A 111,104-nucleotide genomic window follows, 5' to 3' on the forward strand; every position below is an offset into this window, starting at 1 on the left:
AACAATAAGACTCCATGTTGTGACGACAATTTATTTATTTGGTGTCTAATGGGCAAAAGTCAATGTGATTAATTTTTCCCCACATGATCTATTTTATACAGATATAATTATTTTTTCAAACAAGGGCTTTGTTTAGCAAGTAGAGCTTTTCAGCTGCTTCGGGTGTGAATTCGATTTCCGACCAGAAGACCCGAAGAAAAGTTTCTTACTTTCTAAATCTTTTCTGACAACATAAAATGGAAGGGCAATATAACAAGATAACAAATTTGTTTTTGCTTGATAAAAAAATCAATATGAATATATAGGCTTTGACCTTTCCGCACTTAACAAAACAAATTTTTTTTCTGACATAATTGACCGGAATGAAAAAAAAATTGACTGAACAATTTCCACCATTTTTATATGAAAACATAATTTGATGACAGATGTGGACTTAATATCTAGGAATTGATTTTTATTTTTACCTTTTTCCTCTCATATTTTTTTCGTTTCTTCTCCTTTTGTTTCCCACATCGGTTAAGTGGAACTCTTTTGGGGGGGAAGAGGGGGGGGGGGGGGGGGGGGCGGAAGAGCTCATTAGCTCTCTGCCTTTTTGTACTTAATTGTTTCCAGGTATGCTATTCATCAGGGCTAATGCAGTATTATGAACTTATTCGAAACTGCATTAAATAAGGAAATACAAACACTTAAATGATTCAATTTTTACATTCCATTCAATTAAAAAAATCAGATCAAAAGTCAATCACACAATGATGGTTAAAATTTGCCAAGCCTTCCTTGGAAAAAAATAGTTGCATTCCGAACTATCATAAGCATGAAACATGAAATAGTCGAGATTTTTAGGGTTATTTTTGGTTTACAGATCTTCTTATACCGCGACGAGAAGCAGCCTCTTCACATTCGCATCTCTAACTGGAAATGTCATGAATGACAACCTTTCAGGTTGAAATAAGATGACAATTCCTATGCCAACACTCTAGCCTTATTCTTGATATGATTAAGAGACATGAAGTGAATGAGAGAAAATCATTAGGGAACATCTCACATCGTCTGTAAATTTTGTCGCCTTTATGCACCCTAAGACCGCCTCGGCGTCCGGTATGAAAGCGCGCAATAAAATCGACCAGGCGAGAGAAATGATCATTATTATTGTCGGTCTTCTTCAAATCACCTGAGTGACGCACAACTTCAACAGTGTATTCGGGCCCGCGTGTATTTAATGAAAAGTTTGTTGACTTGAGCCGAGGAACGGGGTCCATATATCAGCTGAGGTTGCCTTCGAATATTCTCAAAGTTTGATGAGTAAGAGTGAACCGTGATTTTACAGGCCAAGCCCAGATCAGGTTAATCAAGAACGCCATGTACAGACAGACCATCCATGCCATCGGAAAGTCGTAACAGCGAAATTAAAGAAAGCGAGCGAGAAAACATTATTTCCTGCTTGTGTTTGCGTGTATAGCATGATAATTCCATATAATTGTCTCGAATGACAATTTTTCACTAAGACATGTGAATATCTCCTTACAGTTTACGTGTTGCCAACGCTGACACTCATGTCTCTAATAATACGAGGTAAGTCAATTATATTGATTCCAAGAATTCGATATTCAGGTCCAGCACTCTAGATTCACTACTGGTGACCTGTATGTGCTACATGGTCTCCATATTATAAATAATCATTGACCTTAATATTTTCACATTCCTTCTTATCTCTAATTACTAGTTTATCAACAATATGAACAATTAGCGCCTGTGGAATACTATTATTTACTACTTATTTGTTTAAAGATAGAAATGTTAATTCGTTTTAAATGGGTTTTTATGTGTCAGTAATCCCAAATCATGAAATGTTTTCTTAGTTGGCATAATTTTAATGCTTATTTTTTTATGTATAATCATGCTTTAACTGGTATGTAATTGCGATTTACAAGTAAGTGTGGTTCATGTTAGAGATTGATAATTAACATTAAATTATCGATTGAAAAAAAAAATCATAGTAATTGAGTGTTCAAAAGCAAAGCACGTAGTTTAGAGGTAAGCAAAGCATGTCTCATATATTCTTTAAAATTCATCACATCTCTACCCCTCATGGACTCAAATGGTAAGTTTCATTTTCAAAGAATGGCTTATAAAATTGAATTTATTAGCCCTGCTCACCAAACGAAAATGTATATTTCAAGCTTTTAGTACTCAGTATTTCTTTGTGTATACTGATTTTGAAGTCGGGCCTCGTTGAAGGGAATTTCCCCGTGACGAGTAAAACCATGCTGTGGCTATTCAAATCAAGCGGGACGGACGAATACAGACCAATTGCGCCATTCAACATGATCACTGAACTTTATGGATTGTGAAAATATCCATTTACTACATCGACCTGTGGGGTATGTTTGTTCATTATGTGCTTTGAATGAATATTACCGCAAGAGTGAAATCTTATCATATTTCAACGTTGGAGTTGGGGAATATCTGGCAACTATGTAATTTTCCCCATGATTAAAACACGTATATATGGCAAGCCGTTTTATCATTTAATCCTATTTTTTAATTGATATCAATAATTCATTTCTTGATATCAAGAAAGAGAATTCTTGATATCAAGAAATGGTCTTGTGTAGTTAAGCAATGGTAATTCTTGATATCAAGAAATCGAATTCTTGATATCAAGAAATCGAATTCTTGATATCAAGAAATCGAATTCTTGATATCAAGAAATAGGATTAAATGATAAAATGGCTTGCTATACGTATAATACATCATGATGTCGATGTTGAAATAACTATGCGAAGCGAAGCAATTCGATCACAAGATCGACTCATCACTTGTTAAAATTGACACAATTAATCAATCGATATTCAAGCTGATCAGATTATGGTAAAGATAAATGCTTTGATCGGTATTCTTAGCATTATTTTAGTATGATAACGAACATAATGTAAACGACTGTAATTCTCGACGACCATGGAGCTAATATATATGCCGAATATTGGGAGGCATTAACAAATTAAAATAGCCATTTGCAAAGACACTATAAAGAGTGTGCACTGCTTTAAAGAACATTTGTGGATTTGTGTGCATATAATTAGTCAGATAGTTGTATGCACTAATTTGTTTTTCGTTTTCGATTTTAAAATGTAATCTATTAGAGCTTCATAAAATGGGATACCAAGCCATGGATGTAAGTGGTAATTGAAACTATCATAAAAATCTCTTGCGAAATGTGTGATCGACGGTCATCTGGCTAACATACCGACTTATTGGGAATCATGGAAAATAAGAAGTATGAATTTCAAGAGAAAAATACTCTCCTCTCAAACTTCCACTTTCTCGCCTATCCACTTTTTTTCTTCTTCTATCCACTGTTTCTACAACACCCCACATGATGTAACGTCAACCACATCAGCGAGTGTACATGCCACAATGCAAACCTTCAAACAGCAAGTATGAATTGGTAATGATTTGAATTGTGAATGACGTTTTTACACAGATTTTACCTACATGTCAATATCACAACACATATGTATGTCATGTCGTGTTTTTTAAAAGACAAGTCAGAGGAGTGTTTTATGATTACTGTTTATAAACTGAACAGAGAAAAGAGAAATGCGAATCTTGACAAAAATAAGACAGCTTTATGGAATAATTTGCAAAGTGATCTCAGAAAAATCCCGGTAGAAAAATATTTAGCTAATGGTTTGAAAAGAATACAGCCAGAAGAACATGAATAATGAGATATTTGTATATACTTGTAAAACAATTTCTTTACATTTTCTTTTTGTTAATGATGAAACTATTTTTTTTGTAAATAGTACAAACATGTTCGTTAAAGATTATCTGAACCAGTAATAAATATAATCAACACTGAATACGAAATTATTGTTCAACCTATAAATGATAATATTTGGGGCTAACCTCCATTAGCATTTGCTATCATTTTAGCTCCACCTACCTGCATTTGGTCATATGTGATGTACTGTTTGATGTAAAATTTTGTAATAAATATAATCAAGTCAATCCAATTGAATTCAATTTGTGCCCAGGCATGGCAAAACCTCACTACAAGTTGTGTGTTTTTCAGTTAGAAGGCTTCGATGGTATTTTTGATCAGAATGGTCAAATTTCAATTTTTAGTATTTCTTGATAGTAAAAACTTCTATACACTTTGAAAAAATTGCTGTACCACATCAACCCATATTTTAAAAAGTTTCAATTAGACCCATATTTTTTTTTTTTTTGGGGGGGGTTGTGTTGCAACGTTGTCTTCTTCTTGAGAACCAAAGTATTCGCCTTATTTGAACACCAATATAATAAAAACTGGATTAAGCCTTTGCATTAATTCTTCTCTATAATCATGAACTGGATGTACCTGATTGGGTGACTACTTCGGGACCATTTTGATAAAACCCTCAATGGTATTTAATCCTCGTTTTGTCTCCTTTGCACAATAGTATGAGGATGATTAAGTGCTCTTCAATAGACTTTTAACTTTAGTCCCTGTTTTCTCAAAATTGAAATTCTATGATAGAAAATGTACTTCTCTTTGTAATGAGAGTTAGGACCGCCCCAAAGTAACATTCTCCCTTTTCAGTAGGCATCTTTATTAGGTGGTCTGTCTACGACAGATCACCTCTTGATTTCGTCAGAATTTTCTTTATTTCTTTATTTCTTTATTCATAGTACCTATTTTTTGTCGCCAACTTTTCTCGAAATTGGCTGAATCAATTTTGCTGATTTTTTCGTCATATATAGAATCTATCATAGAGACGGCAAAATAAGCTTTTCAAGGTCATATGGTCATGATGACGTCATCTACGCGCCATTTTGTAAAATTCTTCATTTCATCATATCTTCATTATCAATTATCAAAAATTAACAATATTTACATGACATTAACTTCATGTCAAGGGTCAAATGTCAATGTCATCAAAGGTCATGTAGAGGTCATGACGCGCGCGTACGTGCGCGTCAAAGGTAAAAAAATCGTCCAAATGACCTAAAAAAATTTTTGGGTACGTTTCAGGTCATTTTAAGCATTTCGAAAATTTGCGCGCGCGCACATATGCGCGCGCGTTTCCGCGCGTTACACCTTAACGCAACGCAGAAACACCGTTTCTTTTAATATCATTGCATTGCTAATAAAATTCTGAGCAATTTGATACCTTGATCAACCTTCTACAACCATTAATAACGAAATTAACACCCGTTAAACTTTGCAGCACGTGTGCGCGCGAGCTCTCACTATAGGCCATATATGGGCAAAAACATGCCTATTGTAAATTCACTGTAGCTCTTTAAATAGTCCATTGACCCCCAATTTTTTTTTCATATATCGATAGAGTATGAGTTGTAGATTTGATTTCATGTCACCATTGTCCCTAAATTATATCGTGACGTCATCAAATAGGCGCCCAAACTAAAAATTTCATTTTTTTCAAAAATGACGTCATCAAATTTATGCAAATTTGGCTGTAACTTCTCGAATTTAGATCGTTTTTCGCCCAGATTTCAATATGTTGTAGTTTATAATGTACTCTTTCTCCTCAGTTAACATGAATATTCGTTTTGAGAAACGCATCATTGCGTAAAACAGCGATGAAAAGAGGCATGTCATTTTTCCTCATTTTGCGTGTAATCTCTATGGGACATGACTTTTTCCCAAAACTAGATTCGACATTCCTCTATTTCGTGAGCCATATCTCCATTTTTTCTTGTCAGCTTTCCTTGAGCTTTTAACATGTTGTAGCTGAGATTCTGAGCTATCGGAAGTGTGCCCTTCATTTTTTGATCAGATGCCGGGATCATGCCCGTATTTCACTTGCAAAATTGGAATTGTAATTCTCAAAATTGCTTACGTGTAATCTCTATGGGGAATATCGTGGCTCAATGGATAACGCATTTGACTTGCTTTCTCGAGGGCGGAGGTTCGATTCCTGGGGTAGAAAAGATGATTTTTTTTTCATTTTTTTTCTTTTTGCCACCTCTTACATGATCCTTTATGATAATTAAAAGGTATGAAAGTTAAAATTTAGCAAGATAAAACAGATTATAATTGTTTTTTTCATATCACATGTATTTTGTGTGTAATCTCTATGGGACATGACTTTTTCTCAAAACTAGATTCGACATTCCTCTATTTCGTGAGCCATATCTCCATTTCTTCTTGTCAGTTTTGCCGGAGCTTTTAATATGTTATAGCTGAGATTCTGGGCTTTCGGTAATGTGCCCTCCACTTTTTGATCAGATGCCGGGATCATGCCCGTTTTTCACTTGCAATATTGGAATTGTAATTCTCAAAATTGCTTACGTGTAAAGTCTATGGGAAACATTAATAATCACATTGAGCAATGGTCAAAATTTATTCTTAGGATGTCTAGAATCAAGATTATCAATCATATCTTCTTTATTTATTTCTTTCTTTATTCTTGGCACCTATGTTTGTCGCCAACTTTTCTCGAAATTGGCTGAATCAATTTTGCTGATTTTTTCGTCATACATAGACTCTATCATAGAGACGGCAAAATAAGCTTTTCAAGGTCATATGGTCATGATGACGTCATCTACGCGCCATTTTGTAAAATTCTTCATTTGATCATATCTTCATTATCAATTATCAAAAATTAACAATATTTACATGACATTAACTTCATGTCAAGGGTCAACTGTCAATGTCATCAAAGGTCATGTAGAGGTCATGACGCGCGCGTACGCGCGCGTCAAAAGTAAAAAAATCGTCCAAATGACCTATAAAATTTTTTGGGTACGTTTCAGGGGTGGTATTCTGAGATCCATTTTATCTCAGATAAAATAAAATATTTTATCTCCGTTAAAATCAGTGAGATAAAATACCCTTAAAATCTCTCCGAATTGGTATTCTGAGAACCATTTTATCTTCATTTTATCTCTGTAAGACACACCTATTTTTTAATCAATATCCAATTAGAAACGCGCTTTCATAGCTCTCTCATATCACTCAACCAATTAAAATCCATTCCGCCAGGAGGTGTGGCAAAGGGGTGAGATTGCGTCAATTTATTGACTTCAAATACGCTTGCACTATACGCTTGCGCGTCTTTACGGAGATTTCTTTTTAACTAAAAGGACAATACTCTCATCTTTCTTCGAAGTCTATATCGCATCTTTTCAAGCATCATTTCAAAGACAATATTAGTCAAGAAAAGTCTTATGAAATACTCTCTGATTGTACAGGAACAACGTTAAGGTGTTATTCTCAATAAATATATAATTTTTCGTCATTTTCATGTCACCATTTGGGGTTAATTCACCTAGAAATACTGGTGAAATCAACGTCGCAGAGATAAAATAGCCTCTACCCTCTTTTAAGTTTATTTTATTTTTTCTTCAAAGTAACATGGGCGCAAGCACATAATCTGCGTTGCAATGGCCAGATACGCTATGGGTATGTGTACGCAGGCATTGTTCTGTTGCGTATCATCTGTAGATACGCAAGATAAAATTTATACGCAAGATAAAATCTAAAATTTTATCTGCGAGATAAAATCTCATCTCAGAATACCAATTTCATTTTAAGAGATAAAATAAAATATTTTAAAGATAAAATGACCTCAGAATACCACCCCAGGTCATTTTAGGCATTTCAAAAATTTGCGCGCGCGCACGTATGCGCGCGCGTTTCCGCGCGTTACACCTTAACACAACGCAGAAAAACCATTTCTTTTAATATCATTGCATTGCTAATAAAATTCTGAGCAATTTGATACCTTGATCAACCTTCTACAACCATTAATATAGAAATTAACACCCATTAAAGTTTGCAGCACGTGTGCGCGCGAGCTCTCACTATAGGCCATATATGGGCAAAAACATGCCTATTGTAAATTCACTGTAGCTCTTTAAAAAGTCCGTTGACCCCCAATTTTTTTTTCATATATCGATAGAGTATGAGTTGTAGATTCGATTTCATGTCACCATTGTCCCTAAATTATATCGTGACGTCATCAAATAGGCGCCCAAACTAAAAATTTCATTTTTTTCAAAAATGACGTCATCAAATTTATGCAAATTTGGCTGTAACTTCTCGAATATAGATCATTTTTCGCCCAGATTTCAATATGTTGTAGTTTATAATGTACTCTTTCTCCTCAGTTAACATGAATATTCGTTTTGAGAAACGCATCATTGCGTAAAACAGCGATGAAAAGAGGCATGTCATTTTTCCTCATTTTGCGTGTAATCTCTATGGGACATGACTTTTTCCCAAAACTAGATTCGACATTCCTCTATTTCGTGAGCCATATCTCCATTTCTTCTTGTCAGTTTTGCCGGAGCTTTTAATATGTTATAGCTGAGATTCTGGGCTTTCGGTAATGTGCCCTCCACTTTTTGATCAGATGCCGGGATCATGCCCGTTTTTCACTTGCAATATTGGAATTGTAATTCTCAAAATTGCTTACGTGTAAAGTCTATGGGAAACATTAATAATCACATTGAGCAATGGTCAAAATTTATTCTTAGGATGTCTAGAATCAAGATTATCAATCATATCTAAATTATTCATTTTATACATTAGCCGACTCTGAATGAAAAATCATGACAGACCACCTAATTCGTCCGCATGACGAATTAAATTCTAGTTTAAACATTCTTTTTGTTGCCATTTCTTTCTGGGTTTTATCATGTCTGGTCAGATTTACAGTTGGAAGCAGAATTTATCAGCTCCCGTGGTGTATAGAGTATAATTTTCCATGTCTTTTGTGTATATTTACAAATAATGCTTCAGGGATATATATGTTACCCCATGGTCATTTATTTTTTCCTTAATGAAAATGGGGCACGCCTTCACCAGTAGCAACGCGAGGTTTACTTGTAAGAGAAGCTGGGTGAGGAAAAGGCGTCAAGTGTCTTTCTTGAAGATATCAGTACTAGGTGTTTTGCAACAACATCCGATTTCGTGCAAAAGCCAAAAGGTTATGCGAGTATCCACGTAATTCGTGAATATTTTCAAAATCAATTAACATTTGTCAGATCATTGTCATAACAAGTGTCTTACAGAAGTTTTGTTCTTGCTCTTTGTCTGTCTTAAAATCGATATGAATACAGCCAGTAAAATGAAATCAAACAAAATAGGCGTAGACTAGTCGTATTATTAATTTTCAAACAACCAATAATGCTCTTAACACCCTTTCCCCACATTCGCATTTAATTGGTAAGTTGAATATAATGAAAGGGGAACACATTTAAAAAAATAGCTTCATTGCATATTACTTGTAATGTTTTGGACCCAAGTCAAACGGCCTTCCTCTAGTGATTAGCTCACTGCCAAGTACAGATGAGACGCGCGACAAAGAAAAGGCTCAGAGTAATTAATAATGAACAGATATAAACAATTACTCATTTTAATTGCTGAGGTCCTTTTGACACTCGTAATCATCGAGCAATAAAAATCGAGTAATATCATAAACATTAAGTATCTGTTACAAGTCGAGATCTTTTTTCACATAGCCAGGGCAATTAATTTATTATTCAACAGCCCTTGCGACTAGCGTTAAGTTTGTGATGTTTAGATTAATTATCATTTTGTGTGGGTCAAGTCCGCCCAACAAAAAGGCGATTTGGGGGAAAAGATAAAAATCAAACAAACTTATCACTAAAAATAAAAGCATGATAATTGTTTATCCGCCTTGTCTGGAGTAACGGCACGTCAGTATCAGATCAGATGGGTCGATATGAGATTATTTTTCATTTTTATGAGTATTTTCTGTCACTATTCTTGGTGTAATATCTGATCGGCCAATTTTAGTTTACCACCAGGAACCGCGGAACGGAGGAGGGGGTGGGGTGACGGAGGGAGGGGAAGCATAAATCCCTATTTCTTCAGTAACCATATTGAATTACGTGACAAAAAAATAATCAGCTTGCCTTCTATATTGACACATTATTGGTCAAATTGCTATCGATGTGTTCAACACTATATGAAAAACAGAAAAGTTATTGTATAATCTTTTCATTTTAATAATTTTCCGCTACAGGATGGCAACAACAGTATTGGACGATGTCAACGGAACGTCCGTCTACGAAGAAAGCACGAATGTCCCCGTCGACGTACCAAACCTTCCGCGGTGTAAGTGGCCTGCTCCACATCCAGATTGGACCGTAGCCTTCGCAGTCTGGGGAAACTCCTGGTTAGCTCATATCATCATCTTTGTCATCGCCTATGCCATTCTTGCCATATACAGTGGTTCCGTCCTATGCTACCTTGTTTGGAAGCGTTGTAGCGCCGAACGTGGAGCCCACGATGGGGTTCTTACAAAACGGTTGATTAACCTCCGAATCGCCCTTCATTCTCTGGTGTTCGTTGCCTGCTCCGCCAGAACAATGTCCCTGGGAATCGACCCTTACGGAACGAGGAGGATTCTTAAATGCCCAAGTGGCGTGGTTCTTTGGTCTTTGGGATGGCCGTCCCTGGTGGCGTCCTTCAGTATCCTGCTTCTGCTCCTCCTGGAAACGACCCGACTGTCTCTGGCTCCTCCTCGAATCCAACGCCCCTCTGTCCTTGCGAGCATCATAACTGTCAGCCTGGGTTATGTCCTCTTTTCCGACTTCCTAGTGGCCTACGATAATTCCACCAAGTACGCGGTGACAGTGTGTCAACTGCTCTTCATCCTTTGGGGCATATTGCTCTTCTTCGGGTTCATCTTCGTCTGGTGGAAGATCCACAGCAACCTCATGGCTAGTTCTCGAGGTCAGACTCAAACATCGTCCAACCGAGACAGCAGTGACAGTTCTAAAATGCGCAAGTTGAACACCATCATCTTCGTGAGTGCAACGATTGGCATCTGTCTCACGGTTACCAACCTCTACTGGGTGTCCTCAACCCTTGATAAGTCTTATCGACCTGAAGCACTTAAACCGTGGTCCTGGTTGGCGTTCAGTACATGTCAAAGATTCTTGGAAATTGGTATCTCCATCATGATCCTCTTGACAGTGTCAAAGAGCAGAGAGAACAGTAAGGTTGACGATACTGGAAAGTCTGGCAACACCATCCCTACTGCCACAGCATAGGTTTCATTTAAGATTTATTTATTATATTTATCTTATAGTTCATACTTTGAATGAACTTTGCTTGGCAATCATTTAGGAATCGTCTTGCTTTCATTTCTTGTATAATGTGTTGTTAATTTCTCTTCAGATTTCTAAATGTACATATTTACTCGATACCCCTCTATTCTCATTCTAAACCTACCCCTAAATATATGTCAATTTGTACATAATTGTGTTTGTTTATTTATTTACATTTCACAAAATCTTCACAGCGATCTCTTAGAGATTATCAATGTTTATTTTACAATGTGTTGAAATTTGGAGTATAGATCATTCTGATATCAGTGAATATGTCGTTAAGATTTTACAAGAAAATAGCCCAGTTTATTCATTTCAGTTTCAAGTGATTTCTGTTGGATTTATTTTCATAATCATTCTCATCCTAGTTTCTGGTAGTAGGTAAAGGGGTGACAGATATTGTCTTAGATTGAATAGTTTAAGAACTCACAACTATTCAGTCCACTTTCAATTGTTTTGCGTAACTTGCCAGTTAATATTATTTGCTGTCTCATATCTGTTTAATTCTTATTTAACTTCACTCAGCTGTACCAGTGCCAGTGACACTTTTTAAAAGATTATTTTAAAATCAATTGGTTGTATTGCAGCAGCTTTGTACATCTTGTATGGATCTGCATGGTATTCTTTACAAATTCATCTTGAATGCGATGAAATTACTAATTTCAAGGGTTTGTAATAAATCCATATTGGCTGTTTATGGGTAACCCGCCGAACATTTGAATTATAGTTTAATTCTAGAAATTCCGAATATAGGGAATTTCTGGAGAAGGATCTACTACCAATTTCACAAACATGACAAAGCTTCCCGATTGATTATAATTATTGCCGACTTTTACAACACTTGGTTCATCATATGCTAAGCAGTCTTACAAATCATTTTTTTCATGCTACTAATCAATAACCAATTATTGTGTTACTAGGTCCTGATTAGATCAAACATCTTTTCTGGAAATATCTGATGTATTCTGGGTTAAAGGTTGGTCTTGTTTGATGGAAGCATTCCGCACCGGCCTTGTCACAGGCACACATTGCCATGGCACAGTCGGTGTAGGGGTAATCCGGATCGTAGCTGCTTTCCCCCACTGTAGATCAAAATAAAAGGTTGATATTTATTGTCCCTTTGATGACTTGCCACAGGGGCGGCACCGGGGTATTTGAATACGCATACATTCGTAATTCCGAAGCTTCGTTATTCCTAAGGTTCGTTATTCCGAAGGTTCGTGTTTCCGAAGGTTCGTAATTCCGAAGGTTCGTTAGTCCGAAAACAAAGGTTCGTAACTTCGAAGGTTTGTAAGTCCGAAAACGAAATGAGGTTCGTAATTCCGAAGGTTCGTTAGTCCGAAAACGTAATGATTAACGAACCTTATTTCGTTTTCGGACTAACGAACCTTCGGAACAACGAACCTCATTTCGTTTTCGGATTAACGAACCTTCAGAACAACGAACCTTATTTCGTTTTCGGACTAACGAACCTTCGGAACATCGAACCTTATTTCGTTTTCGGATTAACGAACCCTTTTATTTTTTCGGATTAACGAACATCGAGGTATAGGCAATTTACGTGTTTCGGAATTACAAACCTTCGGAATTACGAAGTGTAACCTTTGAATAAGGAGGGGACCTAACTTTTTATCAATGGAATGACCGGGGTAATATTGAACGACATGTACCTCTATATTTCATACTATTCTTCATGCTCTAATCAGTTTTCACCCTTTCCCCGGTAATTGAAAAATCATCGAGAGTGGTGCCCCGGTGACAGGGGATCAGGTCACCAACATGACCAATGTCCCATTTTCTCTCATGGATTTTAAATAAAATTATCTGACAATTTTTCTCTTAACCAACAGAATACGACGATTTCATTATAGCTTGTATCAGTTACCGCATCTCATTACTGATATAGGCTTAATAGAAAGATTTGTAAAACGGGTCACATTTGGTTTCGCGTTGAAATGAAATAATGAAATTCACAAGTTACTGAGAATTCAACCTTAATCAATTGGCCAGCTGCATTAGTCATTTAAATCATTTTGCCAAACGTTAAGCGGCACCTGGATTTTGCGGGTGCATCAATAATTTGGATGACGCTCTTTTGATCTCGTTGAATATGCATCTTGTTAAATATTTACTACATCCAGCCAGTAGCACAAACACCGAATGAATGGTAAATTTTGATCTGCGCACAGACGAGTTGGGTTCGAATGGTTACAGTCACACCAACGAAACCGACTCCAAACCGACCGATGGTATGTCATTGGTAATTATGCAAGAGCTGTTGTCGGTCTGGAGACGGTTTGGCTGGTGTGACTTAGGCATTCTACTTTGTTGGAAAGGTGGTATAATTACTTCACAGATGATAGTACATACGCGTGTTTAAAGGTGTATAGAATAAACATATCACCAGTAATTCTGCTTGAGACTATACACATCATCATCAAGATAACGAAACGATTTTAGTTTAGTGTTTATCCAATAATCGTGCCATACAATTGCTTTCTCTGAGAGGTTAGTGTGTTGACTATGCTTAGCCGGATGTTTCGTGAATACATGTGATATATCGAATTTGTGGAACGTTGTGGCCCAGTGGATTAGTCTTCGGACTTTGAAACAGAGGGTCGTGGGTTCAAATCCCAGCCATGGCGTAATTTCCTTCGGCAAGAAATTTATCCACATTGTGCCGCACTCGACCCAGGTGATGTAAATGGGTACCCGGTAGGATTTATTCATTGAACGCTTCAGCGCCTATTAATATGGCGGCTCAGCTACAGCCGGGTATGATACCAAGTATCAAAGTGCAGTTGAGTATATGCACATAAAAATTGCGCTATATAAATGGACATATCATTATTATTATTTAAAAATTACATTACTAACTCGAAATGCAATTTGTAACTTATCCTTCAACATGATCAATATTTATTATATTTTTCATCATACTTTCTGCTATATTCAATGACGGTCAGTAAAGGTTATGGGTATTAAGATCTAAATTTAAGATCGATTAACTTAACAAAACCACTGAAAAACTTTTTTTAAGATAAAGCATTTCAACACTTCGATCAATATTTGTTCATCTTTTAACGCCGTGTAATCTTCAGACATAGCGAGATTGGATACATTTTCTGACTCACAAATTATTCAAAAAAAATTATTATAATGTTCCATCGGTTTACCAGCTAACCCACGGTCCCTTAAGTAGACTTTGAATGGATTATCAACTCCAGACATAAACATGATAAGGTAGCTTTAGATTTGCGACGCAACATCTCTGCGTTTATCTGGCCAAAACACTGTTATCTGTTATGCGCATGCGCAATACAAATGAAAACACATTACCAAATTACCGTGTCACAGATGTTGTCTTGCAAATCTAACGGCCCCTACTATTGGCCAGTCAAAGGAAGAAAATATGATATTGGATCATAGACGAAACCCGGGGGGGGGGGGCAGTCAAATATATTGCTGTACACACGCGTGACCAAAAAAACGCGTTTAAAGAGGTGTTTTTCAGTTTTGGACGCGGTCCGCGCGTGGACTCGTTAAGGGTATCAAAAACACCGATTTTCAAGAAAAAGGATGGTTTTGAAAGACTGGTCAATGGTCACTGGCGGGGTCAAACGTATTTAGGGTATTTTTCCCAAAAGCTTTTTTTTAGACTAGCCAAACGTGTTTAGGGTATGCTTTTTTCCTAAGCTTTTTCCCCATGTTCACATAGAAAAAAGTCTTTTAGGGGGTGTTTGGAAATTTCTTGGTCACGCAAGTGTACAGCAATATATTTGACTGCCCCCCACCCCGGGACGAAACATGCTTACTGCACATGATCTCGGATCTATCGGTCCCACACTCTAAAGACTGGTAGTTATAAGGGATGATGTAGGCGTGATTGTAGCCTCGACACATTCCACTGAACTGTACGGCAGTATAGCAATCATCATGGACCTGACAGCATCTGATATAAAACATGATTCATGTATCAATTCATCCACTTTGTGTCTGGCTTGATTTTGGTTTACGTTACACTTCGTAATTCCGAAACACGTAACTTGCCTATACCTCGATGTTCGTTAATCCGAAAACGTAAAATGGTTCGTTAATCCGAACATTTGTGGCGTTATTCCGAAGGTTCGTTAATCCGAAAACGAAATAAGGTTCGTTGTTCCGAAGGTTCGTTAGTCCGAAAAAGAAATAAGGTTCGTTAATCATTTTGTTTTCTTACTAACGAACCTTCGGAATTACGAACCTCATTTTGTTTTCGGATTAACGAACCTTCGGAATTACGAACCTCACTTCGTTTTCGGACTAACGAACCTTCGGAATTACGAACCTCATTTCGTTTTCGGTCTAACGAAACTTCGGATTTACGAACCTTCGGAAATACGAACCTTAAATGACGAACATTCGGAATATCCGAACCTTCGGAATAACGACGACGGAGTGGGGTGGGCAAGATCTCACAACAAAACGTGAAATTTACCACTGGTGTCGATCCGTGACGTCATTACTATTCAAAGGGGGGGGGGGGGTGAAACAATAGCTCATCCCCCTTTAACAATAGATTCACCGTTGATCCTTGAAGACAATAACGGAACAACTGTTCAATTAGATAGTGAGATCTAGCCCTCCTCTTGTCGTTTTTTATAAAGTCAAACGTCTATAATAAACCAAAATAAAGCTTGTAAAAATAATTTCAATATTCCAATATCTTTTTCGGTAAGTTTGTTGTCAAACAATGACCTCTGAAGACTATTATTAGATGGTTGGTGAATCAATTAAATGAAAAAAAAAATGTTTGTTGACACCCGTATTTGTATCAAGATTTTTTTTGTAGGATTGTTACTTTGATCTAATATGGGAATTGATCATCATCGCGTGAATATGAGAAAGATAAAACAACAAAATCACATTATTATTAATGCTCCCCTAGATCCATCTCACATCCATGATAAAGTTTCTGCTGCAGTCACACCAGTGAAACCGACTCCAAACCGACGGATGGTATTCCATTGGAAACAACGTTATATAGCTTTGATCGGTCTGGAGTCGGTTTCACCGATATGGCAATAGCATATAGACGTGGAAACGAGGATAATATGTTGCAGAGAATAAGATCTGAATTTACCTATCTGTGTCATCTAGTGGTTCGCCATCACCACCAAAGCCACAGTAACATCCGTAGCCAATGTAGTCAAGACCGACTTCTATTACACTCTTTCCGAGGAGACACTTTATCATCATTCCGAACTGGCCCAAGTGTGTGGTATGAGGCATACCCATACAACCTGTAAAAGAGCAATGGATCATCGGGATCTTCGCTTCAGCAGAAGATAATAAAGGCAGGGGAGACGGCGTCAGGGTATTCTAGGGGGACGTAGGGCCCGAGGTAGGGGGACAAGATGAATATGACGTCATCTTCTTTCTCGATTTAATTACATGTGGTTATCATGATATTTATAGAGTTACACGACCTTCTATTTTTTCAGAAATTTAGAGTGCTACTTTTTTATTTTCAAAATCAATATTCTAACAATAATAACAACAATTTATAATATCCAGGGTAGCCTCTTCAGCTCTTACCGAATGTTCTCCCAGCTGGCCATGCATAACAAAACACGTTATTTTAATACAATTTTCCATTTAATTCTAATAAGTCCGACCGAGCGCCTGACAAGAAGGCGGTCCCATTTTTTAAGTCTCGGCCTGTGATCGAACCAACAACCTCCCGTTCATGAGGCGGACGCTCTACCACAGATCAACCCCTACTAAGATCTCCTCATTTCCATTCATAAGTATAATTCATCTATCTATTTATAAGATTGATAAAGGAGATACAAGTAATTTGCTAATAAAGGACACACTGAGTAAGCATTTAGTTGGTCTAACACGTAATTTCACTACATTCACTACATTGTTGGAGCGTTGTGGCCCAGTGGATCAGTCTCCGGACTTTGAAACAGAGGGTCGTGGGTTCGAATCCCAGCCATGGCGTAATTTCCTTCAGCAAGAAACTGATCTGCAATGTGCTGCACTCAACCCAGGTGAGGTAAATGGGTACCGGTAGGAAGTAATAACGCCTAGCTTAGCTGGGTAATATAGGAACGCCTTCATCTGAGCACCTAACAACGTGGATATGTGCGCAATATAAATACCCTATATTATTATTACATGCGGCCAACATTATAACTACAAAATGATAGAAACATTGTTTTCCCTGTCATTGTTGCAATTGGGAAAATTATCAAAAAAAATTATGCACATCATTTCGTTCGATTAACAGTTTCACTATCCACACCCCGTGTTTCAAATCAGTTAGAAACACCTCTGTTATGTAACCTTAGACGTTGTTTTATAATCTTGCATGTACGGTAATATTCTTGCTTGTGTATGATTGATGTGCATTAGTTCTATGAGAACTAACAATTCCCATGTAAAAATTTAATAGAGGTTACCATGGTTACTGAGCTCACCTGTAAAAAGAAATCAGCAAACGAAGTATGCAAGGATCTTCATGGTGAAGGAATCACAATATTATGATTTCCGCGCTTTCAGTGACATCGAAATGAATATTAAATGCTGTTCCAATGCATTTATTAATTCATCAACCAGAAAATGTTATCTCATATGAATTATTTTGTATTTTAGATATGGCACAGACGAAGAGATAACTAATCGGTGGGTTTTGAAACACATGTTGCTTGTTAAACAAAATTATGAGCCACTGCATTGTTTAGGCTACAAATAATAGAGGGTTTTAAAGGGGAATCCAACATTGGTCATAAAATGTCATGTGGGAAAGGGGAAAAAGTTAAACAGAATGGTGAAAGTTTGAAAGAAATCGGAAAACCAATAAGAGAGCCTTAGTTATGACTGTTTTAAAAATCAAGATCCCTAAAACTATTTGAATTTCAAGGTGGCAACTGGGCAAGTGAATTAATATGACAAATGGGAAGGACAACTTTCCCTTTGGCCATTTAATTAAGTACCTATTCCCCTGGGCAGTAATCAAAATAACCAATAGCACAACGCTTTATATCTTCATGAAAGAAAACTATCGTTTGAAATAAACCGAAAACTTTAACTTTTTAAAAATTTGAAAATTAAATGGGAGAGTATTTGCCTAACAACACTATGACATCACCAATTCAGTCAATTTGAAGTCTCCATGGGTATAGCTATTAGCAGTTTCTACAACTTTTTATAACTTTATCATAGTTTGTACGATTTTGTCAAAACTTTCAGCCGTCATGTAGTTGTCTGATTTTACTTCTTCCGATACAAACAGCTTTTTGTTTCGGTTGAATTCTCCTTTAAATAATCATGTTACCTAGCAAACAGTGCAAAGAAAAAATACTTACATTATGATGTTTTTCGACAGGAATGGCTGTATCTTGGTAATTCATGGCCTATAGTGGTTGGCTTGGCGTTTCCTTATGACATTCTGATCGATTTTCGAGAACCCTTTTCGATGTACATGTTTTTTCAATAGGTCTCTTCCGTCTCGGTCTCAACAACGAAGCGGTCCCAAAACCGGTCGATTGTATGTCATTGAAAAGAACGCAATACTTTTGATCGGTCTGGAGTCGGTTTGGCAAGTGTGACTGCAACATTGGCAAAATTACCATAACATGATAGATCCAGACCCCTTCCATCTCATAATGGTAAGATGGATGTCAAATGGGAACTGGGAATATTGGGTTCATTCAAGTGGGATGGACAATTTTGGGGAGAAAAAAAACATGAAGAGGAAATCATTCTTTTCCCCATCACTCTAACCGGTTGTTTTCTACTCTCGTTTTTATATCAAACAGGTCAATTATTTGACATAAATGGTCCTGACAAGCCACACCACTTAAAAAACGCACACTCACCCACACGCCCACAACTCCCACGGCCTAACCCACCGTTTGCATTCTCTCGTTTTAAAAGATACACACAACATCCACAACCCACGCGCACATTTCGCACACATCACATGTCACACACGCTCATACCTATGGTTGGCCGTTCCCACCAAAACGCATGCCAAAACCATACGCGTGCAAGTCAGAACGTACGCATGGTTCTTTCATAACGTACGCGTGGATCTGTCATAAAGTACGTATGGTCTTGACAGAACTACGTATGGACATTTTCTATTATACTACTATGACATTCTTAACCTACGTATGGGTCTCACGGGCCTAATTACTAGTGGTAGGCCATAGATATTCATTCGAGCCAACCCATTGCTATTTTTTTTATTTTGATATGGCTGATTGACAAAGTGTATGCATATGATTGTCCATCTAACACTGATTCTATTTTTGGTAATTACTGAACTTCCTTTTCCCTAATTGGGAAGAAATATCACCAAGTTTGGACTATATTGTGACTGGCGGAAGGATTAGGGCTATTTTGCTGTTTGAGTTGATGAATCTGCTCCCCCGACGGTGTCTTCAAACACGCCAATTTATTTTCAAAATGAGCCGGTCGAGGGACCCTTTTCTGGTCAGATATGGATTGCCAGATATAAATCCTATCCACTGGTAGTAAACATTCGACCCCCGAATTTCATCCTTATTTTTTATGAATTTTTTAAAGTGCCAATTTAACACATGAGTCTATGGGGAATGAATTAGGCCTGTGAGACCTATGGTTTTGGCATAACGTACGCGTGGTTCTGTCATTACATACGCGTACGTTATGAAATAACCATGCGTACGTTCTGACTTGCGCGCGTATGGTTTTGGCGTGCGTCTTGGCGGGAACGGCAAACCATACATATCCACATCTTCATCACACGCAAATACACCTGTCACCTACAAACTGCACATCTACTGTCATGCATAACATTGGACATAATACATATGATTCACAGGATTGATACTGAACTTGAAGATTATAATAATAATGCAACATGCAGAGACCAAACACCAACGGTTTAATGTTTATCTTCTAATATAACTAGATTTTATTACCATTAATCATGTATTTTATAGAATGTTTATTATACATGTTTATCTTTGTGTAAATGCTTGTTATTCCGAAGACTTGTTATAGCGAAACAGGCAAATTACATATAGCGGGATGTTCGCTAGTCCGAAAATGAAGTTCTTTTATCCGAAAATGAATTTCATTTTTCCGAATGTTAGTTAATCTAACAATGAAATAAGATTCGATAATTCTGAAATGAATTATGAATTAAACGAAGTTCCAGGATTATGAACTTTTTTTACAGTTTCGGTTTAACGATCTCCCAAATAACCATCACTCGAAATAACTAGCTGCAACTTTTCTCTGTTTGATTTCCACTGGATATTTAAATATATGTCATGTTTTAAGAACACGACGGTCCTCTTGAACCCTTTAAAACTATCTTAAATTATAAATTATCAGCAACTATCCTTGTCATATCGCTTATAATCCTTGTTATAAGTCGATCTATTACGACGGAAGCATTCCGCACCAGCCTTGTCACAAGCACACATTGCAATGGCACAATCAGTGTACTTGTAGTCTGCGTCATAACTGCTTTCGTCATCTGAAATAGAGATAGACAAAGTTCGAATAATTGCATTTACAATATACTGATATAAGGCCTTATACTTTACTTCCAGCATATACCTAAAGCAAAATAAAAAAAATAATTCAGAGTACAATACCCCACGACTGGTCGTGTTATTCACTTTTAATGTCAAAATCCTCTAATCTGCAACAAACCAAGTCAGGCCTTTTTTATTAGATCCCCTTTTCTGACCTGTGAATTCCCTCTAAAGGGGAAAATTGAATTGAAAATTGACTTCTAAGCCTATTGATCCATGATACACTCTTATCAGAGTCATTTAATTAATTTACAGTTAAAAAATGTTTATCAATGAAATGTTTCCAATAATTAAAAAGATTAGATGGGGATTGAATATTGAATTAATTTGAATAAAACCTTAATGTTGTTTTTGGCTGCCAATCATAAAAATGAGAACTAGTTTTCATCTTCATTATTCGTATACAACTTAAAATGATAATACAACACTTACAACACACGATCTGTGCTCTGTAGGTTCCACATTGTAAGGATTGGTAGTTGTAGGGAATGACGTAGGCTTGGTTGTATCCACGGCACATGTCACTTGTTTGTACAGCTGTGTAGCAATCATCATGGGTCTGACAACACCTGACATAGCACCAAGATTTTTCATATCAATGATCTTTGTTGTTCAGTATAGCAATAATCCCATTTGGGGGGACCATTGCATTCAAAAGTTTTTGAGGGGGATATTTCATAATGCCACGTTCTTATTATGGCTCTTCTGAAGTGAAAATTGATTTCGGATTATGCCTATTACTCAATGGGCCTTTTCATATGTGAATCTTGAATCATCATTGTAATGATGATTGCAATTCGTCTTTAGAATCATCGGACCTTTCACAGGCTCACTAGAAAATTGTGATTTGAATGGAAGGGAGCTGAAATTTACATTTGGAGTAGAATTTGTATTAGTGATTTAGCATTCATGATTCTAATAATGTTTTAGTTTGGTTTCACACGTGCTAAGAATTCGTCATTAGCCTTATTTTTCACTGGAATCATCATTCAAAATTGCGATATTTAAACCGTGTGAAAGGGCGGAATGTCACCATGGTCAGACATTGTGCTCAAAGTGTGTTCACCTAGTGGTCTATGTATAGATGTAAGTTACACCTAACGCTTAAAGTGATTGGTTAACATTGGTTTGACTTTTAAAAAATCTGAGCTAGATGGTCACACTTGTCACCTGTGTCTGTGATATGTTACAAAAATGAAGCCCAGAAAAAATTGCGTTCGAAAATAATTATTTAGTGCTTCAAAAATTGAAATATAAAGTGACCGGAAACACCATCTTAATTTCATCCCATACATTTATGTGTACTATTTAGGTGTCTATAAGACGCCTATTTACAAAATCGGGGTTTGCCTTGTAGTTTTAGCTTTTCATTCTCAATAATAATTGTTTTCAGGGTTTATTAGTTCTAATACATGCATTTGTATACATGTTTTATCTTGTTTTGAGAATTTTTTAAATCAGCTGCTCACAAAGTTAAACAATACCTTTAAATTAAATAAAAATTGTGAAGAGTTTGCACACTGTGGACACGTTACCTAGTGGACTATGTGATTCATACTGTTATAATCCTTCATATTCAACAAAGAATATTTCACACTTTATGTGTACTACACATTGTGACCAGGGGAGCGCTTCATGAAAGGACGTGTCGGACATTTTACCTGACAAGTTCCATTTTATACAACAGTTGCTATAGAAACAGTGCTTCTCAGCCAATCAAATCACGGACAGTTTTCAGATCCGACAAAGTGCCAGACAAAAAATGTTGATGAAATGCTTTCCTGAATTACACCGCCTTCCTTAAATTTATATTAAAATAAAAAGAATGTTGACTAAGTAATTTGTTAATGAGTGTATGCTAATAATGAAGTAGTGGACAGGGAATCTTTACCTGACCAATTTCATGATGGTGATGGGCCTGTATGCTAAAAAAAAGTTACTTCGAGAGTTTGGAGATCTTAACTAACCCTAAAACTAGGGAACGTGAGGAAAAGAAAAGGAGGTTGAGATGAATTGTCCGATTAAATTTATTATGCAGTTTACCAGACAAGAAGACTCTCTTTCTACCTTTACAGCAACAATGAACACCAACGTGTGGAAACTTGTGAGTCATCACGTTCAATAAAATCTCAGATTAGTTTTAATTCAAGTATACAATTCCTCTGAAGATATAATGATAAGTATTTGATAAAACTGGTTTAAGGTGTGTTAGCATGGACTAGGGAATATTTGTTTTTACGAAGGTATATTATCGAAAGAGTCAAAATAAATCACTCGACGTATTCTGTGCGTCGGGGACATGGTAAGTTTGATTTTCTTTCTGCTGACGTCATGAAAATGGCTAAGTTCCGAAGAAAGGCCAATCGTTTTGGGATGTAAAAAACGCTTCACTGATAAAAAACGTGATTTTACAGAAAAAAAGAAGATTTTGCAGAAAGCAATAACAGAATCATTCTGTAAATTCATAAAACAGGATTCTTTCTGCCATTTATATAGGTCTGTTTAAAAAATGGAAAAGGGTGTTTTATCTAAGGATATTTGTAAGATTCCATACACCAAATACCAATTTCCTGTACGATTACGCAATCTGGTATAAGATTACAAGTGTTCTCGAGACTCTGCAACAGGAACTTCTTTTATGTTAAGGATAAATTTTCTAACAGTGTATTCTAGTTCTGCCGACCAGAAATCGGAACATTTCTGAGCCTCGCTTTTCGGAAAAAGTAACATTTTGATGTTAGGGATTTGTCTTCTTTCGACATTCCAATCGCTTAGAAGAACGACATCTCTCTAAAAGGATTGGCCCAAATATTAACATGATGGTTAAAAAATGTACCAAAATATTAGTTGATAGCTGACCATTTTATATTCACCAACAGAATGTTTGTCTTCACAAATCAAAAGCGTGCACCCCCGAATGATAGGCTATTTTATGTCACCTGCGAGACTACAAAATGTAAAGAACAATTTCTACGAAATGATGTTTTCTCTGGTTGCCTGATCTTACCTATCAGTATCATCAAGAGGGATGCCTTGGCCACCAAATCCACAGTAGCAACCATATCCATTGTAATCCAGACCAGCTTCTACAGTCCCCATATCAAGGAGACAACCCATCATCACTCCAAACTGACCAACGTTCCTAGACTGAGGCATCGCAGCAACACCTGAAATAAAAATCTAGATGTTTATAATCGCATACATTCGTAATTCCAAAGCTTCGTTATTCCGAAGGTTCCGATATTCCGAAGGTTCGTTATTCCGAAAGTTCGTATTTCCGAAGGTTCGTAATTCGGAAGGTTCATTAGTCCGAAAAAGAAATGAGGTTCGTAATTTCGAAGGTTCGTTAGTCCAAAAACTAAATGATTAACTAACCTTATTTCGTTTTCGGATTCACGAACCTTAAGGAACAACGAACCTTATTTCGTTTTCGGATTAACGAACCTTATTTCGTTTTCGGATTATCGAACCTTCGGAATAACGCAACAAATGTTCGGATTAACGAACCCTTTTACTTTTCGGATTAACGAACATCGAGGTATAGGTAATTTATGTGTTTCGGAATTACGAACCTTCGGAATTACGAACCTTCCGAATTACGAAGTGTAACCGTTTATAATGATGCATGCAGGATCATTACAAAAGTCTCTCACTGAACAAATCCTGAACTTCGATGTGTGTTATTTGACGCTGTTCACATGGATAACAAATAAGCAGGGGAAAATGTGCGGACACTTCAAGATATCTGTGACTGTTTTTTTCCATCTCCCAGGAATTCCTTTTTTTCATGCTTACACCTATATGATTTTAATACACAACAAGTGGAGTAAAGAGAAAATCAGTTTGAAGGGTCAAAATGTGGCATATGAAGCAAAGTTCTGAAAATGCGAGCGAAATAGAAAATGGGCCTTTTCAATACAATAATCTAAATTTCGGACAGATTGTGGATTGTGACATAGTATTCAGAAAAGTATATGATTATTCCTTTCTTTCCCGTTTTGTCTGGGACGTGGGACATTTTTGGAGGGGGAATGGAAAATATCAGTCAGTTAGAAGCGAACTTTCAGAGAAAAGGCTATTCAAAGTGACCATGCCCATCGACGAAACAGGAGTTTGAAAAGTTTTATTTAAGCTTTACGTGTCAATAGCTGGGAAAAAATGGCAATCTTACACTCAGTCTCCCAGGAATTCTTATTCTAACAAATGTAGTATAAGGAATGAAATTGATATGATGTTGAAAAACTAAAATGAAAAGACAGTCTGACAGATTTCAATGCCATTGTAATCTCTGATGATGTACACATACAATTAAGTACACCTGAAATAAAATGAACTGCCTTGTTTAGTTCCACAAATATGTCTGATATCAAGCTCTTAAATGCAAATCGTCTCTATTAATTTTTAAATAACTTGTATGTTTTACTAAAAATTTATGAGAATACAACTGAATGAAATGACCGAAAGCAGCATAAAACCATAAAACCCCGGAATCCCTTAGATTTCAATGTGATTTTGATCAGGTCGATATGAAAGTTCGTGTTTTCTCTAAAAACATAAATTATTGAATGATGACAAATTCAAAACAAATTGAAAACTATACCTGCAAAGAGTATTGCCAAGTAAGAGCAAAAGGCAAGGAGCTTCATTTTCCCGGTGTAATGTCCTTATTTCACTTTGTTCTCAAGTATCCAGAGCTTCACTTAGGCAGAGTGACCGAATATGTGAATAATAAACATCTGTCCAGAATTCAAATCCTACTTATATTATATAGGCCTAGTCAAGGGAAGATCAGGGATTTAAAATTGCGAGGGGGGGGTACAGAAAAAATATTTTGTTGTGAAAGATCCCCAAGAATATGATAAGTACCAATAAGACAGAATTAGCATAACACATGAAACGGCTCCCGTTTTCCACCAGGCATATTCTATTAAGCAAATATTAATATTTGATATGGTGATAACTTTTATTCATATGAATAATGAATGACCTTTGATGAATAAAATGTCCCTCAAATAAATTTGAAAAGCGAGCAAAAGCCAATAAATTAATAAAAAAGGTCTTCACTCCAAGAAAGACCAAAGAGGTAAAATAAGGGGATAGGGGCCCCAAAGTCCCCGGTGCCCCCCTCCGTGGAAACCTGGACCTAGCTTAAAATGAAAAGGTGACAAATTCATTATCTGGATAATTGAATTAAGACGATAATCCTAAACATACGAGGACATAATAGTGAGAACGATGACATATGTTTTACATCCTTCTCGTGGTAACCCCCAAACTACCGCTGTTTAAGTTCTTTTGTTTCAAGAAATGACCTTATTATTTTATATCATCCCTTCTTCGTTAGTTCTTCTCTTTACTTTTCTAGTTTATTTGCTTTAGGATATAGGATACATAAACCTATACCCATACACACACCCACTTACACTCCTCAACACACTAATAACGACACGTGCACACGCCATTCTTGAATGATAAAATATCTCGAAGGTATTTTTCAAATATTTCGAATTAAAAAATATATCTTCAATATCATTAGAGATGCTCCTTGAAAATAATAATATTATTAGACATTATCGAGAAGTTTGCTCTATTGTTGAATGACTGGATAAGTATCACATTGCGCATATTACGATATCATACTTGAATTTTCGCACTCACCGTTACAAGATACTTCTAAAGTACATGAACATAGTTTTATAAAACGCTGCATTTTAGAGCAATTAGTACGTTGAAATACTTAACATATTGGTATACGTCCAATCCATTTTCCCTTTTTTATTCTTAAAATCGACTAAATGCACATTAACTTGAAATCATAATTACACATTTTCTTATGAATAGAGATGAATGATTTTATAAAGGATTCAGAGTTTCAGACGTAATGTCTAATATGACCTCTTGCATTGTTTGATCATTAGATTATCACGCCAGCTACGTCATTATAAACCAGATAAGTACAAACATAAATGATTATATACTTGAAACAGTGTTGATATAAAGAGAGAGAGAGAAAGAGAGAGAAGGGGGGGATGGAGTGTTTGACAAAATGATTTGAATTAATCAAACATTATTTTAGCACAGAATGTACAAAATAAAAGGTTTAAGGTAGACAATAGAAAAAGGTCATGGGAAAGAAGTTAACAAAAAAGGTAGGGAAAGGCGGGGTAAGTTGAGCAAAGGGGTTAAGTTGAGCCACCACCCACAGGCCAATAATGAATGAGTCAGACATTGTGATGATATCATGCATTGATGATCCATCACATAACCCTTAACCCACCGCATTGTTTTCAACTTTGAAACAAAAAAGAACTTTTTTTAGAGGGTAAAATACAAATTTCAGCCAAAAAAGTAAAAAAGGGTGTGAAATAGATTGGTGCTTTTTACCCACACATGCCTTTAAATATAATAAATAAATAAGAACAATATTGATAGTCCAGGTATGGATTCTCATTCTCGCCATAGTCTTTTACACAATGGACATGATGGATGCATAAATATAGATGTGAAAATATCGCAATAAGTTCGGACTGGGGTAATTTGTTCCAGCCAACATGGGGCAGGCTTAGCCATGGTAATTCTTATGGTAATATATAATAAAAAGACAAACAAATCTTAAAAAGTCATTGATATGCAGGCAATACGGAGAAAATTCACATGACAGTTCTTTTACTTTTTGAGGATGTTAGCATTTATAGAGAATTAGCAAGTGAAAAGACTTTAAATAAAAAAAATGACATGCCGGTTTTTGCCGCATACATTTTGTACACAGTTCTTGTGGTTCAACTTACCCCAGAAGGTAACATAACTTACCCCACAGATGGGGCAAGTTGAGCCATTTGACATTGTTTTTTTTTTCAAAGGTCAAAATGACTTTCAGTGTGGGGGCAGAAAGTTATATATAGGTGAAAAATATTTCCCAAGAATTAAATTCAAAGGCAAGGTATTCAATACTACAATATTATTAGTCATATCAATTCTAACATGCAAAATGCAAAAAGTGTCACAACTTACCCCGTCTTCCCCTATATAATTCACTTTCCTAAATTCATTCTATTAGGCCCCAAAATGTACTACGTCAGAAATGATTTTCTTGCAATTTTACTATTCAGAAATGCTTTTCTTGCAATAATTGTATTAGAGAGGTATTCTTTGTTACATCCAATGACCTACTATTCTCTCAGAGTAGTAAGTCCATGATGTGTCAAAGGCAAATTGGCACATTTAGTTTGTAATATATACACAGCGCCCCCCCCCCAAAAAAAAGATTCCTTTGGGTGCTGCGTGACTGTTATTCTCCATAGGCCATACCCCATGTATTCTGGAAGATGTGTAAAAATGGACAAATATACGCAAAAAATGACCATAATTTTGTAGTGAACCCCCCTTTGGCTTTTCAAATTTCTCTGGACACATTTGATCTCCATTTTGCAGTGAAAACCTTTTTTTTTGCTTTTCAAATGTACATCAGCACCCCGGTTTAAGAAATATCATTCCCAGGGTCCTATATATACTTCGTATCTTTTTGATGTAATCCTCAGTTCATACCCTGTAAAAACTGTGGTGTTAAAACTGACACCAATTGGTGTTAATAGAGGACCACACCCTGAGGTGTTAAAATTACACCCTAGAGATTGAACATAACACCAAAGAGTGTAAATGTAACAACTAAAGGTGTTGTAATATAGGTGTAAAACTAACACCACCAATTTAACACCGGTGTAAAATAACTGGTGTGGTCTTCTATGTACATCGGTTAACACCACAGTTTTTGCTGTGTAAAATTGTATATTTTTTAACGAAATCTTTGCCAGTCAAATTAGCGATAATGCGTGAATGGCATTATTGCACGTCGAAATCGCATTCACAATCATAATAGAATCTCGGCCCTTTAAAAACGGTAATCCTATTACGTCTTGAATGGAACCGTCCGCAAAATGTCAATAATAGTAATATTCATCATTCATTATTACTTTATCATTTCTGACTCCCACTTTTTATTCTCTCTCACTCTCTTCCAGGGGCGGCTTAGAAATATTTTGATGGGGGGGGGGGGCCTTTTCTTAATTGAGTGATAAAAGGGAATGATTATTCGAGTTGCGCGACTCAGATTTCTATTTATTATATTCTTCGTTTCTCATTTCTTCGTTTTCTTTCTCTTACATCACATGATATATCATTGGGATCTCATCCTGCCCCTGAAACGACGCCCCTGTCCTCCTCTCATGGGAATAAAGTGTGAACTTCTCAAAAGTACTATAAATTCAATTTGTAATGGTGTTATTCGCTTTACGTATTAATCAGATTTCCAGAGTTCGTCTCTTTGTTATTATTTTCTTCTTGATCACGAAACAAGTGCAGCTGAACTCTTTTACTGCCATTTATTCCTGCGTTGTATTATTTTATTTCTAATGTTATTATCTGGCAATCCACTTCATCATTTGCATGGTATTTTTTTTATTAGATTGAAATACATTTGGAGTGTTTAGCATGTTTATTGTTATAAATTGAAATGAGTTTTGCGTTCTTGTACACACTAAGAAATAAAGGTTCAAAATTGAACCCCGAAAGTTTGATGCAAAATCAGCACCATTTAGGGGTGCAGATTTGAATCCGCAGGGTGCAAAAATGAACCCCAACCAGGGGTTCAATTTTTGAAGCCATAGGGTGCTGATTTTGCATCAACCTTTCGGGGTTCAATTTTGAACCTTTATTTCTTAATGTGTACGGTCATGCTAGATACATGTATTTTGTTAATTATGCTATTTTTTCTTCAAATTATACAAAAAATATTTCTGGATTCCGATAAGTTCAACCCAGCCACCATCACCGCACATAACTATGTGAGAGCATTATGTGTATGATCATGGAGCTGGGTCATGGTATGATAGAAGATATATCGTCGGCCTGATGAAAACACAGTGATTAATAATATACAAATAATGAATGTTTATGAGTGCAATGGACAGAATACTTCATGAGGTGAAAGATGAAAAATGATCCATTCAACGAGGCGTAGCCGAGTTGTATTTCATCTTTCATCGAATGAAGTATTCTGTCCATTGCACGAATGAAAAAAAATCAATATTTGGTTTATGAGGCTGTTCTCACTACGTTACTAAAACTAGTTTAGTGGAAACTAGTTTAACGCGTAGTGAGAACGGTCAAAGCGGTCTTGGAAGCGATCTTCCAAACCAGTTTGGAAAACCACCTCGCGATGTAGTTTTCAAGATCGCTTTGCCTCGTTAAACTGGTTTTAGCGTAAGTGAGGACACAACCGTTCTTCGGGAAGCGATCTTCGCACATTTTGAGCGCGCTACTCCACACGACAGGTGTAGAATGCCTATGCTGCGGTTTCAAATTTCGCGCGAAACGTGTCACCCCACTGAGAGCGTCTCCATAGCAACAAGAGCGCTTTACGTGAAGTGTTTTTGAAAACCACTTTCGTGTGATCAAGTGAGAACGCTAGCAAAGCGATCTTCCAAAGTGGTTTCCTGAATCGGTTTCCAGTAAACTAGTGAGAACGGCCTCTAGATGACACCTAATTTTTTTTTTTTGTTCATATGAAATTCATGAACTTCGATGCATGAAAACATGCTCATGCAGTGCGAGTTCGGTCTATTGATTAGTACGTCATTACAATAGTGCACGTATGAATCCAAAATTGCACGATGAATGGATCAAAAATTGCACGGTTGATGACGTCATTGCAAAATGGGCTGAATTAACGACATCAAACAACCAATCAAATCACAAGGATCTATCTAGGTGTCATACAAAGATTGATGGCTCTGGATTAAAACCGAGAAGAGCGCCATCATATGAAAATGGACAAAAACGTCGTAATTATATTTAGGTTTATACCCTTATCATGTACCTACTACTTCCTTTAAACTTCAAGTGGAATGCCTCTGGCCGTCTCACCTGCATCATGCGATTCAACATAGCGGCATTGCTGACTTTGAAAACTACTATAACTCGCACAAGATGTTCAGTGACACTTGGTTACTCTTATTTCCACGTTTTATTGACTAGACCAATACACTTACAGAGATAGGATGGTAATTCAACAAATACCCCCAATGCGGCCAAAATTCATTGACCTCACATGACCTTTGACCTTGATCATGTGACCTGAAACTTGCACAGGATATTCAATGATACTTGATTACTCTTATGTCCAAGTTTCAAAAGTCAGATCAATAAACTTGCAAAGTTATGATGATAATTCAACAGATACCCCCATTATGGCCAAAGTTCATTGACCTTTGACCTTGGTCATGTGACCTAAAATGCGCACAGGATGTTCAGTGATACTTGATTACTCTTATGTCCAAGTTTTATAAACTAGACCAACATACTTTCAAAGTTATGATGGTAATTCAACAAATACCCCCAATTCGGCCTAAGTTCATTGACCCTAAATGGCCTTTGACCTTGATCATGTGACCTGAAACTTGCACAGGATGTTCAGTGATACTTGATTACTATTATGTCCAAGTTTCATGAATCAGATCTAAAAACTTTTAAAGTTTTGATTGTAATTCAACAGATACCCCCAAATTGGCCAAAGTTCATTGACCCTAAATGACCTTTGAACTTGGTCATGTGACATGAATCTCATGCAGGATGTTTGGTGATACATGATTGACCTTATGTTCAAGTTTAATGAACTAGGTCCATATATTTTCTAAGTTATGATGACATTTCAAAAACTTAACCTCAGGTTAAGGTTTTGATGTTGATTCCCCCAACATGGTCTAAGTTCATTGACCCTAAATGACCTTTGACCTTGGTCATGTGACATGAAACTCTAATAGGATTTTCAGTAATACTTGATTAACCTTATGGCCAAGTTTTATGAACTAGGTCCATATATTTTCTAAGTTATGATGTCATTTCAAAAACTTAACCTCAGGTTAAGATTTGATGTTGACGCCGCCGCCGCCGTCGCCGTCGGAAAAGCAGCGCCTATAGTCTCACTCTGCTATGCAGTTGAGACAAAAATTGTATATAACTTCACCCACACTGTAAAAAATATTGGGTAAAATTTTTACCACCAGGAGGGTAATGAGTGCCCAACCAATTGTGGTTAAATGGTTAAAAATAAATGAGCTGCAAGTACTTTAGAATTGGCAAAATTTTCATCACACTTGATAAATAAAACATGTAAAAGGGCCCAAAAGAAATGCCAAATGTTGGTTGGACACATAATTACCCTCATGGAACACTTTTACCCAATGTTTTTTTTTACAGTGGTATGACATAAGACTAGCAATTTTTTTAACGATATGAAATAGATATCTTCAGTCATCTCAGAACAGTTAATGTGGGTAATCTATGGGATTTATATTGCTTTCAGTTTCACATCGTTTATGGCGCCACAAGAACATTTAAAAAAGTCCATGACTAATCCCTTTATAGAAATTCGTAAAGCTTTCATCAATGTGTTCCTCTCGTTATTCTTCCATTTTGACCAAACTCAACTTGAATTCAGGGTGGACTTGCACATGAAGATAAAACTAGTGATCAACGGGGAGTGGTGGGTTGGGAACACCACATGGGGGGGGGGGCAAAAGATAATTGATCAACTTTGTCATTTAATAATGAATGCCTTATAACTTTTCAGTGAGCTATTCTTTTTGTGAGAATGAGAACTTTTCTGTCTCTCAGAGGCGTCTTCTATTAGGAATCTTCGTTTGGCTAAGTTAAAGGGATAGTCCGGGCTGAAAATATTTATATCTAAATGAATAGAGTTAAGTTCACAGAGCAAAATGCTTACAATTTCATCAACATCGGATAACAAATAACGAAGTTATTGAATTTTAATGTTTATCAATATTTTGTGAAAACATTTGCACATTGTCATGGATATTCATTAGGTGGGCTGATGATGTCACATCCCCACTTTCCTTTTTATTATATTATTAGTTATTACATGAAATCATAAATGTTTCATTTGTTCATACATGTGAAGATGATGTGTCTCCATTAATATGAAATAAGTTGCGTTAGTAAATAACTAATGCACTTAATCAGTAGTCAATCCATGTTTTTTGTTCTTGGTAGAATAAACCTTATTTCATATAATAAAATAAAAAGTGGGGATATGATATCATCAGCCCACCTAATGAATATTCATAAAGACATGCCTAGAATTGTTTCACCGAACTAATGCAAATCTTTAAAATTCAATTACTTCCTTATTAATTTTGTTATCCAATTTTGATCAAATTTTCAGCATTTTGATTTCTTAATTTTACTCTATTTTTTGAGATATGAATATCTCCAGCCTGGACCATCTTCTTAATGTCTTTTCAACACTTATCATTATTATATATGCCAATACGGGCAATTTCAAATGGCACTATGACGAAATGGTGGTTGTTGTCGTTGTTGTTGTGTGGGGTGTATATATCAATACTATCGAATGATAAGCTTCTAGCAAAGTAGTGACAAAGTAGCTACAAACCTGCTGGAAACAGTGTATTATATTTCGTTGATTTTGTTGTGGGAGCTATATCCAGTGTGTTCACTGTACCTCAAGGTCCAGGGTAGCAAGTCGTCTGGCATTTAGGTATCCATGTTTCGGAGATTTCCTTAGCTGTTCGAGTAATGGTATTTCCCTTTAGTTGCAGACAGCTATTGACGGTAAGTGCATTATGAAGTCATCCTTGTCAAGAAATTTATTCATAAAATCGTGCATGTATTTTTCGCACAAAGAACATTTGTGTTACATTACGTCAGTAGCTATTTACAACAGGGTATACTGCGTCTCGACGGAAAATCCTGTTTTTTTTAACACGTTACTGTAATGGGTAAATCGAATGATGCAGTTGGTGACATCAGACATCAAGCTATCTTATTTGGATGGTGAACATAATCACGATTTGATCTGCTAATAATGATATCTGTCATGTTGGAACCGAATAATCACAACACAAACAACGTACTGTACATACTCAAATAAGGACCTTCCTGTAGTATATAGCTCGGCGGTACCACTTCGACCGTTTATCAATAATTTGGTCTACAGTGGTCTAATTATCATTGAGCCCATCAACCATTCGCCTAATTTCCAGTCAGGCTTTCGTCTGATATCCACCTGGTCTAATAATCATTTAGTCTATGTTTAGATGAACTGTTTAAACACTAGCGTACCTGCGGGGAGGAGCACAGCGGGCAGACTGGCCCCCTGACGAGTCACAACCCAGGCAAGGGACGTATCCCTGCACCCCCCCCCCCCGACGAGTCACAACTGATCCCTGGATTTTTTTTCTGGTACGAAATCCCTTTGTTTGTGGTTGAAGATTTTTCTTTTTTGGCTTGTCAAATTTTGTGGTTGACGAATTTGCCCCCCCCCTGTGGAAAATCCTAGGTACGCCACTGTGTTTAAAGTGTTCATGAATCACATTTTCATTTGACCGTATAGAGTGCAACATCAATTACGAACTCACATCGACGAAGTGGAGAATATAATTATACATGATATAGGTCATCTGGGCATCCAGCATGTCAAGTCGGACTATTTGAGAATAAAATCAAGTGTGTATGAAACCAAGAGTCGTGTTTTTAGACCAAATGGCAATTGGACCATTTTCATAGTAGATCAAATGGGATGAGCCTTATTACAGCTATTTGATATGAAGACCAAATGCCTGTAGACCAAGGTAATGTAAACCGACAGTATTACTGAACTTGTTTTTTTTTAATTATGTTAAAGGGATGGTCCGCGCTGAAAATATTTATATCTTAATACATGGAGTAGAATTCACTGAGCAGAATGCCGAAAATTTCATCAAAATCGGATAACAAATAATAAAGTTATTGAAGTTTAAAGTTTAGCAATATTTTGTGAAAACAGACGTCATGAATATTCATTAGGTGGGCTGATGATGTCACATCTCCACTTTCCGTTTTCTTATGCTGTTACATAAAATCATATTTTTTTCATGATTTCATACTTGTGTGAATAGTAGGCCTAGTTTGTGGAGGAAAAAATTTGAATAATTTCATATAATAAAATGCAATAGAACAAGTATGCAAGTGGAGATGTGACATCATCAGCCCACCTAATGAACATTCATGACGACTGTTTTCACAAAATATTGCTAAACTGTAAAATTAAATAACTTTGTTATTTGTTATCCGATTTTGATGAAAATTTTCGGCATTTTGCTCGGTGAATTCTACTCTATTTATTAAGCTTTACATCCTTTCAGCCCGGACCGTCCCTTTAACCCATGCTACTGGCATGGCCCTGGGAAACGTGGGTGCTGGATCACCACTAAGACTTGCCTGGGGAGGGGGGAGGGGGGGGGGGGGGTAGCTGAAAAAGTTTGTTTTAAAAATGGCTGAAAAATAATAAAACAATGGCGTAGGTCTGAGGGAAATCCTTTAGATATTAAGGAAATTATTAGAATTCTAAGTTATGGTTTTGTGACGTCATAAACGAGCAACTGCCCCATATTTTATGTAAATATAAAATGCATAAATTTAAATTTTATAATGGTTCGTGCTGACTTATTTTGTTTTCTCTTTAGGAACGGGTGTAAAAATTTAATGATTTGTCTATTAATATACTGAATGTACAGTAAAAAAATGATTTTCTGAGAAAATGACATGTACTTCATTTTTTTTACCATTCGATATGTAGGAAAGCTGCTCGCATATGACGTCTCAAATCAAATCATTAAAAATCTAATAACTTTTTGAATTCTTTGATTGATTCTTCTCAAAACTTCGGCAATATTTTTATCATTATTTTTTCTGTTATTTTTACTATATGCTTCTTGTTAGGGTGAACTTCCCCTTTAATAATCACCGCTTATATTGCGAAATGCACTATGGGGTTCGGTAACATTATTCACAGGAAGTCTTCTATACGGATGAGACGTGACAAATAAACTTTCATTAACGGGGTCGATCGCGGATATTAATCATTGATGATCTAGAAGTGGCCAAAGAAGTGGCTGAATTTCACCTTTTTCCTCGTATTCAACCGATTACTATGAATAGTAAACCTTCCGGAAAATGAGCAAGAGTTTACTTCAGTTTCGCAGAGGGTGTAAAAATCTTATAGGGAAAATGAGCAAGTTTCTACTAAGGATTCGGTACGTTCTTTATATAAAGATGGAGCAAATGTGATTAAAGATTTCGTAATTATGGCCGAACGAAGGATGTTTCGAGGAGGGGACATTGAGGGGTGAGAACATGTTTATGCAAGGGAACGAAAAAAATAATTAAGCTCATCACGAAGACTTAAAAAACAAAATATATTTGTGAAAGTGACACTTGATTATTTTGGCACACATTATTTGATTCTTCTGCGCTTATAAATCAAATCCATGCTCCGATATTACGCATATGCATATGGGGGAACATGCATGAAGTTGTATAAAAAAGTAACAATAATGATAATAACAATATAATGGCACAGGCAGCGGAAGCGGGGGGGGGGACAGTTCCCCCCTAAAATTTGAGGTGATAACTTTTTTTTCTTGTCAATTTTGTTTCCTGCGTCCCCCCTTAATTCTGGTGGACTCCCCTCAAAATGTCTTCTGTCACCCCTAAAAGTTAGGTTGAAGACCTTTTTTTTTTGCTTGTCAATCTTTTTTTTACATGTGTCCATCAAAAAAATTCAGGTAGACCCCCCCCCTAATTTTTTTGGGCTTCCGCCGCCAATGTATAATGGTACTACTTCTACCTTTACTACTACTTTTCCTATTTCTACTACACCTACTACTACTACTACTACCACCACTACTACCACTACCATGACTACTACTACTACTACTACTACTACTAGTACTACCATTACCATGATTACTACAATCTATACTACTAGGTATTGATGCTTGTTGAAAATATTCACGCACAATAACAAATACTGAGGATCTTCGGGATGTGCTTGTATTCTATATACCTCGGTTGATGGGATTTACTTACACTCCATAGTGATTCGTTTTAAGCCTCTTTTAAATCATATCATCCATGTGGAACAGTCATAGAATGGGTTAGAATAGACTATTGAAAAAATGCATAGGATAAAGTTTCTTAGGGGATGCCTATGTGCTCAATGCACAAACAGGGACGTATATGGGTGAACCCATTTTGGGGGTAAAATGCTTACATGTATGTACTACAAGCAAACGGGTACAAATACAGACCAGTTCGATATCTATAGTTACATGGAGATACAAGATAGCAACGCAGGCCTTACCTGAGAAACACCTGGAGTGAATCTGGTATGTATATAGGGACAGAGGAAGAATCATTTTGGACTGTCAATTTAAGAAGGTAAAAGTATTGTCATATCTCCATATTTTTGGTATATTTTATAATATATACATGTATATACTTTATACATAGGAATATATGGTGATTTTCTTTCGTCGTGATATAGCTGAATTCACTTTCTGCAGTTCCTGAGCAAAATATGTCTCTTTAAATCAAGGTATATCAAACTACCAACTATCAATGTATATCAAACTACTGTGTGTGTTTGGGCGTAGACCTGGATGCAAGCATAGGTCCATGATGCAAGCAAAAAGACCCCCTCCTCATTTTCGCAGTCCTTTCCAATTGACCGACAAAATATGAATCTTTGTGGAATATAATGACTCCCGGGTGAAAATACAACAATGCAGTCAGATAACGAAGCTACCCCATGACTGAACTACTCCATTAAATAATTGCCCATAATTCCATATCTATTTTTGCCATTAAAATTTGGTAAAGTTTCGACGAATTTAACTTTCGACCGTCTCATATCTATGAAAAAAAAATCATATTCTCGAGATTTGCTTCGTTTGTAGTGCCAACTGGTTTCTAATAGTTTCCTCGTCTGTATTGACATTGAAGACTATATTTCGATCCTGATTTGAGTTCTTATATGATGAACAACATCGTGTTGTTATCATTCGTGGAATCTTCATGGGGCTTTGCATTGAGACGAATTTATAGCCATCCTTAAAGGAGAATGAAAAGGAACAAGATAGCTTGTGTGAAAACAGAAAAATCAAAGAAACAGATCAACAAAAGTTTGAGAAAAATCGGAAAATAATGAGAAAGTTATGAGCATTTGAATAAGGCAATCACTATTGCTATGGAGATAGCAAATTGGCAATGCGACAAAGATGTGTGATGTCACTTGTGAACAACTCTCCCCATTACTTTAGTATATATTTCACTTGAATTGCCTCTTTTATCACATCTATCCATAGATCAAGTGTTCTTTCTACATGAGGGCATGTAATACATATTTTTTCAGAATACATAATGGATAAAGAGTTTGTATCATCATAAGAAAAAGCAAAAAGAGACATTTTGAGGGTATTTTATAGTCCACCAAAGGGAAAGTTGTTCATCAGTGACATCACACATCCTTGTCGCATTGCCAATAGGAGGATCTCCATAGCATTAGTAATTGCAATATTCAAATGCTCATAACTTTCTCATTATTTGTCCGATTTTTCTCAAACTTTCTTTATTCTTATTCTTTGATTTTTCTGTTTCTACACAAGCCTATTTGTTCCAAAGGTTTCATTCCCCTTTAAAGGTACTCCTTGAACTCAGTGGCGGCGGAGCGAAGTTTAAAGTAGGAGGGGGGGGGGGGCTCAAGGAAAAACGGGCATCGTTTTTTTCGATAAAGGACACTATCTTAAAACAAAGGAAACGGACTTATCTACAGTGGTGTAATGAGCAAACAAATTTGAGGGGCTAGATATGTCGTATCACGTCGAATTTATAAAAAGCTTCGAGCGAGCAAAAACTTGAACATTTTGTGTTAGATTTTGACATTATGTTCAGAAAATAATATATTTCTCCCTTTTCTCTTTCCTTCCTTTTTCTTTTTTATTTGGTCGTGATTTTTACAATTATTTTTCATTTATTTATTTATTATTGTTATTATTATTATTATTATTATCATTTTTTTAGGGGGGTGGGTTGGTGGGTGGGCAAGACCCCCGAAGCCCCCCCCATCTTTACGCCACTGCCTATCTACCCCACTCACATGACTCATGAAACTATATAAAGAAACGAAGGATTTTTTTTCCTTCATAATACATGTAGTAACATATCAAAATGAGGACATTGTTTTCTTGTTTCAATTATGGGGCACTCTTTAACGCATAAAACTGGTTCTTCTTAGGTGAAAGGGGCATTTTTCTTCCGTAAAAAGGCACCTTTTCAGTGCATTAAAAAGTGTGTGTGTGTGTGTGTGGGGGGTTACTGTGCCCTCTGGCCCCCAGGATCGCCGCCCCTGCCTGTACTTGTATATAGTCGAACTTTGGGCATACACATTTTGAAGGTTAGACAACTATACTGTCGAATCGACTTTTTATTGCATATATGGACCGTTTATACACAAGCTGGAAAGATAAAGTAAATGCATAAAGTGTGATGATAGTAAAGATAATCATTTTTAGAACGAACCGTGGGATCGAATTGAGTAGTACTTATCACAAAAGATCCATGAATTTACACACTATTAATTAATTTAGTCTACGGACCTACCGTTCGATCAGGAGTTACTGTCAGGTAAGTTAATATATTTTGGTGTTTATTAAGAAATCAATGTTTTAATTGCGCACCCCCCCTTTAGCGATGTAGTGACAATAACATAAATGTATTTCTTAATTCTCCATGGTAGCCACCTCAGCTTTTATGACCTGTTCTCCAAGCAGAATCTGAATAACCTAATATTATTAATTTTCTAATATAAAAAAGAAAAAACTTCAATTTGTATGTATTTGGTATATATATGATTCGACCGGGATCGAACTCATGATCGAATTCACGAGGCGGGCAAGCTACCACTGAATCACCATGTCCGTTATTATTATAATTAGTGTTATCACTGTTGTTGTTATTACTGGCATTATAATTATCATTAGCTTTATTATTGTTATCATTATCATAATTTTTATCATTTTTGTTATTTCATCATTATCATAATTGTTATTAACATTACTATCACCATCATAATCATCATCATCATCAACATCACCATCATCACACTCATCACCATCATCATCATCATTTCCATAATTATTAGTGTTACTATTGTTTTCATTATTAGTAATATTATCATCATTACTATTACTATTATCATATGCACTATTAGTAATATTAACATCATCATCATTATTACTATTTTTATCATCATTGTTATAATTATCATATTTTATCATTATTTTTAAATGAATTGAACTAGTATGCATGTTGTGTTCCGATATAGTCTTTTCGTGTTATGGAGCGTGGGAATAGTATTATTGGTCATGGAAATTAGTTTGTTAAAGGGGAATGAAACCTTTGGAACAATTAGGCTTGTGTAGAAACAGAAAAAGCAAAGAATAAGAATAAAGAAAGTTTGAGAAAAATCGGACAATAAATGAGAAAGTTATGAGCATTTAAATATTGCAATCACTAATGCTATGGAGATCCTCCCGTTGGCAATGCGACAAGGATGTGTGATGTCACTGATGAACAACTTTCCTTTTGGTGGACTATAAAATACCCTCAAAATGTCTCTTTTTGCTTTTTCTTATGATGATACAAACTCTTTATCCATGATGTATTTAAAAAAAATATGTATCACATGCCCTCATGTAGAAAGAACACATGGTCTATGGATAGATGTGATAAAAGAGGCAATTCAAGTGAAATAAATACTAAAGTAATGGGGAGAGTTCATCAGTGACATCACACATCCTTGTTGCATTGCCAATGGGAGGATCTCCATAGCATTAGTGATCTAAATATTTAAATGCTCATAACTTTCTCATTTTGTCCGATTTTTCTCAAACTTTTGTTGATCTGTTTCTTTGATTTTTCTGTTTTCACACAAGCTATCTTGTTCCAATGGTTTCATTCTCCTTTAAGCTGTTAAGTAGCAACTAAAATGGTAATATCAACATGACCCTGTGCCATGAACAACGATAAAAGGAGATTGCCCACTTTGTTTGAAGGTTGCTTTTTGCACGTGGTGTCCGATAATCAGGTCATGCTGGAGCCGGCTTGGCCAGTGCGACTGTGTTGTAAAAGTACTAGTCAAAATAATGAATAATTTTTTAGCTCAAACTATCCAAGAACATCGGCAATAACGATGTAGCACACTGACAGAAGTCAACCCAATGAGTACTTTTTCGACCGATCTTTTCTTGGTTTTCTTTTAAAGTACACATAGGTTAACTCAATACGACCAGACAACGCTTCGTTGTCATGGAAGCTGTCACCTACAGCGGGAAGGAAGAGGATGGCATCATCGTTATGGAGGAGCAGAATGGTGGTGACCACGTCATGGAAACTCAAAAAGATGCAAGGAGAAGAGCTGATCTAATTCTAAGCAAGATGGGGAGTAAAATGGCGTACAAGCTTGGCGACCGACCACCCTGGTATTCAACATTAGTCCTCGCATTCCAAGTGAGAATTTTAACTTTTTATTATCAAACAAGCCATGTAGAAAAACTACAACGCAGGCTGACGGAAGGACGTTATGATTCCTACCCCTGTTATTCCAGCAAGAAGGGCGTTCCATAGAGATGTACAATGTATTACATCTCTATGGGATGTGTTACAACCGATTATGTCGCAGCGACGCGTAATGCCACACCAATGCATAATGTCGCAGAGTGTGACATTATGCGACTGTCGCCCAACGCATGATGTCGCAGACAACACATAATGTCGCAGAGTGTGATAATAGAACATTGCAAAGAAGATTAGTACACAATGTCATGATTTAAGAAAATTGGTAGTAAACAATAAGACCGGTTATTATAGGTACAAACGTGCATAATAGTCATGATTGTTACGATATGAAACAAATATCAAACAAAAAATAACTGATAATATTTAGTTAGATTATTTTGACTTTTTTTAAAGGAAATAGAGCACAAGGTTAGAAAAATAAATCATCTTACATGTATTGAAGAGTCATTTCTACTTAATTCAAAAACAAAATCCTGAATTAAATCCAAATAATATCCAAATTGGCTTGCAACGGTTTCTTAGATTAGAGTACACAATGTTGGTGATGACGAAAGTGATGTTGAAAGGCGATGGATAATTATAATCTCACATAGTGAGTTGAAATATCCGTGAAGACGATGTTGATGATTATAAACAGTCGATTTCAGCAATCCATGGATTGGAGAACGTTCTCTAGAACAAGTCGATGATCTCGATGAGAACTGGGAATTCCTCTCTCAAAATAATAGTAAACAGTTCATCGATAGTGTGCAAATAATTCCACAGATGTTGTATTCCAGGTGGAGATAAACTGTGACATGAAGTCCACCTTGAATCTCTGAGTTCTGATCTGATCTGTTTGAAGAAACTGCCAACTTGTATATAAATTTCCACTATACTGGAAGCTTCTAGTAATGTCTTTAAAAAGAACATTCTCCTTCTTTCTGGAACAGTCCAGTTCTACCTGTTCTAAAAGACTCTTGAATGACCTGAGTGAAATTAACAATGTGCCTTTTCATACGTGGATCTTGAATCATCATTGTAATGATGATTGCAATATTGTAATCGTGACTGTGATTAGCGTTCGTGATTCTAATCATGTTCTAGTTTGGTTTCACACGCGCTAAATCATGTAAATATTCGTCATTAGCCTTATTTTTCACTGGAATCATCATTCAAAATAAAGATTTTTTTGCAGTGTGAAAGGGTTGTAAGAAAACAAGTAGCTAATCATATTGTCCCCTTTTCCCAGCAGTCTCTATTATTTACCAACACCATTGTACATTACAAGAAATACCTAACATGCAGTCTCATTAAATATGCGTATACCTAGCAAAGCTTAACAAACATTCTGGAATATTCTTTAATCACATTATTTATTGTTAGAGAGGAAATAAATAAATGAATGTCTATAAAACATGTAATTACTCTTACAATTCTTCTCATATATGTTATTTTTTCAGAATTGTATGAGCAATTACATTCATTTATTCAGTTATTTCCTCTTTCAGGATATTCATAGCATATAATGATTAAGATTATTCCAGAATAGCAGGGCCCGCTGGGAGAACAGTTTTCGGAACTGAAGTGGCTACCCTGGGTAAATATACCTTTATTATTATTATTATTATTATTAACGTCTTAGTAAAGCTTTGTAGCCGTGCTATTTAATGAGTAATTTTTGTTATTTCTAGAATGTACTAAGATATATAGATTCCCAGTGGCAGTGAAAAGGACAATATGATTAGCTATGTTGTTTACATTGTTAATTTCACTGAGGTCGTTCAAGAGTCTCTTTAAAGACAATACGTGAAGCTTCCAGAATAGTGAATATTTATGTATATAAGCTGGCAGTTTCTTCAAGGACATCATCATATCAGATCAGAACTCAGAGTTTCAAGCCAGACTTTATGTCAGAGCATATTTTATTTCCAACTGGAATACAACATTTATCTTCTGTGGAATTATTAACACGCCATGAATGAACTGTTATGCAGTTGTATGTACACTGAGAGAGGAATTCTCAGTTGTCATCGAGATAATCAACCTGATTTAATGAACGTTTTTCAACCCATGGTTTGCTGAAATTGACTGTTAATCATCATCAACATCGTCTTCGCAGACACTTCAATTCGTTACAGTGACTCTTGTTTTTCATAGTGTTTCAACATCAATTTCATCATCGCCAGCATTGTGGATATTAATTCAAGGAACCTTTGCCAGCCAACCTGGATATTTTTATCATTTGGAATATAATCAGAACTGGCACTTCAAGAGAGGTAAGATCATTATTATTTTTCTTTTGTTTTGTGTATGATCTATTTCCTGTAATAAAAAGAAAGGAAATTAAATTTAAAACTAAATTTTCATTGTTATTTGTTGCAGTATCGTAACATATATAATATAATCATTATGAATTATCATTAAGAATAGGAATTAATAGTAAATATATTAATAATACTTATTACTTATACAGCGCTTTACCATGAGTCCCAAATCACTTTCAATGAAAATACTGAAAATGAATTATATAATGCTAAAACTATGAAACTACAAATTATGAAAGAAGGAGGTTTTTTAATGCCTTCTTGAAAGGCAATTGATGGAGAATGTTCATTCGTAAAGCTAACTCGGCTTACCGTCGCGCACGCGCAATTATACAAAAATACTTTCCCCCAAAACCATTAGTCATAAAAGGGGGTCCGCCCGTGGTTACTATAGGCTACCCGCCCCAACCCGTAACATTTTAAGAAATCAAAGTAGATCATTTCAAAATAGGAATATTTTTTCCAGGTCAAAACGTGTCGCTTAGCTAAATATAATTGGCATTTCCCTGCAACTCATGAGTTTGACTTTAGTTTGACTTTGTGATCTATATTGCTTATACCACGTACCCCATCCCTCTTCCCCTACACATGTTTAAAGATTTCTGAGTGAAAACACAATTTGTAACCCATATCAAAGGCGAAGTCCACCTCAGTAAAATTTTGATATGAATGATTAGAGAAATATCAAACAAGCATAACACTGAAAATTTCATCGAAATCGGATGTAAAGTAAGAAAGTTATGACACATTTTGAATTTGCGCTTATTTAAAAAAAAAATTGATATGTACAACTCAGTTACATGCAAATTAGACAGACGATGCTGTCCCTCGCTCACTATTTCTTTTGTTTTTATTGTTTGAATTATACAATTTTTCATTTTGTTCAGATTTGTCAATAAGGACCAACTTGACTGAACCATATAATATCAAAGCATGCTAATTCCATTATGTTCAGGAAATAATTGATCATTCATTCACTTGACAACCAACGATTCCTTGATTAAATACTACTGTGACATTATGCGCAGTTAACGCCCAAATATACTGCCCTGGCTTCTGCCAGACAGGCAGCGTCGCGGCGACGGAGGGGGGGGGGGGGGGTGACAACTACATATTCCTTGTAATCTTCCACTGTCGATTGTCCTTTCAAGAACATATTGTCGTCAGATGAGACGCAAGTTTAGTTCATAGGGCCATGGGACACTTTACGATTTTTCTCAGTGCGACCCGAATTTAGGATAAAACGTAGTAAAATTTGATGCGAATATTGAGTCATGGAACATCTTACGGGCTAAAAGTTCCAAATCATCATACAAATACTTATGTTGATACATATGACTAGATGCTACCATCCCATACGTATATATAATAATATTTAGACGCAATCGCAAATTAGACGCTTTAGAGAAATCTTGCGATTGATACAATTTGAAACCAATGTGACATTTAGTCAAAAACAAAGGCTTGCAATTATCCAAAGCTTACTAACTGTTAATTTTACCACAAATGAAAACAATAATTTCATCTTCAGAAAATAGGCAAAATTCCTTTTTTCTGCCAAAATACAATCGTGGATGTTTAAAGGCCTTTACGAGGAGATACAATGGATTCAAACTGAAATAGACTGAAATGAAATATAGGAATTTAGGATCGAATGTACAATGAGTTGTACTCATCGCAATTCGCCGTTAGACGAGACGCGACTGTTATTTGCGTTGACAGATGACGCAAGTCGTTTTACACGCGTTCATTGACACGTTGATTTTACCATGTTTATGGCTGCCTTATGTCATCTGAACATATTAAAATTGACCAAGGGCCTTTTCACACGAGAATCTTGAATCATCATTGTGATGATGATTGCAATTCGTCTTTAGGATCATAGTACCATTTACACACTCATAATATATTGGGTAAAAGTGCTCTATGAGGGAAACTATGTGTCCAACCAACTTCGTGCATTTCTTTTGGGCATTTTTATTTATCCAGTGTGACGAAAATTTTGCCCATTCCAAAGTAATTGCTGCTTATTTTTTAACCTTACTGGACAGCATGCTTCCCGCATTGGGTAAAATACTGCCAAAAATTGGTTGGATACATAATTATCCTCGTGGTGGTAAAAATTTTACCCAATATTTTTTACAGTGCACGGTCACTCGAAAACTGTGATCTGAATTCGAATTCCTAAGCGAAAGTGGTCTTGTCCTTGGTGACTTGTCAATAAAACCCAATTAAAGCACTGCATCGAAAAAAAAACTACATGAGTGCATGACAATTGTATTATCTGCGGAAGTGCTTGAAAGGTCACGTAAGCTCCGCCCCTCTAAAAACGGTTTGGAGGTCAACCCTTTCAGACGTAAAATTCGTACCGTAATTTGAGTGAAACTTAACTGGAATTCACCTCCGGAGTAGAATTTGAATTCGTGATTGTGAAAGCGTTCGTGCTTCTAGTTTGGTTTCACACGTGCTAAAAATTCGTCGTTAGATTTTTTTCGCTGGAATCATCGTTCAAATTACGATTTTGGTACCGTGTGAAAGGGCGGTGAGAGAGCCATATAATATTTTTAGGCTAACGAACGCAGTACGTGACCGGGGATTTATACCCAATAGGGGAAATGACACTTGACATTACCTCTGATCCGTTTATTTCATAAGTTATTTTTGAAACAAGGTATTTTTTTATTATTCGTCATTAAACACTAAAATTTATTTACACTGAATCTTGGAATCAAATTATTTTATCTTTATAAGAATAACGAATAGACATGAGTTTTCCAACGAGGCGTTAGCCCAGATAAATAGGGTGACTCTTTCTTTAAAAAAACCCACAATGATAATATCATAAATTTGTATAGTGCAGCCACTATGTTATATACTCTAATACGCTTTGCTTCCTGTACTTCCATTGCTTATACTTCTTAAAAAAATGATGATCTACTTAAAGGCTTCCCTACAAATATGTGTCTTCAATGTTTTGAAAACATGGACTACATATTGGGCCAGGGCCCTGAGAACAATTTTTTTTTAAAAGGGGGTTCTGATGTACATTTGACAAGCAAAAAAAAAATGTATAAAAATGTGCACTGAAAAATGAAGGTCATTTTGCTCCTGAGGAATTTGACAAGCCCCCCCCCCCAAAAAAAAAGAAATAAGAAGAACGGTTTCAATAAAAAGGTATGACCATTTTTGTTACATTTATCAATTTTTTTCCACACCTCCAGAGGTGCTGCCTGTGCTGTCTATGGAGAATAATACACGCAGCAAACCCTAGGCTAACACCCCCGCTTCCAATGGCCACGTCGCCCTCGGAGGTTATATATTTCTTTCTAACCATAACTTTTAACCATTACTAATGCTGTAAACACTTGGCAACGATCATATATATTTATTAAAGGGGCACTCCGGGCTGAAAATAGTTAAATATAATATAAAAAAAAATCACTGCGCAAAACTCAGAGTCACAAGAAATGGTATAATCTGATAGTAACAAAGTTATTTAATTTTTGATTGAACATTGTGAAAACAGTTATACGTACGCCGTCATGATATTTAGGTGGGCTCATGATGTCGTGCCCACCTTCCCTTTTCTCTCAAATGAAATTAAAATTATTTGATGTTTTCAAACAATCGCCAATAGGGAGGGACAGACAAATCACTTTATCTACAGACAGGATAAGTGTCTTCCTAGATAGATTATGCGAGCACGAGCTGAGAAATTTTGATATTCCGACCTGAAAAAGGGGAAATTTAACAAAAAAAATGGATCGCATCTTTTCGATGATGCGAGCTCGAAGTGCTTGCTATCCGAAATTATTGATATTCCGATCTACGATTATTCGTAGGAATTCATGGAAAGATATATATCACATTCATTAATTGGCCTAATGAGAGTGCGATTTTTAATATATCCTCAGGCCTGAAAACGGAGCATTTTAAGCACCTTTTGTAAACGTGAACAGGATGTGCGTCTTAATGAATTTTCTTAATTATACCCCTCTCATTAATATTTACGAGTATTTTAGATAAACGATTGGTCTATTTCCTGATCATGTGAAAAAGTATAATTTCAATAGGAAAACACATCGGCGCAAATAGCTTCGAGTAGCATTCTTGTAGCTCCGTATATTTTTCGATATACTTTCATGGGCAGAACTGCACATGCTCATGCTCGATATTATATCTCTACGTTGAACTGCGCATGCTCCCTGACTTACTCCAGATTGATCATCTGCAAAAAAAAACCCCAAATAAAACAAATAAAAAAAACAACAGCAAATAAAAAAGTAAAATACACGCTCTCGCTCAAATTAAGTACTGACAATCTGAAAAAAAAATAGTGTGGAATTGGGTCTAGATAACAACGTAGAAATTCCGACGGCCATTCATAATTATACAGGATCCTTAGTTTTAGAATAAACATATCTATACAAAATGTGAGTCAAGATCCGATACTAATTTTCAGAGCAAATATTTAACCTGCGCGTATCTATTTACATTTTGAGCGCAATTGCAGCAACGGCCAACCCAGCGCAACAGGCAGACCAAGCCGCGCGCAGCCTACCCTGGAAATATTTAGGATTAGCTCTACAGGCCTAGAGTAGGACTAGGTCCGGCAACGTTAGATTTGGTGTAGATTGGCTAAATATCAGCAAGGATTAGGTCCACATGTTAAAGAGGGATACATACAAAAATATATATATCAGGCGTTTCTTTCGATAGCATAGTGGGAGTTATTAATCCTCAGTTGGAATTGCAATGTAACTATTTTTCCCTCATGCAGGGAGAAATAGTAATTGCCAGTCCAACTTCGGATATATAAATCCCACTATACTCTCTCAGAGCTTGATATATTTGTATAGGGCCTACTATTAATGCACGCGCGAAGCGCGAGTCGAATGTTTTTATAAACTGATATGAAAAGTGGATTTTAAGTAGTTATTTATAGAATTAATATAGAAGTATACATAAAATGTGAGCACGCAGATCTATGAGTTTTATCAATGAGACCTGAAAAGGGATATTGTACCAATGGTCAACAGAACCCTTGCTGCTACACCAAATAGATTGGCCTAGTCGCGTGTCGCGTAAGTATAATATTCAACCACTGCAAGAGAGAGGTCCATGTAAGTTTAAACAGACAAAGTAGTACTAGTATATAATCATCTTCACCCTTTTTTTTGGGGGGGGGGGCACTGGGGGTCCTTGCTTTTTCAGGGGGGGGGCACCGGCCATTTTTTCTGATGTGTGTGTGTATGTGTCACAAGGGCAGATCCGACTTTCGCAAATAGGGGACGGGGCCCGAAATTATCTTCACCTATATTTTCCCCGATCAGTCAATTCTTAGTTTTATTCTCATAAAACAACATAAACATGAAGTAATCTCATAAGCCTTATAAAACAAAAATTGCGAGCGCGAAGCGCGAGCGATTTTTTTCTTTTTTACTTTCATGTACTTTGTCCCAAAAATTTAATATTCTGGGCAATGTTATGTGTGATCCTGAACAAGATTCGTATGTAACTAGATGGTTACTGCGTACGCCATGCACGAGCAGAAATTTGTATTAACTGTTCTAGCATTATCTAAAAGGGACCTGTTAAGGACTGCTTACAGTTACCCACGAAGACGGTATATATTTCAATAATGCAAGCGCGAAGCGTGAGCAAATCTTTTGATATTCCGACTTAAAAAATGGTAATTCTAAGCACTTTTTGTATTAATAAATCGGATAGGTATGTAACTAAACAATTGATGCGAGCGCGAGAGGAAGAAAATTGAGATTTTAGACCTAAAAGCAGGGCACTCTATTCATATTTTGTAAATCATTAATAGGATATAGTTGATTGGGTATCATTGATAATCCGATCGTGAAGCGTGAGCAGACAATTATTGATATTCGGATGTGAAACTTGATAATTTAAGTACATTTTGAATAAACAACATGCAGGCTATCGCGCATGTTTTAGATTTAAACCTAGAATCTGGGCATGCTGAATACATTTGTTTAATGGAACATTATGGAATACACGTAGACAATATGAACTTGGCAAATCAAACAATGTGACAACGCAGCGTGAGCTTATAATGCTGATATGTAGACCATAAAACGGACATTTTACAGAGCACTTAAATTTGTAAATGAAAAAAATAATGAAAGGTCGATATTCCAGCTAAAATATGTTTTGTATATTGACTTCAAAACTTGCTTCATATCAGCCTATTGAGAAAGATATAAATCTCATCGAACAGGCAATTCTGGAGCTAAGCGCAACGAAAATTTTATATAGTAACATGAAAGATTTTTTTTTTGCAAGTCTTCCCCTCACATTATTTCATTCACTCGTCTTCCTCCTCTTATTTTCTCTTTTTTTTCTTCTGTCTTTCTTCTTCTTTTCCTTTTTTCTTTTCTTCTTTCTCCCCTTTTTTTGCTCTGCCATTTTTTTTCGGGGGGGGGGGCACCTGGGGGGGCACACCAAATCTCAGGGGGGGGGGCACGTGCCCCCAGGCCCCCTTAGCTACGCCACTGAATAGGTTTCTGGTGTATCATTGTAGAAAAACTTTTAACCATTACCTAAAGTGTATAGTGAATGAATTTATAGGTTTTCATTTCAGATGACCATTCAAAATTTGCCATTATGACGGCCCAGCCATCTCTAAATTTATGAATTTTCTTTTACCAAAATACCATGGATCGGCCTAAAATATTGTCAGTATACATTACTCGATATTGCTCTAAAATGAGACCAGTGTGCCTGTGACAAGAGATTAGCTTAATTGCTTCTTGAACTTTACTTGTTGGAATATCATCTGTGCCTTGCTCTACCATGTTTACTGCAATTAATTTATCGCAAATTTCAGTCTAGGGAATAATGAACAATTACAACGACTCTTTGCTTTGATTGTAAACTGAGACACCAATGATGATGATATAATATTTCGCTATGAACTTTTGAATTTGTGGTGCATTGTACTTTTGTAGATTTGACTGAATTGGTTTTCACTAAGACTTTTGTTTACCATGTTTACGACCACTTTCTTTTCTTCATATTTGAAATTTTATCAATCAATAATAACCATACGGCCACAACAAGAATTGTTTGTGTGCTATTTTCAAAAACAGTATGTTAAAACTACACCGCCGGTGTATAAAGAGGACGACCACATCTAGCATTGTACAGTACAGCGTGTCCCACAAAAAATGTTAATGGCACTTAAATTCAGAATAGAGGGCGCTCGCAGACGGAAAAAGAAGGTCAGTAAAAAGCCTCTCGTCTGCCAATTGTGCATTATTTTCCGCCTTCGAACGCCATCTTTTACTTGCACCATATTATTTAATCAAGTTTTGAGCCTACTTTTGCACAATTTTTAACCTCATTTGTTGGTCTATAACCACACTATTGGAATGAAACTGTCGCCGAGTATTACTTTGGACAGAGGCGCCATTTTTTGGTCCTTGCTGTACACACTGTGCATAATGACCTGATCCACGTTATCTACGAGATTCGAATGTCCGCAATTAACATATGAACAATGGAATCAGGTGAACGAGGACCTACAAGCTACGATACACTCCCTTCACCATGACCTTGCAAGTGGTGCAATACTTCCCAACGAAGCGGGTGACCGTCTTGGTGTCATCATGCAAGACTTCTTGAGATCTAACCCACTCTTCAATTCTGCGAAAGAACCGACCAACCTACAAGGGTTTCGGAGACGGCCAAGTAAATCTCTCGATCAAATGAAGAAATTAAAAAACTCTCTCCGGAAGAAGGCCTTCGGTGAAAATTCAACCCCCAATGACCGATCGCAGTTCTACGATGCGCTTCACACTTACAACTACCTACGTAAGAGTCACTCTTCAAAGATGAGAGAACGATCTACTAAACATGAGGAATCACGCTTCAGAAAGAATTTTTGGAGCTTTAGCAAGCACGCAGTCGATGGCACTCTTTACTCAGGAACCCAGACCCCTTCCTTCTCCCTTGACACCGCAAATGAGCACTTTTCATCAAAATATGACACAGAGCCACCCTCCATTGATGAACGCGATTTAGATTGGGTGAAAAAAAAGCTAGTGAGATTGAATTTCCTTTCGACCGTAGACCCATCAGGCCAAAGGATGTCAAAGTTACACTACAGAGTAGGAGCTCGAAATCCTCACCAGGCCCGGATGGTATTACCTACGGCATCTTGAAACGATTACCCTGTATCCACCACTTTTTAGCAACCTTGTATAACAAACTCCTCATTAATCCTACCCCACCTTCATCATGGACCCATGCTAAGGTAATTCTTATTCATAAGAAAAATGATACCAATGACCCTAATAACTTTCGTATGATTGCTCTTTCAAATGTATTTGGCAAAGTGTTTCACCAAATTCTTACGAATCGCCTTGAAAGATACCTTAATCAAAATGATCTGATCGACAGAAAACTCCAAAAGGGTTTCATGACAGGCATTTCTGGTTGTATCGAACATAATACGGTAGTGCATGAAATCATAACCCATGCTAAATCCTCTAAAAAGACAGCCCATTTGACATGGTTTGACCTCCAAGACGCATTTGGCTCTGTGCCTCATGATCTTATCAATATTACATTGGATAGATTTTGTATTCCTGAAGAATTTCAGTTATACATTAGAAACCTATACTCATCTATTTCAGGATATGTGTCGACGAAAGATTGGAATACAGATTCCTTTAGATTTAGACGAGGTATCTTCCAGGGGGGATCCCCTTTCTCCACTGATTTTTACAATGTGTATCAACCCTCTTGTAGAGTATTTGAATTCGTGCGAACGGTTTGGCTATGATCTGAATGGTAATAAGTATATCACAACCTTTTTTGCCGACGACTGTTGCTTAGTTACATCTAACAAAAGATCCCATCAGCGGATAACAAATACCCTCTCGACTCACGCAACCAAACTTGGTTTGAAATTCAAACCAGCGAAATCTCGCTCTCTTTCAATATCCAGTGGAAAGATTGACACAAGCACATCATTTCAGGTCAATGGCCAGAATGTGAGCAATGATTCAGATGATCGATTTAAATTTCTTGGATCACTGATTTCTTCGCAAAACACTTCCAAATCAGTGGGCGATTACTTGAAAGATCTCCTTATGAAAGGATTACGTAACATAGATGCGTTACTAGTAAGGTCAGAGTATAAACTAAAGACGTATGCTCAATATTTCTTGCCCTCTATGAAATACCATTTAACTGTCAATGATCTTTGTAACACACGTTTAAAGGATCTGGATGCTCTGTGTAATAGATATATTAAGAAATGGTCTGGTCTTGCCCATCCCGCAACCTTAGCTTTTCTACACATGCCAGAAGGACTTGATATTCCTTGTATTTCTGACTTATATGTCGAATGCCATACCCTTGCCCATGTGAGGATGCGATCACTCGGAGATGTGAAAGTAAATGCTTGTCTCGACTCTAAACTCGAGCGCGAGCAAAGTTGGACTCGAAGAAAATCAATTACATGCACAAACGAAACAGTTTGGACTGACGTTTGCGACGCAAATGCTAAACCTGCTAAACAGAAGAAGCAGGCCAAAAACGAATGCAAAAAACGTGTCTCCGAGTTTTGGCATTCCCACGTTAAAAACCTAGCAGTTCAGGGAAAACTACTCGAACTCATTGTTTTGGAGGGAAACGAAACAAACTGGAAGAGTTTTGCTTACAATCTACCAGAACGGGTTGCAAAATTCTTATTCAATGCCTCTTGTGACACTCTCAATACAAATGTCAACCTGAGTAGATGGGGGAAAAGATCAAATGAGAAATGTTTGAAATGTAACAATCGACAATCGTGAAACTCTTCACCATGTTTTAAACCATTGTCATGTTTCACTAGACCAAGGTAGATACACCTGGCGTCACAACAATTTGCTCAATTATATTCGCTCAATTGTGTCAAGCGGGATAGAGAGAGGATTTGGTAATGACGATATTGCAATTTATTGTGATCTTGGCTCCGACACTCCCGTTGGTTCACGTGGTAGATCAACTATTCCCGTTGAGTTCACACAAACCGACCTAATTCCCGATCTCTGTATTGTATCTAAGCAACGAAACCAAATGCTAATTTTCGAATTGTCTGTTCCGTTTGAAACGAATATCGACAAAGCACACAACTACAAAAGTAACAAATACGCACCAATGGTCGCGGACATCGAGGGAAAAAATGTCAAAGTTGTTTTTCTTCCAGTTGAAATTGGTTCGCGTGGCTATGTTTCGAATGACAACTTTGCAAGGTTAAAAGAATTGTTGTCATTTTGCAAAAGGCCAATCTCTCCCAAAATCTTCAGCAGAGAGTTATCCAAACTCGCTATCGTCTCTTCCTTTGTGATATATAAAGCCAAGGAAGAGCCTCAATGGGAGTGTCGGCTACCGCTCACTTAAAGGAACCCAAAACACGGGTAGGGAGAGGGTCCTGTCGGAGGGGGTGGAGTGGGAGGGCCGGTCTGGGGCTTGTCTTGTCGGGGTCGGTTCTGGGACGAGCGAGGTGTGGAGGTTTGGAGGTCCCGTCGTGCTCCCTGGGGGTCCTCGGATTGGCGGACGTGCTTCGTAATGGCTGACTCTGTGGGCTGCTCTCCATTTGTTTTTGTGCACAGATTTTCGGATTTTTCCTTTTCTTCCCAATTTGAGGGATAGTGGGGAGGATTCGAGGATTTGTGTGCGGAGGGGGTGGGGGGTTGTCAGCGGGGTCTGTGGTTCTGGAGCGCGTTGGCCGGTTTGGGGGGTCTCCATGGGGGTGTGGCGGGACTCTTTGGGCTTCCTCGACTTGCTTATCTCGTCGCCGACTCTGATGAGGCTTGCTCTGGATTGTTTCTCTCATTTTACTCTTTCCGACGGGTTCGCTTTTCTTCCGTTTTGGTTTCCTTTATAGATTCTTTTCTTATCTCTGTCTCTCTCACTTTATACTCCTAATGCAGTGTCTTGCCATTCTATGTTGAACTCGAAACTACAATTAAATTAAATTGAATTAAATATTATCTAGCATTATACACAACTTATGAGATATATATATTTTTCTGCTCAAAACTTGATCTTTTATATTTTGGTATGATTCTTTTTTTTTTATTGTTGTCTATATTGTGATTCGTTTTCTTTGTAATTTACATATGTTGCCCTGCATGTAATTTATTAGTTCATGACCTGGGCTTGTTTCCCTTTTTTTTATTGTATATTCACCTATGTTCCTTTGTTTGATTTTGAATATTGAATAAAGTGATGATTTAAAAATGTGAACATTACTAAATCCTAAGATTGTAAATTAACATTTTTTCATACTGGCTTGAATGTCATGCGATATGTTTCATTGAGCCTTCTTTCAGAAAACTTCTCAATCCAATGGCATACTGTGGGTTTGTTTGCTTGTTTTATTTCCGAAATCAGATTTAAAAAAATACAATATACAAACGACATACATACAATAACGGATGATCACCCGATTCAGTTGTATTTGCAAAATACTGCTGTTCTTCCTTGGGTCCTACATTTACCATATAAAGTAATATACACCATTCAAAATACTAAAAGAAATACATTTCCAAGTAAAATACATTGACAGAAAAGTGTTTTGGTTCGAACGAAATGATAATTTAAAGTTCTTCTAGAAATGTTATCAGACATATAGTTTGGAAAAAGATTGTGCAGTATCTTATAAATCATTGTACACATTATTATGCTTTTTATAGCGGCATTCAAGAAATTCCCAATGCAAAGTCGCATGAATATGTTGATTGGAGACGAAAGCGTAGGGATTTATTTTCATAATTATACGGCCAGCTATATTCTGGAGTTTTTGAAGGGCTGCCAGAGAACCTTGTGAAGCGGAATACCAAATGACGTTAGCGTAATCAAAATGTAGCAAAATGGCGGATTTGTATATCAAATTTAAGCTTGATTCGTTAACAACATGTCTTAACCGTCCAAGAAAACTAACGAGTTTTTTGATTTTCTGACACATTTTATGTATATGAATATCCCATTTCAATTCAACGTCAATATAAATTCCGAGATATTTCGTAGTACACTCTAAAAATGAAGTGCTAATTTAGCTCTTAAAGAGCGTGTATAGTGACTGCACTTCGGAGTGCTGATTTGTCTAGTTCAAATTTGAACTAGACAAATCAGCACTCCGAAGTGCAGTCACTATACACGCTCTTTAAGAGCTAAATTAGCACTTCATTTCTTAGAGTGTATTAACTTTTTGGATGTTGGTATTGTTTATTTTCACATCTAGTGCATTACACTTGGACAACATATATCTCGTACCAAAGAGTATACTGACAGTCTTCGTATAGTTAACCAATAACTTGTTTTGAGACATCCACTTATCTAAAGCTTGCATATCTGTGTTTAAAGTGGATTCCACAGCTTTAACATCTTTGTCGGAATAATATATAACCGTATCATCTGCATAAAGATGAACACGACATGACTGAAAGACGTTAGGTAAGTCATTAATGAAAATACAAAATAGCAAGGGGCCAAGAATTGAGCCCTGAGGCACGCCATGGGTTAAATATTGTTCAGTGGGTCAAGGCATGGGGGAGGTGTCATCAGCAAAATTGTTGAGTCACTTAGTGGGCGCGCGCACAATTGCCAGGTATATACTGACCTAATAAAGACATTTTAAAGATTGTGCCATTAAACGGATAAGTATATATCACTGACTAAATAATGTGAGCGCGAAGCGCGAGCTGACAAAATTGACATCCAGACCTAAACAAGGGACATCATAAGCAATTTTCTTAAATCATGATACGTACCTGTCTCACTAAACAAACGGAGCGCGAGCTGAAAATGTATTGACCCCCAGCTAAGGACATTTCTAGGATTATTTTTATAGGAATTCATAAGAGCATACATATCTCACCATAGTCATCTAATGGGAGCGCCGAGCGCTTGCTGATTTTGTTAGAATTACACTTAATAAAGCCCTTTTTGTAGTCATATGAACATGATACGTATTGACTTATCAAATATTGCGAGCGCGAAGGGCTAGCTGAAAACTTTTGAAATTCCGACCTGAAGAGGGTCTTTCTAAGGCTTGTTTGTGGGAATTCACTCAGTCAGACTATACGTATTTCACTAACCAATTCGTCGGCGTTCATCCAAACGGTCGTTTGGCAACATGTGTAACTGTTATGCAATTTGTGTCATAACCTTTAAACATGTGAACATTGTTGATAAATCAAATCAAAACGTCACCCTTTCCCAGGGTGACCAGACGTCCCGTATTTCCCGGGATTGTCCCGTATTTTGCTCCTGTGTCCCGGCGTCCCGACAACCCTTCCCGGGACGCCTATTTGTCCCGTATTTCAGAATATTGAACAAAATGTAGTTTTAAAAGTGACGAATTTTCATTAAATAACCAACAGCTTACGAAGCAGGGACAACAATTAAATCGATAACTGTAAACTTTTGCAAGTTCTGCGGTGATTTCTTGCTAACCCAATACATTGCAAACGAACGGCCTGAGTGGCCTCCATGTGTGTGGCAGGCTACTAGCTAGGCATGTAGGATCGAAGCAAATTCTCAATGGTGCAAACAATCTCACATGATAAAACAGTTTTTCCACCAAAATAATCACAAAATCGGCGGAAAATTCTAATAATTATACTATGGATTCTCAGATTAATGATTTGGAGAGGTAATCGGAGGAACAAGTTATTGACTTTTCATAGATCTAGCTGTTTCAGCTTTCGTTTTGGGTCTTGGTGTGTACGATGCCGCGATGTTTCACCTAAATTTTGACAATATGTTTCACTTTGAAATTTTATTAATTTCTAAAACACTTTATTTTTTAAGTTTTAAAAATACATAAAAAAAACACCAAATAAAATTATGATTTTTATTAGATGATTGGATTTTTTGTTTACTTGAAGTTTGAACTTTTCGCTTTTTATTTCTTTGATTATACCCTATCTTTTCTGCTTGCCCTTTTTGTTCCATCTATCTTTATTTTCTCTCTTTCTTTCCTAGACATTTTCTTTTCTCTCTGTTCATTTTTCTTTCTTTCCTTCTTTCTCTTACTTTCCTTCTTTATCAAATATACTTTTTTATTTCCTTCATTCTTTCTTTCCTTATAATTACCGTGGCTTCCTCCTCTCTTCGTCTCCTGTTTCTTTTCGTTCTTTCTCTCCTCCCATTATTTTCTCTTTTTTTGCGTTCTCTCCTCCCTTCATTCTTCCCTTCCGCTCTTTCTTCCTTTCTTTATTTCTTCCCTTCGTATTTTTCCCTTATTCTTTCTTTCTTTTGTTTCTTTCTTTCCCTACCTTCCTTCCTTCCTTCCTCCAGTTTTCTTCTTTCGTTCTTTCTTTCTTTCAAAGAATGAAGGAAACATGTTTATTTCCTTCATTATTTCTTTCCTCCTTCTTTTTCTTACCTTTTCCCCCTTTAATTCTCTCCTTTATTTTGTCTTTCAGACATTTATTCATCTTCGCTTCCTTTCTTTCTTTTTCTTTCTTTCTTTCTTTCTTTCTTTTTTCTTCCTTTTTTTTTTCTTTCTTTCTTTCTATTTTAATTTCAAAGAACGACGGAAACCTTATATTTTATCTCTTTTATTATTTCTTTCATCCTTCTTTTATTCTAACTTTCTGGTATTTTTTCTTTTTCCCTTTATTTTCTTTCCTCTCAATCATCTCTTTTCTTTCTCCTTTATTCTTTCGTTCACCTTCTCTTCCAATTCTTTATATTTTTCACAAGTCTCATACTTTGTGTGGGCTTCTTTGTTGATCTTCGTTGTCAAATGTCCCGTATTTCATTTTGTGAAATCTGGTCACCCTGCCCTTTCCTGACCCTTGCAACGGTACATTATGGACGATACGTGTGCAATGGCACGAATGTTTGACAGTCAGCCTCTCATTTGCTAGCGTACAATAAGCTAAGAAAGCGTTGTACACCAGGGTGACCAGATTTCACAAAATGAAACACGGGACATTTGACAACGAAGATCAACAAAGAAGCCCACACAAAGTATGAGACTTGTGAAAAATATAAAGAATTGGAAGAGAAGGTGAACGAAAGAATAAAGGAGAAAGAAAAGAGATGATTGAGAGGAAAGAAAATAAAGGGAAAAAGAAAAAATACCAGAAAGTTAGAATAAAAGAAGGATGAAAGAAATAATAAAAGAGATAAAATATAAGGTTTCCGTCATTCTTTGAAATTAAAATAGAAAGAAAGAAAGAAAGAAAGAAAGAAAAAAAAGAAAAAAAGGAAGAAAAAAGAAAGAAAGAAAGAAAAAGAAAGAAAGGAAGCGAAGATGAATAAATGTCTGAAAGACAAAATAAAGGAGAGAATTAAAGGGGGAAAAGGTAAGAAAAAGAAGGAGGAAAGAAATAATGAAGGAAATAAACATGTTTCCTTCATTCTTTGAAAGAAAGAAAGAACGAAAGAAGAAAACTGGAGGAAGGAAGGAAGGTAGGGAAAGAAAGAAACAAAAGAAAGAAAGAATAAGGGAAAAATACGAAGGGAAAAAATAAAGAAAGGAAGAAAGAGCGGAAGGGAAGAATGAAGGGAGGAGAGAACGCAAAAAAGGAGAAAATAATGGGAGGAGAGAAAGAACGAAAAGAAACAGGAGACGAAGAGAGGAGGAAGCCACGGTAATTATAAGGAAAGAAAGAATGAAGGAAATAAAAAAGTATATTTGATAAAGAAGGAAAGTAAGAGAAAGAAGGAAAGAAAGAAAAATGAACAGAGAGAAAAGAAAATGTCTAGGAAAGAAAGAGAGAAAATAAAGATAGATGGAACAAAAAGGGCAAGCAGAAAAGATAGGGTATAATCAAAGAAATAAAAAGCGAAAAGTTCAAACTTCAAGTAAACAAAAAATCCAATCATCTAATAAAAATCATAATTTTATTTGGTGTTTTTTTTATGTATTTTTAAAACTTAAAAAATAAAGTGTTTTAGAAATTAATAAAATTTCAAAGTGAAACATATTGTCAAAATTTAGGTGCCAACATCGCGGCATCGTACACACCAAGACCCAAAACGAAAGCTGAAACAGCTAGATCTATGAAAAGTCAATAACTTGTTCCTCCGATTACCTCTCCAAATCATTAATCTGAGAATCCATAGTATAATTATTAGAATTTTCTGCCGATTTTGTGATTATTTTGGTGGAAAAACTGTTTTATCATGTGAGATTGTTTGCACCATTGAGAATTTGCTTCGATCCTACATGCCTAGCTAGTAGCCTGCCACACACATGGAGGCCACTCAGGCCGTTCGTTTGCAATGTATTGGGTTAGCAAGAAATCACCGCAGAACTTGCAAAAGTTTACAGTTATCGATTTAATTGTTGTCCCTGCTTCGTAAGCTGTTGGTTATTTAATGAAAATTCGTCACTTTTAAAACTACATTTTGTTCAATATTCTGAAATACGGGACAAATAGGCGTCCCGGAAAGGGTTGTCGGGACGCCGGGACACAGGAGCAAAATACGGGACAATCCCGGGAAATACGGGACGTCTGGTCACCCTGATTGTACACTATTGACTGTCTTAAAGTTCGAACTCAAAGTGCACAATTTACTACCAAAGGAAAGTCCCACAAAAGCACTAATTATATGGGGATAATGTCAATGAGTTATAATTTGGCCTGTGCTCGCTCAATAATGATGGTTCTTTTTGTTTTCACCGCTCCAGGACCGCTCCAGCAAAGTTCTGGTGGTGTGGTCAGGGAGCCGTTTCATAAAGCTGTTCGTAAAGGCCTGGTCACACCGCCCGAGCGTTCGTGGAGCGGAGAGAAAAGATCGTCACCGCTCGCTACCGTTCACCACCGTTTAACCAAAGTTGGCCTCCGTTAAGGCAACGCCGAATACGCTCGGCCACCGCTGATGGTCCCTCCTATCGCTCCGAAAAATTTGAGCTGCTCAAAATATTGCGAGCGGTGAGGAGCGGGCAATTTTCCGCTCCAGCAAAGTTGGCTACCGCTCTAACAACGCCTAGTCAAAGTTTGGCACCGCTAGACGAAAGTTCGTGAACGCTTGGGTCCGCTAGGCCAACGCAGAAATCTTGAACGCTGGACAACCGCTGCTTTGCCAGCGTTGCCCGGCCGGTGATTAAACGGTTCACAAACTTTGGTGGAGCGGTTGTAAGCGTTTTCCGAGCGGACACGGGATTGCTGGAACGGTGCTGGGCGTTAAAGTAGCGATCCATTGCGGTGATGAACCTTGGTTTAGCGTTGGTATGGCGGTGTCGGAGCGGTACCAGAATTAAGCTATAAATACGGGGAGACATGGGGTAACTGACCATACACTCTCTTTGTCATTATGATCATAGTGTTAAACCCCGTCGAGCCGACGCCCGCATGCGCAGAACTCCGCTCTATCAACGCTCGAGTCACCGCTAAACCAACGCTCGCGACCGCTTGCCACCGTTAAACCAACGCTAAAGCTACGCTGGCTTCAGCGGTGCACCGCTAAAGCAACGCTCCACGACCGCTCCAACAACGCTCGGGCGGTTTGACCAGGCCTTTAGTTAAGAGCGACTTTAAGAACGACTGGTGATCCATTATTTCGCATATACCCATCGCCAATGAATACCGTTTACCACAAGAAAGGATCACCAGTCGTTCTTAAAGTCGCTATTAACTTACGAACAGCTTTATGAAACACCAACCAGGTTTCCACTTTATGCTGTCTATAAAAAGTTCCACATATTCAACCAAAATAAGAATAGTTCTCCAATCATTCTGCTTGATAACTGAGATTACATTTGTTGTAGAAATATGAATAACTTTTATTCAAAAATAAAGAAAAAATATAGGAGACCTCCTGGTATGTCATTTTTGTATATTTTTCCATTTATCTTATAAATGTGATAGTATAAGCCTTTTTTCCTTTATTTTGTGTTAGTAAAAACGCAAATTTATGAACTTAACAATCTTAACCATCTTTTTCTTGTGATATCCTCAGCATTTTATATCAATGTTCGGTGGATGTCTCACTGTACCATTTGTAGTTGGACCAGTTCTGTGCATCGACGGGAACATCATGCTCCTCTCCAAGCTCCTAGCAACAGTGTGCTTTCTATCTGGGATACAAACATTCATCATGACCACCTTTGGTATACGGTAAGCAACAAGTAATGGGCTACAAGTTTTGAGGGGGCAAACATGGCGTATTGGGAATTTTTTGACATTGTTAACATTAAAGTCTAATTTTGTGACATACTTTGACATTAAGTCACGATTATCCCTTTCCTTCTTTTTTTGTTATACGCCCCCATAGCATATGCCATTGTTAAGCAATGCGTTCATACTCCCAAAATATCACTTTAGCAAGGATACCAGTATCATTGTTTTTGACAAGCTGAAAAAAACCAGGTCTTCCCTATTTCATTTCTGAAGAAATCGTATACAATGTTGCTTTCTTCAGCACGGTCGGGAATTCACAGTGACGAATTCGTCCAAAACTGATTCTTTGACGCGTTCGCGTAATAGTCAATTTGGGATCCGAACCTAGAAATGTTCTTTCTGATGAAGTTTTTTTCTTGATTATGTTTCTATGGGGTCCTAGAACAAATTTAGCTTGGTTTCCCGAACGGCAACTTTTGGCGATTTTGCTAATTTAAATTTAAATTAATCCAAAATGGCCGCCAAATACCATCTTGTAAACCTAATTTTTGGACCCCTTGCCCCAGAATAATAGCCAATTTTTTTTATAAAGCGCTTTTCCCAGAATGGCCCAAAGCGCGTTACAGCATATTATTACCCCGGTCATTGGATTCATTTCAATCAAGCACGAAAAGTGCACAATTTCCACTCCCTGGGGAGCATTGCTTGCATTCATCGCAGCCACATTATGGCGCTGGCAAAATCAAACATACAATATCTTTCGCATCCTACCGGGTACCCATTTAGCACCTGGGTCGAGAGTGGCAAAGAGTGGATTAACGCCTTGCCAAAGGACGCGAGACCGCGGTGGGATGCAAACACACGACCCTCTGTTTACAAGGCGAGAGTCAGAACCACTACACCACGGCTCTTCCGTGGTGACGAAATTGGGGTGTGTAGATTCCATTTCTGCTATCAATTTGCAATATAAGGTTATCTTGAGTTCAAATCCAAGATGGCCGTCAGATGACGCCATCTCAAACTATTAACTTTTGAAACCTCTGCCCCCAAAATAATGAATAATACCTCTCTTTGTGAGTTTTTTGGCCATTTTGGATTTATGCAAATGAGCAAAATTGCCCAAAGTTGCCGTTCGGGCAACCAAGCTAAATTTGTTCTAGGACCACATAGGAATACGAATCAAGAATAAAAAATACTGAATCGAAAAAAAAAATTCTAGGTTTGTGTAATCAATGGTAATGAGCCTATGGGATTGTCCAATCGACTATAATGTCCATGTGAACCTTTTTACTCTAAAAATTTAACCACTTATGTTGTTTAACTCTTAACCTGACAACATATAATATTAAAAATGCATTTTGTGTTTGCCAGTAACATCTCCCCGAGAAATCCTTTAAATATTGATAGAAATGTCAAAGTTAAGATGAAAACTACATAACTCTATTCTTGTATCGTTTGAAACGGTGAACTAAAAGTTTGTGTACAAGACATATTTTCAACCTAAATGATTGTCGAAGAACGCAACGTGTTTCGAAAGAAAGATTACTTTAGCTGTTTAGGATTACCTCGAACAAGTAAATCCCCTCGACACTGAGAGGTAATGCTATATCACGGTACTTTCTGAACAAAAAAAAACAATAAGTTTGATGATGTTTATTAATAAACAATATCATTTTGCCTTAAAAGGTTTCTTTCCAAAGCAAAACCCCGAAAATGCCAGCAGGACTGCAGATTTAGCCCACCCCAACAAAAATCTATATATGAATAAACAGAAGAATCCAACAAGCATAACACTGAAACTTTTATTTGAAAAAAAAAAATGAAAGTTTATATGGCATTTTAAAGTTTTGCTTCATTTCACAAAAGAGTTAAATGGAAATCCTGGCCAGTATACAAATGAGGAGACTGATGACATCAACCGCTCACTAATTCTTTGGTATTTGATTAAATGAAATATGAAGTATTTTAATTTTCTCCTCATTGTCATGTAAAAAAAAAAAATTCCTCCCTGAACATGTGGAATTAGCGTTGTTTTATTAGTTTGTGGCTCAGTTAAATTGGTCATTACTGTCATTTCTTTAAAAAGTGAAATATTTTGTATTTCACACAATAAAAACAAACAAACAAAAGTAATAGTGAGTAAGGGACATCAATTACTCTCTCATTTGCATATCACTGAATTGAACATAATCTGTTATGCGAAAAATAAGCGAAACTTAAAAAATGTGATAACTTTCTTACTTTGCATCCGATTTTGATGAAATTTTCAGCGTTTTGCTGGTTTGAATTTTCTCTATTTAATCAATTTAACAACTTTTTGGGTGGACTTGACCTGACACCGTCAAGTAGTCTTAACGTTTAGTAAACAAGCTACTAAAAATCGCTTATTATGGTTTTAAAATGTTAGGCGACTAATGATGTTCACGCTCTCTCTCCTTTGAAGTACCCCTTTAAATTAGCTGTTTGATTGTTGACTCATGTTCAAATTTGTCTGTTTAATCCAATGTGAATCATTCTGATACTCGTGACAGGTGGACATATTTTCAAATATTCCCTATGTTGCTAATATGCAATCAGGAAGAGAAAACTGGTTTTGTAAAATATTTGTTCATTTCCGTATGCTTTTTTTCCTCGAAATTATAAATTTTCTTATCGACGAGTGAAATTTTAGTATCATGTACTACACCTGCACGACTGTTTTTAACATGATGAATTTAACACGTTTAATATCTAATAGATTGTAACGACTGATTAGTTATATCAACTCAATTTGTTGTATGGCTCAGAATTGGATACAAAAAATACTCCACAAGTTTATGAAATAGTACACGATTCGTAGATGAGGGTCATTTTGCCCTTACGAATGGATTAATTTTGGCATCCCATTACAAAAACAATTTAAGATAACATGACATTTGCTCCGGCGACAATTGCTCCGAGGTTTATCTTAAACTCAGGTTTAAAGTTGTGGTTTAAGTATGGACAGCCAATTGATACATAATCACTAACAATAGATATATACTTCAGCTCATTCGGCTCTCAAATAATTCATAATTGTGTAGGAAGTATAAACAGATGATTGTCTTCACCATTGATGAATCAGGAAAGAGCACAGTAAACATTAGAAAAATACAACTTAATAAAAATGTTGATACTTTTGGCTTCCCATACTTAAACCACAACTTTAAACCTGAGTTTAAGTTAAACCCGACTTCAGAATAAGGGACCATTGGGGTTTATGTTAGGTTTAGGATAGGGTATAATGTTAACTCCAGAGTTGAAGTTGGTCTATTTTTATGTTTGAAATTTGTAGCAGAGCCATTGTCGCCGGAGCAAATGTCATGGAACCCAATTTAATCATCGTCTTAATTTAGATATCGATTGTATTCCAAATTCAAGAGGGAAAAGGTTGTATTCATAGGGCCGTGATCTCAGTGGGTTATTACAATATCATATTCTTTTCAACCCCAAAGTGCACCATGATATCGCTGGTCCCATGCTGTTAATAAATATATGTTTGTGATCAAATCATCTTAGTCTCTCTACGTCTGTCTTGTTTTATCTTTCTTGATATTTTCTCCAACACGCAGGCTACCAATAGTACAGGGACCATCGTTTGCTTTTGTCATACCTATAATCTCAATGATGAATGCGCGAGAGGCTTGTCCGGCTCAAGACGGTAAGAAAAGGGCGAGTCTTTGGGAATCGTTTGATGAAAGAGTTTTGTCGGAGATGTTTTTTTGGAAATAATTGTTAATGGCAATAAAAATGTTGATTTATATACATAAAAAAAAACATTTTCCCTCCATGTATGCAGGTATCATAGGCGGCGGAAGTAGGGGGGGGGGGGCGGGGACATGTCCCCCGAAATTTGAGGGGTAGGGGGACGATCCCCCCTAAAATTTTCTTTGATGACTTTTTTTTTGCTTGTCAATTTATGTTTCCTGCGTCCCCCCGTAAAATTTTTGGCCTCCGCCGCCAATGGTAGGTATCCCTATATGTTATCTAAATTCATATAGCTTTATTCATTATAATTTTCGTATCTTCATTGTGTTTGCTAAACCCAACTGCGCCATAGCACTTTTACGAGAGCATAGGTCCTCAATAAACATATTAAACAAGGAGTTGTTTCAAAAATGCTTTTTTACAACCATTTTCACGTTTGGAGTGCTAACAAGATTCTCAATCATATTAATTCCCATCAAATGAAGTTTACATTAAGATCTTTATGGGTTGATATTGTTTCTCGTTAAAATGCATTTGATTACTGTGTATCTTTAAGTAAGAAAATTCAGTTCCACTTTTTTTAATGACAAGGATATTGAGTTTTAGGACAAGACCGTGTTCCAGCAGAACGTGCGGCATTCTGAATTATACCTGACATGCCTGTTGTGTCAGGATGTAATCAAAGTACCTTCAATTTCTTCATGCAGGTAATTCAACAAGTATTGAGCGAGAAGGGGAGTTTTACAGTCGCATGCAAGAGGTAACGGAAATATAATTGTTTCTCAATGAAGGAAGCGAGTAGGAAATATATTTAAAAAAAGCTTACTTGGTTTAGGATAATGCTTCCATTTTTACGATTTAATTAAACTAACACGTTTCCAAAGCTTGTATGTCATAGCGTGAAACTTAACTGACAAAAGACTGATCGTCAACAAAGCCATGTACGTTCTTCTTAATTTCTTTAAAAATATGGAAATATTCTCCTTTAAATCGAGAATAATTTATTCCTACATCATTTTACTTCCAGCAGGTATACTTAAGTCCAATTCTTTCCCACAAAAAAGTTGATTTGAACTAAAAACATTAATAAACCAAACAAGCATAATTGGGAAAATTTCATTAAAATTGATATTTGGATGTAAAATAAGCAAGTTATATTAACTATTTATATGTAAAGCATTGGTAATGTACAAATGAGAGAGTCAATAATCCTACACACTTAATATTTATTCAGTACTTGAGTAATATTTCAATATTTGCAGATATATGAAAAAGAAAGCTCATCATTGAATCACACAAGCGCAAGCGTAACAAGAGAAATATCAAATCAAACCGTGTTTTACATTATGATGAGGGGGAACAAAAACATCAGTGTTCCATAATTTCCATGAATAAACAAGTAAAAGAAGAAACAGTGAGTGAACGATTTCATCGGTTTCGCCAGCACACAAACCAGAGTGTCGGTGCATCATAATTGTTATATGAAATTAAGCGAACCTAAGAATAGCTCCACCATGTCTACGAAAAACTACTGGCTCATGACGCCGATAACATTTTTAAAGAATAGTAACACTAATGGAACTTGTTTTTAATATTTCTTCCTCAACCTTTTATAGGTTCAAGGGGCTCTCTTGGTGTCCTCACTTTTTGAGCTATTATTGGGTTTCAGTGGCGTCATCAGTTTCCTGATGAAGTTCATTGGACCTCTAACAATAACACCAACTGTTACTCTCATTGGCCTCTCCCTTACGCCGATTGCAACGAAGAACTGCAGTGTCCACTGGGGAATCGCCGCATTGTAAGTAATCTAAGGACACGGCTGTAAGGATGTCCTGTTCTGTTTTAGCTCGGACGTTATTATTTTTATAAAGATAAAAAGTCCACACGTTGGTATTCATAACCCATATGGCATTTTCATTTATTTGATCATGGACCTACATTGTTCGATCAAGCAGCAATGTGGATAAAATGCCTTCCTCAAGAGCATAAGTGCCGTACCGGGAATCGAACCGCCGATCTCTAATTAAGCGCCTTAGGCAAATGTGGCAAAAACAGTGCCTCCCTTTATTTGTATCCATTACTTAAGCCTGTCGCCCTTTATTGAATTTTAATCAATATCATTACCATAAAGACTATTCTTTCCTCTCTGTTCCACAGCACGATGTTGATCATCATTATCTGTTCACAATACATTGACCGCTTTAGGGTACCCTGTGTTGGATTCAGCAAGAGCCAGAAGTGCCATGTCTTTAGGTATCCACTCTTTCGGCTCTTTCCAGTGAGTATAAAAATATTGTCTTTTTAAATGAAAAAAAAATATTCCAACGCTATCAAAGGGACAAACAGTTGGACGGGTCAAGAATAAAGTAACTCGTCCCTGATGCCATACATTGACCGCTTTAGGGTACCCTGTGTTTGATTCAGTAAGAGCCAGAGATGCCATGTCTGTAGGTATCCACTCTTCCGACTATTCCCAGTGAGTAAACACATCTTTTATTTTACCAAAAAAGTTCAAATTGTATCAAAGTGTCATTGGACGGGTCACGAATAAGTAACTCGTCCCTGGTGGCCCAACCGACTGCAGACCGACAAAAGCTATTGCGTCATCACCAATGACATACCACATCAGTTTTTGTGAAGTCGGGTTCGTCGTGGCGACCGTATCGTTAGGTACTCTTCGCTCCACGGCGCACGACTGATTCAAGAATGTAGAAAATGTATGGTAAGATGTCTATGACAAAGCACGGCCAAAAAGTCTGTCAAAAATTCGTGAATCAAAGCAGTAGTATGGACATATTTTTAAACTTTCGTTGGGACATACCTGGTGATCTGGTTCAGCAATTTTCGACACATGTCGACCTCCCAGCTATTTTCTGTCATTTGACTGGCATTTTCAATATATCTACCGTATTCATGAATCCATTGTGCGTTGCTGGGCGAAAGCTCCTTATTATTTAATTTGACGCAGGCTATGTACAGTATAGCTTTGGTTACATTATTATATGACATCCCGTTCATGGTCCAGTTTGTAGAGCGAAGTCATGGACTACATACTTTTCTAACTTGATATTCAATATTTTTTTCTCGTCAACCAATGACTCATTTGCTCCTGGATCGCTGTACAAAGTATTACAATTGTTGTTCAATAACATTAGGAATTAATAAGTATGACAAGTGACAACCGACAATGACTTTTAATTTGAAATACGTTAAGCCTTCCTTAGTATGATGTCTCTGATTTATATATAATACCGAAATTCCTGAAGTTGTCGATCCGTATGTTTTCAGAGTAGCTATTCATTTCATTGCCAATCGTTGCTTCGGATGATGAATGGCAACGGATACTTAATAATTTCGTACGTTGTTAAATTTTTTGTTTAGATCTTCATCGCTGCAGTTCTTTCATGGATTCTGTGTTTTATACTGACGGTGACCAATGTTTTCCCAGACGATCCTAGTTCACCAAACTATCAAGTTCGTACCGATGCAAACAGTGAAGGGGTGGCAAACACACCTTGGTTCTATTTCCCCTACCCAGGTGAGAAGATGGATATAATTGAAAGCCTTACCGATCATTTAGGTCATGGCGGGAGATTTCAGTCATACTGTGTTCATGTTATTAACATTACCTCCCTCCTTAGTCATTTGGTTTTCTTGATTTGCTAGAGCTTGAAGCACCGGGTAGAAACATCAGATATCCGTCTCGACAAACACGTCACACAATTGCCATGATTGCATTTCTTCATGTTTTCGTGGATTATTGATTTTGAAATCTACAATGGCATAAAGTTCCACCAATTAATACATTATGTATATACTACCCATCATCACTACCATCATAATTTTATCTCACCAATTTTTCACTGTCGAACAGGCCAGTGGGGAGCACCCTCCGTTACAGCGGGAAGCGTTCTTGGGATGTGCGCTGCCGCCATTGCGTCCATCGTCGAGTCCATTGGGGATTATTACGCATGCGCAAAGCTTTCTGGGGCTCCAAATCCACCGGATCACGCACTGAATCGAGGGATCGGTATTGAGGGTTTTGGAGGTATTCTTGCGGGACTCTGGGGGTCGGGTGTCAGCAGCACATCCTATTCAAGCAATGTCGGCATGATCGGATTAACAAAAGTAAGTTCTTCTATTCTTGATGATATTTGCTGTGTTGTTTTGTAGCGGAAAACTTGAGGTTCATTGTCCATGATTGGAATATCCATCAGCACTTTTGATATAACACCAGAATGTGATGAAAGCGATGATGATAAAAGATTATCCCAATACAAATAATAGTATATCCGTTAGGAATAGTGAAGTCTTCAAGATTCCCTGCTGGAAATGGTGTCACAGTGCCCAAGAGTGCATTCATAGTGTGGAACACGATATGGAATGATCTTGTCACACTTTTCAATTGAAACCTCTTTTTTAAAAGTGTGTATTACATTTTCACATGAAGCACTTTATGAGAACAGACTGAGTAAACTTTTCCCCTTTTTTCTCTTTTTTCCTTTTTAAAAGTTTTTTTAATTTTTTGGTTTGTTATTTTTTTAATAAAATAATTCTGTTTTTATTGAAAAAAAATCAATAAACCCTTATACTCCACGCACACAGAGTAAACTTTGTGAGACGGTGTATTTTTCAGAAGGGTTACTCTAGGCCCTTTTAGGCCTGTGGTTTAGCCATGTCCTGTTGCTATGTTCGTGCACCTCTTCAAACCCCTTTCCCTGATCAGTTCATGCTGATCCGTGATGGCACAAACGAGATTCCGTTGATATGAATTGATCCAATGAATATGATGACGAACACTTATTTCTATACTGATATTAGTTTTATTGTCCAATCGTTTTAAGGTAAGCAGTCTCCTGGTCATTCAAGTGATGTCCGTGTACCTTGTTTTGATGGGGATGCTTCTTAAGTTTGGTGCTGTCTTTGCTACGATACCTGCGCCAATCATCGGTGGAATACTTGCAGTTACAGTAGGTAAGTACTCCTTTCTATCTCAGTGACATCGATCAAGGCCGAATAATAATAATCCTGAACTCCGTGAATTGTGCAACTGATTGTTTATACCGATTAGTGCAATCAATCTGGGGGGTGCAAAGCCGCCCCGCCCCTCCCTTTTGAAAGTAATGACATTTTTTTTTTGGGGGGAGGGGCTTTCAAATTTTCCGTGGACGAAATGACCTTCGATTTTAGGTAAAAACTTTTTTTTGCTTCTTTTTTGCTTGTCAAATTTTCATCTGAAAAATGTGCCCCTCCTCCCTTTGGCAAAATCCTTTATCCAGTTTGGGTCTCTTTAGTAATAATTTCCTAAATGTGTTTGACACCCATAAGCACATGCGAAAAAAGAGAGAAATTAAAACTGAACGTAACATATATATTTTCCAACATTCCTTGTATGAATTTAACATTATTTACTCTATACTATATTCATTATCAAAGTATCAAACTGGAGGTACTAAATGCTTGCCTTATATTTTTTGTACTCTGCGATTTGTCGATCCTGGTCTTCCTTCACGCATTTCACGGAAAGGGTGTATTATTGAAAAGGTAAATATCATTATAGGCGACAAGTACATATATTTAAAGCAACTATAACAAGATCTATCACATTTTTCATGATGAAAAGATTAGAAACACCATCAAATTACTACATATCCACATTTAATGCTTTTACTAAAAACTAAAACTAAAATCAGCTTATGCATCGTCATTTATGAGTTCAGATCTCCCGACTTTCCGTTTTAATTAAAAATTCATTTGATAATAAAGACAAATCAGTTGAAGAGGACAGATCAACCAATATATCTTACCTTCTCCTTTGACAGGAATGGTAACATCAGTGGGTATTTCAAATCTTCAGTATGTGGACATTAACTCACCAAGAAATCTTTTCATCGTTGGTTTTTCTATTCTGCTGGGAACAAGTCTGCCTGACTTCATGTCGAAAACTCCAGGTGCTATCCAGACAGGTGAATTCAAGTTTTCACTGAGTTTAACGTTAAGTGTTGTGGCAAGTCAATACCAATGCGACAGGGTTTCTATCATGTCTATGTCAGAAAGTTCCTGTCAACATATTCATTGATATTCATCTTTTAAACTGTGATGTAAATTAAATAGAAGAGTTAATGACAGAAGTCTACCACAGTTTTCTCAAGCCAAGTATGCAGTCACACATAATGCAACTTGAGGTCTTAACTTTTCAAACACCAAAGGTGATTGACAAAAGATATCCAGAGTCTCCATTATCAGGATTAACGATTAACTACTGTATTATTCCCTTTAATCTATAGTGATTATTTCACATTTCTTTTCCAGTAGCTTCCAAAGTACCCCTCTAATCCAGTATTGTGACTTGTATAATTAATGGCATGTTCTTCCAAATGGGGCAGATGTTTCAATCTCAGGCCCTTTTATGTTACTTCAGTCGTTCATTCAGACTTTCGCCGGTTTCAATTGACACAATCTGCAGTTGATCTTGTTGACAATACCTGACCTTTCTTCGTTTAGAGCTTGGTCTTTTGGATGGACCAACCTGCTTCTAAAAGCAGGAAAGGTGTTAGGGCTTTCCATTAATCCAGTACCTAATAGAGACTCTGAATATCTATTGTCACCCATACTTGGTCCAGTAATAAAGAGGTACAGATTGCCGGCAGCATTGTGGGAGACTGGTCACGTAACTTGGCTTGAGAAAGTCCACAGACATGACAGGAAGGGATAAAAGCTCGCCATAAATAGTTTTTTAGGTCAAAAGAAGTTTAAATATTATTCAGTTTACCATCCCCCAGCCGATGATAGTTTTCGGTATGATTTGATGAATAAATTATTTACATTATTTTACTGGCGATGCATCCAAACTTCGGCGGTGGAAGCCCCAAAATTCAGGGGAGATGGTCCACCTGAAATTTTGGGATGGACACAGGTCAGAGAATTGACAAGCAAAAAAAAAAAAAGAAAAGGGTATCAACCAAAACTTTAGGAAGGTCAAAAAAGGCAGAAAAAAGGTAATGGTTAAAATTTAGGGGGGGGGGGGACATCCCCCCCCGCTTCCGCTTCCTCTTACTATGCATCCAAACATGAATCTTTCGGTTAATTTTATAAAACCGACTCTAGACCGACAGGAACTATCTATTGTAACCAATGGCAGAGCTTCGGTCGGTTTGCAGTCGGTTTCGTTCGTGTGACTGGGGTATTAGTCTCGATGGATAAAGCAATGGTATTATAAGATCCCCGACTTTTGGTTTGCCGCGCGGTAGTTAACCTTCGTTTTTTATTTTTTCTCTTTTCAATGCAATGGTGTATTGTATCATAGGCTCAAGTACAGTTGATCAGATCCTGACAGTCCTTCTTGGTACGAGCATGTTCATTGGTGGCTTAACCGGTTTCATCCTCGACAACACTATACCAGGTAAAAAGGTCAATCACTGCTCTTTGTAGAATGGGGCTCTGGATGTACGTCACTGGCGTAAATCCCGGGGGATGGGGGATATATCCCCCCACTTTTCGAGGAGGGGGGGGGTGGCCTGTACAAACACCCCCCACACTTTTACGGAAGAAATGGAAAAAAATCACAAGAGATAATTGTTGGTGAAAATTCTTCCTAAAATACCGCTTTAGAAATAAAACAATATCATTTGATCATAAAATGCAAATAAAGAACCAGTTCACCATTTGCAAACGAAATACTTTTGTCCTTATCATAACATTGAAGAGAAACCTCCGTTTCTTCTAATTCATCAATGTTGGGGTTTGGGGGGAGGGATTAAGATGGAATGTCAAAACATTTTGAATGTAATCTCTAATAAAACCATTAAACCATCATGGGGTAAAAAGATAACAATATCGGAGGGGTATTTGCCATATGGACATACAGTGGCGTAACTACGGGGGGGGGGCATGGGGGCACATGCCCCCCCCAAAAAAAAAATGGGGAAAAGGATGTGGGAGAAAGGAAGAGAAACGTAGTTGGAAAGAAGAAAATATAATTCATTATACTGTTATATTATAATTATTTATTTTACATTACATAAGAAACTTTTTTATCATAACTTTAGGAAACATAATTTGCCCAGGGCTACGGTCTTCATTGTTCCTGGTGCTCGCATTGTCTGTTTAACAAGATATATAATCCTGCTGTACTAAAACATCACGTTTGCAAGTCAATATAAACCAAATATATTTTCTAGCACTTGAGTTATCATATATTGACATATGCTTCTTTTACATGACTCAAAAAGTGATTGCACCATGTTTAAGGTCTCCGTATAATTACAAACATTTCCTGTCCGTTATTACGTTCGCATTGGTGAGATATGTCTGCTCTTCGTGAAGTACTAAAATCAGTCCTTGAAATGTCCCTTCTTCTGATCTGAATATGAAAAAATTTCAGCTCGCGCTTCGCGCTCGCATCATTTGGTCAATGAAATACCTATATGGTCCTAGTTAATTCCTACAAAGAAACCTTAGAATGCCCCACTTCAGGTCTGAATTATCAAAATTTTCAGCTCGCGCTTCGCGCTCGCAATATTTGATTGGTGAGATGCCTATGATAATCATGATTGCAATGACTACAAAGAGTGTTTCATGTGTTCAGATGTAATTCTAATAAAATCTGCAAGCGCTTGGCACTCGCATTAGATGACTATGGTGAGATATGCATACTCTTAATGGATTCCTAATATATATTCCTTAAAATCTCGCTGTTTGTGGTCAAAATATACGAAAATTTCAGCTCGCGCTTCGCGCTCGCATTGTTTAGCAAGACAGGTACCTATCATGATTACATAAATTTGATTATAATGTCCCTTTTTAGGTGTGAATATTAAAAAAATCAGCTCGTGCTTCGCGTGCTCACTCAGTGATTCCAAAAAATTGCTGGTGCCCTCACAAAGTCGTGACCCACGGAATGCCAGTGTGGACATATCAATGACAATTCCTTGCATATCTAAAAACATAATTGCAAAAAAATGCCAAAATATTTCAGTCATCCCCCCACCCATCAACACGGATTTACGCCAGTGATGTACGTTTGGCACCCATTTTATTATATTATTGTTTTATAATATATATGTATATAAAAAAACTCTTGATACGAGAAAATGTAATTCGTTCTTGACAATATTTCTTGATTTCTTGAATTCGATTACCTGATACTGCTTGTAGCAAAAAATAAAAGTAAATATTAAAGTTAAAAAGCTTGCCGTATTAAGTCGGGATACAAATTAATAGACAGGGATTCAAATTTGATCCCCAAGTGTTGATGCTCAGTTGCACACCTGTGTGTAGTTAGCGATATCTACAATTAGAATGCTGTAAGATAAACCGTGCAATTAAGGTGCAAAATTTGAAGCTTTCTTAACATCACATAGTATGAACATCAAACGGTTAAAGGTTGTTCCTTTTCGTGCGCAACAGGCAATTATTGGTTCAAATGATAATAAAAGCGTGAAATTTTGCACTTTTCCCACTTAGAGTGCAAGGTACACCCCAAAAGGCGCTACCAGTGTTTCATTTACGGCGCCAAAAAATCTTCGTGAGTACACTGGCTAAAATTTCCAGATGTGAGTGTGACAGCCGCTATATCTATTGAGACCCATTTTTACTATGCCATAATTCAATCCAATAATTTACTCTCTCACCAGGTTCTCCTGAAGAGCGTGGCATAGGACGGATGCTAACTATTTTCAGTTCTTCCAGCGACGGCAAGGACGACGATCAAGTCATTGAAGACGATGACGAGCTCAATGCTGAAGTATCTCGTCTTGTCAATCAGAGTTATGATTTACCATTTGGAATGTCCTACATCAGACGCTTGGAATGGACGTCGAAGCTTCCCTTTTGCCCGACATTTTCTGGTTTTGGCTGCACGTGCACATCCAAGTATAGACTCTGGAAGGGAAGATCCAAGGGATCCGACATTCTACAGTAATAAGAACTTGTGACATTGCAAAAGGATTCTGTTCTATGCTCTAACGCAGGCGCTGTTTTCGGGGAGCTTTGTAGACTAAAGCTCCCCCCAAAAATGGCTCAATCCACCCTCAAAATTTTAGAATTTTTTTATAGGAGGGAGGAAGGGGGAGGGGACCAGCTGACTAATCAGTATAAGGCTATCCACAATAGGCAATTTTCATTGTATTGCATAAACCAACGACGGAAATTTATCAAGTCCCCAGAAGCCCCCCCCAAACAAAAAAAAAAAACCTCTTGGCCATTTTCATTGTATTGCATAAACCAACGTCGATAATTTCTCAAGCCCCCACAAATCTCCAAAACCTTTTTCTTTAGAACCGCGCCTGTGCAAAAGGTTTGGAATTACCTTTATTATGTTCATACTATTCTGTCAACACTTCTTTATTGTGTCGATGACAACGAACCCAACCTTTTAGAGTATATCGAGCAATATATATGTATATACCTCAAACACCGTTGAAGAGCTATTTAATTGTACTCCAGAACTTTTTATAATCATTTTATTTTTTTGTACTTTTAATATGACTATTCTTGTTATATATAACTAAAAAAACCGTTATATAACTTTATTTTTATAATATCTTGAAACACATTTAAGTGTATCATGAACATTTAAATGTCCATGATACTTTATATAACTTTACTTTTATAATATCTTGAAACACATTTAAATTGTATCATGGACATTTAAATGTCCATGAAACAATCCATAATCGTCCTTACTATAATCAAGTGGCAATCGATAATAAAAACCACGTTGAGTACAATGTATTCATTGATATTAATAAAGGCTTTCCTTGACTAACTCTCGGAAGTTTCATTCTGTTTGTAATTTGTGGTACGATCCGAAGGAGTGCACCGGTTCTGTAATTGGATACTGTGTATAACTTTGATGATAGTGATAAAGATCGATTAAAATTGCAGATGGCTAAAATTAAATCTGGATATGGAAAGCCGCATGAGCCTAAAACTCTTTAAGGTAGATCTACGCCGAATATCTTGCTAAACTAAAATGCCAAATCTTTTTCGATGAGGTCGAACGGACGAAATGACAACTTTCACCTTGGAGGAAAACATTAGAGACCTGTAGAATACATTGTATTTTTTTTCTTCGCGACGTTTTCATTGCCAATTTGTCGACTACCGAGCCCTTTAAAGCAACATCGGACATTCGCAGTGTCCGCAGTGTCGTTCGGTAATGTTTTTCGATATCCATCATTCTCCATGCACGATTTCTGATAAAATATTTTAAGTGTTGTTGTACTCGTAACTAAATTATATATCTATTTCATATATTCAATTTCGGGTGTCGTGAGAGAAAGTGAGGGTGTGGGAATGAGGGGAAGTACAGATGAGGGTGTGTGGGTGTGTTTGTGTGTGTCTGAATATGTGTGTTATTTTTTCAATACTCGTATCCACACGCTTTAGAAGAACACTAAAAAAAATGATAATATGAACATTTGTAATGCGCCGGTATCCGTCATAAAAAGATGCTCATGGCGCAATAAAAAGAAAAGGAAAGGAAAAAAGAAAGGAAGATAGAAAACCTAAGAGGGGTGAATAACAATTACCTGAAAGCTTGTGTGAATAACCAGGTTTTCTGAGGACTTTTGAAAGTGGTGAGACAAGAAACATTGCGGATTTCGTTTGGAAGATTATTCCATAGGAATGGCCCCGCATGTTGAAATGATCGATCCCCCTATGAATCCTTTACGCACACATTTGTGCTCTCACCTCATGCGTTTGGAACCCTTTCCCACACACTTGCAGGTCATCATCTAGGGCACATGAGAGTAATTCAACCGCGCGCAAAGCATGCCGGACAGGCGTAAGTAAAGATCACATGACCTTATTGATTAAAATAATTCATGACAAATAGATCAAATGTTTGTATATCAAAAGAAAAACGATAGACATAATGCTATGTTCATACTCTTTCATAATCAAGGCGTTTGGGAAGGCTAGACTGCATTTTTGTATTTCATTTTAATCATTATTACCCACAATGCAGTTCTGGTTTTTCTGGCGATGAACTGGCCGAAATTATGGTTAGTCTTATTTCAGGCCATTTAACTTTTGATTGAGCTGGTCAAGTACCTGATTAACATATCAAGTCTTAATGTACTGTTAATTGTGACTAATGTCAGTGAATTAAAGCAAAATCTATCGAGGGATTGATTTTTAATGATTTTTTGATGAGCTATGATATAACACGTGAGTGAATGGGGTCTGTAATACTCATGTGTGCCCTATAGTCCAGATTGGACCTTGTTGTTTGGAAATGCCCTTTCCCTAAGCTAGCATAGAGGGCACGTGTCTCCCAATCTCTAATCAGCACCAATCCGCTCATTTTCCCTCCCCAACAAGGGAAGATGAGTGGTTTGGCGCTGATTAGAGATTAGGAGACATGTGCCCTCTATGTTAGTTTTGGGGAAGGGCACTTCCAGACAACAAGGTCCAAACTGGACTAGTCATCATCACCACTCCTCACACAAACACACCCCCTAATCAAATTGAACACTAACACACACACACACACACTCCCTCCCTCACTATCATCAACCCTTACGCACACGTCCTATCCCACCATTGTGCTCCCACCCCATTCGTTCGGAACCCTTTTCCATACCCTTGCAGGTCACCATCACCACTCCTCACACAAACACACCCCCTAATCAAATTGGAACCCTCACACACACACGCACACACACACACCCTCCCTCCCTCACTATCATCAACCCTTACGCACACGTCCAACATTACGACCCAGAACACATACGCACACTGACCCTCATTATCACCAATTCTCGCCCACACACCCTTCATCTTACCCATGCACCCCTCACACAAACACACCCCCTAATCAAATTGAACACTAACACACACACACACTCCCTCCCTCACTATCATCAACCCTTACGCACACATCCTATCCCACCATAGTACTCTCACCTCATACGTTCTGAACCCTTTCCCATACCCTTGTTGATCACCATCACCACTCCTCACACAAACACACCCCCTAATCAAATTGGAACCCTCACACACACCACACACCCTCCCTCCCTCACTATCAACGACCCTCACGCGCACATCCTATCTCACCATTGTACTCACACCTCATGCGTTCGGAACCCTTTCCACACCCTTGCAGGTCACCATCACCACTCCTCGCACAAACACACCCCCTTATCTAATTGGAACCCTCACACACACACACACACACCCTCCCTCCCTCCCTCACTATCATCAACCCTTACGCACACGTCCAACATTACAACCCAGAACACATACGCACACTGACCCTCATTATCACCAATTCTCGCCCACACACCCTTCATCTTACCCATGCACCCTTGCATACGCAATCTTATGACGTAGAAACCAAATCTATTTAAATTAAACTCTAAGTAACTTCAGAAGGTTTCCACGAGTGTAATGGGTTACACTTTACATCATGTTCAAAGGTTCGGTGTAGAAAGTTTGATGTTTCTATTATTCAATCAATGTTTTCCTGGGTGGACTTGACCTTTAAGGAGGGAGAGGGGGCTATAAGGTTTGTTATGCGGGTTCGGTAGAGCCATTGGATGGTATAATGAGATGAAAAGCGAGGGAACGGGTATCAAAAGACATAGGCAAATGAGAAAGAGAGAGAGAGAGAGAAAGAAAGAATAATGCCTGATAAATATTGGCACCTCTTTGGTACCATGATTAGCAGAGAAAAAAATCATTTACCATAGAGGACAGTCATGAATGTTTACCCTCGCCGACGGTTCGACCCTTTAATAACCAGATGACCCGAGGATCGATTCATTATTTTCCGGCTTGTCCAAATGTTATTCTTTTATAATTCATACAGAGAACGTTATAATGTTTTCTCCTTTTTTCGCTTTTAACCTTATTATGAAGGTTATGCTCGGAATTAACCTTGAACGTTTATCCATGTTTGTTTTGGTCTCTATATCAGTGGGTTATTTACATTTACAGGGTGACCCCGATCTATAAGCTTCAAGGGCCCAAAGTGGTTAAATACTCATATTGACAATTGAAGTCGTGAATAATGTGAGCATGATTATAAGGGGTCGTATGATCTGCAACAACATTTTACAAAACATTTTACATTGCTTTTCTCCAACGATCAGGGCCACCAGGTTGCAGACCATTCAGCGGTCCGAGCGTAAAAAGTTTGCAAGCTGACAACAGTAGAAGTGAATGGTGTGTGCAAAGTCTTTGCCAACTTTTTGACTGGCCAATCAGAAAGCCCGTTTGTGAGTGAGCATTGTCATGAACATACAGATACATATTTTCAGACAGGTAGCATTTTCAGCTGGAAGACAAAGCACGAACTGTAGCAGCGGAAGGGTTCAACGCTGTTGTTATCAAGCATTCGGAGAAGAGCTGGCTGTTGTTGTTTTTTTAGGTAGAAAAGTTACTGATTGGTAAGTTGTTAATAAAAGTTTTGACCACTTTTTTTCCTTTGTTTATTTGAATGTAACTGAATGACTATATGGATAAGAGATAAGGCTACTGTTCATTTGAGGCAAGAATGTTGTCCTCTAAGATGATTTACAACCAACTATAGAACTTTGAAGCCTAGCTTAGCCAGTAACAATATTTCAAGAAAAATAAAGAAGGTACATGTATGTACCGTTTTGCAATTTATGGAAATGTCATGTTAGTTGCATAAGAAGTTCGTAAGATACCATTACTTGGCAAACGACTGGTACACGACCTTGTGCTCAATTATCTCCATTCCCATGAGCTAAAATGATCTTTTTATGCATAACTTCATTGAAATTTTTAGGAAATTCAGTCCCAATTCGTTTGAAGAAATACCGATGATATTGTTTTAAAAAAAAATCGTCATATGATCTTGCACCATTTATGATTTTGCGGCCCCGTTGGATGGCGCGGAAAGGTTGTAGTCGGATAATTAATTAGAGGGGCGAACCATTATAGGAAACCAAAACCCAATAAGAGCTTCAGTCTTATTGGAAAGAATAAACTAAAATGCACAATTTAAAACAAGATTAATCAAACCCGGTCAAAGAATAAGAGAGTTATGAAAGTTTGAAAAATCTTGCAACATTTTCTATAGAGATCTTCAAATAGGCAAACATGCTTCAGAACAGCAGAATGGCTCATTTTGTAAACAACTCTCCATTTGTTTTGTACACAAATTTTCAGATTTTTCCCATTAATCTTTAAACTGTGAAAATCTCTCTCTGGCCTTAAAATTGTGGGAAATATATTTTCTATGATTTTTGTTGTGCTAAGAAGAGGCAGGTTTCCACAAATTCAGCCATTTTGAAGCATGTTTGCAAATTTGAGGATCTCTGTAGAAATACATCAAGACTTTTCAAACTTCCATTACTCTTTTTTTTGACCGATGAAACCTGTTTTAAATTGCTCCTCTTAATTCAAATTTTCAAAAAAGATTAATTCTCTCTTTAGGGTTTGGTTAACACCCATAGGTTCATTCCTCCTATCTTCAGCCTGTCAGATGTATTCCGGGGGCTCGAAATATTCCACAAACAGAAGCCTGCTTATAGTGTTGCCCCACCATGTTGCTCTTATTTCATGCATTTAAATTGCTTACAAGAAGTGCCCGAGTCACGCTAGAGATACCCCTCATGCCCATGTCCATCAATTTGCACACCTAACAGCATTTCGGCGTTAATGAGCGATTGATCAGAACATTGAAATAACATCACCAATGTTTTATCCAGGATCCTGGAAGAGTAGTAGCTTTGTTTGTTTCAAAATTTTCCCCCATCACTTATATAGAGATAATCGATCTGTATATTCCGTTGCCATGGAAACGGACATTCTAAACGCAAAGGATGGGGATGGTGTCATCGTGATGGAGGGGCAGAACGGAGACCTGGGAGTTCAGGGAGAAGCTAGAAGAAGAGCTGACCGCATCTTAAGTAAGCTGACGAGTCGGATGATGTACAAACTCAGTGACAGACCACCTTGGTCTTCAACATTAGTACTCGCATTCCAAGTAAGAATATCATAATTACATACTTTCAATGTCACATATACATGCATATGTATGTGCGTATTGTTTGGGAGTGTGAGGGTGTGTGTGTGTGTGTGTGACGCAGAAGGATCGTGATTATGTCAGGGGAGGTGCCGTGGCCGAGTGGTCTAAGGCGCCTGGCTATATACAAAGAAAGTCTGGGGTTCCATCCCGGCCGTGGCACCTATATCCGTGAGCAACGCATTCAATGTACAATGCTCTTTTACTTTCAAATAAATGGAAATGCTATGTGCATTATTGGTAACTTGGTGTGCACTTGTTTTAAAAAAAAAAAAAAAAAAAATTATGTCAAGACACTTTTGCATCTCCAGATATCAGTACTTTTTACGCGGGGTACAGAATTTACGGTATAACTAATGATGTCAGGTTAAAATTTAATTCATTTGGATCATCTTTAGTGCTTCCTTGGTTTCATCGAATTAATTTTTGGTGAATCATCAGTATATTGAAGTCGATCAGATTACAGGATGTAGAACCCCTACTTGATGGACCCCGAAGGAATAACTTACATACACCTTTCACTATCTGCAGGTGAATTGATGGTTGATCTTAGATATTCTACTCACTGATAGTGATCAAGAGAGTCATCTTTGGGTGTAATCACTTTTTAAGCGGTTTCACGACTCTAATAACGACGAAGTAAAGTGGAGCGTTGTGGCCCAGTGGATTAGTCTTCGGACTTTGATACAGAGGGTCGTGGGTTCGAATCCCATCCATAGCATAATTTCATTCAGCAAGGAACTGATCCACAATGTGCTGCACTCAACCCGGGTGAGGTAAATGTGTACCGTTAGGAAGTACTTCCTCAAGAAGCTGTGTGCGCTATGAACGCCTAGCTTAGCCGGGTAATATAGGAGCGCCTTGAGCACCTAACAAGGTGGATATGTGCGCAATATAAATACCCTATATTATTATTATTATCAATACAAACTGTATTTCATGTAAAAACAAATAATGAAGATGATGATGATGATTATTATTATCTGCATCATCATCATCATTATTGTTATTATTACTACTATGTTTATTATTATTATTCTTATTATCATCAGCATCATTGTTATTATAATTTTTTTATTATTATTATTACTACAATATATTACAATTATTATCTTTATCAGCATTGTTATTTGGCATTATCATTAGTATTCAGAATCGTTGATATGATAGAAATAAACGGAGAAGAAAAAAATTAAATTCTTTTATCCCATTTCCATTCAAGCATGTTCAAAATAATTGAAATAAGTTACTTAACAGTTCGATATATAAAATAAAGCGTATGGAAATGTAGATGAGTGGGCAAGAGGAAGAGTAGGAGAAGAAGAAGGAAGGAGAAACTTAAATGGAAATGGTAAACGTGACAAAATAAGAAGAGACAGGGCAAACATTGATTTCCACTTTGTCATAAAAATACTTTTTGAAAACTTTTAACGTTTTTTTTACTGTGTACATTAAATGTGTAAAGACAAAGTCCATGCAATTCTGCCTTAGAGCATAACGATTTTTATTAAGTTGAATCAATCTATGAATATATGTATAACTATGTCTACGTAAGTACATACCATTCGAAGTGTTTGTTTTTATAGCGAAGTAAGTAGTGCAATTAGTGAATCTACATGGTTGAAAACAAGACGAATATCATTAGTTATAGAATAAAAGTAAACATATAAAGGTAAACACAAACTTTAGCATTATGTGACAGGCATTAAACAAATATGTTTACATCGCCATGAATTGGTAAATCTTAGCTATTGAACCAATGGTTCAGCAGTTCATTGACCTGGGTTTGGAAACAGCAGTTTGGAAATGGGGGTATTTATGAACCCCTGGGTGAACGTAATTTAAAGGCTTATTCTCAAGGTTAAGCAAATGTTTGCCTTAAAAATTCGGAATTTGGACACCCTTCAGCTGATGAGTGGGTATATAAATCAAGACATTATACTCTTAACAAGATAAATGTACTTATTCAATTTAGATCATTATTGTACATGAAATACGATGAGGTGAGTGATGCTTCTGTCAAATCATGGAACTAGTGGGGTCTATGGTCAAAGATACGCAGATCGAGTTCACCTATTTTGGTAGTTAGAGCATTTCAAATTTGTTCTCCCTCCCCTCCCTCCCCCTACCTCTCTAACAATACCCAATATATTTCCTTCAAAGTTTTTCTTGCTTTAGGGTCTTTCTATCAATATCTATATAATACAATTTATGATATAATATTGAAAAAAAAAATCCATAACAAAATGAATGAATGAAAACCATGTATACACTTATGGGTACTCCCTTTCCAGTCTCAAGCACATGAAAACTCTTCCCCTTCAAAATCGCGCAGATATTACCAGAAAGTTCCCTTTGAAAATGGAAGCAATCACGATATAGAGGCAATGAAGAATGGCATAACCAGAATTAAACAAGTTATGCCTCAATATATGGTGCTAGAAACGTGTAAAAGAAACTTGTGTCACTGTAAAGAAAATAAACTGAAAGAATTCAATTTTAAGGTTGTATGTAATTTATTGCCAGTCAGAAAGACATTGTTTAAATGGAATGCTATAACAGATGGGAGATGCCCACATTGTTACGTGGACGAAGATAATGTACATGCTTTCGTTGAGTGTAAACTAAAGAGATTCTTTTCTTATTTGACAACATTAGCTTAATTTGAATACAATGTCGACCTTCAAATAACAGAATTGCATTTACTTAAAGGGGAAGTTCACCCTGACAAACAGTTTATTGTAAAAATAGCGGAAAAAATAATAAAAAATAGTAATTAATTAAAGTAATTAAAAAGTTATTAGATCTTCAATTATTTGATTTGTGACGTCATATGCGAGCAGCAATCCTACATAGCGAATGGTAAAAACCGCAATAATAAACCTTTATTAGAGTTTCCCAAAATAGATGTAGGAGCAAAAATCAAATAAAAAATATTCATGATATTTCAAGTAAACAATTCTATAGACTACTATCTTCAGATTTATCAAACACTAACAGATGCTATTTGTATTGGGAACAGATAATTAGGTCACCATTAGATTGGAAAAAAAAACTTTTAAAAGAAACTTGTGTCACTGTAAAGACAATAAACTGAAAGAATTCAATTTTAAAGTTATATATAATTTACTGCCTGTAAGAAAGAATTTGTTTAAATGGTATGTTAGAACAGATGGGAGGTGCCCACATTGTTATGTGGACGAAGATAATGTACATGCTTTTGTTGAGTGTAAACTAAATAAGAGATTCTTTTCTTATTTGACAACAATAGCGAAGTTGGAATACAATGTTGACCTTCAAGTAACAGAATTGCATTTACTTAAAGCCCACAAAGAAACCGGACTAGATTCATTTCTTACAATTGCTTTTTGGTGTATCTACAAATGTAGGGGAAGGCGGGGTAAGTTGTGACAGTTTTTGCTTTTTGCATGTTAGAATTGATATGATTAATAATCTTGTCGAAATAAGTACCTTGCCTTGAAATTTAATTCTTCTGAAATATTTTCCACCTATATATAACTTTCTATCCCCACACTGAAAGTCATCGTGACCTTTGAAAAAAACGATGTCAAATGGCTCAACTTGCCCCATATATGGGGTAAGTTTGAGCCACCTTCTGGGGTAAGTTGAGCCACAAAAACTATGTACAAAATGTATAAGGGAAGAACCAGCATGTCAATTTTTTGTTTAGCCTTTTCACTTGAAAATTCTCTATGAATACTAACATCCTTTAAAAGGAAAAGAGCAGTCATGTAAATTTGCTCCTTTCAGCCAGCATTTCAATTGATTTTTATGGTTTGTTTGTTTTTTAAGATACATTACCATAGGAATTACCATGGCTCAACTTGCCCCATGCTGTTTGGCTCAACTTACCCCAGTCCGAATTTAGTGCGATAATTTTGTATCCATACATTTATTATGCATCTGTCATATAAAAGACTACGACAAGAATGAAGATCCATACCTGGACTAATAATGTTGTTATCATGTCTTTATTATATTTAAAGACGTGTGTGATTATAAAGCACTTATCTATTTCACACTCTTTTTTACTTTTTTGGCTGAAATTCATATTTTTCCCTCTAAAAAACTACTTTTTGTTTCAAAGTTGAAAACAATATGGTGGGGTTAGGGGTTATGCTATGGGTCATCAATACATGACACCACCACAATGTCTGACTCATTCATTATTGGCCTGGGGCTGGTGGCTCAACTTGCCCCTATGCTCAACTTACCCCGCCTTCCCCTATACTTATAAGAAACAAAACAGGAAAAGATCGTCAAGAATTCAATTTGGAATATTTGTTTGAAAAGAAATATGTAAACATGTGATGTGATTTTGACTGTTCAATTATGTATATAATAAATGCCCATGGTAGGTTAAAAAATATTTGGTGCCTGACTGTACTACTGCACAGCAGAAACTGTGGTGTTAACCGGTGTACATAGAGGACCACACCAGTTATTTTACACCGGTGTTAAATTGGTGGTGTTAGTTTTACACCTATAGGTGCTATTACAGCACCTATGGTTGTTACATTTACACTCTTTGGTGTTATGTTCAATCTCTAGGGTGTTATTTTAACACCTCAGGGTGTGGTCCTCTATTAACACCAATTGGTGTCAGTTTTAACACCACAGTTTTTTACAGTGTGGCTTTCGATGCTTTCCTTTTGATATAGCATTTCATTTTAATGTTTGGTGGATGTGTCGCTCTGCCATTCATTCTGGGGCCTATTCTCTGCATCGAAGGGAACATCACCCTCCTCTCCAAATTCTTCGCCACCATTTGCTTCTTGTCTGGACTTCAAACATTCATCATGACCACCATTGGTGTTCGGTAAGCTAAACCCATATACCTATCTTGGTTGGCCGGATCCAGGATTCAATCATTGGGGAGGGTGCAGAATTGTTTGTACTTGTTTCATTATTGCATGAAGAGCAAAGTAAATAAAAGTGTCCCATTTCATTTGATCTGCATGCATGTATACAGATTTAACAGCCCATTAAAATATTCTTACCGAAATTTCCATACATAACTATATTTATGCCAATTTCAGTTTCAATATGATCTTGTTGAACAAGCTTCACCAATAAAAGTGATAAGTATGATGAATAAAGCATCTTGACCGACCGTTGATCACATGACGTTCTTATTTATGACATTGTAGGTAGACATGTGTTGTGAAATGATTTGCTGGTATCGCTGGTCTGAGACCTAAGAGAAAATATGTGGGAATTGAAATAATCAAAGCACCTGATGCTGCACTTCCAAAGTTCAAGTATGACATAGCAGTTCAACCATATGTTGTGATTTATCAGTCAGTGTCGAATCCGAGATGAGGAAAGCTTAGTCGTAGAACATTGGTTCGGTAAATCAGTGACAATGTTCAAACGAACTCTATTCAAATGAGAACTAAAATTCCCTCGTTAAAAAAGTCCACATAATATAAGCAGCTGGCGAGACTAAAACGTCAAAACTTAATGTTTTCCTGATGTTTTCTCCATAGAAAGCACAAATAATTTGCCATGACAGATGTGATTCTCTATGTACTTTGACAGTTTGTTGTACCATGGTATCAATAAGACTTTTCCCCGGGCCTGGCGCTTATTGTATTTTAGAGATAAACAAAACCTGTTACCTGGTTATCTTTACCGTTGACAACCAGGAAAAGCTACGTCTTTTCCGCATTCCACCGAGTCCAGAAAAAAAATCGTTGTGAAGACTATGAATCAATCTTGGACTTTTCTTCTATACACTCTCGCCTGAATTATAATCCTGCAAAGAAAATATGCATGATAAGTTCATGTCCATACTGAGATTTGAACCCACAACTAATTGCGAACACCTTTGATCCTCATAAGAGAGAGCGCGTGTTATCCCCCTTCTTGAATCCAAGTCAGCTGATCCGTAAGAACATTTTGACCAATTTAAGCTTTTCTCAGGACATAAGATGTTATATATTTAATCTGGCAATGTATTATAAAGCCAGGAATGAATAATCGCGATGTCACAAAATGTTATTACGGCAGATAGATGTAACGAGAAGCATATTGTTCATAGACTTTGAGGGAAGTCATATATAAATTCTTATATACTTCATGAACTTGATCACAGTAAAGGGAATATCAACTTGACTGTCCCAATAGCACTTAATTCAACGAATTAGAATGCAAACCTAATTAATTTTAATAGTATACTCAGGATTTTGGCAAGGTTTTCTTTTAATCATGAGGAGTCACTGTCCTATTTTATTTTATTACATACCATTTGAAGGTATTATTTGATTTTGATTTGATTTGAATTTATTCAGACAAATAAAATGAAATATTTACATGCCTTGGATTGCCAAACAAGGTCTAGAAAAACCCATACAAGTAGGCATCCCAAAATATTAAAACAATACATAATCAATAACATTAGATAAGAAATACAAATAGGCATTATAGTTTACATTTTCCCCTCGTATAATCAAACTTTCCATGGGGCACTGACTTTTTGTTGTAGATCATGTAAACATGTTTTTTCACATTAAATTTATCAAGGGACTTACAAAAAGCAATAATAAAACATATCATACCAGTAGGCCAAAAGGGTTACGCGTAGGGGTGAGAGGTGGACCTATTGTATTCTACATAGCCTTTTATAATTTCGTCTTTTGGCAAGTCATGTTTCAGGGCGCATAGTAATGAATTTAATTCTGCTCTTTGATGTAGTACATGACCTTTGTTGCCTACTTTATTAGTTTATAAATTATTGATGTGAACATGTTTATAAGTTCAGAAAACTAATAAAAAGAACATCCTACGTAGTAAATATGAAGATAATCTAAAGCGAATTACTAGGTTTTGTAATCGATGTGACGCACTAGAAATAAAATTTGTAATCAAATATTTTCATAGCGAAAAAGCGTATTTCACCATAACATTGTATAACCATAATAATACTTTAAGGGTGATAAAACATGGTGCCAGTTAAAGGCAGTGGCATAATGAGGCGACATAGTGTGGTTTTGAATTGTGGATAAAGTCATGTATCTATACAATAAGCTCCGAGATATGTGTTCAGACTCTAGTTATTTTAGTTTGTTCTGGATTATTTTACTTGTCACCTTTAATTTTTTTTTCCTTATCAATGTTGTGTTTTATTTTTGTTTGCTTGATTACGATCATGTCTAATTATGTAAATATTGTAATTTCTTGTAATTGATATTTATGTAAACAATAAAAACATTAAAAAAAAAGCTATAGACAGTGAAGCGAGCAAGTAAAATATGAAAAAAATGAAGTTTTAATTTCAAATGATATTAAATGACAAAAAATATTAAATTGATTGAAAATACACTGCTTCTTAACCCCCCGGGGGGGGGAGGCTTGGGAGCCAATAACCTATGCTGTAATATGTTGAATAATATCAATTTCTTTCTACATTTTCTCTCCCACCATGACCACGTAGACTCCCCATAGTGCAGGGGCCTCATTATGTGTTTATCCTCCCCATTATTTCGATGATGAGAGTGCGAGGACCTTGTCCAGCTCAAAACGGTAAGACAATACTATTCTTAAAATTGTATTAATAATAGCACTGATAATTCTCAAAAGAATGGTCTAAAAAGGGACAATAATGACAATAATATGAATGATATTGATCATTTTAAATTATAACGATAGATTAATCATTTTAGCATTTCTTCAAATACCATACGCGATACCAGTATTCGATCTGACCTAGCCTCCGGATGTTCGTTACGAAAATGGAAATGATTATGGCAGATAAAATTAAGACTTTTCTTTCTTGATTTAATTAGCCAACTCAACAAATACCGAGGACAACCCCGAATTCTATAGCCGTATGCAAGAGGTAAGTTATATCAGACGTTTTGGTGCATTAATGTTTCCGAGAATTGAAATGGTAAGACAAATTTGGTTGGAGATGCAAATAATTATGACGATGATGATTCGAATTTCTGGCTTGCGCCCAATAAACTAAGAGTTTGGTTGCAAAAGGGTTTAGGTCCACTCTGGACCATTCCGAGAAAAATCATGTTGTTTATTCTTATTGCAATATTCTTATGAGAAACTAAATTGTCATGATGTACTACCCTATCATGTGAACAAAAAAATGGGTGTAAAAGAAATCTATTATTTTAATATATATATACACAACAAAAAAAGTAAGTCCCCCCTAAATCAAATTGCTGTAACTTTTGAACCAAATTATTTTGAGATATGATATTTCACGGATGGTTTTCTACACTCATTAAGCAACTCCTGGGGAAAAATGAGATCGATCAGTTGAGTCATGCATGAGTAATTAAAGATTGAATTAAAAATGACCATTTTTGAAAGTCACAAGTGTCGTTTTTCAGATTGTGCAAATAAAAAAATTGGGCAAAAATTGTTTTTAGGTGAATTTTATGGTGTTATGCTGTTTTACTATCCATCATTTAACCACTTCAGACCAAATTTTGATATCGCATGTTCATGGTTGAGTGAGCACGATGTATTGCAGGGGCCGCGGAAGCGGGGGGGGGGGGCTGTGGGTCTTCAGCCCCCCACTTTTTTCCATAAGCAAGTGCAAAAATTTAATACGATTGTGATTTTTGGCATGGTCAGCCCACCCCCACACTTTGAAAACTGCTCTGTGGCCCCTGTATTGTGACGTATCATCATAGGTTTTTTTTTTGAGGGGGGTAGTATCTTCTACAACTTGTTAGATCATGTTAAAATTTGAAAATGTTGATGGCTCCCCCGATTATAGGCCCCTCCCCCATTTAAAATTCTGGATCCACCACTGATCTGTCCATACATTCAACTGATCCTGAGAAATTGTTAGGAAAAGAATACATTTATGCAGTATAGAGTATTCATTCCTAAGTTTTCGAATGTGCTCGCTCAACCATGAAAATGGTTAAAGTTCGGAAAGTGTTTGGTGATAGAACTGATGGATGATAAAAACAATAGCAATTAAAGACACATTTGAAACCAAATTTGCCCCCAATACTCACTTTATTACCCTTTAAAATGAGTCTGTGACATTGAAAATACCAATTTTCCCACTTTGATGCGTGCTCACTCATCCATAACTAAACAAATCGATTTCATTTTCGCACAGAATTCTGCCCAAAGGTTGATAAACATTACTGCCAAACGACATTGCTAAAGACAGCCTTGAAAAAAAGTTCCACCATATTGAATAAGGGGTTACGTATGCTTAAACATATGCACCCATAATGTACACAAGTCTATGAGAGAGGAAGTCAAAATTTTAACAGATATGAAATGAGGGTTTGTTTCATGGACGGTTTTTGTTACTTCTGCTAACAGTTATTTCATGAAACTTCGCACATGGCTTCAGAGTAACACTATCCAAAAGGTGCGCACACCAAAATAACCATTCGATACGGTACAGAGTGGGGCCAAGGCCTTGAACTTTCTTCTCATTTGCATAATTTTCGAATATTGTGTGCTCACTGATGCATTAAACATCGGGATTTTCATAAAAATCAAATCAAATGAACTGTACAAGGAGTTTTGTGACAGATATCCATAGTTACAAACTGCATTTTTTCCAATAACGTAAAAAAGAGCTAATCACATTCCACATGTTCATTCAAGCGTAAATGTTTAATTTGACACCTTTGAATCATTGAAGCATGTTAATTGGTCATGAACATAACAAAAAAGTTGAGAAAAGATCATTTTCAGTTACCAAAATGAAGCAGTACTTGCCTACGGTATTTGAAAATCGCATTTTTTGTTTCCAATAAATGTTCATTGAACCGTGAAACGATGAATATTGTTGAAGATAGTCTTCCCCAAAATAACTTTCGTTATATTCTAGCATTTTTATTGATAGGAATATGTAAAAATCCAACGTATAGCAAATTTAGACTTGAGTTTATTCAACCGTGAAATTTAGCTAAAAAAGTTGTATTGTCTTTTAGAAAGTACCTTTTACAAGCCTTCTGACTATTTTTCATGATGAGAATGTGGAATTAGTTCTAATAAAATGGAATCAAAGTCATGATATTTTGCTTGTGACTTTTGAAAAGTGACATTTTTGCCTTCTGACGGTGCTCACTGAAGCATGACGTAAGATACGTCCACAATATTTACTCAGAGGGTAGCTTATAAAATTACCTACACGTTCATGTAAAAATATATCAAAAACTCGCATTGGTTCGGAAATTATTGATGTTTGTTTAGGGGGGACTTACTTTTTTTGTTGTGTATATATTTATATAAATAATTGTGGACCTAACCCCTTTTGCAACTGATCTCTTCAAATATACATAGTTTTATTCTCGTGACTTATGCTTATATCTCGCCTTGGTCTTCGGCCTCGGTAACACAATGGTTCACTTAAGAAATTGTAGGGCATTTTAGCAATCGTTTTAAATGAGTGCTTTCTATACAGATAGTATTTTGCAAAAAGCCCTTCATAACAAAGCAGCCTTTGTCGAAAATCGGTGAACCAAAACAACAGTGTCGTCCTGGACTGTGGAAAAACAATATATTTGCCATTTTTCGTCCGGTCCGAATCTTATTTGTGCTCTCCCGGTCCACCAACTTTCGGCAATAACCTCAAATCTGTCCATGGTGATTCGACGGGCATTTACAATAGATACTCAATGTTCCAGAAACTGTCTGGGAAGTGGATGCTAAAATACGTGAATCTCGATCTCCGGATCATGTGTATTGCTTTGAGTGTGGGATAGTTTACTCCAAAGCATGCCCTCCGTGCACCATGTTACCTAACCCTGCAGGTTCAAGGGGCAATGATGGTGTCTTCTCTCTGTGAAATGGCACTCGGTGTTTTTGGAGTCATCAGTTTCCTGATGAAATACATCGGACCGTTAACCATCGCGACTACGATTACCACACTCGTCCTCAGTCTCACCCACATCATAACAGATAAGTGCGGAGTCCACTGGGGTGTCGCGGCTTTGTAAGTGGGCCCACACTGTGAAAATGAAGAGCTATTTTAGCACTTAAAGTGCTTGTATAGTGACTGCACTATACGAGTGCTGATTTTCTAGTGTAAATTTGAACTGGAAAATCAGCCCTCGTAGTGCAGTCACTATACAAGCACCGTAAGTGCTAAATTAGCACTTCATTTTTTAACAGTTTACAATGTGCTGAATGCAAATATTAAATGGATTTTAGTATATGAGTTTGTGTTGACTTTGAATGAATTACGAACACACTAATCATCTTATTAGATTACTTTACCCCCAATATGTTAAATGTATTGCACAAAATTTTAGTATATACCAGTATGCCGAGTATAGAAAAGAACAACAGGAAAATAAACTAGTTTGTGTATAATTCTATAGGATTTAAATGCATCTTTAAAGGTTAAGTTTTTTGGGGGTAAAGGAAAGGTAGCCACAATTCAAGTCGAAAGTTATATTTCAGTCTACTGCTAAATAAGGAAGCTAATGAATTCGAGTATTTAAACAAAAATATATAGTTAATTAAAGATAATTTGCCAGTATATCGTTTCATTTGGTGGGCTATTCAATAATGTATCCTCAGATTTATCAATGAAAGCGAAATTGTGTGCTTTAGTCGTTACAGTTCCTTCCTCCATTGACAGTAGAATATTACCCTAACAAAAAGTTTGTTTCCAATATGAAAATATCTTTCATGTTTTCTGTTTCTCTCATCCCCCCCCCACTCCTCCCCGGTCGTATTGATCAGCACGATAGTGATCATCGTGCTATGTTCCCAGTACATCGACCGCTACAATGTTCCCTGTCCTGGATACAGCAAAGCCAAAGGATGTCACCTCTTTAGATATCCAGCATTCCGCCTGTTCCCAGTAAGTACAACAATAAGCAAACAGAGTAAATTATTATCTATTTTCATTGTGAATCAATATTGATGACATTCTGTCTTCTGCAAGACAGAAATGTAAAAGTTTTTTGTCGGGTTAATTGGTGATGCTCTGTAATTATTTTGCGATCATTGTTTTTTTATATATATATAATGAAAAGTATCGGACCCAGAATGGAACCCTGGATGACAACCGCAGTAACCGTACACGTGTTAGACAATGTGCCTTCTGGAACTGCACCTCGTATCTACATGAACCTTATTAGGCAAATCTTTCTCCAACATCAAAATACCATCTGAACAAGGAAAAAAGGGAAATAAAGTATAGCACTGAGTATGAATAACAAAAATATGGTAAAGGTAAAATTCAAAGTTTTCTTCCAAAGCAATATATATTTTTATACATGTGAAATTACAACGAATAAACATGGACCTTTTCTACATGTTCTTCGCACCTCTTGCCTGTATCTCTACTCATTCGTCTTCATGATAATAGGTCTTTTTTGCTACTACTCTTGGTTGGATACTCTGTTATATCTTAACCGCCACCGATGCTATTCCTAATGATCCCAACTCACCAAGCTTCCTGGCTCGTACCGATGCGTATGGTGACGGAGTGGCGAGGACCCAATGGTTCTATTTCCCTTATCCAGGTAAGATCTAGCTTCGTATAGAAAATCAGAACTTTTCTACTATGTTATGCATCAAGACTATAACGCTCGCAAGACACTGTCAGATAAAACAAAATGGACACTAGGGAACGAAATATTATCATCGTTCATTCGTTCAAGGGGTAATAATGTGATGCGACCATTTCTGGTTTAGATCTTGTCCTTCCTGTGTCACAGTGGATCCTTTTCCTAATCTTTTTTTTTTACCTCGCGACGGAGTTTGACACCAAGTGATTGATTCACGAGTCACGCCTGAATTTGTATAATTGGGGTATTGGGTTAACTTCTTAACGGACTACAAATAAAGAAAAGTATCAATGCGTAATTGTTTATTTTCTTTACATTGTTACTGCAATTATTATCATTCTGTTATTATCACCACTTATAGGATTAGTATGTTCATGATGTTGATGGTGTTTCAATTGGCTTTCTCCACCACCTACAGGACAATGGGGAGTGCCCACTGTTTCCGCAGGGGGTGTGTTCGGGATGTGCGCCGCCGGTATTACCTCTGTTGTCCAGTCCATAGGGGACTACTACATATGTGCCAGACTGTCAGGTGCTCCTAGCCCACCGGATCATGCTTTGAATAGAGGAATTGGTGTTGAAGGCCTCGGTGGTTTCCTCGCCGGTATCTGGGGCGCAGGTGTTCCTACCACGTCCTATCCAAGTAACATAAGCGTGATTGGATTAACAAAGGTAAACCTTCTTTTCCCCATATTTTGTGACTGGTTTTGTTCCATCGGTAACCCGACATTAGCTCCTGCGACAATTGCTGCTCCTGCAGTTTCCTTTGATAAGTAAGGTGTGGGTTAGTGTTGAGGGCGTTTTGTTCAGAATTGTGCGAGGATTAGGATTAACGGTAGCCTAGGATTAGACATTTGGGTAGATGTTTGGCTAAATGTAGGGATTTTCGATAGGAGCTATTGACACAGTCCAATACGGAACTCGTTCTACTTTTCCACTTCGTTTAAAGCGGCGGTCTAACCTGTCTTGTCTTACTTACAAGTTAGAAACGTAGGCAGAGTTTAAGGGACCCGTACGTGGTGACGTAGTCAAGTACCAACTCAATAGCGTGTTTTTACTCACCGACGTACAGGGGTTTAAGCGACACAAGTGCGTTTGGAAACAACGTCCTTTGTGCTCGATAACACTCCATTAAAAAAGAAGGTTTGGCCATTAGTAGGGTCCATGGTTTGGCAAATACGTTCAACGCTGGTGTGACACCGGCTCTCGATCGCTTCTATACTTGCGATAGACCATATAGCAACCCAGAGCTTCCAGGAATCTTTTGAATATAGTTATAATGTGTGTATGGAATGTCATGAACCTTGATCTCCATAGCTTGAAATAAGAACCTTAGACTCTTCAAAAGCCACTTTGTTAAGTGATAGTTTGAGGGTAGTGACTTAGAAATCAATTTTGGCAAATATTTTCTCTGGATTCGGAGCCCTTGCGTATTTTCTACACGTTATGTAAATCGTTATTAAAAAAATATCAACCTCCGGGCCCCGTTGCTATTATGCTAACCATCTAATGGTAAATTCCTGTAATCCTTGATTCTGATTGGCTGCTTAGCATAGTTACCATGGTAACTTTCATGCAACGGGGTCCTGAAGTACTTATTTTGTGAGGTAATACTGTTTAATACTAACCTGTCTGTATACAAATCAGTTCTATTTTGAAACTGCGTTTATTGTTAACAGGTGAGCAGCCTATTGGTTATTCAGGTGATGTGCACTTTTCTGGTAGGATTTGGAATCATTCTCAAGATAGGAGCAGCAATTTCAACCATTCCCGAGCCTGTCATAGGTGGAATCGTTGCAATACTTTTAGGTGATTCTTTATTTAATACCTGGGAATGGGGTTTCCAGTTTCATTTGACTGGAGGATCCAAAATTTCGTAGTATTTTTTTTTTTACTTCGCTCGGTCACAATCGACTATAAATACAATAAATTAGAAAAGTTTTGCAAAAAAAATTAAGGTATCTTCTGCAATGCATTGCTATACCTTCAATTTTGGACTCACTACGCTGGAGTCTGGCGAAAGATGTTACTTGGTGAAGAATTATGTCGTCACTAGCAGGTGATATGTCGGGCAAAATTATTCGAGTTTGGGCATGCTCAGTGCTCATGTTGATAAACTTCATCTACTTTGTATGCCGTGAACACAAGAGTAAGCTATAATGATGTACTGACGTAAGATTCCAATAACGCGCAAGATATAAAGAGTGTAATTCGGAATTTTTTTTTTTTAAATAAAGTGTGTGTATTAGAAGTTGGAAGAAAGTTCCAAAATCAATTATGTTCATTTCTTCCATCATATTTTCAGGACTGGTTCTATCCGCGGGCATGTCTAATCTCCAATTCGTTGACATGAACTCTCCACGAAATCTCTTTATTGTTGGATTTTCCATTACACTTGGAATATGTCTCAGTGAATATTTGGAGAAATATCCGGATGCTGTCCAAACAGGTCTCTGAATTTACTTATATACTTTATCTCCACTAGCGTACCTACGGGGGGGGGGGGCACAGGGGATTTGGACGTGAGGGATGGACACCTTCGTGTGAAAATGCAATGTAAATAGGTTTCCTCACACGTAAACTCGGTGTGTGTGTGTTAGGGAGGGGGATTTGGACGCGAGGGATGGACACCTTCATGTGAAAATTCAAATTTTAATGGTCTCTACATGAAGTGACACCGAAAATATATCCCGCCTAAAGAAAGCATATATATAGTGTCTACAACAAGAGAAAGAGAAATAAATAGTGTCTAAAAAGTGGTGTTGACACATCACATTGTCAAATTGTGCAAAACTACTTTCGATGGAGTAGACTGTTTACCTCGGTCTTCTATAATCTATTTTCTTCCTAGGTTCGCCGACAGCTGATCAAATTATTTCCGTTCTTCTCGGGACTAGTGTGTTCGTTACGAGCGTGTCTTGTTTCTTCTTTGATAACACGATTCGAGGTTGGTTGTATTAGAGAAAAATAACAGAAATGTATTCTTATTATCAGCTTCAGTTTCGTTTCACCCCCTTTCTTTACTGCTAAAAATCGTTTATCGTCCCAATAATCCTTTACAATAGCCATCGTCGAATAAGGTGTATTGAAATTGGATTCATAACACAGGTGGCCTGATCGTAGACTGTTGATCGTTGATTGTTCTGTATATTCAAAAAACAAATCAGTAAAAAATTACTTATAAAGGTAACATGGTCAACTGGGTGCAACTGTTTTCTAGTCACTTTTGACTGTTTTCTAGTCGTATTTTACTAGAACAGAGTTATTTCAGACTAGAAAATAATTCAGAAGTGTAACTATAGACATGTCAGTTGGATCCAGCTGACGACTGGTCTAGTCAATTTTACTGACTTGTTTTAAGAGTTTAAGACTTTATTTGATCTGATACTAGTGGTCGGGTTATGCAAATTAAATTACTGTATCTTGCATTCACAAGCTCTCAAATTACTGATTAAACCTTGATGAAACTTGGTAATATGAATGTATATCAAAAGACATTTAAGCGACGACTTTCATCGCCATCAATCTTATTTCCAGACGTGAATTAGCAACACGCATTATATCTCTATCATGTTTATAGATCCTTAAAATTTGGAGGGGTTCAATTATTTGTCAACATTTGTCTCTTCGTAAACATAAACGGCCGAGTATGGAGGTACAATGGGTTGAAATGTGTCTACTGCGTGGTAAATCTGAGAAGCAAAAATAACCTATAAATAACATTTAGAGTACAGAGCTGCCAACCTGAAAAAGAACATTTCATTGTTTTTAAAGTTGAAAATCAGTATTTCGGTGAGGAAATCAGTATTTTAAAAAAATACCATAGGACAACACATAAAGCTGAAACTTTAGAAATCAGTATTTTTCTCACTTTTCAGTACTAAATACTGAAAATCAGTACTACTTGGCAGCTCTGAGAGTATATGCATTCCCCTTAAAATCAAATAATACTTTGTCTCTTGATGAATCCCATCAAACTATAACTACTCTTCTTCACAGGAACCCCCGCTGAACGAGGTATGGGGGCGATGATACAAGCGGACGGCGATGACGACGGCGACGATGAGGAGATTGATGACGAAGAGCTCAAGAAAGAAGTGTCTCGGCTCGTCAGAGAAGGATATGATTTCCCGTATGGAATGTCCCTCATCAGAGCCTGTAAATGTACATCGAAGATTCCCTTTTGTCCGACGTATACACCGACAGAATGCAGCTGCTTACCAAATTTTCGTTTTTGGAAGAGGAAATCGAAGAAATATGACGAAATCAAATCCCTGGAAGTCGAAGCCCTGGAAAGACTGGAGACGACAGTGTGACATCACAGTCATGCATTTCAATAATAACTGGTTTAAAATAGTTTCATATTGCCCAGGTTCATCAGATTGTTATGGTCTCTAAGAAACATTCCTGGCGCAAGGATTTGTTATAGAATCATCACTGGAACAAAGCTTCTTGATAATAGTTTGCTTTGTTTTGATGGCAAACCAGGTCGGTGGAGTGGATCACCATCTCGTCACGATCAGCTAACACCGGTAACACCTAAACGTACTCAAAATTTAAAGGTCAAGCGCGGACAAAGTTCCACACTTTGTCCTCTTCATGTGCGTGTCGTTTCTCAGGTGTTGCTATGGCTTTATATATTGTTGATTGTTGTCAAATCAATTTCAATTTATTTGGTAAAAAACACAATCAAGAAATAATCAAATAAAAAAAAACAGATACATATGAATGACATGGACGCAGCAATCCGCAGAGTCGTAATTAGACGTAACTCCTGGTAATTGATCCGTAATGAGACGCAGAATTACGGCGCCACCCTGCGAAATTTTGAAATGTTCAAATTTTCGCAGAGAGTCGCCACGGTAAATGAACTATCCGTAGATATTTTGTAAATATCCATAGCTTGAACGCAGATGATCCATGAAAATTTTTACATCTCGTCCATTTGTGTTCATTTGCGTCCACCGTACGTATTTGCAATTATCCGCAAGTACTCTTAACCAAACACTTTCGTCCGTTTTAAATTGAATTGAAATTGAATTGAAATATTGAATTGAATTGTTTATGGACAGGTACAGATGCCGCGGACAATCGCGACCGTTTACAGAAAGGAACCCCCAACCACCCGTTCTGCCTTCCCCTAGCCCGACCACCTCTCTTCTTGGGGAAATTTTGAAATTTACGATCAAATTCATTTTATTCATATCCACTGAAAATATGAAACAAGAATGTATGAAATATATGAACGATAAAGTAAAACAATCATTACAAGAAAAGGCAATTTTATTACTTCAGAAAAAGGTAAAACCGAATGTGCAGTGAATGTAGGTGACTGACGAAGGCCAGAGACCTGTCGAGGTCAAGTTCTGCGCAAATAACAGTTCAAGTTTGAAATAAGATAATAATAACAAACTGGTAGGCCTACTCTATCGTCAAGATAGAGATGGACACATTTCAATTTCCGTCGTCTAAACGCAGATTCTGTGATATTATGATTCATGTTTGTGTTTTGACTCATGATTTAAATCATGATTCAAATCATGATTCTGGCTGTACTCGGAGATAAAAGTCATTAATGTTTCGTAATGAGTATTTACATTACCATTAAAGATAAATTCCAGTTTTGGTAACGATCTCAAAATGACTTTTTACAGAATCTAATATGATGACCACCCAAGTGTCTGTTTGTGTGAATAAAAATATGTGCCAAAGGATTCTGGAAGAAATTGTGTAATTGCCGAGAAATAAGCAAAATAAGCGCGGATTCGGTCACTTCCGTCAGGTCTTTATTCCAGCAATAATGATAAACTGTCCCACGTGTGCCTATCTGTGTTGGTGATCTTCAGTGTGAACATTTTACAGCGTAGATTTCAAGATTTCACTATTCAGTTTATGTCACTGTACCAGATCTAGATCCTCGATGATATACTGACAATTCAGCCTTGTTTTACAGTCTTTCTCATGAAATCAGTGTTTACTGCAACTACTGGAGTTTCTCTTTAAGATGTTAAATCTATACAGTAGGGTCCCTTTGGATTTAAAAATAACAAGTAAATGAATAGTGATGTAAATCATAAATATAAAATTTGTAAATTTCCGAATCAATAGGTCTGTATGGGAAATATTTGTTGAATTAGTGATTATTCTTTTTGTACGTTTTTTCAAGAAAATTATTTTTGTTATGATGTGCTTGTCCATATTATATTACATGATTAATGTAATATATATTATATATATATAATATATCAATGATTATTCTTTTTGTACGTTTTGGCAATGAAAATTATTTTTGTTATGATGTGCTTCCCCATATTATATTACATAATTAATGTAATATATATTATATATTAATGACTATTCTTTTTGTACGTTTTGGCAATGAAAATTATTTTTGTTATAATGTGCTTCCCCATATTATATTACAATATGTAAGACAAGACAAGATCATTGTCTTATATAGAATAGTGCGAATATTTGGCAACGAGATAAATTTCAAGTCCACTAATACTCAGAAAACCTGTAAAACCAAAAGTACGTGATATTTCATAAATGTCATTTATACTGTCTTTCCACGAAAGGTTAATGTCAATCCTTTCCATAAGGGATTTTAAAGAAGTTTCCTTGTTTATTAGTTTGTTACTGATAGGAAACCTATGTTCTATTCTCATTATTGTTTTCTTAATTGATAAAATCAGTTTTTGTTTTCAAGATTTATCAATAATTTATTGACAAAAAATAAGAAATATACTTAAGTTACTATTCTCATGGACGTTTTAGCATTAGAAATACCTTTTTGACAAGCCATACATTGGCTTTTCCCATGCACATTGTGCTGCACTCGACCCAGGTGAGGTGAATGGGTACCCGGTAGGATTTTTCCTTGAACGCTTTAGCGCCTATTAATATGGCGGCTCAGCTACAGCCGGGGTAATAATATGATACCAATTATCAAAGCGCAGTAGAGTATATGCACATAGTGGCTGCGCTATATAAATGGACCTATTATTATTATTATTATTATTATGCACCATTTTCCGTTAAGAAATCTACATATATTTTGGGTAAAACTGTCACCTTTCGATTGTGTAATACTACTCATTTTTACACTTTAGTTTCCTCCTTTTTAACTATAATGTTTTTCATATCCATCGATTTGTGATTGTATTTTTGCAATTTTAAGAAATTTGAATTAGAAATAATGTCTGCCTTGTCTTTAGTTCAGAATTTTATTATAATCTTTCGTTTGAAGGGTCGTTAGTTTTGAGGTATAGAGTTGTTTCTCATAATACACTATTTGGCCAGGGGAAGTTCCGAGCCTTGTTTATAATTATTCGTAACAATCCGTAAGTTACTATCCGTAACCTTCCGCACCTGTCCGTAAATATCCACAAGGATTCAAAAGTATCCGGAACATTACACAAGTCGAAAGAACAAATAACGCATCAATTCATAAAATCATCCTCAAGTGGACGCAAGAATCCGCATCTATACGTATCGTCCGCATCTTTTCCGTAGATAATATAAGGGGAAAATTGGTGATGGGAAGTGAACCTCGCGAATCCCTAGGGAATATTTACTATTTTTTCTGGACACATTGGCGGACGCAGACTGCGTCTTAAGGCGACTGCACACCTTACGATTGGTCTGCAAACCGATTACAAACTAAAATGTAGTAGAATTGGATGCTAATATTGAGAGAGCATGTCATTTTTTGGAAACCAAACGTCCCTCAATTTTATAATGATGGTTTTTTTGTACATGTAATTTTTTTGGGACAAAATGCACCCCTTTAATAAAATCCTGAATCTAAGGCAGATAGGCCTAACAAGATATCCTTCCCCTTATCAAATTTACAAATGTTTCTTACACTTCAAACACACGGTACACACGCCTGATTTCGAAATCGCACGGGATATTACAACGAATTGAACATTTTTCATTACAAAATGAAATAAACGACCGTGATGTATAAGTTGCTTATATACGGGGCAATGTAGAGTAAACCTTTTCATTCTTATTGATCTAAAAAAATACAATTCGTATACCAGCCTTCTAACGGTGATAAGTTATCTTTGTTAATACCATTGAAATTATTTTTTATGTGTGATTCTGAATTTACATATTTATATGTGTTGGTGTGTGTGTGTCTTTCAATACAATTTATAACGATTTACGTATATGTAGAGCTTTCCTTCGATAATGCTAGTCCGATTTTATTATAAATTGTTAAAGAAATATGTGTATACTTTAATTACAGTTTACCCTATTTTACAGTAATGTTTCATAATCAAGTTGAAGTATTTACAAATCGAATTATGCAATGTATGATTGAATCTAATATATTATTTTCATGCGCAATATCTGAGGAAGAAATAAAATATCATTAACAAAAACGTAATTTACATTTATTTATTACATTTATTTATTTACAATTTACATGATTTCGGTTTACCTTTAAGGATACAATTTGCCGTCATTTTATGTGGTCTTCAATACTAATACTACCATACATTCATCTGTGATATTTCGTATTAAAAATTCAATAATATTTTACGCATGGAGCTATTAGTTTTCGTAGAGGAAAATATTTAGATTGGGTTCAAATAAGATTTCTGCTAAGTAGGAAACGAAGCGGGATCATACATTTTGACACTTCATGGAAACAAAATTTACTATAATGTGATTATCATGTCTCCCGAGAATATCATTCCTCCCTGCAGAACTATTACTTCAAAGTTTGTATAGTTGTACGGATAACGTAAACATGGTAAAGAAGGTACATGATGCAATCACATCAAAAATGACTCCAAACTGTCTGATAATATGTCATTGCTATGAACGTAACATATAGATTTGTCGGTCTGTGCATGGTCTCTGATTTGACTGTAGTCTTACGGTTCGACATGTTGTCCTTATAGGTCCACTACTGTCGTGACACCGATTATAAAATGTTGAGAAACTGATTCATAAATGAAAAAAGGAGAAAGGATTGGAGTTGAATTTCAGGTTTAGTCAAGTAAAGTATTATTTCTTGGAATTGGGTTCATTAGTTCACTCTGAAATTAGGTTGGTTGATAAAAGACATATTGCACAAGCTCAGTAGCGACGGTTGGACTAAAATTCATCAAATTTGTGAAATTGAATGTGACCATCTACCAATATGGCATGATAAGAAGGTTCCATGGAAAACATTTTAGATCTTATTTCTTTTGTAACGGGCCATCTGTGAAAAATGAACTTAAAGCAGAAGTATATGGAAATGAAAACCAAAAATAATGAATGCTGCAGATGTAATTCAGTTTACTGATCATCATGATGATGCTACTCTTGTGTTCTCACCGTGTCTGGGACGATGTCGCGTTGGTTAGGAACAATTCTGGGATTACGTGGAATATGTTGACAGAACAGTGATCGAAACAAAGTTTTAGCAGAATTACGATAAGCCACGTTAGTTCGAGCAAATATTGGCGCGTTGCTCCAGAAGTTGATCAAGGTGAGGAGGAGCAGGGTATGATCTAACCACGTCGGGATATCATCAGTGCTACCCTCTTCACGAAAAAGAGGATAGCTTAGTCGAACCATTGCCGGCAACCATGTGATGACATTGACCAAACTTATCAGGAAAATTGTCTTGACACCTTTATATTGCATGCGACGGTTTTCCGTAGGATTTCCTTGCGACGATCGTAAGACCAGTTGCGCAGCCAGGGCTCGCTCTTGACGTACGGAGATCATCATAGAGGAAACGTTCAATGCAATTCCTATCCAGACCGGTAGTACGGCAAAGGAGAATGCAATGACGATTGTGTTGCGATCATGTGGCGAGAGGTGGTATAGTGCTCTTTCCTTAGGAGTGTAGCACATGTAACTTGAAAGTTTCGACATCGGTGAGCTAGGAACTAACCCAGAGGAGAATATTGTTAGCGGGATCAGCATTGTAACGGTCAACCATACTTTAGCCCGCCTTGGAGTGATCCATCGGTGGTATTTGAACGGTCTGGTGATGGCAAGATATCGGTCTGAGCTGATACATGACAATATTGTGGCGGAACTTCCAAGGCAGCAGATATAAAACCAGTGCACAACCTGACAAGATTGGAAATTAAAAGGCCACTTTGAGCCGATGAAGTACACAGAGAAGAATACACAGCCCGTTAGACCACCTATCAGGTCAACTGCTCCAAGAGCTGTATAGAAGAGACGTGTTGCCTCTCCAAAGACATCATTTTGCTTCCAGATGATTATGAGAGAACTTATGTTTGTGAGAAACACGAGGAGGCCGACGAAGGCAAGCGATAGGCACTGAAAAATCGCTCCTGTGGAATTCTCTGTAAGTTCTTGCTTTACCGAGTTGTTAAAGTTAACTTGTGACATAACTCTCGGACTTGTCAGTTAGCAACTTAGCAAAATCAAGGCTCTGGATATTTGAGACGGTATTGGACAGGAATACCTTTATTAGAAGAAAAAAAATATGCTCTGAGGGATCGCGTGGCTTCGTTGGTTTATTGGTTTTCAGATGACTGTCGAAATCCAAATTGGCTATTCTTACAAACGGAGCATCGAGAGCATTACACTTTGATATCGTTTCATAATTGGGCTGTAAATGTCACATTTTCCGTCTCCACATTCCGCCGTCTCTTGAATGTTCAAGTCCCATTGTCAAGATGAAAGGGCAAATTGCGGTTTCTTGTGCAAGCATGCAGCATTTGCTGAAAAGGAGTGATATAAAAGTGTCACCAATATTTTTTCTAGCGCAGTTTAGATTGTGTATACTGTTTTGCACACTGCCGAAACGTAATATCTATGCCGTTATATTTCACGACGCTTCACTTTCAAAACGCTTCCAAAATTGACGCTTTACTACTTTCTGTTCACAATGAAATGATTGAAGTCCGTTTTGAGCAAAATCGTAATAATACGGTATAAGAGAGTGCGGAAATACATTATTACCCACCATGCATTTTGCAATCCCTATAGCTGTATAAGTGCGCGGTATGGTAGCACAAACTTATACGTAACAAAACAAATCAGTTATTCAGAGTAAAATAAATGACTATTATTTAACTTATTGCGATTTCTGAATTCTGAGTAATTATTTTTTTTTCTATATGTATGTATAGTTTTATTTTTTAAACCATGTACGAATGCTGAAGATGAGAGATACCCGCGCGTTTACTCGATCGTTTTCCGCAGTTTCCGGGTTTTTGGTAGGAATGTGGTTGAGCTTTGACATATTTTCATTCCGCTTTATTTCCTTTTTTATGTATTCACCAAATCATAAAGCGTCGTATTTTGAATATTCCGTTTTAAAAACCTAGTGATAGAGCTCACACGTAGATTGCGGAATATTTGATTCCGTTTTAAAATATGACGCTTCATACCAAAACGGGTTTTATAAAAAAACGCTTTAATTCTGTTATTTGTCTTCGGTTAGTCTAGATTCTAGACGTCGGTGTACTTGTTATTTCTCTCCATTTGCTTCATTCTCCATCCCCTGCGCGCCTTCCCCAGTGATCGCGCTATCCCCTCTTTCGATGGGAGGAAATCGTGCGGCTGTTTTCATTTCGGCGTAGAGGTCGAAGATTGTGTTATTGACCAACAACAAAACTGAAAAGTAGAACAGTCCTGGCAAAGGACTAGTCTTCGGTGTGAAAGTGGTATTTGTACGATTAAATCTTCTGAAGGGTCAAACTCATTCTATAAAATGCCATGTAATATTTTTTTCCGTATCTAAGAACAGTTTTATATTTATTTCCATTTTGGGGTTTTGGTCGTAACAACCACGACAATGAAAATATAATTCCTTGAAACATGTATTGATGTTTGCACAATGTGGTAAGGTATTGCTCTGATATCGTCAAGATCACCGAATCAATTTCTTGATATTAAACAAATACAAATCATGAGAATAAAGAATATCTAATATAACATACCTTGAGTGTTCGTATAGGCTGTCCTCCCACAATCATATTCGTCGTATAACTCAGGGGTTTTAAAGTACCATTTGCTTAACAAGACGATGATTTTATCTTGCAATGACGATTCTTTGGAATCAAATCTAATATAATCCTAGAAATCATGAATTTTCTATATCCTGTCATAAGGCCTTATATGCGCTGTCTTCCCTTACTTTTCTCATAAACATCCTTTTTGCACTTAACACGTTGATTTTTTTTAATCAAGTTACTGATTGTCCATGCTTCTTTTCGTTGGATCACTATCTTCCTTAAAGAAGTTGGTTTGAAATCACACGCGATTAAACTGATTAAACAAGGGAAAGGTAATATTTCAGCCAACTTTGATGGAACCGAAGAAATCAGTTGTTGGCAGGTTGTATTGTTCCTTGGATATGATGAGATATGGCAATATCTTTTGTCAACATATCAGGGTGTTGGTGAAAACTTTCCATTAAATAAAAAAATTATAAGACCCATATTATAAAAAGGAAAATCATTGATCATTATGTAAACTTATACTTAGGTGAAAATTAACGGACGATCGAGCTCAGTTACATTTCGTATATGATTCTTTTCAGGTATCCTTTGTATTTATTTCTTTCTCAAATAATTCGCTCGACGTCAGAAGCGAGAATCGATGGATTATTCATTATGCAGCAAGCCTGGTAGATTCTAAAGATATATATACACACAAATGTTATCAATACAGTCAGGTGAATAGCTCTTCCTGCGATCTATTGGGAAAGTATGAATGTTAGTTCTCGTATATGGCGCGCCTCGTCTCGGGGCCTCGCCTACGCTGATTTTTCACATAATAACAATAACTAGTGAAACATGAATATGTGCCGTGTGAACTAGGTATTTCTCGCTCTTATTAGATTTTCTAATGCGAGTGAATTCCACTTGGCATTTATAATATAAAAGGTGAACTTATTGCAATAATTTTTAACATGTGTTTAAGGATTATGATGTAGTGTAGAATTTGGATCAGCGAAAAAAAAAATATGCTTGATCAATTTGTCATATCGTAGATTTGATAGTACGAGTCTACACTGCAAAAACTCCGGTGTTATTTTTCATTTCATTCATTCATTTCATTCGTTTATTTCCATTTTCAACAATTACAGTTTCTTCTGTACATGTTGACATATATAAATAACAAAACATATTTCAAATATTCCTGTACAGAAAATTATATTCAAGATTATTACAAATCAGGTTGGAAATGGAGGAGGCTGCTAAAAAGCATTTTAACACCAGCCTGGAATCTATATATGTCCACACCAGAGAAGAGGTAAACAATACCATTTTGGTTTTTGTCTAACGCCAGATTGGTGTTTATACAACACATATTAGTATTAAAACAGCATCGGTTTGATTCCAAACTGGTGTTGATTCAATACTTTGGTGTGGACGTAATAAAGATTCCGGTCTGGTGTTAAATCAACATCGGGTTTTTGCAGTGTAAATTCGCAACTCTCCAGCAGGTTAAGTACACACTTGCAATGTCCTTAAACAGTTGTAACAAAACTGAAATGCCTTCTTTGGCCTAGTTCTGGTAGACCTATACTTTATAGTAGGGATGGGCAAATGAAATTTTTTTGGGGGAAATTCAATTTCAAACGAGTGGATTGTGTTGCTGTGGATACTGTCTATTTTCTGTGAAAATCACATTTTTTGTAAAAGATTACTGAAAATAGACTTCAAATATTCATGCAACTACGGCTTGTAATTTGACTAACCAAGTCTTTTCTGGAAATTTGGTAGACAAATATAAATATATCAGTTGTACTGTCTCCACACTACATGTATAACAGAATCAATAACAGAAAATATCACAGGATGTTGTCAAACTTTACGGAAAACAATTTAAATTTTCATTAATATTGTTAAATTACTTTTCATAAAATTTCCGTTTTGCCATGCATTCTACTTGTAGGCTTACTCATGATTTGATATGCATTATTTACACTACATTTGGTATCAAAGCCCTGATGTCATCAGTGATACTATACTTTGATAGGTGTGTTTCTTGGTGAACCTTTACTATCTTTTGATATAGGTGTGTTTCTTGGTGAACCTTTACTATCTTTTGATATAGGTGTGTTTCTTGGTGAACCTTTACTATCTTTTGATATAGGTGTGTTTCTTGGTGAACCTTTACTGTATTTTGATATAGGTGTGTTTCTTGGTGAACCTTTACTATCTTTTGATATAGATGTGTTTCTTGGTGAACCTTTACTGTATTTTGATATAGGTGTGTTTCTTGGTGAACCTTTACTGTATTTTGATATAGGTGTGTTTCTTGGTGAACCTTTACTGTATTTTGATATAGGTGTGTTTCTTGGTGAACCTTTACTGTATTTTGATATAGGTGTGTTTCTTGGCGAACCTTTACTGTATTTTGATATAGGTGTGTTTTTGGTGAACCTTTAATATCTCTTGATATAGGTGTGTTTTTGGTGAACCTTTACTGTATTTAGATATAGGTGTGTTTCCTGGTGAACCTTTACTATCTTTTGATATAGGTGTGTTTTTGGTGAACCTTTACTATCTTTTGATATAGGTGTGTTTCTTGGTGAACCTTTACTATCTTTTGATATAGGTGTGTTTCTTGGTGAACCTTTACTGTATTTTGATATAGGTGTGTTTCTTGGTGAACCTTTACTATCTTTTGATATAGGTGTGTTTTTGGTGAACCTTTACTATCTTTTGATATAGGTGTGTTTCTTGGTGAACCTTTACTCTATTTTGATATAGGTGTGTTTCTTGGTGAACCTTTACTATCTTTTGATAAAGGTGTGTTTCTTGGTGAACCTTTACTATCTTTTGATATGGGTGTGTTTCTTGGTGAACCTTTACTATCTTTTGATATAGGTGTGTTTTTTGGTGAACCTTTACTGTCTTTTGATATAGGTGTGTTTCTTGGTGAACCTTTACTGTATTTTGATATAGGTGTGTTTCTTGGTGAACCTTTACTATCTTTTGATATAGGTGTGTTTCTTGGTGAACCTTTACTATCTTTTGATATAGGTGTGTTTTTTGGTGAACCTTTACTGTCTTTTGATATACATAATATAGGTGTGTTTCTTGGTGAACCTTTACTGTCTTTTGATATAGGTGTGTTTCTTGGTGAACCTTTACTATCTTTTGATATAGGTGTGTTTCTTGGTGAACCTTTACTATCTTTTGATATAGGTGTGTTTCTTGGTGAACCTTAACTATCTTTTCATATAGGTGTGTTTCTTGGTGAACCTTTACTATCTTTTGATAAAGGTGTGTTTATTGGTGAACCTTTACTATCTTTTGATATGGGTGTGTTTTTTGGTGAACCTTTACTGTCTTTTGATATAGGTGTGTTTCTTGGTGAACCTTTACTGTCTTTTGATATAGGTGTGTTTCTTGGTGAACCTTTACTATCTTTTGATATAGGTGTGTTTCTTGGTGAACCTTTACTGTATTTTGATATAGGTGTGTTTCTTGGTGAACCTTTACTATCTGTTGATATAGGTTTGTTTCTTGGTGAACCTTTCAGGCCCTTCACAGATTTTTTCAACTGTAAACAAAATTTCATCTGCATCTTTCACATTCCTTATCTGAAAAATGGAGATATATGTATCATGGGCCAAAGATTAACAATTTCATTCAGGAGCCGTTTCTTTTTTTTATAGAAAATTGTCGATATTTATATTTCTTAGTGTGCCATACGATCAGATAACTATACATTTTCCTCCTTCTTGTATAGTGCTATTTCATGTTCAACAGTAGAGTTGCAAGATAGTCTGATTCTATATACCGTTACTGCCTTCTCAGAACAGCGAGCCAAGAATTTCTAGATCCCATACATGGCTTTCAAATTCACTTCTTACAAGCAGGTGGTTCCTGAAAAGAGACCCATCGGTAACTTTATTAGTGTAGTCTAGCTTTAAGGCCCCCTCACACCTAACCGAATTGCCTAAAATATGTCTTGCGATGGCTGGCGAAAGGCATTTTTTAAGAAATCGCTTTCAATGGTAACTGAAAGTAAATCATATTTACCCTTCGTGTTTGGGTTCGTACACCTTCTGAACTAACAGCTGCAATTATTCAAATTCGCGCGGAAATTTTGAACATGTTTAAAATTTTCCGAATTGAGAAATTGTTGGTCATCTGTTTGAATTCACATATATTAGTCTTCGGCAATCGTTACTTTATCGTTCGTGTTTTATTGTCGCGCATAGTCCCTCATCGCGCTATTGACAAAGTGGACCGATCTCGAAAGAACCCTAACGAAGCAACACGATGACACAACGAACAAGATTGCCCGATCTATTCCCTCGTCTTCGTTTATAATCGCACGCCATATCAAACCATTGCTTACTGTTCGTTCGTCTTATTGGGTTATATCAACCCTTTGCTCGCCTTCGGCCGCAATCTTCTCAAAGAAGTGAAACGAAAAATCGATATCCTTTGCATGTCATATTTATCCTTCGCTTACCGTTCATTGATAAAATTTGACAATAGTTACTGATCGCATGATTTGATGGAAATTTTATTTGAATTCGTTGAATTCGCGTGCATTTCGTTCATTTTCCCATTCGTCACCTAAGTTGCACAAGCCTTCGTCCGCCTACATTCGGTCAGGTGTGAGGGGGCTTTTAAAAAATACATCTCGTACCCCAAATTATAATACACAGAGGAGCGTTGTGTCATTGCCATGATCATTGTCTGATTTTCTGAAGTAGTCAGTATGGGCACCTGCCTTTTTACTGCTTCAATATTTTTTAAAGCAGCATATCTGAGCCTGCATACATTATAGCTATCTCTTCTTAAACTCAACAAACTAATGTGTAGGATAAAGGAAAATCTTTATTCTTATAATTTTTTGTGTACATTATCCTGACCACCCATTTTTATTGATGCCCATCACTGTATTGATAATGAAAACAGCACGAGAAACATTCATACTGAATGAATATATAGAGACTGTGATTTTTTGATATAAGCATGTCAGTTACTAAATTGATGAATATTTTGATTAATCATGCCGTAACAGAAATTAATTAATAAGTACTGAATCTTTTTGGCTAGGAACCCTTTCAAACGTTGGTACTGAATTATTGATATTTTCTGCCATCCAGGGGAGCATTTTTTTAAGGACCTGTCAGACGTTTCATCCGACAAGCACTGTTTTATCCAACAGTTACCATGGTAACAGCCAACCATTCTCAAGGATATATTGTCAGACCTGACAACCTGTCGGATGAAAATGTTGATGAAACGCTTCTCAGGGAGGGGTGGGATGATGGCCCTTCT

At 36.7% G+C, this 111,104-nt stretch overlaps 5 protein-coding genes across 10 annotated transcripts; 3 read left to right on the forward strand and 2 right to left on the reverse strand.

The window, feature by feature from the left end:
• The first annotated feature begins 1,078 nt into the window (after positions 1-1,078).
• On the forward strand, positions 1,079-11,343 carry LOC121424432. Its single transcript, XM_041620117.1, has 2 exons — positions 1,079-1,572; positions 10,005-11,343. The coding sequence occupies exon 2, from the start codon at positions 10,006-10,008 to the stop codon at positions 11,035-11,037; it is 1,032 nt and encodes a 343-aa protein (XP_041476051.1). The 5' UTR covers positions 1,079-1,572; position 10,005; the 3' UTR covers positions 11,038-11,343.
• Positions 11,344-11,423: 80 nt separating this feature from the next.
• On the reverse strand, positions 11,424-17,639 carry LOC121424433 (phospholipase A2 AP-PLA2-II-like). Its single transcript, XM_041620119.1, has 4 exons — positions 17,562-17,639; positions 16,217-16,376; positions 14,910-15,046; positions 11,424-12,176 (listed from the first exon to the last, which is right to left on the reverse strand). Exons 2-4 carry the CDS (start codon positions 16,369-16,371, stop codon positions 12,022-12,024), a joined length of 447 nt encoding a protein of 148 aa, XP_041476053.1. The 5' UTR covers positions 16,372-16,376; positions 17,562-17,639; the 3' UTR covers positions 11,424-12,021.
• A 2,556-nt stretch (positions 17,640-20,195) lies between these two features.
• Positions 20,196-33,230, reverse strand: LOC121423885 (phospholipase A2 AP-PLA2-I-like). Of its 2 annotated transcripts, none has more exons than XM_041619411.1 (4): positions 33,145-33,230; positions 23,683-23,842; positions 21,108-21,244; positions 20,196-20,614 (listed from the first exon to the last, which is right to left on the reverse strand). In XM_041619411.1, exons 2-4 carry the CDS (start codon positions 23,829-23,831, stop codon positions 20,466-20,468), a joined length of 435 nt encoding a protein of 144 aa, XP_041475345.1. In that variant the 5' UTR covers positions 23,832-23,842; positions 33,145-33,230; the 3' UTR covers positions 20,196-20,465. The 2 variants fall into 2 exon arrangements, with proteins under 2 accessions (XP_041475345.1, XP_041475344.1); XM_041619410.1 differs by lacking the exon at positions 33,145-33,230 and adding an exon at positions 25,276-25,434.
• A 5-nt stretch (positions 33,231-33,235) lies between these two features.
• LOC121423884 (solute carrier family 23 member 2-like) lies at positions 33,236-75,481 on the forward strand. Of its 5 annotated transcripts, none has more exons than XM_041619407.1 (13): positions 33,236-33,323; positions 40,855-41,099; positions 61,418-61,575; positions 65,169-65,257; positions 66,012-66,064; positions 66,921-67,102; positions 67,462-67,582; positions 68,686-68,842; positions 69,179-69,432; positions 70,149-70,278; positions 71,127-71,270; positions 72,611-72,706; positions 74,940-75,481. In XM_041619407.1, exons 2-13 carry the CDS (start codon positions 40,899-40,901, stop codon positions 75,224-75,226), a joined length of 1,872 nt encoding a protein of 623 aa, XP_041475341.1. In that variant the 5' UTR covers positions 33,236-33,323; positions 40,855-40,898; the 3' UTR covers positions 75,227-75,481. The 5 variants fall into 5 exon arrangements, with proteins under 5 accessions (XP_041475341.1, XP_041475340.1, XP_041475338.1 ...); XM_041619406.1 differs by lacking the exon at positions 33,236-33,323 and adding an exon at positions 36,657-36,971; XM_041619404.1 differs by lacking the exon at positions 33,236-33,323 and adding an exon at positions 36,657-36,919.
• A 3,951-nt stretch (positions 75,482-79,432) lies between these two features.
• LOC121423557 (solute carrier family 23 member 1-like) lies at positions 79,433-98,328 on the forward strand. The gene is made up of 13 exons (XM_041618909.1): positions 79,433-79,706; positions 81,055-81,274; positions 85,996-86,153; positions 88,770-88,858; positions 89,122-89,174; positions 92,083-92,264; positions 93,020-93,140; positions 93,651-93,807; positions 94,271-94,524; positions 95,532-95,661; positions 96,158-96,301; positions 96,704-96,799; positions 97,852-98,328. Exons 2-13 carry the CDS (start codon positions 81,083-81,085, stop codon positions 98,166-98,168), a joined length of 1,893 nt encoding a protein of 630 aa, XP_041474843.1. The 5' UTR covers positions 79,433-79,706; positions 81,055-81,082; the 3' UTR covers positions 98,169-98,328.
• Positions 98,329-111,104: the final 12,776 nt, after the last annotated feature.

Source organism: Lytechinus variegatus, chromosome 11 (genome assembly GCF_018143015.1).
Source record: "Lytechinus variegatus isolate NC3 chromosome 11, Lvar_3.0, whole genome shotgun sequence".
In the NCBI taxonomy this organism is placed as follows: domain Eukaryota; kingdom Metazoa; phylum Echinodermata; class Echinoidea; order Temnopleuroida; family Toxopneustidae; genus Lytechinus; species Lytechinus variegatus.

Bases quoted from the DNA above. Each gene is read 5' to 3' on its own strand.
- LOC121423557 (XM_041618909.1), top strand. From the start codon at position 81,083: ATGGAAACGGACATTCTAAACGCAAAGGATGGGGATGGTGTCATCGTG. The intron at 81,275-85,995 runs GTAAGAATATCA...CTTTTGATATAG, and splicing joins CATTAGTACTCGCATTCCAA to CATTTCATTTTAATGTTTGG. The intron at 89,175-92,082 runs GTAAGTTATATC...CTAACCCTGCAG, and splicing joins TCTATAGCCGTATGCAAGAG to GTTCAAGGGGCAATGATGGT.
- LOC121423884 (XM_041619407.1), top strand. From the start codon at position 40,899: ATGGAAGCTGTCACCTACAGCGGGAAGGAAGAGGATGGCATCATCGTT. The intron at 65,258-66,011 runs GTAAGAAAAGGG...TTCTTCATGCAG, and splicing joins GGCTTGTCCGGCTCAAGACG to GTAATTCAACAAGTATTGAG. The intron at 70,279-71,126 runs GTAAGTACTCCT...CTCCTTTGACAG, and splicing joins AATACTTGCAGTTACAGTAG to GAATGGTAACATCAGTGGGT.
- LOC121424432 (XM_041620117.1), top strand. From the start codon at position 10,006: ATGGCAACAACAGTATTGGACGATGTCAACGGAACGTCCGTCTACGAA.
- LOC121423885 (XM_041619410.1), bottom strand. From the start codon at position 25,321: ATGAAGCTCCTTGCCTTTTGCTCTTACTTGGCAATACTCTTTGCAG. The intron at 21,245-23,682 runs GTAAGATCAGGC...GTGCTATGTCAG, and splicing joins CCTCTTGATGATACTGATAG to GTGTTGTCAGACCCATGATG. The intron at 20,615-21,107 runs GTAAGTGTTGTA...TCTCTATTTCAG, and splicing joins CAGAGCACAGATCGTGTGTT to ATGACGAAAGCAGTTATGAC.
- LOC121424433 (XM_041620119.1), bottom strand. From the start codon at position 16,371: ATGGGTATGCCTCATACCACACACTTGGGCCAGTTCGGAATGATGATA. The intron at 15,047-16,216 runs GTAAATTCAGAT...GTTTTATATCAG, and splicing joins CCACTAGATGACACAGATAG to ATGCTGTCAGGTCCATGATG. The intron at 12,177-14,909 runs GTAAGCATGTTT...TTTGATCTACAG, and splicing joins TAGATCCGAGATCATGTGCA to TGGGGGAAAGCAGCTACGAT.